The following is a 121,896-nucleotide window of genomic DNA, read 5'->3' on the forward strand; positions in this document are numbered from 1 at the left end:
TCCATTTCTTTTACTGTCTATGTACTGTCTTGAGTCCCAATAAAGAGAGACCATACAGAAGTTTCCGTGTTCTCTGAGTTTTTCCCTGGTATCTACGATACAACGAGAAACTTTCTCATTATAATGACTTAACATCTCGTAATAAGAGAAACTTTCTCAAAACAATGAGAAACTTTCTAATAATAATGACTTAATCCATAAAAAAAAAAGATTTAACACATGCGCAAATCAAGAGTGACAACACGCTAGCGACATCTGTTGGTCAAAGCCATGCAGGAACAGCGCAAACATTGCTTTTTCTGTAATCTACAGTGTATAATGATATAATCGTTCATTAAATAAATATTTCAGATAAATATTATCTGCATGTAGTCTTTTGTTAATTTGTAGCACTTACCAACAAGTTACTCTGCCAGCATGATAGTTCATGACTTCAGATATAAAGGAATATATTCCAACAAAAATCACATGCATTTTATGAAGATACATATCTATGCTTCAGCGACCCACACCACTTCTTGCAGGACATGAACGTGAAAAAATGCTTAATGTGGCTTAAAGTACAATTACAAATTCAGGATACAATATAATTGATCATTCATACAGGCAAGCATAAGAGCACAGAATTTGAACACAACACCCAAAGTTGCACATTAAGCGTTTTCCCATTAAAAGCTGTTAAAGAAAATGAAAAATCTTTTGTGTTGCATTCATATTTTAGGTCCACCTGAATGCCTTTATATACACAATATGGATGTTCATTAATTTCTGTACTGAATTTGGTTAAATCTGTCTTTGTACTTCAAGCCACGTTAAGCATTTTTCATGTTAACAGTTTGTCCTGCATGAAGTGGGACGCTGAAGACCAAGAGGTCTTTGTTTTTGTTTATTTGTTTGTTTGTTTGTTTGTTATAGACGCTGGCAGTGCACTAAATGAGCCAAAACCACTGCTTATGCATGTTGATTTTATCAGACGATGTCGTGATTAGCCTATAAATGAGGTTAACATGTATCAATGAGTCATGTTTCGTCACTATTTACAGTGGAATTTTTTTACAATATTCAATCATGACAGTAAAATAGGGCATTCTAAGTCAATCTACTGCAGTAGATTGCAACAGTAACTCAAATAACCACTCGTTACAACCAAGGTATGCCGAATACCATCTCTGAACACACAACATGTCGAACCCTGAAGCAGATGGGCTACAGCAGCAGAAGACCACAGCGGTGTCGCTCCTGTCAGCTAAGAACAGGAAACGGGGGCCACAGTTCGCACAGGCTCACCAAAATTGGACAATAGAAGACTGGACTGATGAGTCTTGATTTCTGCTGCGACATTCAGATGGTAGGCTCAGAATTTGGCGTAAAGAACATGAAAGCATTGATCCATCCTGCCTTGTCTCAACAGTTCAGACTGGTGGTGGTGATGTAATGGTGTGGGGGATATACAACCCGAATTCCGGAAAAGTTGGGACGTTTTTTAAATTTTAATAAAATGAAAACTAAAAGACTTTCAAATCACATGAGCCAATATTTTATTCACAATAGAACATAGATAACATAGCAAATGTTTAAACTGAGAAAGTTTACAATTTTATGCACAAAATGAGCTCATTTCAATTTTGATTTCTGCTACAGGTCTCAAAATAGTTGGGACGGGGCATGTTTACCATGGTGTAGCATCTCCTTTTCTTTTCAAAACAGTTTGAAGACGTCTGGGCATTGAGGCTATGAGTTGCAGGAGTTTTGCTGTTGGAATTTGGTCCCATTCTTGCCTTATATAGATTTCCAGCTGCTGAAGAGTTAGTGTTCGTCTTTGACGTATTTTTCGTTTAATGATGCGCCAAATGTTCTCTATAGGTGAAAGATCTGGACTGCAGGCAGGCCAGGTTAGCACCCGGACTCTTCTATAGCTATATATAGCTCTTCTATAATCTATAGCTGCAGTATGTGGTTTTGCATTGTCCTGCTGAAATATACAAGGCCTTCCCTGAAATAGACGTTGTTTGGAGGGAAGCATATGTAGCTCTAAAACCTTTATATACCTTTCAACATTCACAGAGCCTTCCAAAACATGCAAGCTGCCCATACCGTATGCACTTATGCACCCCCATACCATCAGAGATGCTGGCTTTTGAACTGAACGCTGATAACATGCTGGAAGGTCTCCCTCCTCTTTAGCCCGGAGGACACGGCGTCCGTGATTTCCAACAAGAATGTCAAATTTGGACTCGTCTGACCATAAAACACTATTCCACTTTGAAATAGTCCATTTTAAATGAGCCTTGGCCCACAGGACACGACGGCGCTTCTGGACCATGTTCACATATGGCTTCCTTTTTGCATGATAGAGCTTTAGTTGACATCTGCTGATGGCACGGCGGATTGTGTTTACCGACAGTGGTTTCTTAAAGTATTCCTGGGCCCATTTAGTAATGTCATTGACACAATCATGCCGATGAGTGATGCAGTGTCGTCTGAGAGCCCAAAGACCACGGGCATCCAATAAAGGTCTCCGGCCTTGTCCCTTACGCACAGAGATTTCTCCAGTTTCTCTGAATCTTTTGATGATGTTATGCACTGTAGATGATGAGATTTGCAAAGCCTTTGCAATTTGACGTTGAGGAACATTGTTTTTAAAGTTTTCCACAATTTTTTACACAGTCTTTCACAGATTGGAGAGCCTCTGCCCATCTTTACTTCTGAGAGACTCTGCTTCTCTAAGACAAAGCTTTTATAGCTAATCATGTTACAGACCTGATATCAATTAACTTAATTAATCACTAGATGTTCTCCCAGCTGAATCTTTTCAAAACTGCTTGCTTTTTTAGCCATTTGTTGCCCCCCGTGCCAACTTTTTTGAGACCTGTAGAAGGCATTAAATTTTAAATGAGCTAATTATGTGGATAAAAGTGTAAAATTTCTCAGTTTAAACATTTGCTACGTTATCTATGTTCTATTGTGAATAAAATATTGGCTCATGTGATTTGAAATTCCTTTAGTTTTCATTCTATTAAAATTTAAAAAACGTCCCAACTTTTCCGGAATTCGGGTTGTATTATTGGCACACTTTGGGCCCTTTAGTACTAACTGAGCATAGTTTAAACGCCACAGCCTACCTGAGTGTTGTTGCTGGCCATGTCCATCACTTTATGACTACAGTGTACCCAAGTGACTCCCAAACGATTCGCTCAAGGATTAATTTTTCCAAAACCCTCCTTTGCCTGACGCTAATCTGCGGTGATTGGTCAAATTGGTCATTTCCATTTTATCATGCCTGTAATGTCTTATAAAGCAGCATTTGTGAGCAGTGCTCCAAAAGCAGCACCTAGTGGCAAAGAATAAATTAGAATTTTCCTTCAGACAAAGTTTTCAAGTTTTTCCGGGTTTGCGCGTGCAACACGTGGGCCGGCAATATGCAACATTTTCACTTTGACTTCAACATGAAACGGCTTGGGATTTGTTTTAAAAAAGACTCTTTCAGTGATTCAGAGTCGGTTCTTTCTTTTGAAAGAACTCATTCATCCGAAAGTGGTTGGGGTTGCCACGGTGCCTATCTGAAACCGGTCTCTTTGGAAAAAACATGCTGCAGCTGCCACTGCAGTCCATACAGTTGGGCTACATGCAAGAAAAGACCAGGTTGGTTCTCGAGCTGAGGGAGTCCACAGACGAGTCAGTAAGGAACGCAAATGTCAAGGTTCCTACCAGCCGCAAGTGGAACCGAGGTCGATCAAGCTGTCGGTCGGCTACAACACCGGGAGATCATGGGCAGAGTTCAGGCAGGAAGAGCAGGGCTAGGATGGGGAGAGACCACTGATCTATAATATAGAACTGGATTGCTCATGACGTCATTAAAGTGAAGCCGCCGCACCGCCATATTGGTAATCCCTAGTGTGCGTAAATGTTCCATTGAATTAATAGGAAATTGTATGATTTTAATGAGAAAACATCACCTAACAAGTCAGCGTTTAATAAATATGAAGTATCTCTGTACATTATTACAATGCAAACACCCTAGGCATGTAAATGGTTATTTTTTTAAAGGTCGCAAATTTCCCCTACTTATTAAAATGCTACGTTCATTACAGTAGTGAGCATCATGAACATGATAAACATCAGACAGACATGACCTCAACATATATAACAAACTACAAACTGCTCAATCTGAAATCTGAATTTATTCAGAGAAATAACTGACCATATACAGTACGGATTTAAAGACATAAAGCTTTATTTCCCAGATAGTAAGTTAAGCTTTTCATTTATAGAGCAATATTAACAACATTATTATATTATCCATTGTAATATATTCAAATCCATTTCCGATACTAATACTCATGTTTAACAATTCCTGAAAAATTATGTTCATAAAGAAATAGGCTATATTTTGTGTTGGATCAGTTACCTGTGTCGTCAGTGCGCAGCAGACACACCCACCTAAATGATTTGAATATATCCATTATACTGCCCAAAAGAACGTATACACTGCAGATAACATCTGAAGTAAAGATTAATATACATATACATAACATAAAAACGAATGCCATTTGACGGATTTGTTCAAATACAGTTATTTTAGGACAGCAGTTTGAATGTAACTCAATGGTGCTCTCTGCTGGTAGGGATTAGTAAGATGGCGGATCGAAAACTTCACTGTCTGTTGGCAGTTTAGAACGCGATGAGCGATCCAGTCATATATATAGATCAGTGGGAGAGACGCCATGCTTTTGGTCCAAGGCCAATCGCAAGCAATAGGAAGGAGATGGTGGTAGCAGAGGTGACGAGGATGGAGGATGATCGCTACAAAATCAAGGCCGTGTCACAGGGTCGACAAGTAAGCTGGACAACCTGGGAGGGAATCATGAACCAGAACATCAGTTGGTCAGACGCAGGGGCGGACTGGCCATCTGGAGCACCAGGACTTTTCCCGGTGGGCCGCTAGCCAATGTGGGCCGGCCCACCCGGTACACAAATATATATATATATATATATAATTTTTTTTTTATTTTTTTTTTATTGACGGAAATCATAATATTACATCTCTTTTCTACGCAAATGGATGAGTGAGTCGATCGCGCAGCCAACAAGCGCGTTTTCGTCTAATTTAGAGAGAGACAGATTCATCTGGTACAGCGAATTTCTCTGAGCAGCAGGCCACTGTATACGTTCACTTAAAACATAACCGACTGTGTTTACGAAAATACTTGAAGAGACAATTATTTTGAAATAATTGTGTGTGTATTTGTTCATTCAGAAGTTACGATACCCAAAAGATGAATTAATTCTTTGTACGCGCATTGTCTGAAATGCTGCTCACAGCGCGTGCTTTGAACGAGTGCGCCCAAGCTTCGAACGCGCGCAAATTGTTTAAAAAAGTTGAATCAGCAAGATTTAGAAACAAGTGAAAACGATCAACTACGATAACATTTCACCCCTCCAAGCGAGTGAACAATGCGAATTTTAAATCGCTATTCACGATAGCCCGTCGGGAAGAGCAGTGATACATTTTGGAGCCCGACTGCAAAACACAATAGCCCCTGGACGTCGGGCTACCGATTTTGCGAGCCCTGCACCTCAGATCTATCCAGTTTGTGCACCACTGGTTTCCACAATGTTTTCGTTAAACAAAATAAATGATTATTTTAAAAGATTTACTCAAGAGAATAATCTGTTCACGAATCGGATCATGAACTTATATTACCGCATATTCATGCATCTGTTAACTGAATGCAAAGTGTGAGTTCTAGGAGAATGTTTGTCTCGTGATGAACATGTATCGCTCACTAGGAGTCGCTAAATGAACAGCTGCAGCACGCAGGTTATCTTTTTTTTTTTTTTTTCAATGGAGGATCAGTTGCCCTATTGGTTAAAATCCCCAAACAGTATACTTAAATATCAAATAAATAAATTACATCAAAACAGGGGCGTTTGCGTTTTGATGTGGTGGGCTGCTGTGGGCCAGAAAGTCCAGGGCCACTTTTTGGTCCCAGTCCGCCCCTGGTCAGACGTGTGGAAGATCCCACAGGCAAGACTTAGCTTTCTCATTCGTTCAACCTACGACAAGCTTCCCTGCCCTCGGAACCTCCACCAATGGTTTGGGAATGAAGAATCCTGTGTACTCTGCAATGCCCCCAATGCAAGTCTCCAGCACATCTTGTCAGGCTGTAAGATCGCTCTCTCACAGGGATGCTACAGATGGCGCCATGATCAGGTCCTGAGAAAGCTAGCCGAAGTACTGGAGGAGTGTCGACAGGGTAGCAAACAACAACCATCAGCAGAGGACCCCACCATCTTTGTGTCGGAAGGAGGGGTAAGGAGAAGCACCAGATCAAGACAAACAGCAAGGCCCTTCTCCCCCAACCAGGAGTGGAACATGAGGGTTGACTTGGACAGGCAGCTCCGGTTCCCCACGGAGATAACAACCACATCTCTCCGGCCAGACATAGTGGTGTGGTCAACCAAGGCAAGATCGATACACCTCATTGAGCTCACTGTACCACTGGAGGAGGGAATCGAGGCCGCCTTCGAACGGAAGAAGGCCAGGTACTCAGAACTTGCTGCTGAGTGCCGGGAGGCTGGCTGGAAGACGACCATCTACCCAGTGGAGGTCGGATGCCGAGGTTTCCTTGGGTTGCAACCATATGCCTCTTGAGGGAGGCAGGAGTGACCGGAGGGAGGCTAAGGAGGGCAACAAAGGATCTGGCAGAGGAGGCAGAGAAAGGTAGCTTTTGGCTCTGGCTGAGGAGGAAAGATAGGTGTTGGGGGAAGAACACCTAGCCCCAGACAACAGCTGCAGGGAGAACAGCGATCAGCTGCAGGGGGTGACAGGGAGACGTCCCTGTCACTGCTCCGCCACCAGGAGACGTTCCAGAATTAAAGCAGCGAAACGTTGGTGAATGGTGGTTTCTGGCTGATGACCCTGCAGCTGACCCATGGGCACTGGAGGAGGTGCGACAGGCAGCAATGCCCAGCAGGTGGTAACATCTTCCTGTGCAATTACTGAGAGACAATAGCTTTATACATGGTGCACTTACAGATTTAACTTTGCTCAATGTTTTCATTCACTTCACTGTATGAAAGGTAATTTTCAAAAATCCATAATAGGGGCACTTTAAATGTATTTATATATAATATAAATATACATTTATGCATTTACATGTTTTTAAAATATTAAAATACAGCCTACCTAATAAATATAAAATATACAAATATACACATATTATGTAAACAAAAACTTTCATTTTGGATATGATTAATCGTGAATAATCGTTTGACAGCATTAGTATAAATTCAGTTTTTCAAGCATCGATTCAGAGCTCAGAATATCTTTGCATTTCAGTGTATTTTTTATTTCAAATGGACATATTGTTAATTCACTATCAAACAAAAAGTGGCAAAGAAGAAAATATGAATATATCGGCAAATAGGCGTGGGAGATGCAGGACAAAACATGGCCTAATTATATCTTCTTTTTCTTTTTTCTTTTCTTTCTTTTTTTTTAGCCATTGGGTCTAACTTGGACATGTTTATATTCAGTAAGCATATGGGCCAACCAACAAATAAAACCGCTTTAAAACTGTTCAAGTCACAAACTAGTCATTCGTCGTTCTCAAATCACAGTACCCATTTGGTTTATCGGGAAAATAAATAAATAAATAAATAAATAAATAAATAAATAAATAAATAAAAATAAGTCCACTGTTTAATTAGTTGAAAGAATCTGTCTGAAAGCCTGTGAATGTTGTCCGTATAAGGTCGGTTGTCTGGATTGTTGGCAGCGTTGTGCGTCAATCACGTTTAAATGAATTCCAGTGTGTGCGTCATCCAGGTTGTGATTGCTGCCTCGACTGTATCCATATAGTTTTCCAGCCTTCGAAATAACAGGCGAGGAGATGCGCAAAAAGAAACTATGCAATATTTTCCTAAACTCTCGTCGCATTAGACAATACAAAACTGGGTTTAAACAACTATTAGTATGAGCAAGACAAACAGTCACGGGGAAAACATACGTATGCACCATGTAGTATGTTTTGTCCCAGTGCACTGCGTTCAGTTTCACCAGCACGCCCCAGAGGGTGATCGCATGGTTAGGCATCCAACAGATGAAGAAAGAGAGGACCACCACCGTTACAGACTTTGCTACTTTCGATCTTCTTCTTTGATGGGTATTAATGCCCCTCTTTCGGATAAATTTAAGCAGTAGCAGATAACATACTGACAGAATAAACATGGGCAAGATAAACGCAATGACAATTTTCTGAAGGTGATACAAAGCGAGCCAATCCTGGCCATCTGGAAACTTGAGGAGGCAGAGTTTTTCACCTGCCACAGCTGTCACGGTGGAGAAAATGGAAGTTGGAGCAGTTGCCACAGTCGCCAGGATCCACAATACAGCACAGATCCACTTCACAGACACGGACTTCTTTCGGGAAGGTATCTTTAAAGCAGAGGCGACAGACCAGTAGCGCGTGATGCTCATCGCGGTGAGGAAAAAGACGCTGGCGTACATGTTCATCACAGTGACTGATAAAATGATCTTGCACATGGCGTTACCAAACGGCCAGCTGAAATCCAACGCCGTGTCTACAGCCCAGAAAGGCAAGGTCAGAACAAACTGAAAGTCGGTGACAGCTAAATTGATGACAAAGAAATTAATGATGGATTTCTTTCGACCTTGTCTTATTTTCATAAGGAAAAACACCAAAAGGTTTCCGACCAAACCCACGGCGCACACCGCGGAATAAACCACCGAGATGATAATCCGCAGGACGAGGCTGCCGTCAGCAGTCACATCGATGTCTTCCAGACTGCTGAACTTGTGCTGATCCGTTAAACTTCTGTTCAAAGTTGCCCATCCGCTTTGGTTGAGAATGTCACCCATTGTTTCTGAAGAAATCTCTCCAACAGGTGCCTGGTGGACAAGGCTGTCTACTGATCGCATATCAGTTAGTCTGACATTGTTTCACACAGAACATAAATGGTTTTAGATGGCAATGGGTTGTTTTGAACACGCAGTACACCTGAGAGCCAGCGTTTTATGCAGAAGCGCGCGGGGAGCACCCGCCTGTGAAGCGCGCGCACTGGATAACAACGCTGCGTGACTTACAGCCGTCAGCCGTACTCTTGACGTCATGTCATGTCATTCAGATTTGAAGGAAGACGACCAAATAACACAAGATTCCAAAATAGACTTCTTACTTAACTATTTAATAAACAAAAATCTAAAAATAAACGGAAACCAAACGATAAAAAATGTAATAGCAATATAGGCTATTTCAGCCCATATAGTAGCTTTTGTTACATTTATTAGTCAGTTATTTAAATGCAATATCAAATGATTTAACATTTAATGCTACTATAATTTAATATTATGTTCATGGATTTTATGTTAATGTTTGCATTTTTAGTTCCTGTTAATAGCTCATACTACTCTTAGAGTCAATAAAGCCTTATCGTGTATCATCTTATCATCATCTTAAACTTCTGCAATTTACAATGCTAGATTGAAATGGCTTCGTAAATTGATATGAAATATGTTTCCTTACTGTTGTGTCCACCAGAGGGGGCAACTGATGGACAGATATAAGCAGCTCAGTTTGTAACTCCCTTAAAATTAGCTGGCATTGTCAGATTTTCCGTTTTCAGCCTTTCAGTTTATTGAAGGGTCTGATAGAGTGGCAGATCGGGGACAGGTGGACAATGAGGCTACTTAGTAGGCGTTAAAGGGGTAATTCACCCCAAAATGAATATTCTGTCATCATTTACCTTGATGTTGTTACAGATTTGTATGACTTTCTTCTGTGGAACATGTGTTTTTTCCATATCTAAGTGGAAAACAAATGAGAATGATTATAGTCAAAGGATATAGGCTATGGGCTTATGAAAAAATAGGCTATAAAATAATGCATTGTAGAAAAATTATGATGATTGGCATTAATATTAATAGCATCAACATGGATTCAAAAACATGATTTCTTGCATTCAAAAATAGCTAGCTATCTACCCGGAACTAAAAGGAACTGGACAGAATGTAAATCGAGTTTATAGCTGTAATGACAAAGGAATAAACGCTTTTGGCGCGAGACGTAAAATGTAAAATTGCACAGATTAAATTCAAGAACGCGTCCTTCGTTTGTGTTCAGTTACATGCTGTTAAATTATGAGATGTGAGTCTTTTGAGTATAATCACGGAAAGCACTACACAAAAGACTGGAGTGGGTTCAGTCTGACACTGAACAAAGACAGGGTCCTCCTACTAGAAGACTGAGAGGGCGGAACTTTTACAAAGTTTTACTGAAACAAAGTTCACTGCTCTTCTGTGTGCGGCATCAGTAACTGCAGCCGTCCCAGTTGAATTAACGGAGCCCAAAATCGCCCATGCACCGGATTCACAGACTTTATCATGCTACATCATTTGTCTCGGACTGATGACCATTGCAGATCTCTGGTTTAATAAATGCAGAAGCGCTCTTTTGTGTGATGGGTCCAAACTACCGATGCATAAGGCTGAGGCAGAAGTTACTATTCAAACTATCACCATTTAAATGGACTGTAGATGTAAGTGATCTGTCTTTTCCTCTGTGCAGTTTGACATGATGGTACAGCTGGACTGCGGCATTAAAGTTTTGGGACCAGCACGTTTCTCTCTCTGCTTTGTGATAACAGCTGGACTTCTGTCCATGTTCGAGAGCACAACAGCTAGCGCATATAATCAAGACACAGGTGAGTGGGTTGAGCTTGTGTCTCATTATAGTCCCACGCTGTGATTTTTAGCATTTTTTTTGTTCCTTTGTCATGATGTGCGCCTGTGCACACAATGGTGTTTGTATACAGAGGCCCAAATAGTATTTTGGGCACTTGTTTGTTTTTTTAAATGTGGCTTTTATTTTAAAGAGACGAAGACATGCACACGTATAGTGCAAGCAAAGTATTTTATAAAGAGAATTTGCCTGCCTTCTGATTTGAAAATGGCATATATTCTGTTCATCAAGACAAAACGTATTGTGACACTTTGGGGTTGTAAAACGTTAATTGGAGTGAAGCATGCTCATATAATGTGATGAAATAAATACTTTGGTTTGGTTAATACTTTGAGGATTTCATACATCCACTTAAGACCACTGCAAAACCGGTAATTGCAAAAATGGCTCCGAAAAGTTAATTAGTTCTGGAAAAAGCTCTGCCATAATTTGTCTACAGATGACACTTGTAATATTTTGTCATCGAATGCATGACATTCATGCACATGTAGAATTATTTAAGTGCAAATACACTATCAACCTGAAAAGCATTGAAGTGAAATATTTGGCCCAGTGTTCCCAAGTTTCTCTTTGAACTGTTTCTTTTATAAACTATGAATTCATCTTTCTTGATAAGGTTATTTGAATTTAAATTTTAATATAAGTTCACAGTTCACATCGCAATATCTGTTGCTGCTGTGTGAAGCTACTGGATAATAATAAACAACAATAAAACTTCAGAACTGTCTAATCAAAAATTTTAATTTGAGTGCTATTGTATATAACTATATTAAAGTGTAAGGTAAAAGGATACTGTAATGTGAATTGTTTCTAAATATCAGCATCACACCACTTTTGTTTGACTTATGTTTTCCCTGATGGCATATTCATCCCCCACTCCATATCCTGTTTCTTGACGGATACTACCTCTTTTGCTGCTCTCTTGTGGAAACCCCTCTGCTTCCACAATCATGTAGGTCAAAGCAACAGGGCTACCAATGAACAGACTGAAGTCATGTAACAAAGACTGTTCAAATGTTTGTACTACAGAGTCTCTGGGGAAATTATGGAATATGGAGAATGCAGACCTGAGAAGTTATTATAGTCTTTACCGCATAATTGCTATAAATCCTTCCGTAAGTGTATTTTTCTGGTCTGTAATTTGAATAGAATGACAGACTTCAGCTTGCTGTTATTAGGATAATTCATGGATTTGAATGGATCATGGATTTTAATTGTAAATGATTTGTTTATTAAAACTCATGCATGCACAAAATAAAGAGCAGAAATGTTACAATGTTCCAATTGCAAAATTGCAGTCAAAGACAGACAATTCTTAAAATCAGTGCATTTAGTAAAATCTTTGGGGAATTTTAAAGTCTAAACTATGATAAATTGTCTGTGTTGTTTGGTCATATCTTTAGATGATAATAAAAAGTAAATCATATAAAACTTAAACATTTAGTGTTTTGTAAAATATACATAAGACAAATAGATAGACTTTGACATGTTCTGGGGGGGGAAGCGATCATTAATGAGTGGTTGATAGCTAGTATGCTAAGTTGCTAGCATGAGCTTGGTAGCTGATGTTTAGTTTACTTACAAGATTAAGCCAAAAAAAACCATCCATCTCAATGGTATTCTAGTAAGGCTGTTAAATAAGCTGTATATTGTAAATAGGTACTACGTTTATGCACTGCTGAATATTTGAGCTATTGCACCATTTAAGTTAGTTGAAGCATAATGCTACGTATAACTAAATATTTACAGAAGCCTGCAAACAGCAGTAACGACTGGAAGAATGAGCACGTCTTGTCTAGCAGACATTAATCCTTTAATTCATTTACATTTGAGAGAACATTATGTGTATATCTGAGTTGTAACCAAATTGATAGCTAAAGTAACTGCAAGCTAAGTAGTTGTTACTAGGCCAAATGTGTGAACTTTCCATTCGGTGTTAAGTAAGAACTGCAGATGCAACATCTGTTTTCTTTTTTCCATCTGTTCTGTGTTGTAGCACCATACTAATTAACAAATCCACTTAATGTTTGTGGCACCTTTTTATCCTAAGAGTTATTACCCTGGTGTTTTTGCAGATAGTTCTCCTAATGGATTTCCTAACTACGAAGTTGTTCATCCTATCAGAGTAGATTCATCTGGACATTTTTTGTCCAATCATGTGTCCCACCATGTGAGTCGAATTCAAAGGAGAGAGACATCAAAAAACAAAGAAAGCCTGGCCAAGGTTTTTTACCATCTGCAGTTTGGTGGTCAAGACCTGCACTTTAACCTCACCCTAAACCCTCATCTGCTAGCACCTGGATTCCTCACAGAGTGGAGATACGGTGGTCTGCAAGGGTCTACATTAAATAGCCATGGTCACTCTCTTTGCTTCTTCCTGGGAGATGTCTGGAGCAGTACACTGAAGTGGGGTCAAGCAGCTCTGAGCACTTGCAATGGCCTGGTGAGTTAATAAGCATGTTTTTTGTCTTTTGATGTTCTCACGTAGAAGTATAAAAAACTAGAAATATTTGATCAAACAATGCTAATAATATTTCTTATTGGCACTGAACAACATTCTTTTCAACTTATAATTGACCTTATATTTTAGGGATATAAAGGAATTTGATTAAGCCAGTGGCGTTTGTTTTTTGTTGGTGGACACCCAGTGATGAATCTGTGGGGTCCCCTACAGGTCCTTAGTGACCCCTTCATAACAGGGCCTGCATGGGCAACATTCCCAGAAGTCTCCCACGATGACAGCTTTGTAAATAGGTTAAAGTTAGAAGTTAGAGGTTAGAGCAAGGGTTAAGGTTACGATTGTTTGGAAGAAACATTGTTTTATGCCAAACAAAGGATGTTGATACAGGTGATCCATATAATACAGAAAAATGGCTCACTTTGTTAAAACCCATCAAGCCACTTTCACAAACAGTTTAACAGCATTGTGTTAAAAAATTGTAAACTTTATCATTTAGCTGAACGGTGCACATGCAGTTTAAACACTTATGTTATGTTCTAGTTCTTTTCATGCAATAAATCAGTGTCCTGTAGTAAGCAGGGATTTCTAGCATGTTTACTTTACCTTCTCAGGTGCTGCCAAGTCTTATTAGCCTTACTGTATATCCAGCTTTATATAAGGGGGTCGAGAGTAGAGAATCTGGGCCAGGGCTAACAGAGCCCACAGATTCTTAAACTCAGTGAGACAATCCTGGTTAAATAAAAATAAACCCCACAAGACACTGACAGACAGCAGTCTCCATATATTAATATATTTTAATTGTTTTATTAAAATTATTACCAGAGACAATTCAGTAGTCGCTGGATATTGATGGGACACGCTCGTAGCATCCCTACAAAATTTTACAGCCTTGAGGGGTGGAAGGGTTGCTGTTGCATAAAGTAACAAAAATGTCAGGGGGATGCACATTGTTAACCTAGCATGCAAAAACATGCAGGGGAAAACAATTTTCAAAAGGTCGGTAAGTGTTCTTGTATTCTCTCTAGACAGGGCTGTTCAAGCTCTCAGAAGAGGAATTCTTCATTAGTCCTCTGGAGTCAGCACAAGAAAAGTCAGTTCCACAGACTCATGCAGTCTATAAGCGGCAGGCTGTCCAATCAGAACACCAGCTGCTGCAGCCACTGCTTGGGGAGCACACAGCTAACATGACTTGTTGGGTCAGAGGTAAGATTTTGTGGCATAGGATTCAAAGAGGCTAAATAATTGATGAACAGATGTCTTTCATGATTAAAGCACATCATGCATTAATGATCCAAGGTAATTTTTAATCATCCTTGGATCCTTTAGGAGGGGCAAAGCAGGTGGAAAGGCAAAGAGATCGCTGGGAGAGACGGCAACATCGCAGACGTATTAGACAGCGCTCCATAAGCACTGAGAAGTGGGTAGAGACTCTGGTAGTGGCTGACCCTAAAATGGTGGAATACCATGGGAGCAAAGGAGTTGTGAGCTATGTGCTCTCTGTCATGAATATTGTGAGTAACAGTCCTATTTATAAATAATTCATGCATGGTGTTTTCCAAGGCAAGCAACGCTATTACTGTTGCTCATAACCCTTAAATAGATCACTGTCCTGTCATCATTTACTAACCCTCTTGTCATTCCAAACATGTACAGTATGTTTATTTATATATTTATATTTATTGAAATTGTTATGCACTGAAAGTCAGTGGGGTTCAGTACTGTTTTGAACCTCACTGACTTTCACTTTATGAACTAAAATATATAAACAAAAGGAAAATTATTATTATTATTATTATTATTAATAAAGAAGAAAGTAAGTCATACAATTTTGGAATGACATTAGGGTGATTCAGTTTTAATGAAATTTTTGGGAGAACTGTCCCTTAAGCTTTAAAGGGATAGTTCACCCAAAAATGAAAATTATATAATTAATCACTCATCCTTATGTCGTCCCAAACCCGTAAAACATCAGTTCATTTTTGAAACACATTTCGAGATATGTTTGATACATTCTCAGAGCTGTAGACTGACAGTAATGTAATTAACACAATCAATGTCCAGAAACATAGCAAGGAGATCAGTAAAATAATTCATGTGACATAAGTGGTTCAGCCATAAATTTACAAAGCTACAATACGCAGATATGTTGTTTTTGTTCAAATCAAAGCATAAATAAACATATAAAATTCATCTGCCACAGAATTTAAAAAAAGTAATTGCAACTTTTTATCTCACAATTTGGACTTTGTTTCTTTTAATTCTGAGAAAAAAAAGTCATGATTGTGAATAGAATTACAAAAAGAGTTCTGTTTTACATCTTGCAATTCTGTATCACAAAAAAATAATTTATACTGCAACTTTAAGTATTAAACTTCTGCATACAGTATATCTCATCCTGTGACACTTTCTGCCATGTTTCAAAGTGATCAGATTTATGTATTTCATCTGGGGGAATGGTTAGGCAGTGAAAATAATCCCATGATCAAAGCATTCATTTGCTTTCACTAGCTTTCACATTTTAAGCGACAACCTTAAACATCCTTGCAACCACCTGGCATTGTGGTGGCAGCTTCCACTACTTACATTTTCTTATATTTACTGTTTTACAAATATAGTTGTACACCATGTTTATCCAGCTTATTCATGTTGCTGATAATTGTAGTAGACTGTGATCTGCTTCTAATTAGAAGATCATATGTACGATTAGCCTTGTTTCTAAGGTGAACAAATTGTCAATCATCTTAACTGTCAGGAACACCCATGGAAAGAGTTCAAAAAGTTTCCAAATCCGCTTTTTTTTTCATACTCTGACGTGTTGTCGTGTTGTTTCAAACTGTCCTCATTTCATCCCTTCAGCTTTCACCTCGCTGGCTCTCTTCACCTCAAATAGCTACAGTGTGCCTTTAGGCAGCACTCTTTTGCTAGTTGCTCCTGAGCTGGATCCAAGTCAGCTGACCATGTTACTGATCCAGTCTGCTAGGTACATTTTCCAAAATATGCTCTGTATGCTTTGTCTGGCTTCTGTTTTTGTGGAGGGAAAAGCCTTCAGGGAAAAAGGTTTTCCATTCCAGACACTTGGTTGGTATTGAAGAACATTCTATAAAGGGGAAACATTCCATTATCCTCAGTTTCCTGCCAGGCTGCTTCTCTTGTAGGTCTGGCCTGCTACTTACTGTACGTAAGTTGGCAGGAGTTTAGGTCTGGCAATATAGACCCATTGCTGCAGTATTTTAGTGGTTTTTGTTTATTGTTGAACAGGCTAACTGTAATGATGAGCCAGAGACGTTCGGATCCAAATGCAGCGCTTTATTATAGAATGGTCAAAGAGGCAGAAATCAGGAATTATGTCAGGGATAACCAGAGTCGAAACCAGAAACAGCAGAGACTCAGAGTCAGAATAATCATTCCAAAGATCAAACACGGGAATGACAAACACAGGGAGAAACGCTCGGAAATGTTAGACAGGCTAAACAAGACTTCGCAGTGAGTGAGAGTGATTGTGCTGCTTTATGTGTGTGTAAATGAGGTGCAGGTGTGGCAAGGAAATTGGCTGATGAATGAGGTGCAGGTGTGGCAAGGTGATTGTGATGCAGTGACTCATGGGGAATGTAGTTCGGGCGTGGTGCAACAGTATGAGAGGTGCTAGTGTCCAAGTGACATCTGGTGGTTGATGGGTGGAATGGTCCTGAGTGGAGTGCCCTCTACTGAAGTTCATGGGCACTCCATCTAATGATCGTGACACTAACGAGGGTAATAACCAATTCAGAATCAAAGTGAGGAATACAGAGCTACAGTAAATAAAAGAGGCTGTGGCATAAATGGCTTAGACACAAGTGTTCCACATTTATTAAGCTACCTTGCTGTCTTCTGCTGACATACTGTAGGGAGCAATATTATAAAAATGTGTGCACATTTACCATTGCTCTGCAAATTTCTTTGGTGAGCTATAGTCATTTCAATTGATGTGAATTGATATTTCATGTGAGGGTGAAAGATTTCTCTTTGCAGATTCAAGTAAATCACATGGATTTTAACCTTTGATATGTTTTTTTTTTTTTTTAGGTAGAAAATTGGTAGAAAGTGGTCCAACATGTTTATCTGAAGTGATTGTTCAAAAAGAAAATCTGAAAGAATTGGCAAACAGAGTGTACTCCATTAACTAACTATTTTAATGTTACTGAGGCTCAGTATTAGAGCATTGCGTTAGCAGTGCAAAAGGTTGTGGGTTCACAGGGTAGCTAGGGAACACACATAAAAAATTTATACCCTGAATGCATTTTAAGTCGCTTTGGACAAAAGTGTCTGCTAAATGTATATGTAAATCAACTACAGCCTGTTGTTTGCAGTTTAAAGAATCAGTAGAGAGGACAAATTATTTGGGCTTCAGGCACCATTGAGCTCATAAATTCTCTTTCCAGCAAACATACTGCTGATATGTATTCAAAGTGCCTTTTTAATAAATATGTCTTTACAAATATTGACTATTACAGGATTACAAGTAGTGGTTTACATTTTCTGAACATAATAGGATTTGTTATGCAATTCCTAAGATGCTCTGAGTGGTTGCTATTTCATTGCTATGCAACTGCTTGGGTGTTCTGATGGTTGGCAAGCAATTCCTAATTGGGTGTTAGAGTGTTCTGGCTGGTTACTTGATGGTTACTTACTGGTCCAAGTCAAAGGGGTCTTGCAAGTCCTAACTCCAAGACTCTATGATATTCTGGTCTCTAGATATGGGTTGTGTAAATGTAAATATTAAAAACTTTCATGTGTTTTATCTGCCAGTCAAAAAATGTTAGCCAGGTTGCTTAAAAGTAAAAAAAAGTAATTTAACCAGATTTTGAGTGTGCCATAGACATATCAAAGATCAGATTAATGACAGAACGGCTTCAAAGGTGCCTCATTATTTCACTGGAACATTTTGCAATGAGCACCACAGAAGCATAGTAAATGCCTCATCACATTTCAGACCACATTTACCTCAAGGAGAGCTTTGATATGAGAGCAGAACTTCTAAGCATCTCACCAGCAGAAAATATGTTTGTGCTAAACTCCTTAGTTCAATACCAGTATATCAGTCAAATCAAGTGTACTTGAGTTCTTTCTGTGACTTATTTTGGTTCCTTCTCTGCATAGGAATTCCTAGACCCCATTTAGGGGGGAGCTTCAGCTGCACTGTTTTTCATCTAAGCCCCTGTTAAGATCTGTGATTAACTTGGCTGTCATAGCTCCTAAAAATCTGTCATTATGTGATCTCTTCTCCGGCTTACTGAAAACATCGGCCGCAGTAAGCTATCTGAGGTTACTTTAGTCTAAATCCTTCCCATACCAGTCATTAAAAATGTTACAACATTAAGTATTATCGTTCCCTTTAGTCAGTGGCCAGCTCATAGGCAACATAAGGCTCCACACACAGCTGACAGATACTCTATCCATTTCTCTAACTTTCATCCAAATGCTCTCCATTATAGAGGAATTAAAACAAAATGCCATTACTGCCCATGGATTTTGACCCAAAATTTATAAACCACTGCAGTAGAAGGGTTGTGATGTTAGATTATCTTCAAATCGACATGATATTCAATTATTTACAATTTGATATGTGAGCATGTTGTGTTTTATAGGTGGCAGGGTTATTTCGGGATGCCAGCATTGGAAATGCAATCAACATCGCTGTCGTGCGTCTCATTCTGCTGGAGAAGGATGAGGTAAGTGAAATGACAAAGCAGTGATACAAATTCTTGCTCTACATGGCAGACAGTCTTAGTCAATATCATTGCTGCAAAACAGACTAGGTGCACTATGATCCAAGTACACACTGCAAGGTTTTTTTGGTGATGACAGCATTTAAATGTGGGAATGAATCACCTTATTCAGATGTGTTGGTAATTACTGTTCATCACTTTTTGCTTTCATGGCTTAATCTGAGGAATATTCCCCATATGTGTCACCACACGGGTTTCTGAAAGGAAAAAAAAAAATACTGTCAGAAAAGCATATTTTAAACTTGGTATATTGGTGGTAAATTGGAGGAGTTGCAGGCGTTAGAGAAAAAATCACATGAGATGTAGAGTAGTCTTTATAAAGTGAAATTAAATTTGAATCACACACATCACGTTATCATTCTTACATTGTGGCTTTAAATTCAATTCAAATGTAATGATTTGTTTACTGCCAATTTTGACTTGCATTTGATGGTTGGTGAGTTAGGGTTTGGTAATAAACCATAAATTAAATTCTAATGATATTAGTGAAATAATAATAATTATTGTTCAGCAATACTTTGCAGTTAAATAATATTTCTCACTCCCTCATGCCAGTATCTGACCTTTTACATACATGCCATACATTGCAGAAATGCTCCTGAAATTTGTTTATTGGCATAGTGAAAACCATAGCAGTTGTTTGGATTCATGACTGCGAACAAGAAACATGAGTAAGAACAGTTTATGTCATTGGGTGTTAGTTTCGTATTACCAAAGTAAATTTAATGTTAACCACTAGAGAACAAATGTGAGTACACTGAACCACTGGTTTGAGTAACAAAGAGAGCAACTAAGTGAAAAAATACAGACTTGGAAAGGTGTGACTCAGACCCAGTGAGTGCCACGTTGCCACACCCACCTCAGGACTCTGCCATGGAGCCAGTGTTAAAGCAGTGTCATATGAAGCAGCCCCAACAGCGTGAGTGACAATGCAGCTGCCATTTTCCCCAAGAGCCTCTGAAGTTCAACACCGACTGAGCACGTCCTTGCATGAGGAGGGACACAACTCCTTGTGTGCACACAACTGATCCTGAGACTGAGCTAGAATGATCCAGTCATTGAGGTAGTTGAGAATGAGAACGCCCTGTTCTCTCAGGGGAACACGGCTGCCTCCCCAACAAGATAAAGGGCCTTGTTCAAGACACACAGGTCCCAGATTGGACATAACCCACTAACTTTCTTGGGTACAATGAAGTAAGGGCTGTAAAACCCCATCTCCATATTGGTTGGAGGGACCGGCTCTATCGCATCCTTCACCAGTAGGACTGCAATCTCCACACACAAGACAGGAGCATCAGCCGCCTTCACTGATGTGAAGCGGATGCCACTGAACTTGGGGCAGGGTATCCGCGGGGTCTTGAAAAGTATTAAAAGGTGATAAATCAATTTTGGGAAAATTAAGACCCTTAAAAAGTATTAAAAAGTCTTATCACGGCTTTATAAAGTCTTAAATTTTGAAAGTATTTTTCTGAATTAGCTGTCCAACAGTTTGAGTCCCAAAAACATCGTAAAAGTGTTTGAATTTAGTCATTTTTATTAAAAAAACGAACAGGTACATAAATTAGGCTATTGTGGGTGCGTTCGTAAATTGCCTCTGAGAGCACCAGAACGGGCAGGCGGGCGGAAGTTCAAAACCACAAAGTACGCTCTGGCGTTTCCAGTGTGTATTACAACGCACCGAAATGTTTTAGGTTGGTGAACGCATGAACAGAATTAGGAAGTGCAAATTTGCAGCGTCCTGGCTGGAAATGCCGGACTTTAAAGAGTGGCTGCAGCCAGTCGAGGGGAATGTCAGGGAGGCATATTGTACATTATGCAAGAAAAAAATAAGTATTGTGTCAATGGGCATTAACTCGTTAAAGTCCCACATGTGTTGTGCTAGCCACAAAGCCGCTGCTAGCCGCAGAGAGCGGCAGCTCTCCATCGCTAGCTTCTGTGGTAATCACGTTGCACCACCACAACCTAGTGCCAACGTCGTTACACCACCGGCAGTCGCACCTGAAGCTACAGCTACGACCCGGGCTATCTCTGCTTCCTCATCTTCTGCAGCCGACATCAGAGTGGTTCTGGGCGGCACAGCAACACTGCGTGCTGAGGAGAAACACCATTCACTGACCTCAAACGAAAACGTGGCTGAAGTTTTCAAGGCTATGTTTCCAGATTCGGATATAGCAAAATCATTCACTTGTGGCAAGGACAAAACTGGATACATCATACGATTCGGGTTAGCACCACACTTCAAGCAGGAGCTCATCAACACCATCAACAAGGCTGGCCAGTTTGTTTTAATGTTTGACGAGTCGCTCAACCAGTCAACAAAAACGAAACAGCTTGATGTCCACATTCGATTCTGGGAAGATGACCATGTCCAATCTAGGTACCTCCTGCTTAGTACTATATATTATATATACTCTATATACTATATTTTTATTTATTTCATTTTCAACCTGTTATGTGTTTTGAGGAGTGTCATATTAATAAAGATGTGTTCTGGCTAGGTACCTTGCCTCTCAATTCTTGGGACACGGGAAAGCTGTCGACCTGTTGCATCACATCAAAGTAAGTTAACTTACTAGCATTTCAACTTTAATTTTTGATACTTAGGCCTATGGACAATCGTGTGGCTAAAGTGTAGATTAATAGATGAGACTGGGATGTGGCAAGTGACTAAAACCAGGTTGATGGGGTTGGGGAGGAGGAGCCATGGATGATAAAGAGGTTGGTTGTCTGTCAGAAAGTATAAACATGTTTAAATGTGACACACACAGTGGTGTGATAAAGGTTACTGTTGTGTAGATCTGAGATTTGTGTGTGTTTGCGTGCTTGCATGGATGTGTGTGTGTGTATGTGTGTGCATGCACATGCGTATATGTATTTGATTATGCGTGTGTGTGGTTGCTGTGGGTTCGACTAGCAAATTGTCTGAAGTTGGTTCAGAGTGAAGAGTGAAGTTGGTTGACCAGACTAGCAGTTCAGTTTAGCTTGAATGGCTTGGAAGTAATTGGAGCACATTACCTGGATGTACAGTAAAGAACATTCACTCATGTTTGTTAGTACCACTTGTTTGTTTCACTTACAAAAACATATTGTAATATGTGTGCTAATATTGTATTTTTTGCTCCAGGAATTTGCACACCAAAAACATTGTTTCTTATAACCATTTTACATATAATATGAGTGAAAATCAGGCTAATACCTTACTGAATGCCAGTGTATTCAAAAATAAACATAAAAGGAATATTGCCATTAATTTACTTGTGTTTATTCTCAGGAATGTGTTGCAAAACTGAATATGAGACAGCTTCTCTCCATCAGTATGGAGGGCCCAAATGTCAACTTGAAGCTTGCAGACCTCCTCCAGACTGAGCATGCTGAGCTGTATGGTGCTCATCTGGTTAATGTTGGAAGCTGTGGGCTTCACACCCTCCACAATGCACTGAAGGCCGGCTGTGAAACATGCAACATCCTTGAAAAGTCGATGGAAGCTTTGAGGCTGATATGTGACAAGATCTGTGTCTGTGGGGGTGTTTTGAAGGTACCTTTCACAAAGGAGCTCAAGGCTTCAGTAGCCTGTGCAAGGTCAAGGTACAGGAGTTACCTGGAAGATGAACGGAAGAAGAAACAGAGTTCCACACAGGACCTCAAAAGAAAAGCAGTGCAAGAGGAGATAGAAGACCTGAAACGGAAACGAACGGTTCTGACAGAGGTGTGCGACTCCCTCCAAACAGATGCTGATAAGTTAGCCGAGCAGGCAGAGGGGAAATCTGGGACATTAATGGCACAACTGATCATGAAGTCCAACATCCTCAGAAGACGTAGTAAAGAAAAACGGAACGAATTGGTCCAAACTGAGAAGCTGCTGGGAACAAAATCAGAAGAACTGAGGCACATGTCAGCATGAATGTTGTTGAGGGTGGAGCAAAGTTTTGTTTTGTTTTTTAATAAACTTTGCTTTGATTTACTATCCCAGCCTATTTGATTTTTTTGTATCAGTGTGGTCTATAGTCTTTATCACAAACTAAAACTGTTAAGTTAAAAGTATCACTGATGTAAATGGTTACAGCTTGAAGTGGCGGTGAGGTATTAAAAAATATTGAGAAGGTCTTGGAAAAAGTCTTGAAAAGGTATTAAAATTAACTTCAAGATTCCTGCATATACCCTGTTGGGGGGATGCTGGGCGAACTGAATCGCATAGCTGAGTCTGATGGTCCACAGGAGCCAGGGAGACAGATTGGGTAAGCAGGCATCCAGACACCACACAAGTTGGACCAACGGGAACACTGACCTGTGGTGGGTCAGCGAGGTGGAACGCAGAGACGTGAAGAGGTGTCTGAATGTGCAGTGCAACACTTACCTGGCTCCACGGTTTGGCAGAGGGTGCGTGAGTATGGTCTTTCATGACACTCTTGAACTGCCCGCTGCTGGTGAGAGAGGAAGATGAGTGTGGTCCAGTGTTTGACCGTCTGCAACTCTCCATGCCCTCTTTGGACCCCGCTCTACTGTCGAGATTTTTGGAAACCAGATTCTCCACCCAGCCCTCCTCCGGGGGATGGAGAGCTGCATTCACCATTCCCCAAAGAGCAAACTGGGGTGCAGTAGCCGTCGAACGGGTTGAGGCAGCAGCTGCCTGCCAGGGCTGAACATCAGATCGTCTCAGTCTGCTTTTGTGCAGACGAGAACTGCTGGGCCATGTACTCGACTGTGTCAACGAAAAGGCCGTTCTGCGACACAGGCATCCCTCATGTCGACCAGACACTACCAGAGGTGATGCTCCTGGACCACAAGTTTGGACATCGCACAACCCAGAGAACTCGCAGTGACCTTTGTCACTCGGAGCGCGAGATCAATTGCGTTTTTGAGCTCTTCTAGAACTTCCGGATTGTGACCACCCTCATGCAGGTCCCTCAGTGCTTTAACCAGAAGACCTAACAGTAATGCCATAGCGTATAAGGTGGAGGCAGCTTCTCCACAGGCCATATAAGCATTGCCATACAGACCAGATGAGAACCTACAGACCCGGGAGGGGAACTTGTCGCCCTGCCAGGTGGAGGCAATATTAGGACACAAATGCATCGCAAGAAACCGCTCCACCGGGGGACCCCCGAATGCCCCCTAACTGCAAAACCGTTGAGTGTGGTGAGGGAGGAGAAGTTAGCAGGTTTCTGGCAGAAAAAGGTGCCATCCATGACCTAGGAAGCCTCTCATGCATCCCCTTGGAGAAGAATGGCACTGGGGTGGGGTGCTGAGAACCAGCACGGCCCACCCCAAAGAACTTATCATCCAACCTTGAGAGCTTGGGACACGGTGGAGGTCTCAACTCAAGCCCTATCCTCATGGTGGCCCGGGAAAGCATAGCCATTATTTCTGGATCTGATTCAGGCATTGCTACAGTCCCGGAGGCAGCAGTGCAGCCAAATCTTCCTCCCAAGAAAGCTCCAGCTCACCCTCTAAAGCAGCGATCGACATCCGGTGGTCAGGAGGAGTGCCAAAGGATACTGCTTGTACACTCCTTGTAGAGGGCCCAGCAAGTTCCATTGGCAGCTAAACAAGTGACGGTCCCTCTGAGGATTGGTTCCCTGGAGGGTTTGCCATCACCCTCAAACCGCCCATGAAACTGCGTGAAATAGCCCCCGGCTGACTGCAACCATGACGAGAACTAGATCGAGACAAAGGCTCTGCTCCTTATGAGGTAATGGCACTTGCCCTCGCCTCCGAGATGATCATCTTCCCGCATTGAGAACATGACTTATCCACAAATGCCACCTCAGCTTGCTAAATGCCCAGGCGCATGAGGCAGCATGAAGTGGAGAGGGGAGATGGCGCCTGCAGCACAAACAGTGGGTAGTGCAGCCTGATGTGTGCAACCCACTCGACACGGGAAACCACCACTGCTGAAGCGCAGTACCGCCAACAGGAAGAGCTCTCAAAGAGCCCGCAGAAATTGTTCAGGCGTTTTCTCTCAGTAGAGTAGTCAAGTCAAGTCACCTTTATTTATATAGTGCTTTAAACAAAATACATTGCGTCAAAGCAACTGAACAACATTCATTAGGAAAACAGTGTGTCAATAATGCAAAATGATAGTTAAAGGCAGTTCATCATTGAATTCAGTGATGTCATCTCTGTTCAGTTTAAATAGTGTCTGTGCATTTATTTGCAATCAAGTCAACGATATCGCTGTAGATGAAGTGACCCCAACTAAGCAAGCCAGAGGCGACAGCGGCAAGGAACCGAAACTCCATCGGTGACAGAATGGAGAAAAAAACCTTGGGAGAAACCAGGCTCAGTTGGGGGGCCAGTTCTCCTCTGACCAGTCGAAACCAGTAGTTCAATTCCAGGCTGCAGCAAAGTCAGATTGTGCAGAAGAATCATCTGTTTCCTGTGGTCTTGTCCTGGTGGTCATCTGAGACAAGGTCTTTACAGGGGATCGGTATCTGGGGCTCTAGTTGTCCTGGTCTCCGCTGTCTTTCAGGGATGTAGAGGTCCTTTCTAGGTGCTGATCCACCATCTGCTCTGGATACGTACTGGATCCGGGTGACTACAGTGACCCTCTGATCTGGATACAGACTGGATCTGGTGGCTACGGTGACCTCGGAATAAGGGAGAAACAGACTAATAATAGCGTAGATGCCATTCTTCTAATGATGTAGCAACTACATCGGGTGTTATGGGAAGTGTTCCCGGTTCCGGTTTACCTAATTAATGCAGCCTAAAAATCCTTTAACGGATTTGGATATTAAAAGCATATTAGTATGTTATGTGTAAGCCAGGTTAAAGAGATGGGTCTTTAATCTAGATTTAAACTGCAAGAGTGTGTCTGTCTCCCGAACAATGTTAGGTAGGTTATTCCAGAGTTTAGGTGCCAAATAGGAAAAGGATCTGCCGCCTGCAGTTGATTTTGATATTCTAGGTATTATGAAATTGCCTGAGTTTTGAGAACGTAGCGGACGTAGAGGATTATAATGTAAAAGGAGCTCATTCAAATACTGAGGTGCTAAACCATTCAGGGCTTTATAAGTAATAAGCAATATTTTAAAATCTATACAATGTTTGATAGGGAGCCAGTGCAGTGTTGACAGGACCGGGCTAATATGGTCATACTTCCTGGTTCTAGTAAGAACTCTTGCTGGGGCATTTTGCACTAGCTGTAGTTTGTTTACTAAGTGTGCAGAACAACCACCCAATAAAGCATTACAATAATCTAACCTTGAGGTCACAAATGCATGGATTAACATTTCTGCATTTGACATTGATTGCATTGGCCGTAATTTAAATATATTTTTGAGATGGAAAAATGCAGTTTTACAAATGCTAGAAACGTGGCTTTCTAAGGAAAGATTGCGATCAAATAGCACACCTAGGTTCCTAACAGATGACGAAGAGGTCCTATAATTAACACCTCTGTTTTTTTCAGAATTTAGCAGTAAGAAATTACTCGTGATCCAGTTTTTTATATCGACTATGCATTCCATTAGTTTTTCAAATTGTTGTTTTTCACCGGGCCGTGAAGAAATATAGAGCTGAGTATCATCAGCATAACAGTGAAAGCTAACACCATGTTTCCTGATGATATCTCCCAAGGGTAACATATAAAGCGTGAAGAGTAGTGGCCCTAGTACTGAGCCTTGAGGTACTCCATACTGCACTTGTTATCGATATGATACATGTTCATTCACTGCTACAAACTGATGGCAGTCATATAAGTACGATTTAAACCATGCTAAAAAACGTCCATTAATGCCAACAAAGTGTTCAAGTCTATGCAAAAGAATGTTGTGGTCAATTGTGTCAAACGCAGCACTAAGATCCAATAAAACTAAAAGAGAGATACAACCACGATCAGATGATAAGAGCAGGTCATTTGTAACTCTAAGGAGAGCAGTCTCAGTACTATGATACGGTCTAAATCCTGACTGGAAATCCTCACATATGCCTTTTTTCTCTAAGAAAGAATATAATTGTGAGGATACCACCCTTTCTAGTATCTTGGACAGAAAAGGGAGATTCGAGTTTGGTCTATAATTAACTACTTCTTTGGGGTCAAGTTGTGGTTTTTTGATGGGAGGCTTAATAACAGCCAGTTTGAAGGTTTTGGGGACATATCCTAATGACAATGAGGAATTAATAATAGTCAGAAGAGGATCTATGACTTCTGGAAGCACCTCTTTTAGGAGCTTAGATGGTATAGGGTCTAACATACATGTTGTTGGTTTAGATGATTTAACAAGTTTATACAATTCTTCCTCTCCTATAGTAGAGAATGAGTGGAACTGTTCCTCAGGAGGTCTATAGTGCACTGTCTGATGCGATACTGTAGCTGACGGCTGAATGGTTGCAATTTTATCTCTAATAGTATCGATTTTAGAAGTAAAGTAGTTTGTAAAGTCAATACTGCTGTGATGTTGGGAAATGTCAACACTTGTCAGGAGCAAAACGATGTGATAGATCTGTTCTGAAGCCATAAGCTGAATATGCGCTGCAACTGCTACCTACTTATACTCACGCTGTGATCAAAGGCAGCTGAATGCAATAATCACGTGTCAATGTGCATTGGGTCATTTAGTTTACATTCGAAGTGGATTGGTGTCTCTAAGCGAGATCCCAATTCGTCTGTCACATGATCGACATATCGCATGATGACTAGAGTGACTGACTGAAAGGGAACCACCACATTGTATTTATATGCATAGTGTTTGCCACCATCTAAAAGTTAATGCATTTTATAGTTTAATCATTATTTTCATTCCTCAATACCTTCAATAAAAGAACCAATAAATTCATTTTTATTTGCCTTTCAAATTATAAAGTAGTAATACTTCTTTAAACTCAGTAATTGTCATACTTCATACATACAAACAGGGGCGGCGGACTGGGGGTAAAACCAGTACTGATTACCAGGGCCCCAAAGGAAGAGAGGGCCCTTGAAAAGTCTGGAATATTTATTTTCGGGGGTGGGGTGGGGGGGGATGGGTCATTAGGACTACCCGGGATTTTGTGCAGCGCCCCTGCATACAAACTTTACATATAATTTTCCCCCTTCATGTATTTAATTATTTTATATGTTATCAGGAGGATTTGAAAATTATGCATCATGCTGACAACAGTCTGAACAGCTTTTGTAAGTGGCAGAAAGGCATCAATATGAAGGATGATGATCATCCAGCCCATCATGATGTGGCTGTCCTCATTACTAGGTAATATTGCCTAATTGTAATAAAAACCAAAATTGCATTGCTTTGCATATTTATAATACATATGCTATCCATTTTCTATGACACAGAAAAGACATTTGTGCCGCCATCAATAAGCCTTGTGAGACATTGGGATTGTCTCATGTGGCTGGAATGTGCCAACCTCACCGCAGCTGCAGCATCAATGAAGACACAGGCCTGACCCTGGCATTTACAATCGCACACGAGCTTGGCCACAAGTAAGTCCTAAAACACAGATTACAGTACATATACTGTATACTTAAAGTTAGGTTACTTTTGAAAGATTATTAATGGAATGTCCATGTGTATATACCTTTAAACACCTTTGGATCAAAAGGTTTTTAAGACCACAGGGAGCAAAAATTGACTCAAGTGTCCAAACATTTGGCTGTTGTGTACACATTTCTAGACTCCTCTTTCCTTCCTCAAAATTTGTCAAGAAGAAAGGCTCTGAGACATACAGTATGTGTTAACTTACTTTCTGTAATGTCTGGGTTCTTTTGTACTTGTACTGAACATTGTTGTGAATTACTCTTGAGTGTTAGAGCCATTTCACAACAGTATGTGAGGCATCTCAGCTCCAATATAAATGGTATTCTGTGTTATTTATTTAATATATATTATTTTTAAATAGCTAATGCAGATAATGATATATAGAGCGAAAGTTGCTGATATATTGCTGATTATATGCACTACTGTTCAGATGTTTGGGGTTAGTAAAAGGTTTTGTTGTTTTGGCAGTATAAGGCCATCACACACTGAATATTCTCTCTCGTTATTCTTCAGTAGAAAGCTGAACCGGCTGCTTTTTTAACATGAGAGTTGTGGAGAAGGGGACTTTCTGGTACCAATTATGACTATAAAGTTTTTCTTTTGCCAGCATCTCTCCAGGTATATTTCATTCAGATCTGTATGATTCATTGTGTATAGTTTCCTTGAGGATAATATGAAATAGTTTTTAAGAAGTCAGTGTTTGTTCCAGACCATTATGTAAATGAAAGTGGTCTGAATGTGACTTGTGAAGCCTAATGGAAGCCTAGTGGTGCAGAAATGGGGATTTTTTTTTCTTCACAGGAGCGTATTCTTAAATGACAATCTGTTTGTTAGAAACCCTATTAGAGTCCTACTTAGACTTAGAATTTGTTTGATCTCATGCCATATGGTCTGCCGCACATGCCTTTTATAAATGTTTGTGGTCACGCCACATAGAAATATAAACGGTGATATCATGATAAACAGTAAGCACAGCAGGACTCAGAAAAGGCAGCTTGACAGCTCAGTAAGGGCCACCACCCCTTCATTATATATATATATATATATATATATATATATATATATACATATAAATGTCAAAAGTTTTTGAACAGTAAGTTTTTTTATGTTTTTTAAAGAATTATCTTCTGCTCACCAAGCCTGCATTTATTTGAGTCATACTCAAGTTAAAGTACAGATATCCATCCATCCATCCATCCATCTTCTACCGCTTATCCGGGGCCGGGTCGCGGGGGAGCAGGCTAAGCAGAGAACCCCAGACTTCCCTCTCCCTAGACACTTCCTCCAGCTCTTCTGGGGGGACACCGAGGCGTTCCCAGGCCAGCCGGGAGACATAGTCTCTCCAGCGTGTCCTAGGTCTCCCCCGGGGTCTCCTCCCAGTGGGACGCGCCCGGAACACCTTCCCGGGAAGGCGTCCAGGAGGCATCCGGAACAGATGCCCGAGCCACCTCAGCTGACCCCTCTCGATGTGGAGGAGCAGCGGCTCTACTCTGAGCTCCTCCCGGGTGACTGAGCTTCTCACCCTATCTCTAAGGGATCGCCCAGCCACCCTGCGGAGAAAGCACATTTCGGCCGCCTGTATCCGGGATCTTGTCCTTTCGGTCAGACCCAAAGCTCATGACCATAGGTGAGAGTAGGAACAGATATCTTACCACAAAATAACTTTGGTATTGAAGTCACCCTTTAGAATACTACTTGAGTAAAATTCTTAAAGTTTGTGATATTTGTCGTCCTTAAGTACAAAAAGTACTTTTTAAAATCTTAAATGTACTTACGTATTGAAAGTAAAAGTACAAGCAATGTGCAAAATGGAAAAGAAGCAAATATATATATATATATATATATATATGTGTGTGTGTGTGCTTGAGTAACAAGATTTTGTTCAGTCTTAACTATTTCTTCCATTTTGTATTTTTGGGTAAGAATAAGAAGGTCTTCTTCCAGTACTTAGTGTCTTTCATTCAAACATTAGAAAACATTTCCGGAATCTGTATCTGAAATAGCATGTATTTACACAGTTTATCTATCTCAGATGGGAGATGGAAGCATTTAAACTGCAGATACAGTATAAATAGGCCTAATGTTTTGTTCTTAACAAAAAGTTGAATACTGATATTTGAAATAATTTAAAACATGAAAAAAAACTAACAAAAAAAAAAAACAATGTCGAATTGTGAAAGTAAAATCGCCAGTAGGTGAAAGAAAGTGAGTGAGTCATTGAGATTCAACCGATTCATTCAAACGGCTGATTCATTCAGAAACAAAGCATTTGACCATGTTAATGAGTGAATCATCAGTGGTAAATTTTTTAAATATAAAAAACATACTTACAGGCTGTGAGTTGGAACTGCCCCGCTTTATAGTAACAGCCTTTGAGCACATACACATTACATACACATTATTACACATAGGCTACTCTGCAGGTTCAGGAAACAGTCCTCCATAAAATGCGCTGCACGTATCTGAATATTTGACACAACTTAACCACTGATTTCTAGTTGTGTCCTCTTTTGGAAGGCCAAACAAAGTAGTTTCTCTTTCACAATAAAACACATAGCGTCACATACGGCAGACTTGAGTGAGCGGCGGCTGGTGTGCTTGAGTGAGGAACAGTCGGTGGGCTTGCGGCAACACCGACGGCAACATTTGATGACCCCGGGCTGGATATCGTCCTCTTTTGAAAGGCCAAAAAATAAGTAGTTTTGCTTTCTCAATGAAACAGCGTCTTCATGACACGGCGGCAGCCAACAACAGAACTACAGCGAGAATAAAAGTCTCTAAAACAACCAAAGCTCTATCAACAACATCTGTTACATGCTGTCTAAACAGAAATTTAGTTTGACTTGCCCAGCTCCTCAGTTTGTAAAAATATGTGGAAAGTAACGCTTATAATTCATGTCCATGGAGCTGTGGTTAACCTAAAATTTGCACATTTCTGTATGAATAAACTGTATGTTACCAGTGTTTTCTGTGTGTGGAATTTTCTCCATGTGAAGTTAACAGTAAGGGGCATTTTTACTAACACATCGCGCCAGCACAAAATGTCTTTTGGAGTTAAAATTGTACTGTCAGGATTTACTAAAGACATACAGTGATGATGAATTATCTCTGAAAAGGCATGGACACAGTTATTTTTTACTTAATGAATATGTATTTCTAGGAGTTTCCCTTTTAAATGCAAAATTTATGGGAGGAGAGTATTCAAATGAATCACGCAACAAGATTTACAGAATGTTTGTGCTCTTCTAATTACTGGTATTTGCGCCATTATTTTATGCCCAAATAAATCATGTCTTAAACTATGTTGTGTTTGAAATGGCTGCAGTTACTGTTGCTAGGAGGAGGCACCGCAGAGAACAAAGAGCGCGTTCTAGAAGAGAGAGGATTTTTCCATACGTATTAATTTATTTGGAAAAAACACTATTCACACATATCGTTTGCCAAGCAATGTTTTTTTTTATTTTTTAGTTTGCTTCAGAAAATAAAAGACGACTTGGAACCCTTAACTAGGAGCCACGCAATACAAGCTCTATCAAAGCTTGTAGCAAACCTTAATTTTTTGGCCTCCGGTTTTTTTCAATGTACTGTGGCTTATTTATTTCTTTATTGTTTATTCACGACTACGCTAATTTGGCCTGTGCTTGGTATGTTGCGTTGGTCGATATGTAAATCTGATGCTGGTCTGTTCTTTCGCGCAAATTTGCTCTGTTTAGTAAATCTGGCTCTAAAACTTTAATTTAAAGTGTCCTTGCTACATGTAGTAATAACAGTAACAACAATCAAGCCTAATTATGGAGCAACAACCCATAAACCAAACCTTAATCCTATTGTAAGTAGATGTTGTTAATTATTGCTCAGTGCTTATTTGTGTAGTTACGGAGTGATAAATTAACTTAGTTGGTCTTTAGTTAGATATATATATACCCTGACAAAAATTAACCATGGTTTTACTACAAATAAAAACAAAAACATGGTTACTCTAGTTGAACTATGGTAACCACAAATTAAACAAGGTTTTGCTACACTAACCATATTTTAACCATAGTATTTGTAGTGAAATATGGAGAGAAAAAAGTGTTACTACATTTTTACTATAATAAAACCATGGTTAATTTTCGTAAGGGTAGTTATGTTCCTCTCAATGTATTCTGGTGGATTTTGTGCAAAAGCTAGGGTTTACTGGCTTTGTAACTTTTGAAAGAGTTCATACAACTTTGACACATTAGTTAAGTAGAAAGGATAGTGAATGCATTTACCATGGTTCAATGTCTTGCCACCTATTATTGTAAATGCTAACCGAATGAATTACCAGCTTTTGAACCAATGTGAAATATGTCTGAAGGCCAGTCCAACAGCGTCTTCCCACCCTCTTACTCTGTACGATTTGCTTTTATGCCACAGCTTTGGGATTCAGCATGATGGGAATGGCAATGACTGTGAGCCTATTGGGAAAAGACCTTTCATCATGTCTCCACAGCTCCTGTATGGAAACTCTCCACCCAACTGGTCACGCTGTAGCCGTGAATACATCACGCGCTTCCTCGAGTGAGTAAAAAACAATGCTTTTTTTCCACTTGTTACTATTGTTTTTCTTTTTCCCTTTTTTTATTCGAAGTACAGAGATAACAGGAAATGGTGTAGAGCAGTGGTATCCTCAAGGGCCATCCTGCAGAGTTTAGTTGCAACCAGCTAAACCCATGGTTTTCAAACTTTTAGGACATGTGCCCCCCAAGTTTGTGTCATTTTCACTCTAGCGATACTTGCTTTTGATGTAAATATATAGAAAATGCTGCTTCAATGAGCCAAGTTGAGCTCTATTGGTCGCCTGATTAGCTGCGGGACTAATTAATAAGATTGCCCCCTAGTGGAGATTCAATTGCAAGGACACAACTCTCATTTATCAGCTTTGTTTTTATAATATCCATATGTCATGAAAGCCTTTTTCATACTCTGTTATTTTAAGTTGTAGAATGAATAACTTTTGCATAAAATGGACTGATGACCAATTTTCTCTGATGGCACAAATTGGTGTAATCTTTATAATCTACAATTTTTATGCTTAAGGGAAGTTAATGGAGTTCATTGGAAAGCTTCTTGGCAGCAACTGCCACTGGGCGCTTTATCAGTGTTTTACGCTCTCAACAAGCTGGCTCTGTACTTCTTGAACTTTGCATGTGTGTGTTGCCAATGGATGAGATTTCCCAAGAAGAAACAAAGCTGTGTTGATTCTTCTGTCATAGTAACACTAGTTTTGCTGCCTGCCATATGGAGCACATTAGACAAGGATTGCCTGCTGCAGCTTGGCCTGAAACAGGCGTAAATGTTTAACACAACTGGCAGTGCCCAAACACAGGATGAGACTGTGTTACGATATCTTGGCCAAGCAGATCCATCAGGAACTCAGTAATTAGTTTATCTTAATCCCTTTGAGGTTTTGATTGTTTATGTCTACCCTTATATCATTATTCTATCTGTGTTTTAAACTCTTGGGCAGATGAGAGCCATCACTTTGTATATGTCTCTGATATAACTGTCTGAATAGCTGGAGTGGCAACAAGATGTAAAAGGACTGAATGTTACCAGCTAAATTTGACAGTTTATTGCATTTTGACAGTTAAAATACACTAAAGAAAATGAATCAATAATAATATTTGTATAAGTCATAGTTTGCATATACAGTCATATCAGCTGCAAATAGTCATGCATGACAAACTTTATCTTTAATGTATTAAAATACCCAGATGTTCTACATTGATGTTTATATGTTAGGACTTCTGTTTAAAAATGCATGCAGAAAATTTTTAAAATTGCACTTATCTTCGCCTGCAAGACGTTCCAAAATCAGTTGTGAATGTCTTTTAAATTCCTTTTCAGTGTATGAATTTAAATAAGCATACAAGATGCATAAAAGTGAGCTAAATTCAAAGTGGAATTTAAATGAATGAATAAATATAAAATAAATATTTGTTAAATGTTATTACAATTATAACTAATTAAATTATTTAAAATCTTTTTTTTTTCTTATGCATTTTACATACACACTTTGCATTTATACATTTAGAATTTTATATTCACTTTGTTTCCCAGAATGCCATTACCTTTGATAAGTTCAGTAAATTCCTCTTGTCATTCAAATTCAAATCCTAAGGACCTGTAAATGTAAATGACTTTTAGGTGTAAAACACACAATCGAAACTACTACTCGGCCTGATTGTTTTTTTAAAGTATGAACTGTGTTACAGAGAATTTGAGGGAGGAACCATGCGTTTTGGGAGGCTTAAAGACAGATGGCATGTGTCCAGGAAGGACCTCTCCTTGTTGTCTGAACAGATTAGTCTTGCTCAAGCAGACCAAAACAATTTTGGGCTTTTAAAGAGATATTTGTAGCCACATGTATCCAATTTCCGTCAGTGTCAGTTATAGCTGCAGAGTGTTTTCCAGCTGGATTATTTGAGCTACATTGCAAAAACTGAATTAAAGGCTGACATGCTGTCTGCTTGGACTTGGAGATCGTTGCTTAGAATTTGGTCCATATTGCACCACAATTGCATGGTTATATTTTGGCTAAAACATTTCCTGTATAGTTGAGTAGTTTTCTGTACTTCATAGAATGGACCTTGGCAAAAAAAAAAAAAAAACTATAGACATATTTAGTAGCACTAACTTTCCCTAAATGGCATGATTTTTTGTGAGCATTTTCAGCAATCTGCATTACAGGTTTTGAGGGCTTTTGTAATATTTTCAGTTTGGTTAAATGGCACTCTGTTCCTTAGATGGATTTTTTTTTTTCACTATTAAATTTGCAACCGTTGCATATTAATGTGGAAATTGTTGAACTTTTCCTGGAGTGCCAGCTGTTGAACAGGCCTGCAATAAAATTAAGCAATATCAAAATATTACTGTTTGGCCAACTCTAAGTATTACAGTGCACAGTGAGTGTAGATAAGCACATTTTGTAGTCTGCTTTTGGGTTCTGATAAAGGTCTTGGACCCAGAAACAGTGATGCAAAATGCCAGAATCATCAAGCAGTGATTATACCTGGAGAGAATCAACTGAGAACTGCTAATAATTTTAAAAACTCCATATTTCCACCCACACTGTAAAATTACTTTTATTTATTTATTTATTCACTGTTTTGTAAAAGTGTGGACCAAAGGCACCATGAAATCAGAACAACAAAGAAACAGTGTTATCAAAGGAAACTGTTTGCTGAGTGCTCTTCAGGACATTACTGTGGGTATGCTCTTTCATTATTGGGAACGTCCTAACAATGTGTTTTTGAGGTGGCCTAAATTTGTCTTTTAACATACATATTATGTATCCAAAAATGTCATTTGGATTTTAATAATCAAATACTGATCAATCTAGCATTGGATCATTGTCGCAGTGATTTATCCTGCCATGTTTTATGTTTCACAACCATTATTTTAACTAATGCAGTGCAGAACTTTTTATTTCTTAAGCATGTCATAAGATGTGGGCATGTACATACAGTATTCCAGGATGACAATGCCAAGATTTACCATGCTCAGTTTGTGAAATATTGGCTCAGTGAGCATGAAGAATCATTTTCATGTATGAATTGCCCACCACAATTCCTGACCTTAATGCTACAGAGTCCTGACCTTAACGCTACAGAAAGTCTTTAAGATGTGCTGGTCTCGACTTTACAGTGTGGTTCAATGCTGCCATTGTAAATACAAGATCTTTGCCAAAAATGAACTCAAGTCTTGATGGAAATAAATGTTGTAATGCCACAATGAAAGCATAATGTTATCAAAGCTAAAGGCGTGCCAACTAAATATCAGAGTTTGTGACTTGTTTTTGGTCAGGGAATGTAAAATCGACTCAAGCACATCCCAAATACTTTCAAATGGGGTAAAGTTCAGGAATCTGTGGTGGCAAAAACGATTTCACAGTTTAAGCCTGATGAATCTTGGATCATTCCAGTCATCCTAGAATATGGACATGGGTATGTCTTCCGAAATTGTTGTTTGAAAAATAAAAAGCTCTGCACTTCATTCGTTTTAAACTAGAATACTAAAACAGGTGTTTTATTACAAGGGGACAACAAATCCAGATTACTGTTTTTGGGCCAGATTTACCAAACGGGGCAAATAAGCGTGAGACTTCCAAAGTGCCTATGGGAGAAGAAAGTTCTACAGATGATATACTGACAATGAACAAATTAAAGAACACAGATACAGCCAGCTCACTCCCATAATGACCAACACAATCTACCACAGCAGTAAAATGTTCAGCTATTGTCTTCAATGTCGGGTGCAAAAATGCTTTTTTGGGCACATATACTTGTACATCGATAACCTCAGACCTTAGAAAGTCACATTGATTAATTTAAATACACTCCTCCCATAAATGTTGCATCTTAAGGGGGAGCTCCTTCGAAGCATATGCAATAATCCACAATAATAACAGTGTCCATGCCCTTTCATCCATAATTTTTCATTATGTGTGTCTTTATTAAATCCTGAAAGTGTTTTTTTTTTATTTATTTTTTATTAGGGTTTGTGCTGGTGCAAGCAGTAAATCTGGCCCTTTATGTATTAAAGAATATTAAAATACAACAAGATCTAAGAGGCTATTCAGTTAAGATAATGTAATATTTCAACCTATAAAAGTACTTATCTGAGAATGAATTGCACTTAAACCTGGAACCTTTGCCTGAGAATTTTCTGAATGTGGTGTGTTTTTGTCATGTTCTTCACAGTCGAGGCTGGGGCTGGTGTTTGGATGACCCTCCTGTCAGAAACGATCTTGAGATGCACTCTGCTCCCCCTGGAGTCCTATACAGCGCTGCTCATCAGTGCAAGCTCCAGTATGGATCCAGCTCAATGCTCTGTGATGATGTAGATGTAAGATTTTTCCTCAAACTCATGAATACCTCTGATTCCCCCTGCACACAGCTGTCTGATGCCAAACTGCTAAGAAAAATGGGTCAGAAGTATACACAAGTGCAGACAGAGGGCTTAAATTATATAAATTATATGTTTATGAAATACAGATGGAGCAAGACATTCTGAACCACACATCTGCTAGGAACTGTAAATAAATTATAGGCTATAATGTAACCTAATAAAAATATATATAAGTGCTTCTGACAGTGAAGCCAAAGTCCAGATAATGTAGTGTCTCTGCATGAGAACAAAAGAAAGAAAAAAAAAGGTAGCTTTTTTGATTCAGTTACAAAAAATGGGAACTGGAGCATTTCAAGCTTCAAAGGAACACAAAGGCAACTTATCCTAAAAGTACACTGGGGAAAAATAAACTTTTGACCAATAAAAAAAAAAAATGTCTTCAAACCTTAAATTTGGATTATAAAAAAAAATTGTCTCTAGGTTACGTATGTAACCCTAGTTCCTCGAGGGAAGGGGACGCTGCGTCAAACAACGCTTTGGGGAACACGTTTAGCGTGAGCGACTCTGAATATCGTGTGTAATCAGTCCAATGGAAGAGCGTGACGTCACAGGTGGGGTGACGTAAGCGACCAGGAAGCTATAAAAGCACGTGCCGCACAGCTGGCGTCAGCTTCGAGTACCAGCAAGCGCCGGCAGGGTTGAGCTGTGTCAAACAACGCTTTGGGAACGAGTACCAACGCCGCCAGACTACCAAACCCCTGCCTAGTGTGTATCCGAAGAGCACAGCTTAGGACGAGAGGACAGAAGCGCCTGGAGTGACTGGCATGTCTAGGCCATAGAATTTAACTAACGTAGAAGGCGTGGACCACCACGCAGCATTGCAGATGTCCAGCATGGATACACCTGCTAAGAAGGCCTTGGAGGCCGCCATACCCCGAGTAGAGTGAGCCTTGGCTGCCCACAGCGGGGGACGACCAGAGGACTCATAGGTGGCGTTGATAGCCTCGACTATCCAACGACTAATAGTCAGCTTAGAAGCAGGAGAACCCCTCTTGGGGGGACCGTAGCATACAAGCAATTGGTCAGTTTTTCTCCACAGGGCAGCTCTGTGGACGTATGCGTCCAGCGCTCGAACTGGACACATACAATTTAGCTTCGCTTGGTCGGGCTCCCGAAAGGGAGGAGGACAGAAGGCCTGCAGCACTACAGGTCATGGTGTAACAGAGGGAACCTTAGGAACATATCCCGCTCGAGGGTATATGAACGCTTTGGTCATGCCAGGTGCAAACTCAAGATAAGAGGGGGCCACAGAGAGGGCCTGAAGATCTCCTACTCTCCGCAGAAAGGTAATAGCCAACAGAAAGGCGGTTTTAAGCGTAAGATGTCTGTCTGAAATTTCTTGAATGGGTTCAAACGGGGGTTTGCACATTGCCTCTAACACCACAACCAAGTCCCACGGGGGAATACGGGACCGTACTGGAGGTCTCAGCCTCAGCGCACCACGGTGAAGAGTTTCCACCTCAGGGCATACAGTTTCCTCGTTGAGGGAGCTCTGGATTGGAGGAGGGTCTCAACAACCTCGGTTGAGAGACCAGCTGTTAATAGTTGTGCCCCCTCTGGGGCCACACCCACAGCTTCCACAACTCCGGGCGAGGGTGAATTATCGTGCCCTGCGCCTGTGAGAATGGGTCTGTCCTGATCGGTATCTCCCATGGAGAGCCGTCGAAGAGCGAGACCAGGTCTGCGAACCATACTCGGCCCGGCCAGAACGGGGCTACTAATAACAGAGAGACCCCGTCCTGGCCTACTCTCACCAGAACTCCCAGGAGCAGAGCAATAGGGGGAAAGGCGTACAGACGAAGCCTCGGCCAGGTCTGTACCATAGCTTCCAGTCCCAGAGGACCTGGATGAACTAGAGAGAACCAAAGGGGACATTGTGATGTCTCTTGAGTCGCAAAAAGGTCTACTTGAGCCCTGCCAAACACTCTCCATATCTGCTTCACCACCTCTGGGTGAAGCCTCCATTCCCCGGGCCTCGGCCCCTGCCTTGACAGTACAGGTCCTTCTCAAAAAATTAGCATATTGTGATAAAGTTCATTATTTTCCATATTGTAATGATAAAAATTAAACTTTCATATATTTTAGATTCATTGCACACCAACTGAAATATTTCAGGTCTTCTATTGTTTTAATACTGATGATTTTGGCATACAGCTCATAAAAACCCAAAATTCCTATTTTAAAAAATTAGCATATCATGAAAAGGTTCTCTAAACAAGCTATTAACCTAATCCTCTGAATCAACTAATTAACTCTAAACACCTGCAAAAGATTCCTGAGGCTTTTAAAAACTCCCAGCCTGGTTCATTACTCAAAACCGCAATCATGGGTAAGACTGCTGACCAGAAGGCCATCATTGACACCCTCAAGCAAGAGGGTAAGACACAGAAAGAAATTTCTGAACGAACAGGCTGTTCCCAGAGTGCTGTATCAAGGCACCTCAGTGGGAAGTCTGTGGGAAGGAAAAAGTGTGGCAAAAAATGCTGCACAACGAGAAGAGGTGACCGGACCCTGAGGAAGATTGTGGAGAAGGACCAATTCCAGACCTTGGGGGACCTGCGGAAGCAGTGGACTGAGTCTGGAGTAGAAACATCCAGAGCCACCGTGCACAGGCGTGTGCAGGAAATGGGCTACAGGTGCCGCATTCCCCAGGTCAAGCCACTTTTGAACCAGAAACAGCGGCAGAAGCACCTGACCTGGGCTACAGAGAAGCAGCACTGGACTTTTGGACAAATTTTGCATGTCATTCGGAAATCAAGGTGCCAGAGTCTGGAGGAAGACTGGGGAGAAGGAAATGCCAAAATACCTGAAGTCCAGTGTCAAGTACCCACAGTCAGTGATGGTCTGGGGTGCCATGTCAGCTGCTGGTGTTGGTCCACTGTGTTTTATCAAGGGCAGGGTCAATGCAGCTAGCTATCAGGAGATTTTGGAGCACTTCATGCTTCCATCTGCTGAAAAGCTTTATGGAGATGATTTCATTTTTCAGCACGACCTGGCACCTGCTCACAGTGCCAAAACCACTGGTAAATGGTTTACTGACCATGGTATTACTGTGCTCAATTGGCCTGCCAACTCTCCTGACCTGAACCCCATAGAGAATCTGTGGGATAAGGCCGCTATCGAAGCATCCTGGGCCTCCATAACACCACAGCAGTGCCACAGGCTGATTGCCTCCATGCCACGCCACATTGAAGCAGTCATTTCTGCAAAAGGATTCCCGACCAAGTATTGAGTGCATAACTGAACATAATTATTTGAAGGTTGACTTTTTTGTATTAAAAACACTTTTCTTTTATTGGTCGGATGAAATATGCTAATTTTTTGAGACAGGCATTTTGGGTTTTCATGAGCTGTATGCCAAAATCATCAGTATTAAAACAATAAAAGACCTGAAATATTTCAGTTGGTGTGCAATGAATCTAAAATATATGAAAGTTTAATTTTTATCATTACATTATGGAAAATAATGAACTTTATCACAATATGCTAATTTTTTGAGAAGGACCTGCATGTCTGCTCCCATATTTAGTTTCCCAGGAATATATACTGCTCTTAATGAGAGGAGTTTGCTCTGGGACCACACAAGGATCTGGTGCGCCAGCTTGTACAAGGGGCGTGAACGCAGACCTACCTGGTGGTTGATGTAAGAGACCACCGATGTGTTGTCGGTGCGCACCAACACATGGTGACCCTTTAGGTCTGGGAAGAAGTGCTTCAGTGCACGATAAACTGCTAGCATTTCTAGACAATTGATATGCCATGTCAGATGGCGACTGCTCCACAGACCACGGGCAGGGTGGCCACTCATGACTGCACCCCAACCGTGCAGTCGAAGTGTTGTGGAAGGATGGATATGTGGAAGTATGCATCTTTGAGATCTATTGTGACAAACCAGTCCTCGGACATCTGAGCTACAACATGCTTGATCGTGAGCATTTTGAACTTCAATCTCATAACTGAACGATTTAAGACCCTCATGTCTATAAGACCCTCGGCCGAGAGCCGTTCCCGACGCGGAGGAGCACGAGAGGCGACGCTCTGTTTTTGGGCCTCGCGATACGAGGAGTTAGGGTGTGGCTGGGGCATCTCCCGCCCAGATGCCCCGAGAGAGCGACGAGGGAGGAACTTATGGAACGCCGCTGCCTGTTTGCGGGCCTCCTGCCATGAGGCAGACCCTGTCCCGCTCTTTCATATCGGACAGGGTCAACCATAAGTGCCTCTCCGCGGCCACCATAGCTGCCATGGACCACCCAATTGGGCAGTCTCCTTGGTGGCACGGAGGGAGAGATCAGCGGTCCTTCTTAGTTCTGAAATATCATGGGACTTGATCTCCTCTCCCTCGTCTAGCTTTTTAAGCAGGTCGGCTTGGTACGCCTGTAACACCGCCATGGTGTGCAGACACGCACCAGCCTGACCTGCAGCCGCATACCCTTTGCCCACCAAAGCCAATGTTGTTCTGAGTTGCTTTGAGGGCAATGCCGGGGCCTTCAGAGACAATGCCGCGCCGGGGGACAGATAGCTCGCGAGCGTCTGTTCGACCCAGGGCTTCGCTCTATAGCCATGCTCTCCCATCCCCACCACGTTGCCGTAGTAATCAAACAAGGGGATGTAGAGGCGGGCTGAGAATGGGCGTTTCCACGACCTGGCTATCTCATCATGCAGGTCGGGAAAGAATGGAAAGCCCCGGCTGGGAGGTGGCTGACTCGCGCGCAGGAAGCGTTCATCGAGCTTGATTCGCTGCGGTTCGGTTGTTTTTTCGGCGGGCCACTCAATGCTTAATTTGGCCACCGCACGAGTAACCACCTCCAAGAGCTCCTCATATTGCGGCGAATGGGGTGGCGAATCCCCCTTGAATCCCCCCTCGAGGGCTGACTCAGAGTGTATAATGCCAATATAATGCTTCAAACCACGCATAAGCTGTGTGTATCCCCACCCGTTTTATATTGCGGGCAGGGAGGATCACACAACCTATAACGCGATCTGGAATCGCCTTCACTATGTTTAACTTTCGTTTTGCTCCTCGGCATGACTTGTAGCTCTAACTGGACAGACAATAACAGTAAATAAGACTCACAAGACAAACAAGTGACATTCACACACAGAGCGCTTGCTGAAAGACGCGAAGTTGACGCCAGCTGCTTTTATACATTCAACATCATTTAAAGAAGTTATTTTGAAGTGAATAAATTAAGTAGTGAAAAAAGGATTTTACATGGTTTCCTGACAGGATTTGTAAATGTATGTAAAAATATAAAAATAGGCCTATGTATTGTCACATCACTGTTTATAAGATAGTATTCACTTGCTAGCTAGCAAACTTTTAGCCAGCAATAGCACATCCATTATGAAAATTAACCATTTTAAAACACATGAAACCATATAACTATCGTCACAATAGTTAAACTGTGGTAACTAGAAATTATCCATGGTTTTGCTAGACTAACCATAGTTTAACCATGGTACTTGTAGTAAAAGTGTGGTCAGGCAAATGGTAATGAATATGCAAAAAAAAAAAACTTTTACTATAATAAAATGTGCACCTCCAGGCACATGGGCTGCTTTAAATTTCTCACTTTTAAATTGTGAACAGTCCAACAAATACCTCTGTTACTTCAAGTGTCTTGTAAAGCATAGACCACACATGCACTTTTCCATCACAGAGGAAGTGTCCGTTTCTACTTACATCAGGACCATCTGATTCACAGCTGTTTTAGTTGGAAAAAGCACATCATTAGTAGAGCAGGGCTTTAAAAATTAAATAGGGAAAAAGGCATCAGATTGCAGAATTGTTGTTTGTGATGTCAAATCACGTCAGTTATGTGCTCTGTGCTTTCTGCAGCAGCTGTTGGCAGATACTGGGCATCTTTCAATTATTGGCCAAATGTCACAGACACAGAAAAAGAGCACTCTGTTGTTCGGACACAGATAAAGCCAGACTTCAGTTTCCTTATCAGGGCTGTTACAGTTCAAGAAATGACACCAGAGGAAATTGCAGAAGTTTAGAAATACAATGAATGTTTGTGTTTGGTGCACAACACCCAAAGTCTGCCATGTTCCAAATGTTAAGGAGAACATTAAACAATTTACAGTACATAACTCTGTGTATTTCAGGATTCCAAAGTAGGCATCAAATTAAGCACATGTGATTTCACAATTTTTCATTGTGACATTTAAAATGTCAAGGAGGATGTGAAACTTGTTTGTTATGTCTAGATCTATTCAAAAAGCACATTAAAAATATTATTTTTTTTTACTGATAATGACATGTTCTGTGATTTAAAATATTTCATTTAAAAAGAGCCAATATAATGCTTGCAGACAAATATTAATAAAACACTTACTATATGGTTGTGTTCTATCATTTTTGTTTTATAAATTAAATTTTTCAAATTTTACTAATTGGTCATTTTTTATTATATGAAATTCCTAAATGCAATTTGAAATTGAATTCTAATATTTTAATTAAGGGCTGGAGCTTAAGCAGCACTCATCTTGCTCCAGCATAAGATTTTTCAGCATCCTGCTGCCTCCTCAACGCCACCAACATAATTTAAGTATCCATCCAAAGTTATCTTCCAAGCACTAGTTTTGATACCTTGTGGTATCAAAACTCAAGTTGAACCTGCTTCCTTTGAGCCCCTCCACTGCAGGAGGTGGTGTGAAGAAATGTAACACAAAATGAACACATATGTAAGCTTTTTTTCTGCCACAAGATGAAATAATCTTGTTTTTCTTGTAATTCTGAGTGTATATCTTACAATTCAGACTTGTATCTCCCATTTCTGAGAAAAGTCACAATTTGTTTGGAAGATTCTCAGTTTATATTTTGCAGTTCTGAAACGTTTTTTACTCAGAATTTCTATATACTGTAGTTTTTTCTCTTTAAAAAAATCCAAACTATGGAATATAAAAAGACTGAATTGTAGGATAAAAAAACAATTACCTTTTGTATTTTTTTTTCATTTAGTGGCAAAAATGGGCTGCCATACAGTAGATGTCAATGTCACCTTTATTTATATAGCGCTTTAAACAAAATACATTGCGTCAAAGCAACTGAACAACATTCATTAGGAAAACAGTGTCAATAATGCAAAAATGATAGTTAAAGGCAGTTCATCATTGGATTCAGTTATGTCATCTCTGTTCAGTTAAATAGTGTCTGTGCATTTATTTGCAATCAAGTCAACGATATCGCTGTAGATGAAGTGTCCCCAACTAAGCAAGCAAGAGGCGACAGCGGCAAGGAACCGAAACTCCATCGGTGACAGAATGGAGAAAAAAACCTTGGGAGAAACCAGGCTCAGTTGGGGGGCCAGTTCTCCTCTGACCAGTCGAAACCAGTAGTTCAATTCCAGGCTGCAGCAAAGTCAGATTGTGCAGAAGAATCATCTGTTTCCTGTGGTCTTGTCTTGGTGCTCCTCTGAGACAAGGTCTTTACAGGGGATCTGTATCTGGGTCTCTAGTTGTCCTGGTCTCCGCTGTCTTTCAGGGATGTAGAGGTCCTTTCTAGGTGCTGATCCACCATCTGGTCTGGATACGTACTGGATCCGGGTGACTGCAGTGACCCTCTGATCTGGACACAGACTGGATCTGGTGGCCACGGTGACCTCGGAACAAGAGAGAAACAGACAAATATTAGCGTAGATGCCATTCTTCTAATGATGTAGCAAGTACATAGGTTGTTATGGGAAGTGTTTACGGTTCCGGTTTACCTAATTAATGCAGCCTAAAAATCCTTTAACGGATTTGGATAATAAAAGCATATTAGTATGTTAGGTGTATGCCAGGTTAAAGAGATGGGTCTTTAATCTAGATTTAAACTGCAAGAGTGTGTCTGCCTCCCGAACAATGTTAGGTAGGTTATTCCAGAGTTTGGGCGCCAAATAGGAAAAGGATCTGCCGCCTGCCGTTGATTTTGATATTCTAGGTATTATCAAATTGCCTGAGTTTTGAGAACGTAGCGGACGTAGAGGATTATAATGTAAAAGGAGCTCATTCAAATACTGAGGTGCTAAACCATTCAGGGCTTTATAAGTAATAAGCAATATTTTAAAATCTATGCGATGCTTGATAGGGAGCCAGTGCAGTGTTGACGGGACCGGGCTAATATGGTCATACTTCCTGGTTCTAGTAAGAACTCTTGCTGCTGCATTTTGGACTAGCTGTAGTTTGTTTACTAAGCGTGCAGAACAACCACCCAATAAAGCATTACAATAATCTAACCTTGAGGTCATAAATGCATGGATTAACATTTCTGCATTTGACATTGAGAGCATAGGCCGTAATTTAGATATATTTTTGAGATGGAAAAATGCAGTTTTACAAATGCTAGAAACGTGGCTTTCTAAGGAAAGATTGCGATCAAGTAGCACACCTAGGTTCCTAACTGATGACGAAGAATTGACAGAGCAACCATCAAGTCTTAGACAGTGTTCTAGGTTATTACAAGCAGAGTTTTTAGGTCCTATAATTAACACCTCTGTTTTTTCAGAATTTAGCAGTAAGAAATTACTCGTCATCCAGTTTTTTATATCGACTATGCAATCCATTAGTTTTTCAAATTGGTGTGTTTCACCGGGCTGCGAAGAAATATAGAGCTGAGTATCATCAGCATAACAGTGAAAGCTAACACCATGTTTCCTGATGATATCTCCCAAGGGTAACATATAAAGCGTGAAGAGTAGCGGCCCTAGTACTGAGCCTTGAGGTACTCCATACTGCACTTGTGATCGATAGGATACATCTTCATTCACTGCTACGAACTGATGGCGGTCATATAAGTACGATTTAAACCATGCTAATGCACTTCCACTGATGCCAACAAAGTATTCAAGTCTATGCAAAAGAATGTTGTGGTCAATTGTGTCAAACGCAGCACTAAGATCCAATAAAACTAATAGAGAGATACACCCACGATCAGATGATAAGAGCAGATCATTTGTAACTCTAAGAAGAGCAGTCTCAGTACTATGATACGGTCTAAATCCTGACTGGAAATCCTCACATATACCATTTTTCTCTAAGAAGGAATATAATTGTGTGGATACCACCTTTTCTAGTATCTTGGACAGAAAAGGGAGATTCGAGATTGGTCTATAATTAACTAGTTCTTTGGGGTCAAGTTGTGGTTTTTTGATGAGAGGCTTAATAACAGCCAATTTGAAGGTTTTGGGGACATGTCCTAATGACAATGAGGAATTAATAATAGTCAGAAGAGGATCTATGACTTCTGGAAGCACCTCTTTCAGGAGCTTAGATGGTATAGGGTCTAACATACATGTTGTTGGTTTAGATGATTTAACAAGTTTATACAATTCTTCCTCTCCTATGGTAGAGAATGAGTGGAACTGTTCCTCAGGGGGTCTATAGTGCACTGTCTGATGTGATACTGTAGCTGACGGCTGAATGGCTGCAATTTTATCTCTAATAGTATCGATTTTAGAAGTAAAGTAGTTCATAAAGTCATTACTGCTGTGATGTTGGGAAATGTCAACACTTGTTGAGGCTTTATTTTTCGTTAATTTAGCCACTGTATTGAATAAATACCTGGGGTTTGTTTGTTTTCTTCTAAAAGAGAAGAAAAGTAATCGGATCTAGCAGTTTTTAATGCTTTTCTGTAGGATATGTTACTTTCCCGCCAAGCAATACGAAATACCTCTAGTTTTGTTTTCCTCCAGCTGCGCTCCATTTTTCGGGCTGCTCTCTTTAGGGTGCGAGTATGCTCATTATACCATGGTGTCAAACTGTTTTTTTAGATAAGGAATTAAGACACTTCTACAACATTTATAATAACATTTTATGTAGCTTTGAACTGTTCTGAATTATTCTTAAATAATTGTGCTCTTCAGAATATCTGCAGCACCCTGTGGTGCACAGTGTCCTCAACCTGCCACTCGAGGCTGGATGGTGCTGTGGATGGGACCAAGTGCGGTGAGGGCAAGGCAAGTCAGGCTTTCTGTGGGCTTTTCATTTCACCACATGCAGTTCACCAAGTGCTATATGTAGTTTTCCTTTTGAATTTTTCTCACTAACTCAAATTCTTGGTTATGTTTATTTTTTGGTCAGTGGTGTTTTGACGGGGAGTGTGTGGAGGTGGGCCTCCAGCCTAAAAGCGTGAATGGTGGCTGGGATTCATGGAGTGAGTGGTCCAGGTGCACCAGGACATGCGGTGTAGGCATTCAGAATGCCCAGAGGGAGTGTGTCAACCCTGTGTGAGTTTGCTACACACACACACACACACACACAATTTGTGCTCACTCACTTTACTGGGATAAACCACGAGAAAGCTATTTTTTTATCATAGATCATATGGGGAAAGACTAGCATGTTTATGGTAAATGAATGCATTTATTTCTCACCACGCAGCATGTCAGAATAAAAAAAAATTCCTTTTCGGATCCCTGTCTGGACACAATCATCAATGATTAATGCATGGCATTGGACTCTCTTGACTAGCAAACATCAAGAAACCTCTAAAAACTGCATAGAAGAAGAAAATAATTATGAATGAATGAATTCTGCCATAATTGTGACGCTAACAATGGAGGACAGGAGGCAGATGCAAGTAAATGTAGTTTATTGACAGGAGTAGTGATGGATGAATGCTGGTGAGTGACGCAGGAACCACGATGGCAGCACAGACAGGTGGGTAGATGATTTGAGTGCGTTGGTAGCGATGGCGGTGATGGTAGATCGGTGATCGGCGGTGATAATCCGTGAGTGACTGTGAATATCCAATGAAGACTGAAGCAGGAAACTGAGCAAGGACAGGAACACAGGAACACGAACAGACATCGACACGAGGACCTCAAACAACGATCTGACAAACAGGAGACGAAAGACAGGGCGTTAAATAGGCGGTTGGAATGAGATGCACCTGCCGCTGATCAGGCGATCAGTGGCAACACCCACATGAACCAATCAACATGACATAACATGACTACAGCTGGAGACGGTGCATTCACGAACCGTGACAGTACCCCTCCTCCTAAGGACGCCTCCTGGCGTCCCCAGAATCTCTTACCTGTCGATTGTAATCATCGATAAGGGAGTGATCCAGGATGTCCCTAGCAGGTACCCAACTTCTCTCCTCCACCAAGTACTGAAATCCGCGTCCCCTCCTTCTAGAGTCCAGAATACGATTTACCAAATAGGTGGTCTCCCCATCTACGAGACGCGGCGGGGGAGGGACCGGGGTAGGCGGATTAATGGGAGAATGAAATACGGGCTTGATTTTGGACACATGAAAGGCGGGATGAATTCTCCTGTACGTAGGAGGGAGTTTAAGGCGGACTGCCACCGGACTAATGATCTTGGTGACAGTAAACGGGCCAATAAATTTGGGAGCCAATTTATTAGATACGGACCGGAGAGGAATATTCTTGGTTGAAAGCCACACCTTTTGACCCACGACGTATACGGGAGGCCTAGACCGGTGGCGATCGGCCTTGGTAATAAAATCTAGAGCAATGTGGGACCAGGGTCTCGAAGGAACCGGCAGCGGTTGGAGTAACCCATCAGGGGGCCGATTGGAAGTCTTACCAGTGGCACAAACCGAGCAAGCCAAAACAAAACTGTGAATGTCGCGAGCCATAAGTGGCCACCAGAATCGTTGCTTGACTAAAAATCTAGTACGGTTAACCCCTGGATGGCAAGCTACATTCGAGCAATGTCCCCACTGGATAACGTTGGACCTTAATCCCTCCGGCACAAATAAACGGTTCGGTGGGCACCCGGGCGGAGGCGTTACCCCTTCTAAGGCCGTTCTGACCTTCGATTCGATCTCCCATGTGAGAGTGGAGACCACTAATGTCTCAGGAAAAATACACTCGGGAGTGGACGGGCGTTCGGAATGGTCAAAAATACGCGACAAAGAATCGGGTTTGATATTCTTGGAACCCGGACGGTACGAGATAGTAAAGTCAAAGCGTCCGAAAAAAAGTGCCCACCGAGCCTGCCTGGAGTTCAACCTCTTGGCGGTGCTAATGTACTCTAAGTTCTTGTGGTCAGTCCATACTATAAAAGGAACCCCCGATCCCTCTAACCAGTGTCGCCATTCCTCCAATGCCATCTTAACTGCCAACAATTCTCGGTTACCAATATCGTAATTTCGTTCTGCCGGAGATAAACGATATGAAAAATACGCGCAAGGGTGGACCTTGTCGTCTAAGGGAGAACGTTGAGATAACACCGCTCCTACCCCCACCTCTGATGCGTCGACCTCCACCACGAACTGACGTGTAGGGTCAGGGGTAATCAGAATAGGGGCTGAAATGAAACGGCTCTTCAGTTTGGCAAACACAGCCTCAGCTGTGTCCGACCACCTGAACGCAGTCTTGGCGGAGGTCAAGGCGGTCAGAGGTGCGGCTAGTTGGCTGAAGTTGCGAATAAAACGCCGGTAGAAGTTAGCGAACCCCAGAAACCTCTGTAGGGCCTTACGGGAATCTAGGCTTGGCCATTCTACCACAGCCTTAACCTTCTCGGGATCCATGCGTATTCCCTCAGTCGACACGATATACCCCAAAAATGGAATTGACTGTGCATGAAATTCGCATTTCTCCGCCTTGACAAAAAGCCCATTCTCTAGCAACCTCTGAAGCACTCGTTAGACGTGCTGCACATGTTCCTGGAGAGAAGAAAAAAAAATCAATATGTCGTCCAGGTAGACATAAATGAACTGATCGATCATATCTCGCAGCACGTCGTTGACGAGTGCCTGGAAGACCGCTGGGGAGTTGGAGAGCCCAAAGGGCATAACCAAGTATTCAAAGTGCCCTCTGGGGGTGTTAAAAGCGGTCTTCCATTCATCCCCCTCCCTGATCCGAACCAAATGATACGCATTGTGTAAGTCCAGTTTTGTGAAAATTGACGCTCCCTGCAACCTCTCGAAGGCCGAAGACATCAACGGCAAAGGATAAGTATTCTTTACCGTGATGTTGTTCAGTCCCCGGTAATCAATACAAGGTCGCAGAGATCCGTCCTTCTTTCCCACAAAAAAGAACCCCGCACCCGCAGAAGAAAAGGAAGGGCGGATGAATTTAGAAGCTAGAGAATCAGAAATATATTTCTCCATAGCCTCCCTCTCTGGAACAGAAAGTGAATAGAGTTTGCCCTTAGGCGGAGACTTACCTGATAGTAAATCTATGGCACAGTCGTAAGGACGATGCGGAGGAAGAGAAGCAGCCCGAGACTTACTGAACACTTCCTTCAGATGGAGGTACTCAGCGGGCACGTTAGACAAATCCACCGCCTCCTCCTGCAACACAGACACAGACACAGACGGACAGGCAGACACTAGACAAGACTCATGACACCTTTTACACCAAGACAAAACGGAGTTAGAGAGCCAGTCAATGCTAGGGTTGTGGAGGAGGAGCCAAGGGTGTCCGAGGACAATGGGTGCCAGGGGAGAGTCAAGGATGTGAAAAGAGATGGTTTCGGAGTGATTGCCAGAGGTGATGAGTGTAATGTCTTCAGTGATGTATGATATGGTGGGAAGTTGCTGACCAGTGAGGGCGTGGACCGTGATGTGGTGCGGAAGATGTCTGAGGGGAATGTGGAGCTTGTGGGCTAATGTGCTGTCCATGTAGTTACCTTCCGCTTTTACCGGACAGGCGTGGGCTTGATGTCCGGCTCCCCCGCAATAAAGGCAAAGGCCCAGGGACCTCCGCCTCTCCTTTTCCTCCCGGGAAAGCCGAGCTCGCCCTTCCTGCATGGGCTCGTGATCGTAGACGGGGCTGGCCACGTCCCCGCCGCTGAACCGCATGTCTGCCGGTCCCCTGGATGGGGTGTTGAGTAGCCCCCTCCTCTCCATCCGTGCCAGACGTGCCTCGACCCGAAGGGCCAGCTCAATAAGTCCATTGAACGACGGGGGAAGGTCCAGGGCGTAGATCTCCCTCTGGACGCGGTCAGCCAGCCCATGCAGGAACATGTCCCACTGCGCCTCCTCGTTCCAATGGCACTCCGCCGCCAGGGTCCGGAACTCGATGGATTAGTCCGAGACGGATCTCTCGTGCTGGCGTAACTCCGCCAGCCTCCTGGCCGCCTCCCGTCCTGCGGCGGCCCGATCAAAGACCTGTCTCATCTCGGCGGAGAGCGCCTGGAACGAGGCGCAGCATGGGTCCTGGTTCTCCCACACCGCTGTTCCCCACAATGCCGCCCTCCCAGAGAGCAGGGTCAGGGCGAAGGCCACCTTGGCCCTCTCACTGGCGAACGTTCTAGGCTGGAGGGCAAAATGCATATCACAACGGTTAAGGAAAGCCCTACAATAGTCGGGCTCACCTGAGTACGCTTCCGGAATCGGGATGCGTGGTTCCGGCTGGGAGGGGGCCTCCGATGGTGCTGGTGGAACAGGCGGTGTGAGTGGCGCAGTGGGAGCTCGTAATAGCTGGAACTGTTGGGTGAGCTCGGACACCTGCGTCACTAGAGCCTGAACCGCGCGACCAGTGTCGTTAAGAGTCCGCTCCTGGGAGTCCATCCTCCGAACACTGGCGCTGAGGAAAGCTTCGAGGGAGGAGGGTTGATTACTCGCTGCCTCCATGTGGGTCAGATCGTTCTGTGACGCTAACAATGGAGGACAGGAGGCAGATGCAAGTAAATGTAGTTTATTGACAGGAGTAGTGATGGATGAGTGCTGGTGAGTGACGCAGGAACCACGATGGCAGCACAGACAGGTGGGTAGGTGATTTGAGTGCGTTGGTAGCGATGGCGGTGATGGTAGATCGGTGATCGGCGGTGATAATCCGTGAGTGACTGTGAATATCCAATGAAGACTGAAGCAGGAAACTGAGCAAGGACAGGAACACAGGAGCACGAACAGACATCGACACGAGGACCTCAAACAACGATCTGACAAACAGGAGACGAAAGACAGGGCGTTAAATAGGCGGTTGGAATGAGATGCACCTGCCGCTGATCAGGCGATCAGTGGCAACACCCACATGAACCAATCAACATGACATAACATGACTACAGCTAGAGACGGTGCATTCACGAACCGTGACAATAATCTACTTAAATCAGTGATTCTCAAACCTGTCCTGGAGTACCCCCAGCCCTGCACATTTTGTATGTCTCCCTCATCTATCACACCTGATTCAACTCATCAGCTCATTAGTGGTGACTGCAAGACTTGAAGTGGGTGTGTCAGATATAGGAAGACATACAAAATGTGCAGTCCTGGGGGTACATCATGGAGAGGTTTGAGAACCACTGACTTAGATAATTTACGAATGGTCACGCAGCTTTTTTTTTTTTTTTTTTTTTTTGAATTTCTTCTGTGGAACAGATATTTTGAAGAATGTTTTGTTCATCCAATTAAGCCAAATTCACCAAACACCAAGGTAGTGTAAAAGCAATTCTCTAACTACAGAAGATTAATATGGTTTGATCAGAAAAATCACAAACTATGAGAATATCTTTTTTAAACCACATAATTAAGTGATTGCATTTATTTCTCACCACCACATCAGCCATTTTCACAATTTTTCACCATTTTCATTAATCTTCAGGGCATTCTAGGGTCTCTGCGGTTCCAACAAATTGTTAAATTGTAAGGCATTCAGATCCCATATGGTTTCAGAGAGCCTCACTAGACCAACAAAACTCTGTCTCTGGTCCAAAGGTTCAGAGTTTATGAAGTATAACAATTTTATTATATTTGGCTTGGACTGGATTCTCTATCCTGGCAGATGATTTACACCCCAAGCAAGATTTCAAGGTTGAAAATAGTTATAGAACCAGGTTGTGGCCCGCTTGTGAATGCATCTCTAGGATGTTGTAATTGATGGAAATCATATGCAACATCTGCATCGTATTTCAGAAAAACTTTTAAGGAAATTTTATGGGAAAAAAAGATCTATTTGTCACTACTTCCTCTGTGTACTTATTACAGTACATATCTATTTTCTAGTAAAAATAAATAAATAAAATAAATAAATATAGTTAAAAATGAAGTATGCTTCTGTGCATCTTTCAAACAACCTTTGCAAAGTCCATCATCATGCCCTTACCTTATTCTTACAGTTTATCTTGGGCTTTATAGTAAAGAACTATCATCTGTGGGGGAAAAAAACATTTAGGTTTTTATCTTACCTATCAAGACAAAATTCTGCAAGTTTCTGCAAGTCTCAATTGAAAACCAAACATTCCATCATATTTCTACATCTTGTAAAAGCACCAAGTTGTTTACTCTTGCTTAAACCCTTGCCTGTTTCTGCATATTTGGCATGTCTTCAAATTGTGGTTAGCACTTCAGTTACTGAATCTGAATTATTTTCCAGTGTAAGGCATCAGCCATGATCTCATCACCTTTTGGCTCAGCCTGTTACAGTAGACACTCACTAAACTTTCGCTATTGATTGAGAGAGATTGCCGGATCTGAGCGAACCACTCTACAGTAAACATTTTGATTGTGTCTGGGAGGCTTCATGTTTACACTTTTGGGGGAGATAAACCCATGATTGGCATAGTTCCAGTAGTCAATGAAAAATATTCTGGGTTAATTGAATGTATTTTGGCATAAATTTTCTTACATCCTTAAGCATGTGATTTGATGCTAAAATACTTTATCCTATCCCAGTTTAATGTACAGGTTAAAATATGAGTAAGCCACTTGTAGGTGGATATGTCATTCTTCGAAAACACATGACAGTTTCTGGTTCAACAAATGGTGTGTCAAACAGAATTACATTTTTACCTGACCAATGGTAGATAAGGGTAGGCAATATTATTAGGAGACCTGTTTGGACACAATCAGCTTCCGAATGCATGGAGATGGGTTCTTTTGAGTTTGATTGGAAACCACCTAGCATACATCCAGAAACCCACACAACCACGAGAAGGCTATTTTGTATAATAGACTGTATGGGAAAAGACTAGCATGTTCATTGTTGACAAGTTGACATAATTGCATTTGTTTCTCAGCAGAAAGTCAGAATAATAGTAAAAAAATAGTAGCAACAGTCCAGAAACCCTATACTGTAGAAAACAACAGTAGTACAACCCCCATATCACTTTTTAAGCTTTTTTACTTGCTAGTGGAATATATAGGTCTCTTGTGAATATGTATAAATACAGTAAACGCTGTATATGAAGATTTTAAATGACTTAATGGTATTTTAAAAGTTTCGTGCATTTGTTTTTCAGGCCCAATTATGGAGGTAAATACTGTCTTGGAGAGCGCCGCAGATATCGAACCTGTAACCGTGACCCCTGCCCTGTGGACGAGCCCAGCTTCAGACACATCCAGTGCAGCCGCTTTAACACAATCCCATATAAGGGAAAGTTTTATAAATGGATACATGTAAATAACAGAGGTGCGCACATTATAACATTATATGTGCAGACATGTGCCATTCACGTTTTCATGTTTCAGCACTCTATAAATAGATTTCACAGATATGTTTGTGTCATTCCAGTTAATCCGTGTGAGCTGCACTGTAGACCTGTGAATGAGCACTTTTCCGAGAGGATGCTGGACACTGTCATAGACGGAACACAGTGCTATGAAGGCAGTCAGAGCCATGACATATGCATTAACGGCATTTGTAAGGTTGGTAATGGCTTTGACCTCTTTGCTGAGTCTCAGATGGTCCGTGTAAATTTCTGCTTGTCATTTTCATTGTAATCCATTGATGGTCTGTCAGCTTGAGTGTCAGTCTATTGTGAAATAATACCACAAGAGTCCGACAAAAACAGTGGGGTGTGAAATCATGAGAACAGCAAACAATCTTCCACTCTCTTCTTTTCAAACTTAATTCATATAAATATTTGAATGAGTCCTTGTATGACCCCAGACCCAAGTTACACACATTATTGTTAAATACAGAGAAGGAAGCTATTGTTTTCAATGAGGCTTTTATTCAATAAAGTAGTTAAACATTTTCTGCAAACATTTTCAGTTTCACTGAACCATCCCCTAGCCTCGTGAAACTGATGTAGACATTAAAACTGGAAATTTTTACGGAGAACTGTTACTTTTCTAAGCACTTAAAAATGAACACTTGAACAGCAGATGTTTAAGTGAAGTGTGTCAGTGAATGAAATGTTGCAGTTTTCTCTGAAACTGTCAACGCATAGCCTAGATTTATGCTTTAAAGGGTTAGTTCATCCAAAAATGAAAATTATGTCATTAATGACTCACCCTCATGTCGTTCCAAACCCATGAGACCTCTGTTTATCTTCGTAACACAGTTTAAGATATTTTAGATTTAGTCCGAGAGATTTCTGACGACCGAGAGCTTTCTATATGTCAGCAGCGTCACTGCAGTGTTGTGAACGCATTTACAACAGACCGGGAAGAGAAGATTCAATTCAATTCATTTCAATTCAATTCAAGTTTATTGGTATAGCGCCTTTTACGATACTAATCATTACAAAGCAACTTTACAGAAAATTAAGTTTCTACAATATTTAGTAGTAGCTTATAAGTGGTGACTGTCAGTTTATGTGCATATGACAGGATTTTTCAGAAAAATTAATACAAGGCGTAGTCAACCAGACGACGAACATTATTAACAGCAATTATTATATGATGCAATCACGCTTGTAGCAATATTTGTTAGTTCTGTATGTTGTTTTAGGGTTAGCATCATCTGAGGTCCTCTGATGGGTCAGCATCATCTCTTCTCAGGTGTTCTGGATCCAGACTGGAGCTTGTGTATATCCTAGTTACCATGGGATGTAAATTAAAATTAATTAGTTTAACCAAAAATAAAGAATAAAAATGGGCATTTGATCAGATGCAACTGCAGTCACAAATTATGAGATGCATTATTCTAATGCTTGGCGAAAGAGATGTGTTTTTAATCAAGATTTAAACAGAGAGAGCGTGTCTGAACCCTGAACATTATCAGGAAGGCTATTCCAGAGTTTGGGAGCCAAATGCGAAAAAGCTCTGCCTCTTTTAGTGGACTTTGCTATCCTAGGAACTACCAAAAGTTTTTTGACCTTAGGGAGCATGATGGATTGTAACATGATAGAAGACTAGTTAGGTAACATGGGAAATATGCTTTTCAAAAGACAAGTTGCTGTCTAGTATAACACCCAGATTTTCGACTGTAGAGGAAGTAACAGTACATCCGTCTAGTTGCAAACTGTAGTCTACTAGATTCTGTGTACTGTTTTTTGGTCCAATAATTAATATCTCTGTCTTATCTGAATTTAATAGGAGAAAATTATTGGTCATCCAATCTTTTAAATTTTTAACACACTCTGTTAGCTTAGATAATTTAGAAGTTTCATCTGGTCTTGTTGAAATATATAGCTGAGTATCATCAGCATAACAGTGGAAACTAATCCTGTATTTTCTAATAATATTACCAAGGGGCAACATGTATATTGAAAATAGAAGGCGACCTAGGATGGATCCTTGTGGCACTCCATATTTAACTGGTGATAAATGAGATGACTTCCCATTTAAATAAACAAAATGGTAGCGTTCGAACAGGTAGGATCAAAACCATCTTAGAGCCAGTCCTTGAATACCTGTATAGTTTTGTAATCAATCTATGAGTATATCATGATCTATGGTGTTGAACGCAGCACTAAGATCAAGTAAAACTAGCAATGAGATGCAGCCTTGATCTGACGCAAGAAGCAAGTCATTTGTAACCTGACTGAAATTCTTCATACAGATAGTTTTTTTGCAGGAAGGAGCTCAATTGAGCAGACAAAACTTTTTCTAAAATTTGAGACATGAATGGAAGATTTTGCCAGTTCACTAGGATCTAGTTGTGGTTTCTTAATAAGAGGCTTAATAACCGTCAGCTTAAATGGTTTTGGGATGTGACCTAAAGATAACGACAAGTTAATAATGTTGAGAAGCGGTTCTTCTTCTAAAGGTAACAACTCTTTCAGTAATTTATTGGGTACAGTATCTAATAAACATGTTGTTGGTTTAGATGCAGTGATAAGTTTATTTAGCTCTTCCTGTCCTATAGTTGTAAAACACTGCAGTTTATCTTTGGGTGCGATGGATGAAACTGAAGTATTAGATGCTGTAGAATCTACATTCGCTATTGTATTTCTGATGTTATCTATTTTATCAGTGAAGAAATTCATAAAGTCATTACTTTATGAATTACTTTATGAATGCTGAATAAAGTCGTAATTTTTTGTTATTTTTGGAACAAAATGTATTTTCGATGCTTCAACAAATTCTAACTGACCTTCTGATGTCACATGGACTACTTTGATTATGTTTTTCATACCTTTCTGGACATGGACAGAATACCGTACATACATTTTCAATGGAGGGTCAGAAAGCTCTTGGACTAAATCTAAAATATCTTAAACTGTGTTCCGAAGATGAACGGAGGTCTTACAGGTTTGGAACGACATGAGGGTGAGTCATTAATTATATAATTTTCATTTTTGGGTGAACTAACCCTTAAGTTCAAATGCAGATCTTCTACAGTATTACATTTAATCTATCTAAAATTGTGAATTATTGTTATGGCAATAGTATGAGGACCATATATTTATTTATCAGTCTCTTTATTTGAATACAACTAGAAAATACAGGAAATTTGTATGAAAAAAAATATAGACTACAATACCATGTGTTTAGTGTGACCTCCCTAATTAATGTCTTTGCTAACCCCTGCTATCACATGTCTAAAAGGTGTTTTACACCAGGTTTGTTCAAGGTGATCTCCTGTTTATTTTGGAGACCTGGGCATTACATGTTGTATGAGTTAGCTGTTTGCTAATATGTATAAGACCAACTCTCTGTAACATTATTCCATTCAAAATGCCAAAGATCACAGAAATTGACAAACATAAAATTTTAATTTTACATCAGCAAGGACACTCTCAAAGGGAAATCAGCAACAAACTAGATACCCAAGAAGTGATATTCAAGAAATCTGAAGAATCAGGAGAGCCCAAGGACAGAAAAAGAACTAGAAGGCCTATAAAACTAAAAAAATCAGATGAGAAGTTTCTTAGTTTCATCTTTGAGATGCCAGAGGAAGCCCAGCAAGGACCTGGCTCAGCAACTGGCAGCTTGATTGGGAGTGGTCTTTGTGTAAAGGGTAGCAGCCACTTTTTGGAAGGAGAATGGGGTGAAAAGGCTACGATATGCTAAAGCTCACAAAGATTGGAATGAAGATAAGTGGAAAAAAGTATTATGGATTGACATATCCCAGTGGTAATTTTTTGGATCCAATCATCAACAATATGTGAGAAGAAGAGTAGGAGGGAGATGGATGAATGAGTTTATGCCACCTTCTGTAAAACATGGTGGAGGGTCTGTCATGTTTTGGGGCTGCATACAAACCAGTAGTTTGATATTGTTTGTTTGAAAATGAGGAATAGCTATTGGTAAAAAAAAAAATTCTTTAAAGGATTGTTTATTTGCATAATTGTATTAAATGCGTTTTGAATTAAATGACCGGAATAAAAAAAAAATAAAAAAATACCTAAATAATATAGAGGCAGTATAGGATCACCTGGACAGAGAGAAAAAAAAAAAGACAGTCTACTCTAAATCTAAAGAAGAACTCTGGGAAGTGCTGAAAGAAGCCTGGTATAATATTATCAAAGATTACTCCAGAAACTTCATGACAGTCTCCCCAAAGAGTTGAAGATGTACATAGTTATAAGGGAGGACACACTAAATACTGACTTCTGCCTGTTTGTTATGGAAAAAGTGTGGTTTTAAATTTAGTGTACATATTTTCTTTATATTCTGTTTGTATCTTAATAAAGAAATGTAAATATATGGTCATTAAAACTTTGCTAAAATAACAAAGATGGTGGTGGCCAGTACCTTTGAACAATTCTACACTCTATATACAGAAAGCAAAATCAAAATTTGCTAAAAGTCTACTCACCCTCAGGCCATCCGTAGATGATTTTGTTACTTCACTGGAACAGATTTTGTTCAATTTAACATTATATCACTTTCCCAGCAATGGATCATCCGCAGTGAATGGGTGGTGTCAAAATGAGAGTTCAACCGGCTGAGAAAAATATCACAATAATTCCTATCACTCTAGTCTAATTGTGTAGTTAAATTTATGATCTGTCTCTTCATGTCAGTACTTAGGCTGTGATTATGAGATTGACTCGGACGCTGTTGAGGATCAGTGTGGAGTGTGCCATGGAAATGGATCTACGTGTGAAACAGTGAGGAAGACCTATAAGAACAGTGAAGGGCTCGGTTTGTAAAATGAGTTTCAGTTTATATTTTACTCAAAGCAGCATTAATTTGATAAATATAACATTGCATGTTTGTTTTCTTTCTACTTTATTTGTTTGAATAAGCTGAGGTCATTTTTGTCTCCCAGGGTATGTAGACATAGGTCTAATTCCGGAAGGAGCACGGGACATCCATATAGAGGAAGTTGCAGAGGCTGGGAACTACTTGGCATTGCGCAGCAATGACCCTGAAATATATTTCCTGAATGGTGGCTGGACGATCCAGTGGAATGGCGAGTATAAAGCAGCAGGAACAGTATTTACTTACGAAAGGACTGGGCAGCTGGAAAATCTATCTTCCCCCGGACCGACTCTGGAGCCAGTGTGGATTCAGGTACTCAGTCCCATGCTGAAGTCTCACATACTGCTTATGAGCAGAATCTAGCATGTGATGTTTGAGACCTGTCTCTTTTCACAGGCACCTGCAAAAGTGCTCTGCTAAACTAGGTCACAGTTTAGTGAATCTGTGCATGAAAAGTGGTTTAGAGTTTAAGGTGAGACACTGCAGGCAAAAACACTGTTTTTTCAAGCACCTGTCAATTTTGAGATTTTGGGCTTTTTGGTTTTTCATAAAGTGCTTTTTCAAACTAGTGGAAGGAAAGCATCCAAAAGACACTGTTAAGTGTTTCTTTTACAGCACTTTATCTGTTTGTGTCAATAGATTTCAATTACAATACATATTTTTAAAGGCCGTTTTCTCAAAATGAGTTTTTTCTTCAACACTGAGCCATAAATCTCCACTTCAGTTGCACTTACACACACCAAACTTGACATTTTTATTCCTGTCTATATTCTGAAGGTTTTTACAGAGGGATTTGTTCATATATATTTTCCTTGATTATATACAACATTTTATTCCCCCCAAAATTGTGAAAATATATTGTTTTCTGGCTCTTCAAAGTATTTTCTGAATTATGGAGTGACAAAAAAAGATAACCAGAATTCCCTCTGTAAAAACATTTGACTCTAATATGTCAAAAAAACTGACTTCATCTAGTGTTCAGATTTTTGTACTAGACATTTATGCAAATTAGCACATATTTCATTAAATAATGCCTCATTTGCATATTTAAATATAACATTTTTGAAAACTTGTAATACAAAAAATGTTTGCAATAATCAATGTAACCAATCAACTGGGTAAGTAAGGTGATAACTATTAGTTATTTTTTTTGCCCTATTCACCTGCAGTGTCTTGCCTTAAATAGGGACCTAAAATGGTATCCATTATAATTTAACATCTCACATTTGTTGCATGGAAAGATATACAAACAACTTATTTGATGAAAAAAGAGAACAGACGGTATTATCCATGGAAACATTTACTGCTTCAAACACTATAATGGATAACAGGCCTATTCTTTATGAATAATTAAAGCTGCCAATTTCTGTGAGCACAGAGCATTCGCTGCTTAAGTAAAGACTTCTAAAAAGAAATATACACATAAATATATGGCATCCTCCTTCAACAGTAAATTATTTAAACTGAGAAAGCATCTGACAAGATAAGTGAAATCAAAGGCTTAACCCAATGTATTTTCATAAAATGCAGGAAGTAGCTTTATGATCTTTTTCCGTAACAAAAGATTAAAGTATAAATTTATTCCATTCGTCATTTAAAAAGCAAAATGATTATGATGAATAAAATGACATACGCTGTGTTTTCCACCAACTGGCAACCCAGGGTGCCGAAATACAATTGGGTAAATTGGCAGTGGGCGAGTTTCACTAAATAAAACATAGACAGACATTCTGGCCCAGAACACACATTTTTAAAGGAGATTAACAGACTATAGCATCGTTTTTCAGATATACATGTTATCTTAGCATGTTTCTTAAATAACCGCAAACATATTATGGTATTTTTATGCTTTAGTACAGTCAAAATCTTACATACAGCACCTTTAAAGTGAAAATACTGTTTATTAGGGATTTGGGCTAGTATGTGTTACAGAGGGGCCCTCTAGACCTCTGTGGACCTCCTCCCACAGAGCGATTCAAGGTCTTTGGCTCACAGCCTTTGCGTGGGTGGAGAAAGAAGGATGTCTTCATCAGCAGGAGGCAGAAAAATGAAATATTCTCTTATCACTCTCCATATTCTTAAATCCCATGTGGAAGAGAGCAGCTTACAACCTCACTTTTGGGGTTTTACTGCTCTGCTGTGCAAAGACAAAAAAAAAAGTCTGTCATAATTATATGCTGTTTCATCTGTTGGGGAAATGTAATTTCACATTTTCAGATATTTTTAAATAGTTGCTGATCTCAACACTGAAATATGTACTTTACGTTATGGGCTGGCAAAAGCCTCACAATAAAATACATTCATACAGTCAAAATGGTGCAATGTATCACAATGTTGTAATTGAAATGTGTGCTAAAAATAATAATGTTGTATGCGATAATGCATACTTTCCGGTGTACAATATTTAATGACAAACATAATGGTCACTGCTAATATTATGGAATTAAACAAGAAAATTTTACTTTCCTGATACCTAATTTTAAGTACTTGACTTGTAAAAAAAAATTGCTAATTCATTAATTTGACCTTTTTCATAAAAAATAAATTAATATATAAAAAAATAATAATAAAAACAACTATACCAATACAATGTCATAGAATCCTGACAAATTGATATCTGATTATATGGCAATTGCCCTAGATTCTAAGTATGAGATTTATGGGTTTGTATTTTGTTTGTGTGTTGATGTATCAAGGTTTCTCTTTAATCTGCCCTCAATGTACTCCAGCTGCTTTTTCAAGAGACCAATCCAGGGGTGAGGTATGAGTACACCATAAGCAGAGACATTCTTGTCGACTCCAACAATGGCACTGCTGTCTCTTATTTCCAGTGGATTTATGGGGCTTGGACTGAATGCAGTGCCACATGTGGAACTGGTAAGGAGTCGTCTTATTGCACATTTCTGCTTTCAACCTACGCACATGCACAAGCTGAGCCAATCAGGACTGATTTGCCTATATATTTTAGGTAACCGCATTGTTATAGTTTCATATTATACTACAAATGGTAAAGAGTGCGGGAAATATCTGAGTTGATCTGTTTGTTAAATCTAGCTCTATAGCTAGTTTGAACAAACAGACTATAAATTAACTCTCTGGCAGATATTGCTTTAACAAAAAAATGCTGGCAGACAGGGAACTTCACTGAATTAAACAGGCCATGAACTTTATAGGAAACAGACTTTAGACCAGCTGATGCTACATGAACTAAAATTTAATGTAATTTGAAGCAAGACTTTATTAATGGTGGAATATTAACTGCATGGTCTAATAAGATATTAAAGTGCAGTCACATTTTCTTTTGCTCTGTGAAATTTTATGTGTGAAATTCAGTAATTTCACTTAAGGGCAAAAAAGTTTGCTTATGTTCAAGTTGATCACACAAATTCCCTGCATGGCTGCATGGTGGCTTCTGTGTGAGCGGTGCTCCATGCATCACTACACAATTGACAATAGACAATAGACCTTTTTTGCCAGCGAGATTTTACCATAACTTTGCTTATGTGACCACACCTTTGGACTGTGGACAGACATGGTGCACAAGTCATTACTAATGTTTGTTGTTCACGCACTGTTTCATGAATACTGTGCATGTAGCCATCTTAAAGGCCTCAATATAATTCAGACTAAATGGAATGAATCGATGTGATGTCATTTCGAACAAAAACAGGAGTTGTTTGTTTTGTTTGGAGTTGTTTTGGAAGTTTGAAACAGCTTGCCTAAGAGAGCTTTTCAGAAAAGTTTGCTTCAACTGGCAAACACCTACAAACTACAGTTGGTTTGTGGCTATTACATAAAAGGTAGGTGTGCTCTGGGGCTCTGCCTTCTTTGACATGGAAATGTTTATTTCCTGAGTAAATGCATAGTCACTGATGAGCTGCTTTATTGTAGAAATTAAAGTGTCTATATTTAAATATGTATTTATTTGTTTATTTAAATGCTGCTTAGTATGAAAAAAACATATATTTAGAAGCATGGATTTTGTCAGACGTCTAGATTTAATTTCTGTTATGTTGGTCTGGGTAGCACCGCCCGCAGTGAAACATCATTGTTTCAAAATCCTGCTTCACATAGGACTTTGAATAGCTCAGATTTTGCTGTTTTATCTATAATTTCATTCAACTCATTATAACATTATTACTATGAGTACCGAAACCCAGTATTAAAGGGGTAGTTTACCCAAAAGTGAACATTTACTCACCCTCAGGCTCCAAATATGTACCAGGTGACTTTTTTTTTTTTCAGTAGAACAGTAAATAAGATGTTTAGCTGAAACAATGGTCATTGGAGATACATCAAATGCAAGTTAACAGTTGCACATTTTTGAGAATAAAAGAAAAGCATATCAAAGAACACAAAATGAATACCTGTGGCTTTTGACAATATATTCAGTTTTAACAGTTGGTCTGTGCAAGAAACATACATGTTATTATATGTAATTCATGGTGATATGCACTTGAAAGGTGGTGGCAAAATGAAAGTTTTTATGGTTTCTCTTTGTGTAAAAAGGTGAGCTTTATTTGCTTTTTTATGTAAAACATCCTAATGTCGCATCAATATTGGATGCTATAGTGATATCATAATATATGTTAAATATATGTTAATAATCAGGGGTGCACATAAGTTTTTCAGCCTGGTTCTCATTAGAGCACCTGGAGATTTGGTTTGGTCCACAAACTTCACATAGTGTGACCCATTAAATATAACTATATAAAAAAGTAATAATCATGATAATAATATTATTGCATTTTATTCATTTCAGAAGAACCAAATTGAAACTAAATAATCATATTTTCCTGTTGCCTTAGGCTATTGATTACAGATAATAATGTTGTAAATAGTATTCGTTTTCTTTCACAGACTGATCGTTTCACTTCATAAGACCTCAATGTATCATCAGGAACCATGGGTTTTCATTTTGTGCTCCTTGATATGCTTTTTTTTTTTATTGCCAAAAATGTGTAGCTGCTAACTTGCATTTTATAACTCACTCAGATCAAAGTAGCAGCTTAAAATCATCAATGTTCTACTGAAGAAAAAAGTCAATTAATTTTAGATTTTGTGTGAATTATGGCTTTAAACAATCCCTGGGGTAAATTATGTAAGACTGTAGTATCAATAAGCTCGAACATTATTGATTATGCTTTCCATACTAGACAATAAAAAAAAAAAAAAATATATATATATATATATATATATATATATATATATATATATATATATATGTGTGTGTATGTGTATGTGTATGTGTATATATATATATATATATATGTGTGTATATATATATATATATATATATATATATATATATATATATATACTAGCCATACTAGCAGGAATTTTCATCTTTCTGCTATTGAGTTTAAGGCAGTGTTATGATTGTGAAAAATTTTGCCATTGTTGGTCATTCCTATAAAGACAAGATTTTTCACATTCAAAACACTTAAACACATTTTGAACTGCTGCATTGAGAATTGCTATAGTAACTCAGGGAGGGGAGGTTCAGGGAGAAAATTGTAATTTCTTTTAACTAAGTGAAGCAGGTTGAGGAGGTGATGAGAAGATGCTTGATAGCAAATCCATTAATAATGTCATTGATTAAACCCATTGCCTATCGCTCAATAAAATAATGACATTACACACATACTGTAGCATTACATTTGCCTGTAAGACTCTCACAGTTTGCTAGCTTATGAATTAACTGAATAAACTATAAGCTAACTGTCTGTTAGCTGTACGTGACCCAAATTATCTGTTTCTTCTATGTGGGTGCATGGGAAAGTGAATTTTTATAATGACGACAAAATCTTTCCAACAAAGAAATAAATCACTTTCTTTCAGCTTGTTGAACACACACTTTTATTTGTAAACTTCCAGTGTGTGATGGCTGAAGCCGAAGATATGTTGTGCATGGAATTCAAATGAAATTGCCATGCAATGCTTGCCTAACCCACTCTGATTGGTTCAGTTGTCCTTCATAGGCATATATGATAGAAAATGTGTTCATAGTCATTTGTGTACTTTGTATTGAGAAACGCGCGCAGACCTACATAACCACTATTTGCCTAATCTTCACAGTACTTTAGACCGTGGTGCAAGAGCAGAAAGCAACAGGTTTGGGGGGGGGGGGTAGTTCCTGGGGAAAACATTTCCTAGTACAATTGTTCTGGATAATTTCAGTGGAAACGTGGCAATTGTTTGACAAAATATATGGTGTTCAAATCTATTTGAAACCATCACCATTTGTTTTGTTATGGGGTAGCTGTGGCCTAATAGTTAGAGACTTGGACTAGTTACCGGAAGGTTGCTGGTTCGAGTCTCGGTGCTGGCAGAAGTTGTAGGTGGGGGAGAGTGAATGAACAGTGCTCTCTTCCACCCTCAATATCCATGGCTGAAGTGCCCTTGAGCAAGGCACTGAACCCCCAGTTGCTCCCCGGGCGCTGCATATATAGCTGCCCACTGCTCTAGGTGTGTGTCCACGGTGTGTTCACTTCTCACTGCTGTGTGTGTGCACTTGGATGGGTTAAATGCAGAGCACCAATTACGAGTATGAGTTACCATACTTGGCAAATGTCACGACTTTCACTTTCACTTTCCATGAGAAAACACTTTCCAAAATGGGGCCCCAATGGAAATAAGTTCTGCAACTTCATTGGGTTATCCTTGACAAAGAAGTTGTAGCCCAGATGGCTGCTACTACTTATGTCAAATATACTCAAACTCAGTTGGAAAATCTATGCAGTTTCAGAAAGCCTTCAAAAAATAGCCTGCATCTCACAATGTCCCTGAAATTATTGTTTTGCTAAATTAAGCTGTAATTCATGCTAACGCACGAACAATCCCACAACATTTAAACAAAAACATATTAGTCGATTGCCCATAGCACTACTGGTCTTAAGGTAAGAGGAATTAATTAGAAATTAAGCATCTGAAATGCTAATTTGTTATTCTAAAATGCACAAATTATCATATACAGTAGGCCTACAGTGCCTTCTCCTACAGCAGCAAAATAGTAAAAAGTTACATTTTTGCGCAAATTAATCAGGTAGTGAAGATTTTTTTTCTCTTCAACTCACTAGATGGAAATGGTGCTTTGTTTACAAATGTTTTATGCGTTATTCCAATTTTGCACATATTTTGTAATTTGTATATATTTGTACAATAATTTTATAGCTGCTCATATTTTTATGTTCCTCTGTCTGAATACCTTCAGTTTTTTCTCTCAACACAATTTTGTCTGATATGTGTGTAGCAGATTTTTTTTTTTTATTCAATAGCTTACAATTTTTACAAATTACTTTATTGCATGCTTTTAAGGAACTCTTAACTATAACTTTATGTGGGTAGGCTAGTTTAAATGTAAAACATTGTCATTAATTCGTTGAATTCCCATTTGCAATACAGAAGGCAAAAATAGTTTTAGCATAGCATATAGTGTACCATAATGTACGTGATTCCTTATAACATGTACATTTTGGTATATCGCATAAAAAATGTTGAATGGGAACGCCAAGATTAATTCTAAAAATGATTAAAAACTTTATGTACTCAACTAAGTAGGTTAAAATTCTTACACGGTAAGAAAACATGCACATAAACTGATGAAAACACTTTTACCGAAAAAAATTCTTAATGTGCCTCAGAAAATAAGATGACATGACCGCATTTCATCTATGAGCTCTGAAGCCCGTAATTCACTTTATATACAAATTATCATATAGGCCTACAGTACAGTGCCTTCTACAGCAGCAAATGATTCCTGATGAAAATTTCCTTTTGCTCAGCTGCACATGCAATCTTAACAGATGTCTGTGATTATTGTTCAGTGCTGCAAAAACATGCTGCAAACGGAATAAAATAAAGTCTAATAATTAATAATTATTAAATAAGTTTTAATATTTAACTTTATTCAAGTTATAAAGTTCTATACAGGTGCATCTCAATAAATTAGAATGTTGTGGAAATGTTACTTTATTTCAGTAATTCAACTCAAATTGTTAACCTCGTGTATTAAGTAAATTAATTGCACACAGACCAAAATAGTTTAAGTCTTTGGTTCTTTTAATTGTTATATTATTATTGAGAAACAAGATACCAAAAAATGCAGATAAGCTGAAGGCCACTGTCAAAGAAAGCTGTGCTTCCATACCACCGCAGCAGTGCCACAAACTGATCATCTCCATGCCACGCCGAATTGAGGCAGTAATTAAAGCAAAAGGAGCCCCTACCAAGTATGGAGTACATATACAGTAAATGAACATACTTTCCAGAAGGCCCACAATTCACTAAAAATGTTTTTTTATGGTCTTATGAAGTATTCTAATTTTGTTGAATTGGTGGTTTTTTGTTAAATGTGAGCCAAAATCATCACAATTAAAAGAAACAAAGACTTAAAATACTTCAATCTGTGTGCATTGAATTTATTTAATACAAACCCAATTCCAAAAAAGTTTGGACACTGTACAAATTGTGAGTAAAAAAGGAATGGAATTATTTAGAAATTCTCATAAACTTATATTTTATTCACAATAGAATATAGATAACATATCAAATGTTGAAATGTCATGCCAAATATTGACTCATTTTGAGAGATCTACACATTCCAAAAAAGTTTGGACAGGTAGCCATAAGAGGCCTGAAAAGTTAAATGTACATATAAGGAACAGCTGGAGGACTAATTTGCAACTTATTAGGTCAATTGGCAACATGATTGGGTATAAAAAGAGCCTCTCAGAGTGGCAGTGTCTCTCAGAAATCAAGATGGGCAGAGGATCACTGATTCCCCCAATGCTGCGACTCGAATAATAATGGAACAATATCAGAAAGGGGTTTCTCAGAGAAAAATTGCAAAGAGTTTGAAGTTATCATCATCTACAGTGCATAATATCATCCAAAGATTCAGAGAATCTGGAACAATCTCTGTGCATAAGGGTCAAGGCTGGAAAAACATACTGGATGCCCGTGATCTTCGGGTCCTTAGACGGCACTGCATCACATACAGGAATGCTACTGTAATGGAAATCACAACATGGGCTCAGGAATACTTCCAGAAAACATTGTGAACGCAATCCACCGTGTCATTCGCCATTGCTGGCTAAAACTCTATAGGTCAAAAAAGAAACCATACAAAGAGGAAGATGCGACAAAGAAGACCCAAGACAGTGGAGCAACTACAAGTCTGTATTAGACAAGAATGGGACAACATTCCTATTCCTAAACTTGAGCAACTTGTCTCCTCAGTCCCCAGGCATTTGCGGACCGTTATAAAAAGAAGAGGGGATGCCATACAGTGGTAAACATGGCATTGTCTCAACTTTTTTGAGATGTGTTGATGCCATGAAATTTAAAATCAACTTATTTTCCCATTAAAATTATAAACTTTCTCAGTTTAAACATTTGATATGTCATCTATGTTGTATTCTGAATAAAATATAGAAATTTGAAACTACCACATCATTGCATTCTGTTTTTATTCACAATTTGTAGTGTCGCAACTTTTTTGTACACGAGTTTCACAATTTGAGTTGAATTACTGAAATTAACTTTTCCACTGCGTTCTAATTTATTGAGATGCACCTGTAGTTCCCTTTCAGTCAGTCACAACCAGTGTTGATCATCGTACTTTAAAAAAGTAATTAGTTACAGTAACAAATTACTTCTCCTAAAATGTAACTGAGTTAGTAACTCAGTTACCACATTGTAAAAGTAATTAGTTACTCAGCAAAGTAACTGTGACATTATTTTTTATGTTCCATAATGCTATTATGTCATATAACATCTTTAATATATAAGATGTTTATATTAACTGATTGAAGAATAAAAACACTAAGTATTTTAGAAAATGTTGTATTTATTTGAACTCAATAGATTGCAGCCTGCCATATGATATGCATAGAAATAAAGCATATAAAAAATAAATATTGAAAATAAAATTCAAGCGCAAAATTAAGACAAATTTAAACTTGGGTAAAAAGAAACAAAGGAAAACCTGGCCATTAGTGCAAATCTCTGTAACTGTATATTAGGCCTAACGTTACTGCACAATAAACAGAACACTATCCAACTCTTATGGTGCGTTCACATGAAATACTTTTAAAACTAGGTTTATTCGCGCAAGTCGCGTCTGGTGTGAACACAGCATTAAATATTCATTACAGTAACATGTTAGCATGTTTTGATGCGAGGTGGTTCATAAGATGTGGATAAAGTCGTGGATAAAGTCTTTTTTCCTGGGCATACCGTGCATGTTACAGAAACATTCTCGCCTTTAATTCCCGGTACTTCCAGTTCGAGAACGCCATTACCGCTGATGCCGTCTTGTTTTTAGTGGTTGTCAAAACGTGCAGTGACAGTGAGACAGTGTGAGCAGGGCACCGCCCACCCAGCCAATCATCATCAGATTTGCAACGGTGTCAGGCAGCTGATGTGTAGACACTAACCAAAGCATGACACCTCGCGCTTTATTCAACCAAACTGTAGTAACGCGACACTTTACATTCTCAGTAACGAAAACGGTGTTGCAATGATGGGAAAAGTAATTAATTAGATTACTCCGTTACTGAAAATTTAACTCCGTTAGTAACGCCGTTATACTTAAAGGCCATTACTCCTAACACTGGTCACAACGAGTCACGTCGTGAGTGACGAATTGGGATCTTTCTTCGAGAGACCAATCTACCTCGACTGTAACTACATGAGCCAATGGATATTGGCAAGTGGGGATTCCATCCAACTGCCGCTGATCACAGTGTGAGCATAAAAAGGAAGCAGGTGAAACGCATAACCGCTTTTTGCTTCGGAGCGATAGCATTGTTCTGCTCCTGCCATAATTTTGTTGTGATGATGAATTCAACATGCTCTAGGGAGCTTTTTGTGTTGGCGGACAGCGCATCAGCAGTGTCAAATGGGTTGTGCACTTCAGGCTGCACTACCCCCTTTTGTACTGCAAGCGGCCATCTCCCCAGTGTGTCTCAGCCCATTAAAAAGAGCATTCCCCTGAAAGTGCTAATTTTTTAAATGAGCTTACACAGGTGCATCTTTGTAAAGATGATGGATTATCTTTTTAAAGATGCCGTTTCACCCATGCGTTTCTACATGCGGTCATTACCTGGCGCCGGGTGATGGTCACGATCGCTGCCTCACGTGTCTGGGTGTAACAATTTTTTGTAGGTTGGGAAAGAGGCCGGAACCGACTAACATTCAAATAAATATTTTACAATAAAATAAACACAAAATAACAAAACAGGCCCTCACGGATGTTGTGCACAAACAGAACCAAAACACAAAATAAAATCCAGGCCTGGTTCTCTCTCTTCTTTCACTGTCGTTACTCCTTCATTTATTCTTCCGGAACTCCTCCGTGGGACTGAGACTGGTGAGTGGTGCAGATCTCACTCATTATCAATTACTCCACTGGCCGTCCCACTCGTCACACTGGGCAATAAACATGCTTAGGTAGCGTTCGTGGATGAGTCATGTTCCCACTGCTGGAAGATGACCTTCTCGGAGCTGCGGACCAGGCTCTGTTATCTCCAGGGGAGCAGAGCTCCATTGCCTCTGCCTCGATCTAGTGTTTGTCGTGGCGGCAACCAGGTGAGGACTACTTTGGGCAGTAGCACGGGCAGTCTGAGGGTAACAGTGGTGGCAAACCCTCCAGGGAACTAACCCTCGGGGACTTTCACTCCTCTAGCACTTCGCAATCAGTCAAAAGTTGGCTATGCTTTTCGGGGCCGCCGAGAGAGTAGGGCTCGAGTGGAAATCTCCACCACGTCCCGAGCCCTAGAGGTAGGACAATTGGTTGTTCAGGGTGGCTTGCACTTGTTCTCTGCGCCCCACCCTGGTGCCTTTTTTCCCAGAGGTACATGAGGAGCTTACCAGGTCATGGACAGCACCTTTTACTACCAGTAACCGACCTGCTGGTTCCTTCTCCCTCACCACCCTTGACGTTAGGGGTTGGACAATATATCAATATGGCCATATATTGTTGTCCTTCTACATGCGATAACAAGAATTGATATTGAGTGCCAAATATCGATATTTTAATTATTACAATAAGGTGCTCTATATAGATTTCCCTTCTCCGTGGCTGGGCCATTTCCACCTTCTTTCCAAAGCACACTGAGCAACCATAAACCATTCTCTATGAAAATGGGGAAGCACAAGGAACTGAAGGATTAACAAATTTCCAGCCACTGTATTAGCTCTATTGCTATATGTATATATGTTTATGAAAATGAGAAGTAAAAAACTGCCCCAGAACAGCTTTCAATGTGGACCATAGGCACTGATCACATTATTACTGCAGAGCACATATTCAGTCCATGAGAAGTCTAACCTCTGCTCGAATCGCATGTGGATTTCCCTCACTATATGAGTGAGAGAGAGTGCCGCCGCAGCCGCCGCCACCTCGTCCAGTTTTATATCAAGAAAGCTGTATGCTCTCTCGCCCTTTAGATATTACAAGTATGTGTTATGCTGTGTGGGCAGTGGGCACCGACCGAAAGAAACATAAATCTGCACCTATGGCATGGACAACAAAGAGAAAACTTGCTCTTAACCCTCTGAGTTCTAGGGGGTTTTGGGGGCCTGGAGAAGTTTAGACATACCCTGAATTTTGTGCTTTTTCAGTTGCTTCTAAAAAAATTAGTGGTTAAAGTCTGAAAACACTGTATTTAGTACAAACTGGGCTACAATAATATGTAAATATCATGTACTGTAAAGGAGCGTCCACCACACAGACACCATGAGTGTACTTTGTATTAATGTATTTTTTGGAGAGATGTTTTTTTTTTCAGAGAAAATATATTTTATAAAAATATTTCATATATATTTCACAACCGGTATGTTGTGACATTTCAATTGTTTTTTTAAAGATAATTTTTGTTGTTCAATTTAACAATATATTTCTTGCAGTTCAAAGCGTCAAGTGTCTTGTATTTATCTTGGACTTATATTCATTCTTCGTTTTTAGTTTTTCTTAAATTGTTTCCTTAAAACATTTGGCATGGTTGGGCTTAGATAGGCCTTGCATGAATTGCCCAGTTAGGACTCACATAAGATCCTTACAGAGCCCACTTTAAGCCCATAGGGGCATTCATGGTTGAATCCTGGTGCAAGCCCACTTTAAACCCCTTTAGGCAGGTGGGGCCCAAATAGGTCTGACATGAATTACCCAGTTAAGACCCACATAAGACCCTTACAGGTCCCACTTAAAACCCATCTTGGCATCCACGGCTGGCCCCCGTGTGGATCCCGGGTGCAAACCCATTTTAAAAGCCCTCTAAGCAGGTGGGGCCCAAATGGGTCTGACATGAATTGCCCAATTAAGTACCCTTACAGGTCCCACTTTTAGTATGTCTGGGCTTCCACGGCTTGCCCCAATGTGGATGCCGGGTGCAAGCCCATACATAATGGGGCCCACATTTGCCGCCCATGATGCCCTCATCTGGGCCCCACATGTCATTGCTGGCTTGGTAGTTTTAAGTATACTGTTATTTTCTTTACATATAGCTTACAAGTTAAATCACAGATAACATGTTGTGCCAGTGGAAAATAAATATAAAAAAATAAAAATAAAAGTTTAAAGAGTTAATGTTCTTAATTAGTACGAATATACACAAATAATCAGAACACATATCATCTCAATACATTTAAAATGGTCTTCTTTAGGGGCCGTTCACATATCGCATCTTTTGCGTGCTCAAGTTTGTTATTTCCAATGTAGGCGCGCGGTATGCGTGCTCATAATGTAAGCGACGCCGCATGACAAGAACTAACCAATCAGCTTCATCCTTTCCCGTAACAACGTTGAAAGCTCAGCCAAGACGAAGGAACAGCTGACCATAGCTGTATATGGATAGCCATTTTTAAATAGCAGAGCTACTAAAAGCGATTCTTAGTGCTGCAAATCCATTTATCCTTTGCTGAAATTTCCGCGTGTTCATGGAGAGAGTGGGTCATGGTTGCTTAGCAATGACAGACGCCTCAGGAGTGCAACTGCCCAAGCGCTTTGGAAAGAAGGAGAAAGCGCCGCGCCTAGAGTTTTCCACGCGTTTTTAGGCGTGATATGTGAACGGCCCCTTATAATGATGACTCTTCCCACCTGCCTCACGATGGTCCCGCAGGACAGACAGCACCACTGCAGGAGGCAAATGCTAGTATGCATGGCTCAATAGATAAAATAAATTTGACTTTTGTTTTAAAGTTCTCCTATCTGTACCTATTTAACGTACTCCCTATTGGTCTGCTAGTGCCGCTGTAGAAGGAAAATACTAATTTACTGGGAAAGTGAACAAGCTCTCATATTATAAAAAATGTATGTAGCTTTTTTATCTTGCAGACATCATCAGAATAAAATCTTTAAAGGGATTAAAAAAAAAGTTTAAAATTAAAGTTAACTTACCACACTCTTGTGGGCTTTTATCTTCACAATAAATCTGTCATGGTGCCATGCCATCGTAGGGGAGATGTTTAATAACACCTACAACCTAATAACACCTAAAATGCAACTCATTAAACTCTCTGTGCTGTCTGTTTTGGGGGGATAGACATTGATTAGACTTTATTTATTTATCTATCACAATGTGTTGATACTTTACTACATGCTAGGTGTGGATAAATTTATCATCTATTATTTAACAATGCTTTTGATGATGATAAGAACTTTGTCTGTTGCTCTTATGAATGTTTTTAGCATGATTTTTTTAAAAGGTTAACTACCAAACCGAATGAAATAGCATAGAATTCTTCATTACCAGAGTTTGCCGTTTTTATTCTGTAAACATTTAGTTTTATGCTCCCCACAAAGATCTGGCAACTGTGGCCGAATCCTCACTAGCAACTCTCTCTCAAGCCCTGTTTGGTGACTAGATAGTGATTTACACATCCAACACATTTGCCCACAAAGATAGCATTTTAAATCTATTATGAAGCACGTCCATGTATATGCTCACATTAAAAGCTTTTTTATTGAAGTGGAAACGTTATAATGGGTGATTGCATTACACGCAGTAATATTCAAGAGCATTGAAACATGTTTTCAGCTTCTGCCCCATGAATTGTATTAATAAAACATCCTACTTAAAGTTTGCTGGTTAACTCTCAACAGCTCTGTGAAGGATTATTACATGGCACCAATAGTTCTTTATTAACATAGATTTGAATTTCATATTAAATAAATTACAAAAATACAATTGAATAAGAGGAAACTATGCCCATACTACAAGTGCACAAGTCTCAATAGTGTTGAAGAGTTTCAATATGACTTTTTTTTAGATGCAATTACCCGCTACTCATCTTTAATTTGACTGAAGTGCTCAAACAAATGACATCATTTAATTGGTCTGGCACAGCAGGTAAATCAATTATTCTATATCATAACAGCAGAATTACAAATGAAGGGCTCCCATTAGATCAAATAACATGTAAAATGAATTAAGCTATGTATTCATGTTCAAAGTTATCAAAAAAATATACATTTTAAATAATTTAATCAAACTTAGGTCATAAAAGGTTTTGGGGTTTAAATTTTTGTCACTCTGATAACAATGTTAAACATTTATCTACACATACAGCAAAGATTAAATAAGCCTGTTTTGCTGCTATCTGTATTTTAGAACCACAGGACTGTTAAGATTAAGATTTTTTATATTATTATTATTATTACATTCAGCATAGTCATATCCTAGCATATATGTCTAGAGTTTATTAAATAGGACAATGTGAAAATTTTAATCCAAAATTTTATCAAAACACAAGAAGATCATTGGCTAGTACTTGTGTTCTTAAGGAACACTGGATTATTAAACACTGCCACTCTCTAAATCCCAGCCAAATTAAAATGTGAAGAGACATATTGAAGGAAAATTATTAGAGTTAGTGGCATTTCACGTGCAACGTATCTTTTTTGTAAATGGCTGCTCAACAATTAGTCTTTTTTCAGGTGTGCAGAGGCAAGTTGTGCACTGTGTGGAGAGAACATCTGGAATTGTTGAGGAACATTACTGTGATCCATCTACTAGGCCGGATGACAAGCAAAGCAACTGTAATAAGGGGGCATGTCCTGCCATGTGAGTTTTACTGCTGGACAGTTCAGTACTTTACACACCCATCAGCAGCAGTCCACTAGATTGCTTTTAAAGGCAATCATCATCAGTGCAGTAAATTCCTGTGATGTTTGTTTGTCATCAGATGGTGGGTTGGAGAGTGGCAGAAGTGCTCATCTAGCTGTGGGGACATTGGGCTTAGTAAGAGAACGGTGCTGTGTATTCAGAGCCTTGGGCTGGATGAGCAACAAGCGCTTCAGCCAGCTGAATGTCAACATTTGCCTAAGCCTGAGTCAATTGTTCGGTGTAACACACATGTGTCCTGTCCTGCTGACTGGACCACTGGAAGCTGGTCAGAGGTGAGCATATATCAGCCACAAGGAACATCTCTTGAAGTTCAAAGAGTGACAAGACTATATATGATTATGATTCATATTTTTATAAAGCATACAAAATGATATGTGAAGAAAGGTTTTACTGAGATTGTCTGTGCAGCCCTCACATTTTAGTAGAACTAACAAAACTAATCCTTCAGTTCCATGATATATGTCATTGCACCAATGTATTACCTGCTATTATAGTCTGAAAAAAGTATGTAATTTATGTAAAGTGCATTTTAAGTCCAATCAAAAATCATGGTTTTTGGTTTAAAGGGTTAGTTCACCCCAAAATAAAAATTCTGTATTTAATTACTCACCTTCATGTCGTTCCAAACCCATAAGACCTTCGTTAATCTTCGGAAAATAAATTAAGATATTTTTGATGAAATCTGAGAGCTCTCTGACCCTCTGTAGACAGCAACGCAACTACAGTGTTCCCAGGTCCAGAAACGTAGTAAGGACATTGTTAAAACAGTCCATGTGACATCAGTGGCTAAACCCTCAGTTTTGCGTAGCTACAAGAATACTTTCTGAGCACAAAGCAAACAAAATAACATTTTATTAATTATTCATTAATTATTAATTAAAGTATAATTTATTTAACAGTTCTTCTCCCTTGAGTTATTTTGGAGAGTACCCAAGAACGTATTGGATATAATCAGCATTGTTTACATTCAGGGGAGAAAGCGTGTGCATAAACGTAATCTGAAAAGCATGCGTATGCATTGTGATACTCTCTAAAATGGCAGAAGACATAACTCGGGGAGAATAATTTTTTAATAAATCTTTACTTTTGCTTTCTTTGCACTCAAAAAGTATTCTTGTAGCTTTCAAAACTGAAGTTGAGCCACTGATGTCACATGAACTGTTATACCGATGTCCTTACTCTGTTTCTGGACCTTCTGGATTACAGTTGCGTTGCTGTCTATGCAGAGAGCGTTCACATTTCATCAAAAATATCTTAATTTATGTTCTAAAGATGAACGAAGGTCTTATAATTTTGGAATGACATGAGGGTGAGTAATTAATAACAGTATTTTCCATTTTGGGTGAACTAACCCTTTAAGCACCTCAAAGAAAAAAAATAAAATAAACTATTTTGTTTAAATTGTATTTTGACTTGATGTGCTGGTGTACAGAAAACTAAAGAAATTATTATAGGGTTTTTTAATATATAGCAGAACATTTGCACAGTAAACAATAAAACACACACACACACACACACATATATATATATATATATATATATATATATATATATATATATATATATATACATATATACGTATATATACATATATACGTATATATGTATATATACATATATACGTATATATGTATATATACATATATACGTATATATGTATATATACATATATACGTATATATATATGTATATATGTATATATATATGTATATATATACGTATATATGTATATATACATATATACGTATATATATATGTATATATGTATATATATATGTATATATATGTATATATATATATATATATATATATATATATACTCTTTAAAGGGGTCTTATGATGTTGCTAAAAAGAACATAATTTTGTGTATTTGGTGTAATGCAATGTGTTTATTTGGTTTAAAGTTAAAAAACTTCGCTTTTTTGATGATTAAAAATCATCGTTCTGAAAAGCAAGGTGTGCTCTGATTGGCCAGCAACCCAGTTCATTGTGATTGGCCTCAAGCGTGTGACTGAAATGTCCCGCACCTTAACACTGTGATGCTGTCTCACAGCAGGACGAGACTGCCCTGCTCCTGCACATCCCATCATCGGTTCTCTTTAGCAGTTTAGTCAATGTACTGTTAGGAGTAACTGAATAACTCGGGATATTGGTTTATTTCGCATCAGAAGGAATGTCAGGCACTTTATAAACTGAATAACTTAAGTAATTTGTGGATTAGTGTGTACTGGAGACGCAAACCATTTCAAACGATTCAGTTCAATTTGGTGAACTGGTATGACCAGTTCACTAAGAAGATCCGGTTAAATAGAACAATTTGTTATCTATCCGCAAATCACTAGATGAGACAAAACCAATAAGACCCATTACAAATTAGTCATTAGACATAATTACTGATTATAATGACTTTTACTGTTTTTTTATGCGTTGCATTGCATATTGTACTGCGTAAACGTAAAACCATGTTTGCATTTGTGATCGGAGAAGCAACAAGCCTACTCTACACTGCTCAAAACTCACATTGGAATCATCATTAGCAAATAATTTAAATTATCGTTACTTACAGGCTGTGAGTCAGAATCGCCAGTCTGTCCTTGTGAAGTTGGAACTGCTTCACTGGCCATTGTGCCACAGCCGCATTGTAGGCTACTGGTTCAGGAAACAGTCCTCATCCTCCATAAAATGAACACCACACATCTAAATATATTCATGTTGTAAATACAACTTAACCACTGATTTTTAGTTGTGTCCTCTTTTGGACGACATATAAATACACATTTTATATAAATACACACACATGCATGTATTTCAGAAAAATATGTTATGTTTATATATTAAATATATTTATTTATAATATAAATTATATGAATATAAATATAGACATGTAAATACTAGAAATGTGATGAGATCTCCCCTACTACACATGCTTGATGATTATTCCTTGCTTTCTCTTAAAACAAACTTCAGATTTTACTTTATTGGATAACAATATTTAAAAAAATTTTGATTAAACATTGTTATAGAAAACGGTCTCATTTTATTTTTAAATCATTGCGAGACAATTTTCTGACTTTAACAGCTCTTACACACTGCTTCTTCCACAGTGTTCAGTGAGCTGTGCTGCTGGTTTCCAAATACGTGATGTGACCTGCAGCTGGAATACTGATACGGACTGTGATCCAAAAGTCAAGCCTAATTCAACTATGCCATGCTATCTTCAGGACTGCCCCATACATTCGGACACCTTTGGCAATGACTGGTCAGGAAGTGGAGCATCCAGCAAAGAATTTCTCAATGAGATTAAAGTTATACCCCACTTTAGTACTACTAAAAATCAGCCCATGGGCAATGTTGACCTCAATGACATTATAGAAGATGATTTTTCACATTATAGTCATGTTGAAAAGTCCTCTGACAATTCTATTGTGAAAAATCTTCAAGTTGATGATTTTTATTACGACTACAATTTTATAAGATTCCATGAGGATCTGTCATACGACTTTGATAAAGATGAAAATGATATGTTTGATAACTCAGGAATAAAACATGGAGACATTACTCTTACAGGGACAGATGTCCCTATAACTACCTCATCGCCATCCACCACTGCGGACCAACACAGTACCACCATGCATTCTGACAGCATTACAGTCAAGGGTACAGAAGGTCATGAACCTCAGAAGAAAGACATACTAGATGAAAATAATGATGAGCTATTTGCTGAGGATTACTTCCTGCCTGTCATTACAACAATTGAACCATCTTCTGCAGTTACCAGGTTATTTAGCAAATGGAAGGACAATGATAGTGACTTCAGTATTACAAGGAAACCTCCATCAACTGCATATGTGTCCACTCAGGACAAGAAGATATTATCATATGAAACTGAGCCAAACATATTTTTGACTCCGGACCCACATACAAATTCAAACTCAAATAACCATGACATTTACATAGGCGATAAAAAAGATAAAACCATAATGGCAATAACTGAAGTTGAGAATGAAGAGGAGTTTGGCGAGGATGTTCCTGGAGGTGAAAGTGAACTACACCATGGCATTCAAAATTATGAACATCCTTTAGATTATGTGTTTAAGTTTGAAACTTATGAGAACAGACATGTTCATATTCCCACTACTCCATTACAATGGCGTACGGCCTCACCAACAGTCTCACTGAGTGCGACTTCTCAACCATTGGAGCTTCTCAGCAGTGCTTCTAGTGATGATTTTGCAAAACATAAAGTTCTGAGTGAACCATCATTTAACACTAAGGAGAGTGAATTCACTGTAAGAGAGTTCACTACGACCTCAGATAGCCTTTCTCAAGAGTATGTTCCTTTTCCATCTTCCTCTGTTCCAGCCAAACATTACAGTAACATGGCCTCAGCAGCTGGAACAACAGCTCTACCTCCTACAGAAATGGAAAGTGATTTTGAGCCTCCACTCTTCACTCCAAGTGATATTCTGGACACTACAGTTGCTACAGAGACTCAACATTGGTATTCCAGAGCCAGTGCACCACCCAAAACTAATGGGCCTAGAATAGATCCTTGGGGAACTCCGGTCCACTTGACAGAGATTGACAACAATGAGATTATTATTGCCCGAATGCCAAGACCTGCTGGGCTTAATCCCTCTCTGTCTACTCCTTCTGAGCAGCCATCTCAGGACACTAGCAGTGAGCATTCAGTGCATTATTTTAGCCCTGCGATGCCCACTGGGCTTTTCATGCCTTCTCTTTCCCCATCAGCCTCCCCTGCACACTGGAAAAAAGGAAACTGGAGTGCTGTGAGTAGTTAATTATGCATTCCTCACATTCTCTAGATACAAAACCAGCATGGGCTGAGAAACAACAGTTGGTCCCAAAGATAAAAGTCCTTGAATTGTGCTGACACCACAGCATTAGATTTCAACAGAAACATAACTTTAACTTTCAGGTAATGAAATTTGTTTCATGTTATTCTAGCAATAGAAATGGATATGAGGGATCACATGACACCACTCTCCATCCTTAAATCTGATGAGTGTGCACACATACAAAAGGTTTTATAACTTGAATATCGTAAATGGGAAATGTTAAGTTTATAACAATGTTGTTGAAGCCCATGACCTATAACTTGTAACCTAACTCAAAAATTTGAATAATTATTGAAAATGTCTACCCAGGAACGTATCCTACTTGAATAAATCACTTTAAAGGGATAGTTCACCCAAAAATGAAAGTTATGTCATTAATTACTCACCCTTGTATCATTATAAACCCCTAAGACCTCTGTTTATCTTCGGAAAACAAATTAAGATATTTTTGATAAATTCTGAAAGCTCTCTGACCCTCCCATAGACAGCAATGTAATTACCACGATCAAGGTCCAGAAACCTAGCTAGGAGATTGTTTTTTGTGTTCCGTGGATAATATCCAAAATGACACCAGGGTGACCAGAGGAGATGAATTGTTTAATAAAGTCATCATTTTTCTTTTCTTTGCATACAAAACGTATTCTCATAGCTTTATCAAATTACGGTGGAAACCCTGATGTCACATGGATTATTTTACCAATCTCCTTGCTTCGTAAATATCTTAATTTGTGTTCTGAAGATAAACAGAGGACTTATGGGTTTAGAATGACATGAGGGTGAGTCATTAGTGACAGAATTTTCATTTTGGGGTTAAACAGGGTTTGCATGCATTTTTTAATGTGAACAGTACTTTATACTACAAATGATTTTATAGTGCTCAACAAGTTGCGGGCTTGGTGCCATCTGGAGGTCAGTGTCCTGCAGCACTGGTGATGAATCAGACTGTGACCTAGCTACTAGGCCAGTGCCAGCGCGCCGCTGCTACCTTCGTCCCTGCTCTGCATGGAAAATTGGAGAGTGGAGTAAAGTAAGTCTGCATGCATGCAGCCAAACATTATGAATTCAGTGAATTTCCAATGAATGAAAACACAATGGGAGTTGCCACTCCTAATATCTCTTTTGGCAGTGCTCGAAGAATTGTGGTGTCGGAATGAAGGTCAGAGAGCTTCAGTGTTATGACACACGAGATCAGAGGTTGTTGCGGCCATTTCATTGCCAGGCCACCTCCCCCAGACCTCCTGTCCGAATTCCTTGTAACATTCACAACTGTTTAGAGTGGTACACATCTTCTTGGGGGCAGGTAAAGATATTTAGCATTCAGAAGCTTCACTTTTCTCCCTTCAGCTCTTTGTGACTGCTTCTTGATCTTCACACTACTCTCTTCATCTCTGTGTCTTATTCGAACATCATATATGCCCACAGTGTTCAGAGCTGTGTGGAGGTGGGGAGCAGCAGAGGCTAGTCACCTGCCCTGAAACTGGGAAATGTGATGAAGATCTACAGCCCAGCAACATCCAGACTTGCAATGTCCATCCATGCCACCAGTGGATTACTGGATCCTGGGGTCAGGTGAGAGACATGAAACTTAAGGAAATGTTTGGTCGATTTTTTAAGCCAGCTTAACAATGTGCCTCTGCACTAGATACAAAATGTTACATATGTTACATACGTTAACAGAAACGTTACCACGCCTATGCCCAAGAAGATGCCACACCTCACGCAGAGTGTGCTCTCACTCTGTGCTGGGCTGAATTGATTTAATACAATGTTTATTATTATATATTATATTATGTATATTTTCTTAGTTAAATTATCTTTACATTCACATTGTTCATCAATAATTTCATACTTAGTAATTGTATCCTTTATTTATTTTTGCAGTTTCACAGTTGAGTCATAAACTTCATAAATGACTTGACGTCTCCTGCAAGGTTTTTTGAGTCACTTTTTAACCCTCTGGATTCCTGAAAAATACCTCAAGGGTATTTTTGGGGCCTGGAGAAGTTTTGTCATGCCCTGACATTTGTGCTTTTTTCAGTTTCTTATAAATATCTAAATGGCTAAAGTCTAATCTCACTGTAATCAGCACAAACTGTGCTATAATATATGAGCAGCATGTATGTACATAATTGTGTTTTTGAGAAAAACATTTTTTATGTGTGGTTAGTGAAAAACTAAAAATGTTAAATCACTTGAATAAGGCCATAAAACACATACAGAACATTGGTTCCCGGAACTTTTGAGAACTGGAGCCTGTAGCCTAGAATTTTTGTTTCTAAATTATGTGAAAATCATCTTGTTTACTCACAGAAAACAATATATTGATTTAAATTTTGTTGGTAAAAGTCATATGAGAGTAGGTGTCAACTATCATGAATATCATTGTAAATTTACACCGGAGAAGACAAAGGCCCGAACAATGAGCTGCATAATGAGCCTTTCAGTCAGCTGTGTCACTGAGAGGGAGGAGTTACAAGAAAGAATGTGAGGACAAAATCTATATAATTTTATGTTTGTGTCACGAGCCGGGCTTGAACTCTGGTCTCTGGTGTGGTGGTTGAGAGATCTGCCACTAGGCCACAGAGGCTGTAAATGTTAGACCCAAATGAAATACTCCAGTCAGTACTCCAGGCAATGTTGGTTTATTTAAAAATAAGTCTTTGCGAGCCAAAAATACAACAAAAGTTCTTCTCAGACAGAGGAACTAATAACATGAGAGATAATTGGAAAACAAAAACCACAAAGGAAAATAAAAACTCCATGAGGGGAGAAAACAAACTAGAGCACATAAACAATCAAATAACGAAGAACACCTTACTTGAGGTTGCTTGGAAGGACTTGGAAATACAAAGCGGGTAGCACGCTGCCAAGACGCAATACCAGGCGTTAAACAAATGGAAAAACTCAGCTAAAATACTCTAGGAGAAACAAGGCACAGGTGACCTGGATAATGCTAACAAGACTAAACGAGGAAGAATTAAGGCAGAAGGGAACACAGGGGACCTCTAGAGGCAAGGAGACAAACTACAGGAGGTCGAATGCTGACAGTTTGTAGTTTATTTAGAATATATTTAATTATCCCACAACATAATTTAATATCCACTTTTGAGTGCAGTTAAACAGTTTATTAGGAACAATCAAAGCTGACTTTCAAAGCTGAATTTTTTGCATCATTACTCCAGTCACACAATCCTTCAGAAATCCTTTTAACAATCTGATTTTATAAAAAAAAAAGGAAAGGAAAGATTTTTTAACATTTATTGTTATTATTATTATTATTATTATTATTATTAATATTATTAATGTTGAAAAGATTATATTATTTACATCAAGCTTTTGAATGGTATAGTATTATATATTGTTACTGAAACTTCATAATGTTTCACTTGATTATACATTTAGTCAGGAATTATAGTTTGTAAAAAGTCTTTGGAAAAAGTCTAACTAGTAAATTGTTTACACGTTATGTGAAAACTAGTACAAGTATATAAATAAATAAAAAGAGACTTACTCATGTTTATGATCTCTGCTGAATAAAGTGCTTCATTCTTTTTTTTTTCTGATGAAATCCAAATATCAAATCCTCAACCACATCACATCTTTTTGGGGTGAATTATGTCTTATTCCTCTCATCGTGCAGCAAACAGTAAAGTAAAAAACCGTGAAGAACAGTCTCACTGCGTTGTCTTCTGTTGTGTGGGTGTATACAAGCCGCATGCTTCAGTGAAACATTATAATCTGAATAGGGTGTTCAGCGTGGGGGCATGGTCACATTAGAAGATAATGAAGGGTGACATGAAAAATGGACATCGCATTGTTTTCATATGGATTACTTTATCAAAATTTGTTTTCGGCAGCACTTTTTTAGTTTAAAAGTAGACATTTCAGGCTTTCTATAGATATATCTCTCATGTCTTTTTGTTGAGTATTCACTGAGTTACAGTTTAATGACACATTTGTAAATGAAGATCAGCGCAGACAAAGGCTGCAGAAACCACACCTTGTTTGTTATCTTTATTTTATAAATGCACAAAGTTTTGTTGTTATTATTTCTGTATACAAAAAAGTAGTCCCTATACAGATTTGATTGATGTATGGCTCTTATCTGTATGATCAAAATTGTATGAAAATGTAATTTAAGTTCTTTTCGGGGTTATGAGGAGAAAATGCCTCATAACTCGTATATGTGTTAATCGACTCCAGAGGGTTACATTTCTCGCTGGGAAAAACAGCAATCGATTAACAGGTTCTACTTCAGCGCATAAGTGTGTCTTGAAGAGGCCGATCTAGCTGAAGGGATGGTGTTTCCTATTACTTGATGTAGACCATCTAGAACCTCTGCGTCTCATCCAGAGACCACACATGGACATTCCACAGGTCTGGACATGGTTGCCAGAGAGTGCCTCCTCTCTGAGAAAGGAAATCCTTCCTCAGAGGAATACGCCAAGGAGAGGCTGTCGCGAGGAGCATCAGTTCTGGGAACCAAGTCCGATTGGGTCAGAATGGTGCTACTAAGAGGACTTTTGCTCCTCGTCTTCCCTGACCTTGCACAGTTTCTGTGCGAGAAGGCTCATTGGGAGAAACACATTCTTGAGTAGGCCCAGAGACCAGATGTGTATGAGAACAGCTGGAAGTGGGATGTGTCCGGAGAGGCAAACAGGTCTACTTGAGTGTCCCCAAAGCATCTCCAAATCTGTTTTGGGGTGGACCTCGTCAGCTGTTCGATTTAAGCTTGCCTTGGATGTGAACGGCGTGAAATGACCTGTGATGCTTCTGACTCCAAAGGAGGAGATGGCGGGCGAGATGTGACATGCGACGGAAGTGTAAACTGCCTTGGTGGTTGATGTATGCAACGGTCACAGTATTGTCCGTATGGACCGGTACGTGCTTGTCGTGTAGCAGCGATTTGAAGCATTGCAGAGCAAGCCACACTGCTAGCAAATAGAGGCAGTTGGTATGCCACTGCATTCTAGGCCCTGTCCAGGCACCCGATGATGCATTCCTGTTGCACATGGCCCCCCAGCCTATGGCAGAGACATCTGTTGAGATGACAACATGCCTGAACACTTGAACTTGGGAAACTACAGCCCAAAGAAAGATAAGGTCTGACCATGAATTGAAAGTCTGAAGAAAGGACAGGGTGTCTGAGACCCAGTGAGCCATGCCATGCCCATGCCCATATGAAGCAATCCGAGATGTATGACAGGGGAAGTGTATGCGATATGCCCTAGGAGCCTCTGAAGTTTGCACTTTCCCTTTTGACCCAAAGCCCCAACAAGCTGAGGTTGCTGAGTACCACGTTGTTGTGTTCGCACAACTGCGCTCGAGACCAGGCCAGAATGCAATAATCATCAAAGTAGGTGAGAATGTGTAAGCCTCTTTCACTCAACAGAGCGAGGGATGCCTCCACGACTTTGGTAAAGACACGAGGCAATAGGGACAGCCCAAAGGGGAAGACCTTGTACTTATATGCTCGCCCTTCGACCTGTGTCAAGGGAGGATCAAGACTTGAAAGTATGCCTCCCTCAGGTCATTCACTGCGAACCAGTCGTGTGGACGAATGGTTTGAAAAATCCTGATGGTTTGTCGAATGGTTTGTCAAAATCCTGAATGGGAGCCTGTGGAAGGCTCAGTTAAGAACGCGTTGGAGGCAGCGGAAGGGTGCCTTGGTGGTGAGTAGGCGGAGGGGCTGCAGCCGGCGCGGGGTGTTGTCAGCAGTTAGCCACTGGGACAGGATGTGACAGACGGAGGCAATGTGCTTAACTGCCTCTGTCTGCTTCTGTACGGCAGAGAACTTCTGGGCGAATCTTTTCACCCCATCACCAAAGAGGCCTGCTCGGAGATTAAGGAGTCTAGGAAGCAGTGTTTGTTGGACCCCTTCATATCTGCCAGGTTCAGCCAAAGGTGGCATTCCTGGACCACCAAGGTGGACATCGTCTGACCCAGGGACTGTGCCATGACTTTCATCACCCGTAGGGGTCAGAACTACACTTGGCCTGATAGACTTGCAGGAGGGCTATGATGTGCACAGTGGAGGTGGCCTATCCAGAAGGTCTGTAAGCCTTGGCCTTAGAACAGACGAGAACTTACAAGCTCTTGACTGGAGGTGTGGATTACCCTGCCAGGCAGCAGCGCTCTGCGGGCAAAGCTGCATCGCAATAGCATGCTTGCTATGTGGGATCTCCACATACCCCTAAGCCTCCCCGCCATTGAGGGTAGTGAAGACAGAAAAGACACTTTCTCTATTTCGAGAAGAAAAAGATGCCTACTTAGACTTAGTAACCTCTTCATGCACCTCTAGGAAGAATGGAACCGGAGGTGGACGAAGAGGATCGTTGTGCGACACCTCCAGGAACCAATCATCCAGCCTTGATCCTGTCATCTGTTGGGGCTCCAAATGAGATGCTAGGTTATCTTTTACAATACCACACCACTCGTTTAGAACCAATGTGCTACACATCCAATTTTAGTAAATCCACCACATACCAGAACTTTTGGACAGTATACTTTACTTGTACTAGATGTAATCAAAACAGCCAACAAAGCACTTTTTTGTGGCAATTTCTGAAAATGGCAACATCCCAGTTATTCTTTCTAGATATTCAAAGATAAAGAGATTTAATGGATTATTCACTGTGTGTGTGTGTGTGTGTGTGTGCAGAATGTCAGACCTTCATGTAGAAAGTAACACAATTGGACAATCAGTGAAGTCAAATGACAGTGTGCTCATTAATTTGCTCATAATGTGAACCTAGCTTTGATACAGAGAACCCCTTCTATACACCTTCTCTATACCAGTGCTGTCAAATCATGTGGAAATAATGTTAAATGCACATATGAGTATGTGATGTGACTAGAGTATGTGATTATGTTGTATTAACCACCTTGCAAAACCTATAGTGTGATTTCCTTATCCCTTCAGCATTGCTTAGTGTTGCTTTTGCAAAATAAAGGCTGGTTTGTTAGTATGATTCCTATGATGAGATATAAAAGTCCTTCAAACCTTGGGTGACCTCTGGTCATGTAAAAATGCTTTTGAATTTGGGCTAACAATGCTCTGTTTACATGCAACCAAATAATGAATTCATCATCAGACTGATGTCTCAGTTTATACTAAAAAGCATGTAAATACCCCAGTCAGTCTGACTGAACTCAGTCTGAATGAAACTTTGATTGAATTGAAATCTAATTAACAGGAAAAAAATAAGCTTGTAAAAACTTAAATCCAGCTGTTTTCTCATACAGATTCAAAAACATAAACTAGTCGTGTAAATAGATTTTTCCGAATCTAAAGTCAGATTGAGTCAAATATATTAATAAATATTAGGATATGACCACTTTCAAGACAGTTTCGGTTGTCAAAGCTTTGCAATAGTTTGTTGATCTGAGTATTGGTTGTTCAACAGTTTATTGTGTATTTGCAGTGTTCGGTGTCCTGTGGAGGAGGTGTTCAGCGCCGACTGGTTAAATGTGTCAACACTAAGGCCGAGCCCGAGGATGAATATGAACATGTTGATTGTGATCATGAACCTCGACCAAAGAACACAAAGAAATGTAACATTCTTGACTGTGACAGCGCCCCCTCTGGTAAGTGGATCTTTGCGAGCTAAAACTAGCTTCCTGCTAGTTTCAGCCCAACGCAGTTGTCATTTTCACATCCCGTGCCACATTGATTAAATAGCTTTGCATCGGGGTCCTTATCACCCTGTTGGAGTTTATTCTGAGATAACAACCAACTGGATGTACATTATCCCTTACTCATAATAAATAAGCTTACACAACAAAATTATAAACCAGCAAATTTTACAATTCTCAAATCCAATTTGAAAACTACAGGAAAAACTACTAGCCTAACAAATATAAATAAAGTTCAAATATTATTAAAGACAAGTGAACAGTCAGTAAATAAATTAAAAGCAATAGCTCAAATAAATAAATAGAATAAAGATACTGTCATGTGTATGTTACCGTTTAGTTCCCTGTTTTCCTTATTTGGTCTTTCCTACTCCTGTCCTCGTTTTGTGAATGTGTTCCAGCTGTGTTTGATTAATTAGTTAATTTGCTCCCAGGTGTGTCCCACTGGTGTCTGTATATTTATAGTGAGTTCTGGACCTTGGTTCCCATCTGCTGTTATACGTCATCCCCAAAGTTCTAGTGTTTTGTATTCCTTAGTTTATTTTGAATTAAGTTCCAGCTGAAGTGTCTTTTCGTTCCTTCCTCCCCGAGTGACCATAACAGAACAGCAGACCATAAAAAAAATAATGGAAGAACAAGCGATGTTCATCATCGTGGCTCAGACTAACCCCGACCCTGCCAGTTACACAATGCCGTTCGTGCAGCTCGCCCTCACCAGCTCCCTCGAGGGGGAAACCCTCATGACTCAGTTCCGGCTCAGGCCCTGCGGTGCTCCGAGCCACCACCAACCTCGACTGGAAGGAGGCAGTCATCCGGTGTCTGGAGAGACTCCAATCCAGAGTTGGCTGATAAGTCCGCCGGCTGTGCTGAAGTCACAGAGATGGCCTTTCACATGTCAAGCCCACTGGCCATTCATGTGGCAAGCCCGCCGGTCGTGGCTCTTTCCCGCCCAGAGCTCACTCCAGTGTTGGCTCCAGCCCCAAAGCTCGCTCTAGTGCCAGCTCCTCAAAAGCGCATTGCTGTGTCTGCTTCTCCAGAGCGCCTTCCAGTGCCAGCACCTCCTATGTGCTCCCCTGATCCCCAGTTAAGCCCATGGGGGGGCTCCTGATCCCCAGTTAAGCTCAGGGAGGGCTCCTGATTCCTCGTTTAGCCCAGGAAGGGCTCCTGATTCCCAGTTAAGCCCAGGGAGGGCTCCTGATTCCTCATTTAGTCCAGGGATGGCTACTGATTCCTCGTTTAGCACAGGAAGGGCTCCTGATCCCCAGTTCAGCCCAGGAAGGGCTCCGAATCTCAAGTTAAGCCCAGGGAGGGCTCCAGTCCCTGAATCCCCTTCACAGCACCCTCATGTGGCTGCTCTTCCAGAGTGCCCTCCTGGATTCCCAATTTTCCTTAAAATCCACCATGGCCTTCTGAGTCTCCTGATCCACCATGGCCACCTGAGTCTCCTGATCCACCATGGCCTCCTGAGCTACCAGCTCCGCCATGGCAACCTGAACTGCCTGCTCCGCCATGGCCTCTTGCCCATTCCTGAAAGGGGGGCGATCTGTCACATATGTTCCCATTTAGTTCCGGTTTTCCTTATTTGGTCTTTCCTGTTCCTGTCCTCGTTGTGTGAATGTGTTCCAACTGTGTTTGATTAATTAGTTGATTTGCTCCCAGGTGTGTCCCATTGGTGTCTGTGTATTTATTGTGAGTTCTGCCCCTTGTTTCCCATCTGCTATTATGTCATCCCGGAAGTTGTAGTGTTTTCCATTATTTTGAATTAAATTCCAGTTGAAGTGTTCTCCTGCAGTTCCTCGTTCCTTCCTCCCAGAGAGACCGTGACAGATAAAGTTAACGATGCTTTGGGTTTTTAGATTTGTAGGTGTTCAAGTACAGAAATTAAATAATAAAATGTAAAATAATATTGCATGTTCCTCACTGTACAAATGAAATATAGATTAATCGTATTCAGTCAAGAAAAGTAAGTGATTTTCTCTTTTTTATTTACTTACAGTATATATTTATTTATTGAAATAATATTAAAGGCACAGACAGCAGCTAGTAAATTAGGCAAGGTCACTTTAAACACAATTCATAGGTCTAAAATGATACACATTTGATTTCCTTCATAAATTTTTATGTTTGTTTAAAACATAACCAACTGTTTTTGAGGAAATTTGCCAAGATGACTATTTTGGCATACTTTTGTATTTCACACTGTCAGGAGTCACTTCAAAGATTATACATCAGTAGTTCTTTGGTCACTCGTTAAACATGACAAAGTTGCAGAAGTCAGAGCAGTGGGGTTCTTTTACAGTGTATTACAGTGACAACTCTAAAAGCTAAACTTAAGGGGTCATAATGTAAATATTTTAAAACTTTGCTCTCTTTCTCCTCATCAAATTGGCTCAGATCAACTTTAGACCATGCTGGCAAAAAGTTATGGAATTCAAGTTGATTACCCAAACTTTTCTCAAATAGCACGTGATTTGATTTGATGAAGAGCACTCAAAAATGAACGTGAGGCTATATCTCCACAAAAGTTTGGTGTATTGAGACCAAACTTGGTGTTTGTTATTATAATCATGACCTGAAGCCACCTGCACAGTTTTGGCGCAGTGCCATTTAGTGGTCAGAAGATATTGAAAAATGGCTATATAACTTCTGAATGTTTGGCTAAAAATACAAAACTGTCTCTTTAGGTTTGGAGCAGCATAGCGAGTCAAACCATTTCCAATAATGTCAGCCAATTTGGGTCTCGGCCATTTTGAATTTTGCAATAACAATTGTTATGAAACTGTATGTGCCTTTAGCACCATGTTCTGAAAAAACTGAAAAAGTTCCACCTTGTGGTCAAAATTTATAATAATTTTTTTTTCAAAAATGCCAATAACTTTTGTGTTTATTAGCCTATTGTAATTAAACTGGTCTCAGTATATTCTTTGGGTCATGCTGAGAACATGGATACCAATTTTGCCGCAATCAGCCAAACTTCCTGTCTGCCATTTTTAATTAATTTTAATTAATTAATACTTAGATCATGTTCAGGCCATGCTGGCAAATGTTAAGGTTTTCATGTCAATATAAAAAATGGTTATCATTTAACACATCAATGAATTTTCTGCGGTGATGCCAAACTATATATCTTTATCTGTACAATGGCTGTATCTCTGCAAAGCTTTGACATATTGACACCAGACTTTGCATGTGCCATTGTCACCTCACAGTGACCTTGACAAATTAGTTTGGTAACAGTGCCACCTATTAATCTAAAGTGATAAACCATTTATTAACCACTAATGATGAAATCTCCAAAAAAAGGCTAAAACAGAAACTTTTGATTACATTAGCCTATTGTGTTGAAACTGGTCTAAAAATATTCTTTGGTCATGCTTAGACCATAGATACTAATTATGCCATATGCTGTCTAACTTCCTGTGTACGTTTTAGAACTCCTCCTAGGCTGTTTGTCTGATTTTCGAGTCAGATCATCAAATTAGAGTCAGATCATCTTCAGACTGTGCTGACAAAAACATTTTGTGTTCACAGACAAAACTGTTTGTGAATAGTTTTGCAACAAAGTTGAGGCGTAATGCACAACTGTATCTGAGGCTTTATCTCTGCAAGCCTTTGCCATATTGAGACCAAACTTGTTACTTCACACAGAAAAATAACCACATAGATTTTATAACAGTGCCACCTGTCTGTCAAAAGTGATAACTAAAATTTAAAAAAGTTGGCCTCTTAATTGCTCCTTGCAGCTATATTTCACATAGAAATTTGACCACATTTAAAAAAAAAACTACGTGAACATTCTTACAAAAAAATTGCAGATTGGCAAGGTGTATTTGTCCATAAAGCTAAGTAGATGCACTTAAATAAATAAATAACCAAAGCTGTGATTTGGGGCTCCCTACTGGCCTTGGGCCAAATGCCTAGCATACTCCGTATCCCTCATAATGGCGGCCCTGACTTAAGGGTGGAATTGTATCATTTTTAATAGTACTTTTTATTTTTTCAGTATAAATTCCTTAAAATAGCTGATACTAATTATTTGACATTAATAATCATATTTAAAATGTAAAGTGTTGATGACATTAGTATTAAATGTATAAAGTATGTGAGTTTAATTCAAGTGTGCAATATCCATGCAAACTTGTGGGAACAAACAGAATTGGAAAAATAATAACTTCTGATTAATGACATTTGTTGCAGATGCCACAGAGCTACAGTCTTTCCACTCTTTGAGACAATAAGCTTATGAATGGTTTAGCTAAACTTATATTTTTAATTGTTTGACTATTATTATTGCATATTATTTTTCACTAGGACAGGTCATTTTTAACATTGAAAACATACAGTCCATTTTGAGCTGCTATAGCCAAAAGGGATTTTTTCTTCAATGACACTAGGACAAATCTGTGCACTCAGTATCCTTTGGTAAATATGGTGTGTGTTATTGTGAACTGCAATTACCTGGTAGCATGATTAATAATGACATTTTATAGGTTTAAAGTAATTGCGTTCCATTTATCAGCAATCGTACTAAGAGAGAGAGGGGAAAAAATAATTTTTACTCTGTGTTTGCTATTGAAAGTTCCATAAAGTGCTGCACCTTTAGATTGGTTTGGCTTGATTATTGTTATTTGCTGAGGATTGTGCCATTTACAGATCTCTGAATCCCTCTTCATTGCTGCTTTTTTTGTACTGTAGCTCACCTGGCTCACTGCCTTTAATTACCATCATCATCATTTTGAAATGTACTGCAAGGGCTGTCATGTGCTAGTCCTGAGAAAATTGCTTTAGCTCAGTGTGCTAATTAAAAATGTGATTCGTGATTAGCGGTTTGGTGGTGCATGTTTAATTCCTTACTTTTAAAAATAAATTATCCAGGAAAATCACCCACATTTGATTAGTTTTGGGAAATGTTTGCTTATAATTATTTTACCCTGGTGGAGTTCACTAAAGGACTCTTCATGATTATTTGCTGGGGTGGAACAGGCGTGGTGGATTGTAGATTTGGAAATAAAAACCCACTGGTATGATTGGCTTATTACGGTGGCCGAGAGAGCTCAAAGCACTGCAATTTAAGAAAACACATGCAAATTGAAGAAACACCAGCAAATAAAAAAAAAACCATCTTCATCAGTTTGACAACACAATATGCATGTGTTGTGAGGATTTGCAGCGCATTTCGTTATATGCATGTGTTGTGAGGATTTGCAGCGTGTTTCGTTATATGCATGTGTTATGATGATTCGCAGCGCATTTCGTTATATGCATGTGTTGTGAGGATTTACAACACTTGTGTTGTCAAACTGATGAAGATGTTTTCTTCATTTGCTGGTGTTTTTTCAATTTGCATGTGTTTTCTTAAGTTGCAGTTTGTTGAGCTCTCTCGGCCACCGTACCTTATAGTTGTTTGGTTTCTGCTGCGACTTTGCCTCTCATATAAACACTGCATGCGTGAATTGGTGGGCAATGCTGTTACATATGATGCTATTACATCATTGAGTAATACATTCCAAAAGCTATCATTTTGGCAGACTTCCTTCAGTTTAAGTTGTTTTAGAGTAACGACAAAGTTTTGAGTTCTAAAACTTACATTATTTTTTTTTATAGTACAAGGTACAGTTTAGTATGTTAAAGGATCAAGGGAATTTTGGTTTATCAGTTCATGACCACTTTAAAATAAGTTTCAAATTCCTCAAGACACTTTTGTAACAATCTACATTGCTTCCGTGTTAGCACAGAGTATGGTGCATGAATACTATTGCCTAAAAATCATGTTAGGGAGATTATTGGCAATTGGGAAAGAAAGCTAATGAATAGGATAAAGCAGCTGTAATTTAAACTGTAATCTGCATGTTTTGGTACAACAAAAGTAAAGTTGTTTTTGGTCCATTTTCTAACAAAATGTCCCACAGTGATTACATGTTAGGTCAGTGGGCGGCAAATAGGCAGTTTTTTGTGAATGTTCGAACTAATTCGACCACATGAGTGTCTACACTATGAAAGCAAACAGGTTGAATTTATTTAGCTTAACTTCCTCTAGAAGTTGTTTGTAACGCAGGACGTAGCTAGTAGTTTGTAAGCTCTCTGTTAAGTAATGTATAGTCGAATAATATGATATTTACCCTAGCTCATCCAATATAAACCTTAAAATACGTGAACAGAACTTGTTTAAATGCTATGGATTTTTAATTTATCCTTCATTTTAACTTCTTTTGCCTCACATGTACTAACGGTAAAAACAAGTTTCCATTAAAAATGATACATTAATAACATTAGTCTATATGTAAGCTATTTTTATGTAAATAACATTCAGAAAACTGAATGTCATTGAAATGAATATTGATCAATAAATACTGAAAGAAAAAATATATAGGAAGTGCCATTTATTTATTATTTCATCTGACATGCAACACGGACCAAAGCGCACAGAGGCGCACTGTAGATGAGGTGTCGAAGACTTGCTAAAAAATAAACAAAGTATTCACATAGGCCTATTGTTCTCTCTCTTAGTACATGAGTGTATATTTCAGCAGCATCATATATGCCTAAAGGATTGCAGGTTGTCGGGTAAAAGAAGATCATATTGATGCAGTTCACTCAGTGTCCTGTTTTATTCCAGCCATTACTCCTGATCAGAAGCTTTATATGTAGAGTTACACTTCAACTAAGTGTAATGGTGCAACGAAAAAAAATATTTAGTAGTGCGTAAGTTGTAGCTTAGTGCCCATTTACATCAAAATGTGTAACTCACGTACAGTTGGTGCATCCAGCCCCTTTTTATTCCACCTGTCACAAATACAGTTGGATATAGGTGTGTTCTTCTTTACTAATATATTTTAGTCATGAAGCTACTTTATATAACAAGAGTTATATAAGTATCACCATCTAACAGGTGTAAACTATTTCTACACCCACACACTGTCGGGTCTGAGGAATACTGCACACAAAAAATGCAAGAACTAAATTATATTGGCTATGTAAGGATACCTCATCTTCACTTTGTCTTCATTATTGAATCATTTGGTTGGTTGACGCTGGGTTTGATCAAGGCTCTTGGCTTTTTCACAGTCAATACTTGACATCTGCAGTATTCTGAAGAGCTCTGCTTTATTAGCAACACTTTGTTTCAGTTTGTTTGTTGGTGCTGGATTGTGAATTAATCAGCTACTTGATCAACTGCCAAAAACCTGGTTCTTTTGGCTCACTGTCATAGTGTCCGCTGGAGTGTCTCACAGTCTTTTGTGATACTAAGGGACATTTCACTGATTCTCCAAGCTGGGTGCCTTCTGATTAAGAATTGGACTTTCCCCCTCTATGACATCCCAAAGGGCTATTAATAGTATTGTTTTCTTTAACCCCATTTGGCTTTAGATAATAACCTCTTTTGGCAAGGCATGCTGCAGCTCAATCCCCTCACTCCTGACAGTGTTTTGGATGTTGAGAGAGGTCTTGCATAACTGTTTGGAATGAATTATTTTGGCGTTGTCCAAATAGATCACAAGTGGATTTTCATGCCACTTCAACTGAAGTCAGCTGTTATCTAGTTGCAAAGTACAATGCAGTTGCATAACAAATTAACCCTGTGTTGCTGTACATCTTAAAGCATTGTGTTAACATACAGTAAGCAGTATGATAAACAAATGTAAATGCACATTATTTCCTACAAAGATTCAATATTTCAGTGTGTTTCCATGAAGTCCCCAAATATTTCCTAGTTTTCCCAGATTTATTCCAACAACATCTCAGGAAAAAGAAATTATAATAAATGAGACAATTATTGAATACAGTGAGAGTATAAAGCTCAAAAAATGAATGTGTAAAACATGGTTTAGATTGTTTTATAGAGAAAGTCTCTGAGTTCATACTGAAATTTATGATGTATGCCTTTTGTTAAATCTCATTGTTATTAAGGTTTTGTGTTTTTTGTTTCTTTCCTATAGGTTGTTCTGTATATATATAAGCATTGTAACACCCACGTTTTAAGCTGATAGGTAATGCCAGACAAAAATAAAAATAGTTTTTGTAGCTCTTTATAATAACGTTCAGTTGTAAGTCATTTTATAAGTGATTAGTTAATGATGAAATTATCATTTACCAAACATTTATAAGTGATTAATATGTGATTTGCTAACAATTTGTGAATGTTTTGTTGTAAAACATTTTTTTAAGCCTTCCAGTTACAGGTTGTGTGTGTGTGTACACATTGGGATGAAAGATCTGCAAATGATGAGTAAAAACAATTTACAACTCATGAGTAGTCTACACATTAGAATAGGGGATGCAAAAATGATTTTGTAAATGATTTATTCATGCGTTTACACAGCAGGTTTTGAATATGTTGTAGTATGTACTGCAATGTAAGGGCTGACTGGTGAGGGTGTAAACAGATGTCTTCTCTGACACAAGTGGAGTATTTTAACGCTGTGAGATAATATTACAGTGTTGACATTTCAATGATTTATAAGTGATTAATAATATATTAACATGTAACTTATTAATTACTAAGAATAGTAATAACATTGAGGAACCTATATTTAAGTAAATAAACCAAGTGTTAGTTCATGCTGAAGGTTGGGGAAAATCCCTAACTGAAAAAGAAAAACAAACTACATTTCCTGTATCACTAAGGCTCCTCAACATTGTTTAAAACCGCTCTTACAGGATGTTAGGGAGGTGGGGTGAGTTCAGACCGGATTAATGAGCCCTCTCCCAGCCGAAGGCCACTTTGTATCACGGGATTTGGTCTGCTGCTCTGTCTGGAATAAATCATGTAAATACAGGAAGCACGCATATGTGTTTGTGTGTGTGTTTGTGTGTGTGTGTGTGTGTGTGTGTGTGTGTTTGTGATTGAATGTACAAGCAACAGATTTGGTGAATTTCAAAATTTGCTCTTAAGCAAAATAAGTATTTTAATACTGCTTATATATTAGAAAATGAAAAATAGTAATCAAGGTGTTAAAGTAAATGATTGACAATTATGATTTGTATAATAATCATGCATCCCTAAACCTTTTTATCCATGTCCAGTAACTTTGCACGTGACGTAATATTTAAGAACTACTGTACCTCTTTCAAAATAGAACCCCATACATTTTAACTGATAGGATAGCTATTGAGTCGTGAAAAGACAATTTGTAAATGCCCTCCAAAAATAAATTATAAATGCACATTTACTTCTGATGACTCGGGCCACATATATGATCATAACTCACCCAAAGCAGAATTACATCATCAAACAGTAGTTTGGGAGCACCAAAAAGCATTTGGGAGCATTTGCATCATCACTGCAGCAAACTCTTATTGTATTTGCATACATTTATGAGGCTATGTGTTATAGGGTAATGTACAGTACATCCAATGAAATTGCAATTTCATTAATCAAGATGCTTACTGTATGATGAAGGGACTAAAAAATGTCATTTGGCCGTAATTCATTCTCTTTTTGTAATAAAACATTACTGTTGTTTCTAGTTAATGGTCAGTCCATTAATTCTCAGATTTTTAGTAGCAGCCTCAAATGGCACTGGCACTCACAATTACTGTCAATATGGTAAGTGTGCTGTGAATCACACATAACCAGTGACTGAATGAATTCTGAATGACAGGGTCATGGATGAGCAGACTGTGCTCCATGTGAAGTGTTGTGGGCTTTAACTTTCTTTGAGCTGAAAGGACATGACAGCTTCCACAGGCTGGTAATGAGGTGTTTGTGAACAGAGGAAAAGCAAAAACTAGGACATGTAGTGAAAATGCTTTGCATCTATATTAGATCCGAACCTTTTATTTTACTCCACAATCAATTATTTATGAACTGAATAATTTGTAAGCAGAATATGCACTGAATTACACCGGTCTTACAGGCAGAAAATTATTGCATGCTCTTTTCTGAAGCATTTGGTAAAAAAAACTGCATTTCACAGTCCTAGTCTACTCCGAAAAAAAAAAACATGGTGTAGAAACAGATTGGTAATACTTTCTATGAAGCTGCATTTGTAATGCACTTTTATGGTATTCTTAATGCATTATAATGCATGCATAATGCTTTATAAACGACTTTATGATATGTTGCACCATTGATAAATAATAATTTCAATGCATTATTTGTGGTTATAAGTTTTAAGAGCATGATGCATTATAAAGGTATTCTTAAAGCATTATAATGCATCCATAATGACACACACACACACACATGGATGTTTAAAAGCAGACTTGATGCCAACACTTCAAGGTTCCATTTGTTAACTATATTTAACGCATTAACTAACAATACATTTGTTACATTATTTATTGCTAACATTAGTTAATAAAACTACAGCTGTTCATTGTTAGTCCATGTTAGCTGCAGGTTCATTAAATAACAATAATAGGTAAAACCTTGAATGTATTCGTAAATGTTGGATTCAATACTAACAAAGATTAATACATGCTGCAGAAGTATTTTTCATTGTTCATTTTAACAAATGGAACCTTATTGTAAAGTGCTACTGATTTTTTTACTTTATTTAAAGCAGACAAGGACAACTTCTTATAAATATAAATACTTGTGACGTATGTGCATTCACATAAAAAAAATCCCTTATGTGCATAAGAACAAGCTTTCGTTATGTGTTTTGTCAGAAGTTGTTTACACATAAGCCTTTGGAGATTTCTGATAAAGTAGAAAACTAAAAGGGACATGGTCACACAGCTACGTGCCTATGAGCAGAGTGGCAGTGTGGGAAGGAAAGGGTCTGTTGGGGTTTTGGTGAGGGGGTGCAGCGTGTGATCCCACTGCAGCTGGGGCCCTTGACCCTACTGATGTCAACACACTGTGTGATCTAGCAGCATGAGGAGATGGTGTCGTGCTAAGATGTGAATGACTCCTTCTGTTAGAGGCCTATCCAGTGGAAATGCCCTGAAAATTAATTTAGTAGGGCTGTCTGCAACACTTTGCTTCCGTAAATTTGTGTTGTAAACCCTTCTTTGTTTTTGGTCTTTGCTCTAAGGGCTTTTAGTCTTATCAGTATTTCAGACAAGGCTAAAATATGAGGCATTTAGAGTATGCTTTTAATCAGCTTTTTACTGGCACACATGATGTCTTGTAAATGGTATTCAAAAAGAAAAAAATTCTTGTCTTGCTGAATGCTTTAAAAAGCATGCCCAACAAAGGTTAAACTGGTACACCAGAGATATTTTGTGGCTAACGTGGCAAAATATGGCATTTTTATATTCCAATACTTAATCTTTTTATGTTTTGAATAATTTATCATAAAAAAAAAAAAAAAAAAAAATATATATATATATATATATATATATATATATATGGACTTGCTGTTGGAGTCTTTGTTTTGGAAAGGCTTGAATAACATTAGTGAATGCATGATGTGTAAATAATTTGTCATTGTCCTGGACCTCCACTGCTCAAGGGATCCAAATCCATCAGCATGCTCACCCTCATCCCATTTTAGCATTCCCCACCTAGCATTTCATGGGATTTTTGGAACAAAATCCTAGAAAATTACTAAACTTCAATTTTATAGCCTGGTGTTAATGGAGAGTGTGAATATCTTCAGAAAAAAAAAAAGATAAAATAATCTTTTCACATTTGCTTTAAAAGATTCGGAAATTAAAATGCTGGTCAAAAGAACTAGATAATGCAACAATTATTTATTTATTTATTTTACTATATAAAAAATTTACTGCTTCAAATTCTGACCAAACTTTCATGATGTGCCACTGTCAGTGTATTTGCCCATATTTGGTCCTTTCTGTTCCTGTCCTTATCATTTGTTCCAGGTGTTTCCTGTTTAGTTTTATCCCAGATGTGTCTTGTCATCCCCTCGTCATGTCATGTGTATATATAATGTGTGCCCTATTCTTAGTTCGGCGTCCGGTATTGTTTGTCAGCCTCCTCTGTTATGTGTGTTTTCCTGGTTTCCTGGTTGTTGAAGTCTCCTCGTTCCTCGTTCCTCGTTCCCTCACATTAGCTACTGTGACAGAAACCCTTTTCACTTTTCCGACTTTGATGAAGTTTAAATATATTTATCAATGTTTTTTAAATTTATAATTTTAATCTATGTAATGTACATTTATAACATTATACTTTGTGTTTTATTACCATGACATTTAATAAAAAATAAAAAAATTGGTTATTGCGTGAGTGTTTCTAGTATAACAGCTGAGGGAGTGATGGCATATTTGACATCTTTCTCTCTTCTGATATTTCTCTCTTTTTTCTCTCTCTCTTTCATAAAAAAACAATTGTGATTTATTTTAATTTTTTTTCTATTGGGACATGGGAAAGCAAGAATTATATTTGTTGTAGTTTGTTAACCATTGATGTTGTTTCCTAATGATGACTTCCACTTCTGAGAACCCCCGGAAGTGAGAAAAGGATCCTTTTTAAAAATGACCCTTAATTATGTTTTGTGCAGCCATTATACTTTTCATGTTCTACGGTATATATGTAGTCGACTTGATTTTATTTCAGGCATTCAAAGGATCAGTCATGAGTGCGGTTTGTTATCGCTGAGGTGTCTGTGTTGCTGTAATGTGTTGCCTGGCTTGAGGGCAAATGTGTGAATCCACTAGTGCATGTCTCTCACGCAGGTGAAGAAGCAGTCTCACCCCTCTAGAGCTGTCCTAACTGCAGTCTCTCATGTTTGTTCTCTGTCTGTGTCTTTCAGGTCAGTTGTGTTTACAAGACCATTTGCCATTACGCTTCTGTCAGACCCTCAAGTGGCTCGGGCAATGTCAAGTGCCTTCAGTCCATGTAAAGTGCTGCAAGACCTGCGGGCTGCCATCAAGGGGCAATGATCGCATTGCAAGTCGCTGAGATGCAGGGGGATTGCAGAATGAATGTTGTAAGCCATGGAAAAAAATATTACACAAATACTCAAAGCAGCTATGGACCAATCCATCGTTGGAAAAACTGGTCTGGTCTGGTCAAGCTGTTGCCATTGACCAACAGTTCGTCAGGGAGCTACTTTATCCCTACATACAGTACACATACAGTAAGAGGTGCTTATTTTCGCCCATCATCTCAGATAAGTGGTAGTAAAACAGTTAAGTGGAACATCTTGCCAGCTCACTATAGACTGATGCAGGGATGGTATATTTTTAGCATGTAGAGTTAGCATTTTAGCTCTTCTGGTTCTGTCGTCCTTAAGTCAGTAGGTTTATTGAATTATGTTTTTGTAAATGCCTGAAATAAGGTTTATGGTTCACACAAGCACATTATATTTTCATGTTTTATTCAATGGCTTAAATACATCAGTAAAACCCACTTATGATTTTACTTCTACTCGTCTTGAAAAGGTTGGTTGCTAAGAAGAGGCTAAATGGGACTGCATTAAATGTCATCACACCAAAAAAAAACAAAAAAAAACAAAACTCATCTGCTCACTAACCAGCTTTCAAAACCTTGTCATGTTTATAAATGGGATCTTGCAAACTGTTCTACTTTCAGGGATTTTTTAAAGAGTTGTCAGAAGCTCAGTGGTGATTCTGAAGTCATGAGACTACAAAGTAGTTTTTTTATTGCCTACATAACTTTTACTTCTGACAAAGAGAGAATTAAACATGTAAGAATCTAACATTTATTGGTCACAGAACTTATTTCCTGCAATAATATAAAAGCAGATGGAAAAATACAGCCGCTTTTTTGTCAAGGGTGATGCTAATTTCCAGGTCAACCCACAAAAATATGTCTGGTATAGTAATTAAATATTTTTTTTCTTATTAGCATTTGACAGAACAAATATATTCATAATTTGGCTATTTGAATCTTTTTTTTTTTTAAACTCTGTCAGGAATTTATGATTGCAGTTCGAGTATCAGAACCACAGATAACCACAAAGCAAGAGCGCAATTCCACATAATTGCAAGTTTGCAGATGTTTTTATTTATTGAAGCTGATAGCAGATCAGATGTAAAACCAGTAATGAAGTACCTGGTGCTGCAACATAAAACGGTGCTAAAGGTAGCGAGCGCTAAGCTCCTCGCTCAGTCTAGTGTTGGCTGGTACTTGAATTCTATACACACTATTTATAGTACCTTAATTTTATATGTCTGTATTACCCTTTGGATTAATAAACCTACACAGAATAATAGATCAGTGTACCACTTTTCGAAATGTATACAACATAGAATAGCTTAATGTCTGCTTTCATAAAATATAAAGGATTTCTTTTTAATGCAGTCATTGTATTACTCTAGTGTATAAAATGAGATACAACTGTTAGAAAAACTCATTATGTTTGTCAAGTACATGAAATATTACACTAAGTAAATGTTTAGTATGGTTGTTTTTACTTTTTTTAATAATACATGACCACTAACTGTGCATTCATTCTTGAGATGCGATCACATCTGTGAAATTTCTGCAAAGTTTTGTGGACAAAAAAGGTCTATTATTAATAGTGTAGTAATGTACAGTATGAAGCTCAGTTCACACAGAGCAATATGTCATTGAAATTTCACAGACAAAAAGGGTCAATTTTTATGTCTATATTAAAGATATGAAGCACAGCTAACATAAAAATTACTTTCAAACCAAGCTTTTTCTTGGTTATACTTCTTTTCTGTTTCTCATCACAGCAACTTCAGTGTAAAACTCCAGATTGTGCAGATTCCCATTTAAATGATTGCATATCTCAATGGACGCCCATTTCTGCCACAAAGAAATAAAAAAAGGTAATTGTGACTTTTTATCTCACAATTCTGACTTTTTTCTCAGAATTGCATGATACAAACTCACAGTTCAGACTTTTTCTCAGAATTGTGTAATATAACTCACAATTGCGAGTTAAAAAGTAATATTGTGAGATATAAAGTTGCAATTATGAGACATAAAGTCTATGAGAACATATCAGTCCCCAAGACCCCCCAACCCCAACCACCCCCCCCCCCCCTCCAAATTCGCAATTCGGTAAAAAGATGTAAAAAGATATTCAGAATTGCAAGATATAAATTCGCAATTTTCGAGAAAAAAGTCAGAATTACAAGTTTTTGTCTCAGATTTGTGAATGTATATCTAGCAATTCAGACTTTATAGTTGTATAAACTGTGCTGCATATTCTCTCTAACTAAACCAAAAATAAATTATACGTTTTTCTTAATAACAGTTCAGGTATCATTTGGTTTTAAGTGGAAAAGAGGAAAACTTGGTAGTACATTTAAAAAAAAATGTATGCATGACACTAAATTAATTTTCATCACTCATTCCTCCAAGGACCATGTAATATAGCTGCAGTGTTCATCATTTGTTCATGTTTTGCTCTGATTCCGATAATAGGCCTGTGCTGCACTACTAATCAACATCAAAAAGAAAATGCAACATATTTTGTTTTTTCAAGTTGCATGCAATTAATTTGTAATAATGTTCATTTCAGTTCAAGTGTTTGTTTAGGCTTGTCATTCTGTGCTTAGCTGATGTTTCAGGACTGTCCAGTATGTAGAAGTGGGTAATACTTTACAATCAGATCCTTTTAGTTAACATTAGTAAATACATTAACCACCCATGAGCAATACATTTGTTACACTATTTATTAATCTTAGTTAATCTTAGTTAATGAAAATACAACTGTTTTTCAGTTTTTAATAAATGTTGATATTAACATAAATGCTTTAGAAATATTTTTCATTGCTAGTTAATGTTAACAAATGGAACCTTATTGTAAAGCATTACATAGATATTTTCTGGTTTACATATTGGCTTTTATTAAACATTGATTAATTTTGGGCACGTATCATTGTCATATTAAATATTATTGATATTGCACTTCTGTAACACCTTTATTTTTTGTACTTCTTTATTAAATAGTCTTTTGTTAAGTAAATTATGTGGCAACTTTATAAACCAACACACACACACACAAATGCAATTCAAGAATAATGTCTATAGCCTTGAGGCTAGAAAACCAGAAAGTAAATGAATACAATATTTAGCCTAAAATAATCTCATGTTTTGAGTCAGACTAGAACTGTAAGTGTCTGTGTCTGTGGTGCATAGCAAACTACAGCGTTTCATCTAATTTTGGACTCATTCCTTTAAAGGTCATGTTGCTTAGCATTTGGACTGTGTTGAGGCTGTTTCACTAATGTGAACTTTTATCAAATATCAAATGAAATCCGTTATTTGAGCACCGAGTAGACTGATGATTTAAGTATAATTATATAGTTTGAATGTAATAGAGTGAGTTTTCATTTAGTCTGTGCCTGGGGATTGTGAGTTACTTAAAAATCCAATTTAAAGGAATGGGATGTTTCAGGATACATTTTTCATAGAGGACCTCATCTAACCTTTGGTTATTAACTGCTCCTGAATAATTGAAATTGAACCTATATGTGTAACTGTGAATGCTGTGTTTACTTGTTTGCTTTCATATTATTCAGATATTTCTTTTGATCAGTGCTTCAGTCAAACAAGCCCATTAAAACCTCTTCAATCTATTAGATCTGATGTATGACAGTAACGATAGTAATTATGCATGTGATTCCATTCTCTTGTGCCCAAAGTAGCTAATGAAACGAAGAGGTCTGTCTGAGCACCAAGCTTTGATTCTCCGTCATTAAAAGGCTTGCCAAGAGTTTGTGCATTTCCTTGCATTGAATGCCCTTTTAGTCTTCAAAAGAGACATTAAACTGCAGAACCTTCTTTCAGAAAGAGAAACAGTGCCTCACCATGGTTAAATAATTCATTCTGTGAATCCTTATGAGAATTCATTAACTGCTCCTGGTAGTAATTTTAATTGGAAATGTATGTAAAAAATAAACCCTAAAAGGTAAAAAGTATATATTTTAAAGAATAATATTGGCAATGGTAGTGTACAACATTTTTCATGAAATTAATCTATGAATTGTACACTACTCAAATGGTCTTGCAAGTGGGGAAACTAAATCTGTGTGTTGGTAAATGATTGAGAATATCTAGAAATGGCTTCAAACATTGCATTTTGATGCACAATGGTGTACTGAATTATGGAAATTCTAGTTTCAGCACACTATATTAACGAAATTAATAAATATGATAGAATGCATTAGTTTGTCAAAAGCTACAAATAATTGTAGGGATAAAATGGTGGAGCTAAAACAATTTTTGCTCAGAAATTGCTTGTAAATTTCACAGTGAAACTAAACGTGAATTTTGAAGTAGATTAAATAGTATTTTCATGTACTTCACTAATCTTTGTTTTATTTACGTCAAACAATTTACCATGTATATTTGAGTAACTATAAGCTTTGTATCATTTAATTTCAACAACATGCCAATATAAGTGATTAAATGACTCTTGTTATGGCCATTTCTTGTGTGGTAAAAGGAAATTACTGCAGCTGCAAACTTGCAGACCATCATTAAATCCACACCTTATACTGTGTATATACTGTATAACATATATAAATAAATAAATTGTCAATTAATTCTCTTTGCAGCAGTGAAGTACATGGTGCCACCATAAGATCAAAAGAGTAAAGAGCTTCTTAGAAGTCTGGGATTTAAGGGCATTTCCAAGCCATGTAAAATCAAATGTTTCATTAAAATGCAGCCACGCTGATCCACCAAATTCATTTAAGATCAGAACAAAACATGCTTCAGGAAGTTTTGAAGAAACCCAGGGTAGCAACAAGGGGTCTAAAAACAGCTCTTGTGTCTGAGTGTGAATTTCACAAAATTTCTCGTAGTCCATGTAAGAAACCTTCCAGCACTTAAGAAACTTCAAAATGTCCCTCCAAAGGGGGCAAATGGATGTACTTCATCTGTACAAGTGAAATCCATTATCCATATGACTTGTTGTCAAAGAGATTCTCATTAAAAAAAAAAAAATGGGTTGGGAAGACAACCAACATCACCATGGGTTGCTTCCCTTATTATTGCACAACAATAACATACACACCTTTCTCTTTTCTTTAATGTGTATTTACCATAGTACCTTTAGAAAAAGAAGAGTGCCTTAAAAAATAACAGAAAAATAGGACAGTTACATGTTTTCTTCAGTTTGATTGTTTTTGGGCAACCTTGGTTTACCCACACGCCACACTACCAAGAATATATAGTCTATTAAAGTGTATTATTATTATTATTATTTTTTTTTTTTTATACAATACAATTGCTTATACAGTACATGCTTTCTTAAACTATGGCTCCTAAACTATGGCAAACTATTTTAACCCTTATAAAAAAAATTTGCATAGTAACTAAATTCAAACATCAATTAATTAGCCATTTACATGCCAAACTATGAGAATATGTAAAACTCTACTAGTCTTTTGCTTGTTCAGTGAGCAGTTGAGTGCACAGAAGTTTTTCATAGCACTCATAAATACATACATGCAAACACATACTGCATATACAGTAAGTATTTATTGTATTACACAATTATTTTAAGCACAATTGATGAACTGTAAGCATTTAAAAAAAACTGTAATAAGCAAATTTAATTTCCCATTGTTAGTTACTTCTCAAGTCTGGATTTGTAAATCAAGTTAGCAGAAGTTTCAGAATACACTTGTTCCATTTCCCTCTTTGGCTGCACAGTACATATCTTAAGATCATTAAAATATGAATTGATCAGATTTTTAAAAGGAATCATACGAATTGCAATATTCAGTCTGTAACAGTGTCTGGTCTGTGTTTCCCTGGGTGTCCACTAGTGGTCTCACTTCCCCATAGGCACCTCACCGCAGGCACTACATTTCCCACATAGCTTTGTCCCTTCATCACAGTTAATTGCACACCTGCTATTGCACTCAGCTGTCTCCACTTCCTTCGTTATCCTGTCTATATAAACCGGTCTGTTTTCTATCTGTGTCATGGAGTCCTTATTTTCCATCACTCAGTTTCCTTGTGTTCCCTTGTAGTTTCTAGTTTTGAGTTTCTTGTTTTCTGTTTGTTTTGTTTCTGGACTGATTTATGGTTATGACCTCTTGCCTGTTTGGATTCTGAATTTTGGATTACCCAATAAACACACTGCTTTTGGATCTCTCGTGTCCTATCGTTACACAGTCACACTCTTTTAAAGCAAACATTTAATTAGGTATTTATCCTTGACATTACAGTTTGCACTGGAAGAGTGCAAAGAAAACCAAGATACATAATTTTGAATTTTAAGAAATTTAGACAGGTAGACAGTACAGGTGCTTCTCAATAAATTAGAATGTCATGGAAAAGTTAATTCCAGTATTGACATGGAGGATTATAATGTAACAAGAGCTCGCTCAAATACTGAGAGCAATATTTTAATATCTATACAATGTTTAATAGGGAGACAGTGCAGTGTTGACAGGACCAGGCTAATATGGTCATACTTCCTGGTTCTAGTAAGAACTCTTACTAGAAAGTGATAGCTAAAAATCCTGTTATCATTTACTTACCCTCATGTCGTTCCAAACATGTATGACGTTTTTCTATGAAACACAAAAATTATGTCTGATTTCCACATACAACAAATAATAGTTTAGACTCATACTTTCTTAAAAGTGTTTTCTTTCTTAGTGTTCCTGTAGCTCAAGTGATAGAGCATTGTGCAAGCAAGCAAGTGCAAGGTTGGGGGTTCGATTCCCTGGGAACACATGATAGGTAAAAACTGATAGCTTGAATGCACTGTAAGTCGCTTTGGATAAAAGCGTTTGCTAAATGCATAAATTTAATTTTTAAATTTAATTTAATTTAAAAGTATTGTTTTTGTTTTTGCTGAAGAAAGAACCCAGACAGTAACCAGTGTTGGCCCACATCTGGCCTGCATGGATTTCACGCAAGCCAGATGTGTGCCGGATCTGGGCCAACACTATGTTGCTTTCTGGGAATGTCATACAAGTTTGGAATGACATCAAGGAGACATTTCCCTTTTAAACACCATTGACCAATAGATATAATATAAAGCTTTACTAAAATTGTTTGGGAGGCAGACACACTCTTGAAGATTAAATCTAGATTAAAGACCCATCTCTTTAACCTGGCTTACACATAATACTCTAATGTGCTTCTAATATCCAAAACCATTAAAGGATTTTTAGGCTGCATTAATTAGGTAAGCCTGAACAGGGAACACTTCCCATACTTGCTACATCACTAGAAGAATGGCATCTACGCTAATTTTAGTCTGTTTCTCTTTTATTCCGAGGTCACCGTAGCCACCAGTTCTGTATCCCGATCAGAGGGTCACTGCAGTCACCCGGATCCAGTACGTATCCAGACCAGATAGTGAATCAGCACCTAGAAATGTGGTTTTATTAACAAAGTTCAGGAGGAGTACGATCAGATAATCATCCAATTTGGCACAGGTGCATCTCGTTTAGCTAATCATCTTAACTAGCACACAAACGTATATATATCCAGTCTTCCTACCTCCTGTCCCTCCTGTTTTTTCGGCATGGACGGTTTGTCAGCATTCGGTTTGCTCTGTCTGTCATCTTATCACAGACCCAATTTTCCTTCCGACGAAGATATCTATACCGGGGATTTTTCAGATCTGCCGCTTTTTTTGCCGTCAAACACGGCCGCTGAACACCAACAAGCGTTAAAACGTTGTGGCCAAAAGACTGTGCAAACCCCAGAGCTCGCCTCACTTGACAACACGATTGTCCCGCCCAAGAACGGGCTCTCTTAGAATGCTGGATCGCACTAGCAGCAGGCATTCAACCAGCCCGGGCCATGCCCCAGTTCTCACCACAGCAAGCCTCTCTTGCTTCCCGCCACGGCTCAACCTTTCACTGCGGCTTTTCCAGCCGTGGCGCAGTTCGATGCTGCCTCCACAGCGGCGAAGACCGTGTGTTATAGTGATGTGTCATTCGTGAATGAATCTTTCTTTTTGAACGAATCTTTTAGGTTGTCATCCACACTGAGTGAGTTTCATATGAGTCTGAACGAGATCTAGAGCTCTCATTCGTGAACGAAAGGACTGAACCAGTACACATGTCAGGTTGAATGAACGGATACATGTCGTTCGTGAATGCTATGAACTGGTACATATCTTATCTCCTTCGTAAACAAAATTAATGAGAGTAAACCGGGTCAGTTGGCCATTTAGCATGTCAATCTTGCAAAATGCAAAGCGCAGTTATAGGTACTGTGCAAATACGCTTGTTTTCATATTTAGCATACAAAACATAATTTCACGTTTAATCCCCGATTTATGAATGTGAATATATAGGCCAATATACAAACTTTCTGTCCAAACAATTAAAATGCTAATTATGCAAGAAAACCTTGTGCTTTGTTCATCTGAACAATTTAAATAGACTTTATAAATTGAATGCGATTATGCATACATTTTAATAAAGCCAAATCAGTTTTTGTAACAAGGGAATTAAGACATCAACACATATGACACTTTTTCGCCACCTGCTGGCTTATTTTGTGTAATACGAAGAAATGGTCACTGACCGAATCATTTTGGTGAACGAACAGAAAATGAACGAATCTCTTGAAAGAATCATAATTTCACCACTAGTGCGTTGTAATCAATACATTTTCAGGTGAAGATTCTAAATGCAGGTTTCGCGGCTAAAGTTTGTTAAACGACGTTATGACTTCTCTCTGTCGGATGACGATGCCACTTTTAACCACGAAGCAAAGGCATTTTTCCAGAGTTGTCATCCACACTGAAATGTCTGTTCCAACAGGAACGTATTAATGTGGACAAGGTTTGATCAATTGTCAAATCGGGTAACCAATTGATAAGCTGGCAGCACAGTAGGCTACCCAGACATTTTTAGCTTGCCTCATCAAATGTTACTAACCCTTCTACTTTCCCGCAGCCAACAACTACAGCAGCCGAAGCAAGCATGAAGCTACTTTTACTTGCAACACTGGCCTGCACATCCCAGTATTTCCACCCTGTTACTTCTAACCCCCTTTTTCTTTTCAGTGTCCTCCAACTCACGTAGCAGACATTAGCATTACGCCGCCTCTGCTTGCATTGCAGGTTACACAGGTTCTTCAAGACATCACATACCCCAGCCCCTTCCTATGACCCACAGCAGCTGAAGCAAACTTGAGGCCGCCTCCATTCGTAAACGCGCACTCAACTCTTCCGCTCCCTCATGCTACTAACCATTTTTCTGTTCAGTGGCCTCCAGCTCCAGATTTTGTCAGAAGGCAGAGGGCACCAAGACCTATTAGCAGTCAGACCGATTATATATCAAAAAGTTCACCGAACCCTCTTCAGCCAACCCCTCTAACGCCAGCCCATCCCCATTTACTCAAACTCGTTATCTACCATAGCTAACTCTCCTAACATCCCCCTATCTATCTATAATGGTCAATCCTCACTCCAGCCATCCCAGCAGTGCCCGCCCCTGCAGGAGCCTTTTTTCCATATTTCCTCTCTGCCGCAGAAGTGTCTGCTCCCACAGGAGCTCTCTCTGTATCTCCCCACTGCCGCAGCAGTATCTCCTCCTGCAGGAGCCTTTACTGTATCCCCTCACTGCCGCAGCAGTGTCTGCTCCCGCAGGAGCCCTCTCTGTATCTCCCCACTGCCGCAGCAGTGTCTGCTCCCGCAGGAGCCCTCTCTGTATCTCCCCACTGCCGCAGCAGTGTCTGCTCCTGCAGGAGCCCTCTCTGTATCTCCCCACTGCCGCAGCAGTGTCCGCCCCCGTAGGAGCCTTTTCTGGTTTTCCTCACTGCCGCAGCAGTGTCTGCTCCCACAGAAGCCTTTTCTGTTTTTCTTCACTGCCGCAGCAATGTCCGCTCCCGCAGGAGCGTCTACCTATATTTCACCACTGCTGCAGCAGTTCTAGCTCCCGCAGGAGCCTAAAAAAAAAACACAATCTCTGATTCGTCTATACTTGATAGCAAAACTATCGCTTACTTCATTAAATAAAGGTGGACCAAGAAAGGAAAAGCCACTACATGTAAAAAAATGTATGTCCATTCTCCAATTCAACCTCATCAGGCTCGCTTTTCTTATGTCCAACTCCAGAACGCTCAATCTAAATTTGCATTGGACCCTCTCTTCATCAACGACTTTGGTTCAAAAAAAAAAAAAAAACTTAACTGATCCTTGCTCAATTAGGCCTACCCGCAGAAAATTTTCCAACCACTCATTTCACATCGGGGCAGCAACTTCAGCAGCTCAAAATGGGCCTCTCACAAAATCAGACAGAGGCCCTCGGTTGTTGTTCATCAGACATTTAAAAAAAAAAATTACATCAGGTATGATCAACTCCAAAAAATTTTTTAAATTAAATTCAGCATTTTAAATCATGTTGTTTACTTGATTAATCGAAGACTCTCCTTCCAAACGCAGTCAGTTATCGCTTCTTCGGTCAAAGTAAGGGCCCTCCAGCCATTGTTACAATCTCCTAGCCTATTCAGCATCGGACAGGGCTCTCCCTTCCGGTGCAGCAGGGCAGTGGCTCCCTTCGGTCGCAGCGTGAGCCTTTTGTCTGTCATTGAGTTGTGCTGCGCGCTCAGCGGCGGACGGGGTTCTCCCTTCCAGTGCAGCAGAGCCAAAGGCCCACTTCGGTCATTGTGACAGCCCTCCATCCGATGCATCAAATCACGCCTCGTATACAGTCGCAAGGGAGATTCTCCCTTCCGGTACAGCAGAGCCGCAGCTCCCTTCGGACGCAGTGAGAGTCCCTCCATCAGTCGCATTTTTTCTGCTTGTTCAGGATCGGACAAGGCTCTCCCTTCAGCAGGAACGTGGCCCCTTTGGTCGCTGTGAGAGCCCTCCATCCGATGCTTCAAATCATGCCTCATATCCAGTCGCAAGGGGGACTCTCCCTTCTGGTGCAGCAGAGCCGCAGCTCCCTTCGGATGCAGTGAGAGTCCCTCCATCAGTCGCATCTTCTTGCCTACTCTGCATCGGACGGGGCTCCCCTACCGGTGCAGCAGACCCACGGCTCCCTTCGGTAGCAGGGTGAACCCCCCGTCTGAGTTATGTTGAATGCTCAATGGCGGACAGGGATCTCCCTCCCAGGGGAATATAGCCGCTGGCTCCCTTCGGTCGCAGCAGGAGCCCTCCATCCAATGCATCAAACTGCGCCTCGAATCTTCTTGCCTATTCTGCATCTGACGGGGCTCTCCCTTCCGGTGCAGCAGACCCACGGCTCCCTTCGGTCACAGGGTGAACCCCCCGTCTGAGTTATGATACATGCTCAAGGGCGGACAGGGATGTCCCTCCCAGTGGAATAGAGCCGCTGGCTCCCTTCAGTCGCAGTGAGAGCCCTCCATCAGACGCATCAAACCATGCCTCGCATCGAAAGGGGGACTCGCCTTTCCGGTGCAGCAGAGCCGCGGCTCCCTTCGGACGCAGCAAGAGTCCCTCCAACAGTCGTATTCCAGTTAGCGTCAATCAGGGCTCTCCCCTCTGGGGCAGCACTCCTGATGCAGCAGAGTCGCGGAACACCTACGGAGGCTGGGAGAGCCCTCCGAGGCGTAAAACCATGCCTCACATCAACCCGCAATGGGGGACTCCCCCTTCCGGTGCAGCAGAGCCGCAGCTCCCTTCGGTCGCAGTGTGAACCCCCCGTCTGAGTTATGTTGCATGCTCAACAGTGGCTAGGGATCTCCCTCCCGATGGAGTACAGCCGCCGGTTGCTGCCCTATCCCATTTTTTGATATCCAGCATCGTGCTCCTCTAATAAGTGGCACGGAGGGCTCGCCGGTAAGATGTTGCGAGCCGCAGCTCTCGCCGAACACTGCATGGGCTCTCCAGGTCGCAAAATATGCCTACTGTTCGCCTTCAGATTAGATGTAAGGGTGAACTCGTGAAATGTGGTTTTATTAAGAAAATTCGGGAGGAGCACAATCAGATAATCATCCAATTTGGCACAGGTGCATCTCGTTTAGCTAATCATCTTAACTAGCACACAAGCGTATATATATATCCAGTCTTCCTACCTCCTGTCCCACAACAGTTTTTTCGGCATCCCTCCTCCACCCCAACTCCTCACTTCTAATCTTTTTATCCCAAATTAGGGATAGGGGGAGTTATTTGGGTTCGGGCTATGCTCCGGGCCCGGACCCCTCCCCCAGGACAGCACGCCAAAATATGCCTACTATTCGCCTTCAGATTAGATGTAAGGGTGAACTCGTGAAAGGACCTCTACAGCCCTGAAAGACAGCGGAGACCAGGAACTAGATGAGCCCGAGAGACAGATACACAGTCAAGACCTTTTCTCCTAGATGACCATTGAGACAAGACCACAGGAACTAAATTATTTTTCTGCACAATCTGACTTTGCTGCAGCCTGGAATTTAACTGCTTGTGTCATCTGGTCAGAGAATAACAGAGAAGAACAACAGAGGCTGAAACTGTTCCAGCTTGGTTACCCAAGTAATTGCTTCATGAACATCTCATCGCTGGTTGGCATCAATCATCTGATAGACTTATGAACTCTCCTGCCAAACATAGCCTTATATTCCTAGTTTGGACCAATTTAATGTTTAACTGAAGTGAAATATGACAAGGTTGTTCTTTAATGTGTTTTTCAATGTATACGCATTGGACTTTGAATCACCAGGGTATTGTTTGTCCAAGTAAAAGAATTAAAAGTAGATCCAGTAGTTGTCCACACACTGAAATTACAGTGCCAAAATGTTTATGTACAAAACAGTGTGTGAGTAATTTCAGTGGTCATGTGTCTTTATTTGTTTTGTTGTCCTGCACATATGCCTAATTCTGGCTATTTGATTAAATATGTAGTAAAACAGTAATATTATAAAATATTGTTACATTTTAGAAGTTTTTTCTATGTACATTTTTTAGTTTTATGTAATTTATTCCTGTAATGGCTCATTTAGTGTAAAAAAAATCAAACAAACAAATATTCAAACATAAACTATTTTGAAGACAATTTTTGGTAACTCTTTATTTTGATTGTCCATTTTGAACATTCTGTTGAGAATAATAACATTGCACCTACATGCCAAATAACTCTTATTAGAGTGTCCGTAGACATCTCAATATCTGCTAACCCTTTATTGTGATGGTCTTCCAACAGAGATCCTACCGACTACAAGTAACTTTGCAAGTACCTGTCAGTTTATTCTAACCCTAACTCTACTAGTCTTCTAAAACTCTACTATCACTTTAATGAGAGTTAATAGATATGAAGGTTCAATATTATTAACTGTATAGTCAATATAATGTGTTAAAGGACCATCAAAATAAAGTTAAACCATTTTAAACCATTTTGAATAAATCTGTTTCTTAAAAAATCTTAATGACCCAAGCTTTTGAATTTTAGTGTACATCTGTGCTCAAAGGACACTTGATGAAAGATAAAAATCTGCAACAATCTTTATAGTCTTTCTGAATCTTACCTCTACTTTTCAGACCCATTTTTGCTTTCTAAAAGAAAAAGAAGTGAAGAAATTAACTACTGTATATGAATGGTTTTCTTGATCTACGGTGATCCACTTTAAAGTTAGCATAAAATCAAAACTAATTTGTTCTTGTAAACAGGTCATCCATATTTGTTGAAACTCTTTTTTAACCTCATAATCCTTCTTCAAAATTGCATTAGAAAATTATATACAACAAACGAATAAATACTTTTTGATCCTTTTATTTGATAAGCCTCAATATTTGTTTAATGCCTACTTGAAATAATATTGCTATGTTTTGCATCTTATTTATGTTCATGTTAGCTCCTAAAAGATTAATTATATTCACCATGTCAACAAGTAGCTTCCACAGGGGATGCAAAACGTGTACATTGTAAATGCATATTTGAGTTTCACTTTTAACCTTGTTGTCTGACCCCTCTTTTTAAACACTCAGAGCCCTCACACAGTTTAATCTAGACCCCATTTAAAATCTGTCTAATTCGGCCTATTAGGGCGATCGTTACAATATGATGATATGATAATGCAGTCAATACAGATATTTCTTAAAAACATTAAAAACAAGCAGGGCTATAACTTAACCCATTAATAAAGTCACTGCATGTCTACACCGGACACGAGTGGCGCGATACAATGGTCTTTACAGGGGATCTGTATCTGGGGCACTAGTTGTTCTGGTCTACGCTGTCTGTCAGGGCTGTAGAGGTCCTTTCTAGGTGCTAATCTACTGTACCATCTGGTCTGGATACGTACTGGATCCGGGTGACGGCAGTGACCCTCTGATCTGGATACAGACTGGAACAGGTGGCTACGATGACCTCGGAATAAGAGAGAAACAGACTAATATTAGCGTAGATGCCATTCTTCTAATGATGTAGCAAGTACATCAGGTGTTATAGGAAGTGTTCCCGGTTCCGGTTTACCTAATTAATGCAGCCTAAAAATCCTTTAATGGATTTGGATATTAGAAGCATATTAGAAGCATATCAGTGTGTTTTGTGTAAGACAGGTTAAAGAGATGGGTCTTTCATCTTGATATTAAAATGTGTATGTATATGTGTATGTATGTGAATATATATGTGTGTGTATATATATACAGTGTTGGGAAGGTTACTTTGAAAATGTAATAGGTTACAGATTACAAGTTACCCTGTTTAAAATATAATAGTAGTGTAACTTTTTCAATTACTTTATTAAAGTAATGTAACTAATTACTTTTGAGTACTTTTTGATTACTTTTTTAAATTTGTGAAAATTAAAGAATAATAAATAAAAGCATATTCATCAACTTAAATACAGTTATCTAATAAGCATGTGATGTATACTTTGTAATAAACTCCTGAAACATTGGTGTTTTTTTTAAACTGCTGTCTCTGTATATGATGATAGTTTTCTCAAAATAAGTAAAATGCACATGATGTGACACAGAGCAGTTCTAGAAATTATGTTTATGTGCTCGTGTACTCCTATATTGAGGCAGCAGAGGTTGAAAACACTGCGAGCTTCAGTAGGCCTATTGTAAATGAAACCATGTCTTTGCCATTAATTTACAGGAGGGGCGGACTGGGAAAAAAAAATCAGACTGGAAAATTCAAACTCATACAAACAAATTCATGGACAAAATTTTTTTGTATGGACCTGACATAAAAAAAGGTTTAAATCTTTAATTTGGGGACATGCTAAATAATTAAAAGTTCTCTCCTGAACTGCACCTTCACTTCCATTTTTCTCTTCAGTCTCTTTATTTTGCCCTGTTATCCATCTCTCTCATTACTTTAATACTTAAGATTGAACAAAACTATACTTTACAATACAATACTCTACAATGCTATATATAGAAAAATCCTAATACTGTACACGAGTCATGTTTTCCCTTACAAAAATTAACCATGCTTTTATTAGCCTATATAAAAGTAAAATAACCTTGTTTTGTTTGTTTTGTTTTTTTGCAAATGGATTTGTATTTATTTTTAAATAAATACATTTGTAAAATAATTGTACATTTTTGGTTACCACAGTTAAACAATAGTAACTGTTTTCTCTGGATTTATAGTTAAACATTAAAATGTTAATTTTCGTAAGGGTTGTGTTGTTGTCTGTATAGCTCCCCCTAAACCTATAAAAAAATGATTTTTTTTCAGCTAAATTACTACTGTAACATTACAACAGATAATAATGATGTCCTTTATATAGTATTTTGAGTGATGACTGATGAGCAACGTGCTGCTGCTTGATTAAATAAATAAAAAAACAAAGACATAAAAGCATCTTTACAGATGAAACTGACCTGAAACCCTGAACAGGAGTTCTGCTTCTCTGCTCCAGCAGTCCACTCTATTCTCTCTCTCTCTCTCGCATTGATTACTCTGAGTCTGATCCAAACCGTTTGGCGGAGGCGCGGAGAGCGCGCGAGTCACGACTAACACTTCATGACTTATTAGAGATTTAATTATCAAATGGCGGATTCGCAAATGATCGCTTTAGTACATTCGGCGTGCAATTATACAATAACAATATTAAAATGGAGGGCAAAATCGGCTGCCAGGCCACCGGGAATTGCCCCGTTTCTCCCGGTGTCCAGTCCGCGCGCCTGATTTCCACAGACACGCAGAATGTGCAAGTCATAGCCTATATTGCATTTTTGGGGCTTAATATTGACAGACACTAGTCCATGTCATGTTTTGATTCAAGTGTACTGACCTACTTTTGATTTAGTCATCCAAAATGTGGCATATTCCGTCCGCGTTAGGCATTTCGTTTTTATGACTGGATTCTACGAACCAGACTGTATTTCCGCATCCCGGAAATTATTAGGGCGTATGTCTCAGAATAGTCAGTGCAATTTGGGAAAGAAATCAGTTAAATCTGTATGTGGATGTGTGTAAATATTCAAATGTAATCCCCTCTGTAATCGTTAAAATTTCATAAGTAACTGTAATTTAATTACTTATTTTTTCGTAGTAAATATATATATATACACACACACACATATATATATATATATATACAGTAAAGACCAAAAGTTTGGACACACCTTCTCATTCAAAGAGTTTTCTTTATTTTCATGACTATGAAAATTGTAGATTCACACTGAAGGCATCAAAACTATGAATTAACACATGTGGAAATATATATGGAATTATATACATAACAAAAAAGTGTGAAACAACTGAAAATATGTCATATTCTAGGTTCTTTAAAGTAGCCGCCTTTTGCTTTGATTACTGCTTTGCACACTCTTGGCATTCTCTTGATGAGCTTCAAGAGGTAGTCACCTGAAATGGTCTTCCAACAGTCTTGAAGGAGTTCCCAGAGAGATGCTTAGCACTTGTTGGCCCTTTTGCCTTCTGTCTGCGGTCCAGCTCACCCCTAAACCATCTCGATTGGGTTCAGGTCCGGTGACTGTGGAGGCCAGTTCATCTGGCGCAGCACCCCATCACTCTCCTTCTTGGTCAAATAGCCCTTGATGCCTTCAGTGTGACTCTACAATTTTCAGTCATGAAAATAAAGTAAACTCTTTGAATGAGAAGGTGTGTCCAAACTTTTGGTCTGTACTGTATATACAGTATATATATATATATATATATATATATATATATATATATATATATATACACATACACACACACACACACACACATACACATACATACACTGTTGCGGCAAACCGCCCGTCACCCTGCCTTCCCTCATTAGTACCAGGTGAAACGAATCTGCAATCTGTTGCATGTGCCTGGGATGGATAAGGCAGCGCACCATAATTTAATTATTGGTATGCACCGGGAATTGACGCTACAGCAAAGAGCAGTGCTGACTCAAAGAAAAATGAGTATTAGAGCTTGATATCAAACACTGTGCGGGAGCGGGTACTCACCAAACAACTGTGAAGTGAAAGCCATTTTTTCACTGTCAAGTGTTCTGTTTACCTGTGCGCAGTAGCTTTAACTTAATGTGAGATATTTAACAACTCCTATGTGCTGTATAATAGGCCTGGTGAAATATTCATGTTTTAAATGGTTCATTAACTGAAGCTACTGATGTTCTGTGTAAAAGTTATAATTAAGTCATGTTAAACATGCTAATTTATGCATTTTATTGGGTTTGTTGGTGATTTACACTGTTGGTTTATTTATATCTTTAAAGGTTTTTCACCTACATCCTCGTGTCGTGTGCTTCTTCACCCCGTCACACTGGTGGAGAATGCGGGCATTGCAGTGAAGAAGTCACCGACCAGGATCCCACTACATCACTATCACCGTTTACTTGTGTTATTGACAGACTTTTTTTGCCGGGCTTGTTTTCTCACGTCCCCTTCCTGTTTCCCCAGGTGGCGCTCCTCCCCCAACGATGGAAGATCTGTTAAAGCACCTCACCAAGGTGAGCATCCACCAGCAACAGATTATGGACATGTACAGTTTATCTATCTCTGTCGCTATTGAGGGATTCACATGTGATAAATGCAGGGAAATAGTTAGGCTGACAGAGAAGATTTCAGAATTAGAGACACGCATCCAAACTTTAATTGAGGACAGTAAGAATGTTAGGGCTCTAGATATGGCTTTGGATGCGTCTAGCTCAGGGATTCCTGTACATTGTTCGGTTCCGGAAACAGAGCCCCAGCAGCAGGGCAACTGGGTGACGGTGAGGCAGCGTAGTCGTGGGTCAAAACAACGCTCTTCTGTTCCGATCAAAACATTAAACAGGTTCTCCCCACTCAGTGATGCACCCACTGAGAAACCTGATGAAAGTGCTCTAGTTATTGGTGATTCTATTGTACGGAACGTGAATATAGAGACACCAGCCACCATAGTCAAATGTTTACCGGGAGCCAGAGCGCCTGACATCTTGGCAAATTTAAAAGTGCTGGCTAATGCTAAACGTAAATACAGTAAGATTGTTATTCATGCCGGCGCTAATGATGTTCGACTTCGCCAGTCGGAGATCACTAAAAATAACATTAAAGAGGTGTGTGAACTTGCAAGCACGATGTCAGACACTGTAATATGCTCTGGTCCGCTCCCTGCTTACCGTGGTGATGAGATGCATAGCAGATTGTCATCACTCAATGGCTGGATGTCTAAGTGGTGCCCACAGAATAACATAGGTTTCATAGACAATTGGACAAGCTTTTGGGGCAGACCTGACCTGTTTAAAAGAGATGGTCTTCATCCCTCCTGGGGTGGCGCCACTCTTCTCTCTAGAAATATGGCAAATAGTCTTAGTGTTTATACTTGACTAACTGGGGCCCAGGTCAGGAAGCAGACAGACTGGCTAAACCGACCGTCTGCTAGCTGCCTCCCGTCACAGAGGTCAGTTAATTCTCAGCACATAGAGACTCTTTCACCTAGATATCACACTATAGAGACTGTGTCTGTTCCCCGAACTAGAAAATACAAAAAACGTCCAAACCAAGTTAAGATTAACAATTTAATTGAGGTTCAACAAATAAAAAACAGAAGCAATATGGATAAACAAATGATAAAGCTTGGCTTATTGAATATCAGATCCCTTTCTACGAAAACACTTTTTGTAAATAATATGATCACTGATCATAATATAGATGTACTCTGTTTGACAGAAACCTGGCTAAAACCTGATGATTACATTATTTTAAATGAGTCCACCCCCCAAGATTACTGTTATAAACATGAGCCACGTCTAAAAGGCAAAGGTGGAGGTGTTGCTTCAAATTATAACAACGTTTTCAGGATTTCTCAGAGGGCAGGCTTCAAGTATAACTCGTTTGAAGTAATGGTACTTCATATAACATTATCCAGAGAAACAAATGTTAATGATAAATCCCCTGTTATGTTTGTACTGGCTACTGTATACAGGCCACCAGGGCACCATACAGACTTTATTAAAGAGTTTGGTGATTTTACATCTGAGTTAGTTCTGGCTGCAGATAAAGTTTTAATAGTTGGTGATTTTAATATCCATGTTGATAATGAAAACGATGCATTGGGATCAGCATTTATAGACATTCTGAACTCTATTGGTGTTAGACAACACGCTTCAGGACCTACTCATTGTCGAAATCATACTCTAGATTTAATACTGTCACATGGAATTGATGTTGATGGTGTTGAAATTATTCAGCCAAGTGATGATATCTCAGATCATTATTTAGTTCTTTGCAAAATTCATATAGCCAAAATTGTAAATTCTACTTCTTGATACAAGTATGGAAGAACCATCACTTCTAACACAAAAGACTGCTTTTTTAAGTTATCTTCCTGATGTAACCAAATTCCTTAGCATATCCAAAACCTCAGAACAACTTGATGATGTAACAGAAACTATGGACTCTCTCTTTTCTAGCACTTTAAATAAAGTTGCTCCTTTACGCTTAAGGAAGGTTAAGGAAAACAGTTTGACACCATGGTATAATGAGCATACTCGCACCCTAAAGAGAGCAGCCTGAAAAAAGGAGCGCAGCTGGAGGAAAACAAAACTAGAGGTATTTCGTATTGCTTGGCGGGAAAGTAACATATCCTACAGAAAAGCATTAAAAACTGCTAGATCCGATTACTTTTCTTCTCTTTTAGAAGAAAACAAACATAACCCCAGGTATTTATTCAATACAGTGGCTAAATTAACGAAAAATAAAGCCTCAACAAGTGTTGACATTTCCCAACACCACAGCAGTAATGACTTTATGAACTACTTTACTTCTAAAATCGATACTATTAGAGATAAAATTGCAACCATTCAGCCTTCAGCTACAGTATCAAATCAGACAGTGCACTATAGACCCCCTGAGGAACAGTTCCACTCATTCTCTACTATAGGAGAGGAAGAATTGTATAAACTTGTTAAATCATCTAAACCAACAACATGTATGTTAGACCCTATACCATCTAATCTCCTGAAAGAGGTGCTTCCAGAAGTCATAGATCCTCTTCTGACTATTATTAATTCCTCATTGTCATTAGGACATGTCCCCAAAACCTTCAAACTGGCTGTTATTAAGCCTCTCATCAAAAAACCACAACTTGACCCCAAAGAACTAGTTAATTATAGACCAATCTCGAATCTCCCTTTTCTGTCCAAGATACTAGAAAAGGTGGTATCCACACAATTATATTCCTTCTTAGAGAAAAATGGTATATGTGAGGATTTCCAGTCAGGATTTAGACCGTATCATAGTACTGAGACTGCTCTTCTTAGAGTTACAAATGATCTGCTCTTATCATCTGATCGTGGGTGTATCTCTCTATTAGTTTTATTGGATCTTAGTGCTGCCTTTGACACAATTGACCACAACATTCTTTTGCATAGACTTGAATACTTTTTTTTGGCATCAGTGGAAGTGCATTAGCATGGTTTAAATCGTACTTATATGACCGCCATCAGTTCGTAGCAGTGAA

General features: G+C 39.2%; 2 protein-coding genes across 2 annotated transcripts; one reads left to right on the forward strand and one right to left on the reverse strand.

Moving 5' to 3' along the window:
- Positions 1-7,322: 7,322 nt before the first annotated feature.
- Positions 7,323-9,174, reverse strand: LOC132126058 (relaxin-3 receptor 1-like). Its single transcript, XM_059537068.1, has one exon. It carries the CDS (start codon positions 8,942-8,944, stop codon positions 7,706-7,708), a length of 1,239 nt encoding a protein of 412 aa, XP_059393051.1. The 5' UTR covers positions 8,945-9,174; the 3' UTR covers positions 7,323-7,705.
- A 1,157-nt stretch (positions 9,175-10,331) lies between these two features.
- On the forward strand, positions 10,332-103,084 carry LOC132126053 (A disintegrin and metalloproteinase with thrombospondin motifs 7-like). The gene is made up of 24 exons (XM_059537054.1): positions 10,332-10,725; positions 12,839-13,206; positions 14,250-14,427; positions 14,551-14,735; positions 18,849-18,932; positions 28,056-28,180; positions 28,267-28,416; positions 32,873-33,016; positions 37,201-37,345; positions 47,257-47,349; positions 47,474-47,619; positions 54,554-54,723; positions 54,826-54,959; positions 59,453-59,573; positions 59,701-59,945; positions 62,363-62,510; positions 75,574-75,700; positions 75,822-76,035; positions 78,868-80,553; positions 81,497-81,649; positions 81,749-81,922; positions 82,045-82,191; positions 88,047-88,209; positions 100,920-103,084. Exons 1-24 carry the CDS (start codon positions 10,596-10,598, stop codon positions 101,066-101,068), a joined length of 5,379 nt encoding a protein of 1,792 aa, XP_059393037.1. The 5' UTR covers positions 10,332-10,595; the 3' UTR covers positions 101,069-103,084.
- Positions 103,085-121,896: the final 18,812 nt, after the last annotated feature.

The sequence above is a fragment of the Carassius carassius genome, chromosome 3 (assembly GCF_963082965.1).
Source record: "Carassius carassius chromosome 3, fCarCar2.1, whole genome shotgun sequence".
Taxonomy (NCBI): Eukaryota; Metazoa; Chordata; class Actinopteri; order Cypriniformes; family Cyprinidae; genus Carassius; species Carassius carassius.

Coding starts and splice junctions, on each gene's coding strand:
- LOC132126053 (XM_059537054.1), top strand. CDS start 10,596: ATGATGGTACAGCTGGACTGCGGCATTAAAGTTTTGGGACCAGCACGT. Junction 28,417..32,872: donor GCACACGAGCTTGGCCACAA/GTAAGTCCTAAA, acceptor TTTATGCCACAG/CTTTGGGATTCAGCATGATG. Junction 82,192..88,046: donor TTACTGGATCCTGGGGTCAG/GTGAGAGACATG, acceptor GTGTATTTGCAG/TGTTCGGTGTCCTGTGGAGG.
- LOC132126058 (XM_059537068.1), bottom strand. CDS start 8,944: ATGCGATCAGTAGACAGCCTTGTCCACCAGGCACCTGTTGGAGAGATT.